The sequence below is a fragment of the Archocentrus centrarchus genome, chromosome 12 (genome assembly GCF_007364275.1).
Source record: "Archocentrus centrarchus isolate MPI-CPG fArcCen1 chromosome 12, fArcCen1, whole genome shotgun sequence".
In the NCBI taxonomy this organism is placed as follows: Eukaryota; Metazoa; Chordata; class Actinopteri; order Cichliformes; family Cichlidae; genus Archocentrus; species Archocentrus centrarchus.
In genome coordinates, this window is record NC_044357.1 from 7251830 (window position 1) to 7383410 (window position 131581).

The following is a 131581-nucleotide window of genomic DNA, read 5'->3' on the forward strand; positions in this document are numbered from 1 at the left end:
GAAGTTGCACAGGTAGTCCAACTCCTCCAGGATGGCTCATCAATATGTGCCATTGCCAGAAGGCTTGCTGTGTCTCCCAGCACAGTCTCAAGAGCATGGAGGAGATTCCAGGAGACAGGCAGTTACTCTAGGAGAGCTGGACAGGGCCGTAGGAGGTCCTTAATCCATCAGGAAGACTGGTATATGCTGCTGTGTGCAAGGAGGAATAGGATGCGCACTGCCAGAGCTACAAAATGGCCTCTAGCAGGCCACTTAGCTGAATGCATCTAAACAAACAATCAGAAGCAGACTTCATGTGGGAGGCCAGAGGGCCCGACGTCCACTAGTGGACCCTGTGCCCGGCACCGTGGAGCCCAATTGGCATTTTCACAGATGAGAGCAGGTTCACCCTGAGCACATGTGACAGATGTGAAAGGGTCTGGAGAAGCCATGGAGAATGTTATGCTGCATTGTTCAGCATAACCGTTTGTGATGGGTTAGTGAGGATCTAGGGAGGCATATCCATGGAGGGGATTCACAGACCTCTACAGGGTATCCTGACTGCTATTTGGTATCAGGATGAAATCCTTGGACCATTGTCAGTCCCTACACTGGTGCAGTGGGTCCTGGGTTCCTCCCGGTGCACAGCAGTGCCCGGCCTCGTGGTGAGCATATGCAGGCAGATCTTTGAGGATGAAGGAATTGACTAGACTGCCACATCATTTTCTCACTTTGCTTTTTGGGGTGTCCTTGAATTCAGCCCTCTGCAGGTTGATAATTTTCATTTGCATCAAACAATGTGGCATCCTTTCATTCCTAACAAAGCATGATTTTATTTTATTTATGTTCCACATTAAGAGTGTTTCCAAAGCGTTCCTTTATTTATTTGTTTATTTATTTTGAGCACTGTGCATGCATACAACCCCACTAATATTTGGCTAAAAATCCCTTAGCAAGTTGCACCTGGACCAGAGGTTTTTGGTGGCCATCAACAAGTTTCTGGCATGATTCAGACTGAATATTTGATTATTCTTGCCAAAATTGGTACAGTTTTAAATTTTAAAAAGATGAGGTCCATTATTTTGTTTGTGGTCACCTGTTTCGTTCAGTCATTTTTCTCCAGGTTATCAAATGTGTAATGTGTACAGTTTTCCTTGATAGAGGTAAAAGTGCTATACTGCTCATCTCAGCCTAAACTGTATTTGTTGACCTTGTTTTTTGTTCATTTGTCTGTTTTCTGGGTTTTCAGGAGAAAAGTTCAAAGCTGTGTTGTCGAGAATGAGCCAGCTTGCCAGTTCTGGATCTACAGAGCTCAGAGTTCGAAGCTTGGACGCCATATCGCAGCTCCTCTCACTACAGGTATTTGAGTGACACATAAAGAAACATCATTTTGATAATAAATTTTTATTTGTGCCAACAAAAACAATACAAGTTGGTCAATTTATGCATTTCAGTCAGAGCAGCAGACAGAAGACCTTCTGGCCCTGACTGAGTCCTGGTTCCACCTTTTGTCCAGCCAGCCCATGGACATGATTCGCAACATCAGCACTCAGCCGTTTCCAGAGCTGCACTGTGGGGCACTGCGGATATTTACTGTAAGTGATGATTTTAGCCTCTATAATTTCCTCCTTGTCACTGACTGTTTGATAATCTGCAAAACTGAAGACCTATATTCTTTTTGTGACTACACAAAATCATAATACTTTTAAAACAATACTTGTATCTTCATCACTGGCTATCGTTTTGTGTTTTCCAGGCCGTTGCCACTCAGCCATGGGGCCAGAAGTTGATGATTAACACTCCTGGATTCATGGAGTTCATCTTGGATCGTTCAGCGGGTCAGACAAAGGAGGCCAAAGATGCAAAGTTTGAACTTATTGAGGCACTTGCAGGTTCATCAACAGCGGCGGAGATCCTGGGCACTCAGCATTACATCCGTGTGAAGACTTACCTCAGAGAAGGACCTTACTATGTTTCAGCTGTGGCCTCGGTCAGCACAGAGGGAGCGGATTGATTCAAATACATGCCATGGGCTTCTAGTTGATGCTTAAGTGTTGGATAAGTGCCTGAGTGCTCTGACTGTGGATTAATATAACATACTCTGCTATTGTAAACCTCAGACTCTACAGCATCCAGATAAATTACTTTTGTAAAGGATGATTAAAAGAATTTAGAAACAAAAAGTAACTCATCTTCAATAATTGCAGCTGCACCACACTCCAAATATTTATCAGGCACTAAAACCACCTGATCCTCATCTTCAGGCATATTCTTTTACTTCAGTTTGTAAGTACTTACAATACTTAGTGCTTAGAAACAACAGCAAGCCATTCTTATTCACACTCAGAAAGCTTGCCCTACAAACCAGACATCTGTAATTAAAAGATAAGAAGTTTCTAATGAGAGATTCAGATTTGATTTTCTTTCCTCCTTTGAATTCCCAGCTTTACCAAACTAAAGCTCTTCTTCCAGCTTGCTCCACTTCAGAAACCAAAAAAAAGTTCACAACAAATAAAAATGCTGGCAAGGTTGAATTTTAGTTGAACAAATGTCAGTGCAATAGCACCAGCAAATTCTTGTTTATTTCCCTAAAAATATCTTGTACCTTCAACTTGGCTTCAGTCGATTATTTTTTTTTTCTCCTGAAGTAGCTGTGCACAGGAGAGGTCTCCTAAAAATTACTGCAAAACTCAAACAAGATGAACTTCTAGACTAAATGAGTACCAGCACAAGAGCATGTTGTATCCACAAAGTTCAGCAGAGACTTCGTGCTATGTTAAAGTGTTCAGGTGTCTTTACCAACACTTAAGCAATAATTCATTAAAAGCCTAAATCTGATCTTTAACCATTTAGCAGCGACATACTTATACAATTCCACATCAGTGTCTTTGGATCCAAACTGGACATCAACAAAAAAACACAACTCTGCTCTTCAAATCCTTCAGATATCGAAAAGGTTTTTTTTTCCCTGTGATTTTTTTTTTTGTTGTTGTTTTGTAATTAAAGAACTTTCCATCTCAAAGCTTTTGTGTTTCTTCACTTTTCATTATTTTCACAAGTGTCACAAGCACTAATTTTGATGCCCCCTAATGAACATATTTGAATTGATTTAGGAGAGTGCTCCTTTGTCTCCATTATTAGATATGACAGCAGTGGAAGGTTTGAAATTTTCTTAAATATTGTAACTGATGTTTTGTGTCTTTTATTATCTTTTATTTTTTAGCTTCTCATGTAGCACATTACGGGAACCTAAATAACAGGTCTGTATGCACCTAAGATGATGGGTGTTATTGATGCGGTTTTCTGCTCTCTCCCACCGCTGTATATGTCCATCCATCCATCCATTTTCTTCCGCTTATCCGGGGCCGGGTCGCGGGGGCAGAAGCCTAAGCAGAGAAGCCCAAGCTTCCCTCTCCCCAGCCACCTCCTCCAGCTCATCCGGAGGGACCCCAAGGCGTTCCCAGGCCAGCCGAGATACACAATCTCTCCAGCGTGTCCTGGGTCTACCACGGGGCCTCCTCCCGGTGGGAGGTATATGTCTGAGTATAAAAAAAAACTTGCATTTTGCGCGAACTTGTGAAATAGCTGGATTCGTGGAAAATGATAAACCCTGGTTTAGTTGAGTTCATAGACCTGCTTTAAAATATTGATCTAATAATAATAATAAACTTATTAAATATTTTAATTTTAAATTGGTAAGATCTGACCTGAAAGTGCTAGTTTCAGTCTTTGTACTACAGCAGGGCTCTTCAACTCCAGGCCTCGAGAGCCCCTGTCCTGCAGGTTTTAGATGTGTCCCTGATCCAACACACCTGAATCAAATGGCTGAATTACCTCCTCAGTATGCATTCAAGTTCTCTGGAGTCCTGCTAATGACTTCTGTATGTGATTCAGGTGTGTTGAAGAAGAGACACATCTAAAACCTGCAGGAGAGGGGCTCTCGAGGCCTGGAGTTGAAGAGCCCTGTACTACAGTATAAAGAGAAACTTCACTATATGGAGCTTTGCTTCTGTGTCCTTAGTCATCTCCACCAGAGGGCAGCGTTTCAGCTATTTTCATGTTTTGAACCTCTTTAATCTTTGCTTTTGTTTCTTTGTGAAATATATAAAATATTTTAACTTTAACATCAGATATTGTTTTAATGAATTTTAGAAGAAAAATCAGTTTAATACATCTGCTAAATCAGCTAAACACAACTAAATAAAATAGAGGGATTACTCTTACTATTTAAATTTTAAATAACATGTAAATTGAAAAGTACCCAGAAAGTTCAAATATGCTGCTTTTACTAAATCTTGTATCCACATAATATCCGTATCTTTGTGTCAGTATCCCATCAGACATGATGTCCTTTATTTACCTTAATTTGTCTTTAATTGCAATCTTACAGCAATTGTTATCAAGACAAAAACATTCAGATGCAACAGACTCGTTGCTGCTTTAGGTTTCCTTTTGGGCTTTCTCTTTGACATTTTAAATTTTAGGCTTCAAGCTGCACATTGATGTGCAGTGGGGAGTTCGAGCTCAGGGCAGTACAGTGGCTCCACACACCAGATGGAGACTGCGATGGCACAGGGGAAAGGTCCAGTTTGTGACTGAAGAGAGTGTCACAGCTTATGTAAGCTTTTAGAAATGAAAGATTAAAACCCTTGCAGTTATACTAATGACTGATGTTATAGACACTGGGTATTTTCATCCATATGTTTGTGTCATGTCACTGCAGCTGTGCAAATGCAGAACTGGGAGAATGTGGAATAAGCAGCTTTGTAAATGTAGCATCTCTGGTCACGCGGTGACTGTGGCTGAAGCTTGTTTTCAGGTTGTGACTTTTGTGTTTTCAACAACACGAAATGCTCAAAAAGGCTACAGGGACATACTTAAAAGAAGGAAGCACTGATTAGTTTTTGGAGGTCAAAGGTCAAAGTGTCTGTGACCTCAGTCTGTTCCATTTTTGTGAAATTAATTAGGAAACCTCAAAGGGAATATCATTACATCCTGCACAAATTTTCAATCAGACTGAAGAATAAAGTAAATTATAATTTGGATATTAGAGGGCAAGGCTGACAAGAATTGATTTGCTATTTTTCTATTATCACTTTACAATGTAAAACAAAAATCCCTTTTTGTCTCAGTGTCAAGAACATTAATAGCAGTAGTAGTTGGTATAAGTTATCAAAAGCCATTAGCAAGCACTTCAAGATCTTTTTTTAAATTTATTTATACTTTGCAACATAATATTATACTTAATCTGATTTTTGTCTGAATGGCAGCACATCAAATGTTTTCTCACATTTGGATTGTGGAAGTGGTGACATCAGTAATCCTGTTAAAAATCACTGCTGTGCTTAATATCTTCCTCCAGCAAAACAAGATCTGGTGTCTGCAGACATGTTAGCAGCTCTTCTGGTCTATTATGTCATATAAAATTATGTCGTGCTAATATTCAACAGGCTTTTTTTTTTTTTTTTTGCCCTGCTCACAATCTTATTTGAGCATGTTAGCTCGCTGACGTTCTGCCAAAATACAAAATGAAATGTACTTTCTTTGTTTGTTGCAGACGTGAAGTAATATACCAAAGAGGATTTTGTTTTAAAACCTTCGCAACTCTGATGAACAAGAAAATATCTTATGATGAACACTTAATTTCACTATGCTATAAAACTGTATTGCAATCCAGCAAATATTTGTAGCGATCGGCATATTTCATCCAAGCTTTAGGGCCATGTTGCTACAGTCATGGCCAAAAATTTTGGCTGTGGCTCAAATTTTGCATTTGATCACATCAAAAATGTCCTCCATGACATCTTCCTTCAGTGGCTTGGAGGTCACAGGATACTCCCCAGATCTTAATCCCAGCAAGAATCTATGTTAGTGCTTCAAAAATGAGCAAAGCCCACAGACTGTGATCAGTTCAAGCGCTGATAAGGTAGGAATGAGTCACCAGTCACCATCAATCAGGATTTGGCCTAGAAGCTGATATCCTGCATGCCACAGAAAGCCATTTAAGCTTTGCTGCCTCTCTGCTGTGCGACCACTTTATGCTGGACTTTATTGTGCAGTATAAAAGCAACATCAATCCACATCAATTAATTTGACTTCAGTTATATTTATAAAGCACCAATTTACATCAACACTTACACCTTTACAACATACTAGAGAGAAACCCACTGATTCCCTGTGAGCAAGCACTTGGTGATATTTTCATTATCAAGCCTTTACACATCTCTCCCGGTGGAATCCCTTAATCTCACATATGTGCTCTTTATCTTCAGAATTAAAAATGCTTCCCTAGAGTGAGAACGACTGACTCAATCCCAAACGGCTACAAACTCTTCAACAACCTCGTGTCACTGCCATCCCAATGAATCATATCACCTCACCCACGTCTTGTACATACTTGCTCCAGTCTGCGTCATCAGATAAACAAAGAAATAAATAATAAAAAAAAAAAAAACATCCAGTCAGTCAATCTTTCCTCTGTACATTTGATTTTTATTTCTTCTAGCACTTCTGGATGTGTTGATGAAATTGTTCAGCTATGATTTTTTTTTCTTGTCGTCCCCACACATCCTTTAGTGTTCACCGTTAGTGACCTTCTCCTCAAGGAAACATTTACAACACGGGGACTGAAAAACATCTCAAAACATCTTTTAGGCTCAGCTTCTCTGAAGATTTCATATTCAGAGTCTTTGTGCATTTTAACCAGACTAGTCGTGTGTTCATGTATCTCCCTGTCGTGCTGCTGGGCTCTCATCCTTCCCCTGCTGTCTGATGGAGGATATGATGGGGGTTTCCTCTGTGTGAAGGGTGATTTTCTTCTTCAGCTCATTACACCTGAGAGAAAACTGACAGCAGGTACAAAGGAAAGAGCTCATTTGAGTGAGCATCATCATCCAGTCAATCTAGTCTATTGTATTTGTTGCCATCCTGCTCGGGTGAGTGATACATATCATGTAACAGTGTGCGTGGATTTTTATTATGCTGAGGGGTCTTTCCTTTGGGGGCAGGGGTGGAGTGGGAGGATGCAAATAAATATTCTTAAATATTTGTTTTTACTTGTGAATTATAATTTGTCATGTGACCATCTGGCTTGCCACCGCTCCACATGGATTAAAAGAACAGGAAATGACACAAATAACCCATCGCTTAAAATTACTATCATAGTGTATTCTGTATATTAGGTGGTATGGCATTTCTTCAAGGCCCACAGAGCAATGAGAGTACTACTTAAGGGAAATTCAGTAAAACAACATAGACTGAAAAAACAAGAAATAGTGCGTCTAACCTGTCCTCATTAATTTGTTTAATCTACAACCTCATTAACTGTCTCACAGCCCTTCAGATTTCTCTGCTGGCACTTTCATAAAATATCCACATATCAAGCACAGAATATTTACTTGTGATACTTGAAGTGGATTTTGCTGATACTTCTTCTGCACTCTGAATCACCCGTCAAACAGTATTCTGACATTGCTGTATTGTAAACGATCTACTGAACAGAAGTAGTAGGTATACAATAAAAACAGCCAGTACAACACAAGCTTTTTGATAAATATTCTTTATATCTAAGTGGTGGTCATGTTTGTGTCAAAGGCTGAAAAGAGCTGATCTCTTGTGTCCTTGACTAAGTGTTAATGTTCCCGTTTCAACTTCCATTCCTGCGTCTGTTGGAGTCTCGGAGCCTCCAACAGATGGTGCTAATCCCCCCCTCCCCTTCTGTCCCCCTCCTCGTCAAGAGTCGGGTGATAATTCAACAGTTATGTCATGAGGTGTACCCGCACCTCAAGAAGGAGAGCTGTCATGTTCGCTGCTGCAGACTTGTTCTTTGCATCTCCCACAATATTTCCCCTCCACGCGTTTGCCAGCCAAATGATTTCATTCGCATCTCTCAGTTTGTCCATTTGAAGAGTTCATCAGGCAGTTGTCACATCGCTGGCAGCCTCTGTCTGCGTAGGTTGACACCAACTCACCTCCAAAATGCACCTGGATAGGTGAGAGGGGCGCGCGCGCGCGCAAAGCCAAAAAGAAAGAAAAAAGAAAAAAAAAAAATCACTTTTAAAGGAGCGCGTGTTCTCTCTCCGGGAGTGCACTCCTTTTTGGCAGATCAGCCTCCGATGCAATTAATCCAGGAAGACGACTTCGCCAAGGGAGACTCAACGCCGACCACCGCAGCATTCAAGTCCGACGGCAGCGCCGGATCTCCGGCCAAAATGTGCAGTGAATGTTACGTGAATCAGTCATTTGTGAACGACGATGGGAGCGTGAACGATCACAAGCCACGGTAAGAGAAGCAACAGCTAAGAGACACCAACAAGTAGCCGCAACCGGCGAACTTCAAACATTATGTGATCAGGGCTGATTCAGTTAGATCTTGTACACTTAATATTTTTAAAGTTATCCTGAAAATACTCACGTGAATGATAGGTTTGGGTTTCATTTTTAAAAAAAAATTAGGAAACCTGCCAAATATATGTTGAATAATTTGACTGATGCGACGTGAACATGTTGATTTTGCATTGTTTTTTTTTTTTTTTTCCCCATCCATACACTATCTGCTCATCTGTCACCACTGTTGTTTGTCCAGCTGTTCCCTGGTGTGCTGTCTCAGCTTTCAGTGTTGGCCTACAGATATTATCTGCTGTTAATATGAATGCATTACTAGAACTGATAATGGCTGTTTTAGCCCTTGCACCCACACGCTTTCTTATGAACATATGGGTTGCTTTAGGCTAAAAACAAAAAAGCAAGCAAAAACATCTTGTGTTAGATATGTATACTGAAGCCATGCAGATGGATCACACACCCAGATGTGCTGAGCAATTTAAGCATAATAACACATTTTGCATGCCTTCACTTATTTTATTAGATCTGAATCATGCACTTTACCCCAGGGTTTGATTTGCTTAGATGGACTGATTTTACAAAATATTTCTTTCATCAATTATGCAGTAAGTTTGACAAGGTTAATGGAGGACTAAAACTGACAGACGGTGATGGAGATTCTGTTTTCTGGATGATGTATAAGCATTTCTAAGAGCCTGAGAATGGTACCTATCTTCACACCAAACCACATTAATTTGAATTAATAAGTGCCCTGCAATGAGTCATATTTTATCAAAGGATGCAATATTTTAATTATGGAGGTGATGTTGAAAAAAAAGGCATCCAGCAGCTGATGATTTAGCAGATATTAAAAGCAACAGTGTAACCTCTCGAAGACATTCATCCACGCTGCGACATGCACACAGTTAAAAATATTAAGGCATAAATAACTCCATTCACTTCACTTTGGAGTTTCTAATTCATCTCATTTCTCCAAGCGACAGAATCAGTTCATCTTCCCACATCATCTTCTCCAGCAGTAAAGGTAAAATCCCACTATACTGTATTTAACCATTGCATGTTACTCAGGCTTTCAGGCTGCACATTAGAGATTATATATTTCAGCATCTGCAGCCATTCAGAAAAACACAGCAGCTGTAGACCATTTTTCATTGGTTGAGATAAAGTTTAATCCAAGTTATGAATCTATGATGATTCATAATCATCATTCATAAAAATGAATGATGTGTGCTTGAAGCTGAGCAATATGTTGAAACCAGTGGTGGAAGAAAGACTCTTGGATACTTTGGCAAAGTAACGTATTAGTACAACAATGTAAAAAAAAAAAAAAAAAAATACCAGTACAAGAGCAGGCCCTGAATTGAAAGAGCGTGTGCTTCTTCCAAGGGGCTGCATGAGAAATGTGATGGAATCTGAGAGAATCAATGAGGGTTGAAAAGAAGAGGAAATGTACTTTCCACCACTAGTTGAAACCAGTTCATACCAGATTAAATGGTGGAAATGGAGCACACTGACTCTTGTCGTCTTTAAATGTCCATTCTTTCCATGTCATGCACGTGTTTACTGCTTTAGTCTAAAATACATGATGAATACATAAAAAACATTCTACTCATAAATAAATCCCATACAGAAAGTTGTGGAAAGAACTCTGGTCTTTCTTCTATGGTCTGTCAGAACCATAGGAGCTATATAACCTTGACTGCATGCTGATTTCTGCTTTTATGCCTAAATCATCACACAGTAGCTGCATTTTAGCCTATACTGCATCTGCCCCAGGATAGTGAGGAAACCAGAATGCATGGTGCTTCGGGTGAACATATATTGGGTAGTTCTTTGGTTACAAAGGTCATTGTTTGGGTTTATCTTAACTAAAAATACAAAAATAAACAGTGTACATTAGGGACATTTGCTTTTTTGTTGTGATTTTCTGTACCCCATACCTTTAAAACGCCATCATCTGCACTTTTCCACCCCATGTTTACCTTCTTTACCTCCTTTCCTTCTCCTTGTACTTCTTGTTCCCTCTCAGCATTGCCTACTCCAGCTTCTTTCACCTCTGCACAATTTTTTCTCTCATCTGCTTCTTTGCTTTTCTCCTCTCACTTCCCACAGCTCATCTCCAGCACCACTCCAGACCAAAAGCAGCAGCCACAGTACTGGGGTTATCTTAGACATCACCACCCTTAAGATGGAGCAGCTAGAGAGCGAGGTGCCTCCTCTTCCGCCCCGTTTCCGTTTCAGAGACCTTCTTCTTGGGGACCAGAGCTTCCCGAATGATGACAGGTAGGCAGGAAGCAGTGTGGACGTGAAGAGAATTGTAACTCACTCAAAGTTGGGTGAGAAGTGGTGTTTGAGATGGTCAGGAACAGAAAGAAGTGAGCTTAGAAGAAACTGGTGTTGGTTTCAGTGACAGTCACACTGAAAATTTGTTCTGAGAGACATATCAGCTTATAGCTTATAACTTTTATAACAGATGTTATTGGTAGCCTAATATTTCAACTATCTATACATCAATTTAGCTATTTCTCAATGTGTCCATTGTATTCGGCTTAGTATTTCAGCTATTTGTCCCTTAAATGAAGTGCTTTTGCTGTTTGCCTATTAGTTTTAACAAATTTTGACTGTTTATTAAGATTCTGCACCATTTATTTGTAACTTTTAGATGTTTATCAAATAAGATTAGTTGTTTTGCCATTTATATTTTACTAATTTGAGCTATTTCATCATTTAGTTGTTACTTTTTAGCTATTTCAGCTATTTGCCCAATAACATTTTCTATTTTGACACTCAAGTTGAGCATTTTTGCCATTTGTCCAGTGGGCTACTTTTGGCAAATTATTTCAGTGGTTCACTTTTGGCTGATGATGTCTAACAATATCCCTGTTTTACAATTAATTCAATCTACTGCACCATTTTTTTAATTATTATTTTTGCTAACTATGTCAGCTATTTGGCTATTTCATTTGGTATTTTTGCTATCTGCCTATTACTTTTACTAAATTATTTTAGTAAGTGTTATCGCTAACAATGTAAGTTTTTTTTATCCCTGTTTGTCTATTAATTTGAGCTTTTGCACCATTTCTATGGTGCACTATTTAGGCTGTTTGGCCAATAAATTTAGCTATTTTGTCATTTGTACTGTACTTTAGGAAATGGTTAATTGTTAGTTAACATCATATGCTAACTAGCATTCACTTGGCAAACAAGTATAACAGCTGAGTTAATTAGTAGATATATTTTTAGTAAAATTTGGTTTATTGTCTTGTGAAGCTTTGTACACTGACCCTGGTTTCTTTCTGCCAAACTGTAGTATGCATTTTTTCACCATTTTGTGACAGTAAATATGTTTTTACAATTAATTGTGGTAATGAATCAGCAGATTATTTGATGTTGGTCAGCAGCTTCCATAAAACATTATGAAATAGTATTAAGTGAAGTAGTTTGGATTTGAATCCACCTGTTTTGATTTTATGTAAGTTATCATTGTTTTGTTTGCGACTGCCCTTAGAAGTATATTGAAAAAAATAATTAAATCATGTGTCACACATGATTTGATCTCATCACAGCTCTGTTGGTCCTTATCACTGTTGGTCCACTTATCAAACATGCTGATTGCTAGATCTCTTTTTTTTTTTTTTACTGCTGACAAATACTGTTATTTTGAGTTCAGCCCCACTTGATTCACCTCTGATGCACCATTTGTAGTTGTTGTAAAGGCATTGTTCATGGAGTGTTTACCAGTGTTTGCCCCCTTCAGACTAAGCATACGGAAGCACAGTTTGAAGTATTCTCTTTTCCGGTGTAAGTGGTGTTTGTGCTTTAAAGGGGCCAGAAGCATGGCAGCGGTTTTGGGTGCTGTCCATGGTGCTGAATAAGGGGGAAGTTCCTGAAGTTTTGTGGTTATGTAGAGAAGCTGTGGAGCAGGTGTCTGTGTATGTATTTGAAGATTAAAGAAGTTTGACTTGAAACACAATTTTCTGCAACACCACTGTGACCTAATTCACAGTCAGAATTTAAAATGAGATCCCTCCATTGGTCTTTCTGTCTTTCCTCATCCATACTCTTCCTCTTTTGCCTTCGGCTCTCTACTCAGCTGCAGCATCTGTGCTTGATAGATGTGATCAGTAGCAGTCTGCGTCTGTTTTTCTGAGATCTGCTTCATTGGTTTTCATCTTGAGATTGAAAACAGTGCTACTGCAAGGAATTTAGAGACCTTCTCCTTCTGTAGTCTAAGCAAAATCTCAAAAAATAAGAAAAAAGTTCTTCTTTTTTCTGTTAAATTTTGAAGAGAATCCATAATTTAGGGAAGTTAGATACAAAATGAACATTTTCTTTTCCTCAGGATGTTTATTCAGTGCATGATCGGGTTTTCTCCAGATGGACCGCTGGAGAGGTATGATCAGATGTAATTTTAGAAGTGATAACAGCAGCATCAAGCCTTTCAGACTGTAGAGCTGTTTGTAATATTTGTCATATCTGTTTTATTTGATGAGGAATAACAACAAGCTTTGCCAATGCTTTTAGTCAAAGTTGACCTTTTCTCCAGCTGTCCTCACAGCTATCGTTGTTTTTCTCCTCAAGAAAGCTGCAAACCTTTCCAGCTCCTATTTAAATGGTTGTTATCATTTTTATGTTTTGTCCCTGCAAATGAACCCATCTCCTGTCCCCAGGAGATAGTGTTGTTTATAGGTGACTGATGCTCCAGGTCAGAGTTTTAGCGGTCAGGAGCGGTCTCTTGAGCTCCCAAATGTCACTGGTCACATCTGCCGGGGGGAATCATCCATCACTCAAAGGTTCCTTTCTAAAAGGCAGGCATGCAAAGAACAAACACTCAGTAGTGGCAAAATATAGTTTTCAGTCAAACAGTATTTCTTTCTTTTTTGCTGTTTTAGTTCACAATTACAGTTTCTATCACATTTTCTCCATTCTAAATGCCATAACTATTGCATTCCCGAGTTTCATTTTTATGAGCTAAACTTTGCAATGCTGAATAATATGATGTATTTTACAGGCAGAGGCTGTGGTGTAACTCAGAAAGCCAGACTGAGTGGCTGTACCAGTGTGGGCGAAAAGGGGTTCAAGAGGGATGGCCTTTTCTCCTATTTTCAAAAGCACTGACTCCTGGGGGGGAGGTCATCTATAAATTAGTACTTCAGACGTCGCAAATTTAGAGGAGACAAAAAGGTGGGAGACAGAAGGGAGGGTAACAGAACAGTCCTCTTGATTTTTTTTTTCATCTGCATTGTCTCCTATTTGTAAAAGAAAAGTGCATTGTCTTTCTGTTTTTGTCCTGATTTATGTGCCAAAAACACCACATCCTGCAGAGCGAAGCGAGCGTCATCAGCGTCATGTGTTTAGATTATCAGGCAGAAAAACAGAAGGTAAGGCGGCACATTCGCGTTGACTGTACAAGCTACAAGTCATTAAAACTTCTAACAGGCTGAGGACAGCCTACTGGCGTGCTGTTGATGCCAACAGCAAATTAAGACAAATCCGAGTTCATCTGCAGCTGATCCTCGGACTATTTCTCCAGCATGTCATAGTGAATGTTTACAGCTTTGTCAGGAGCTGCAGTGCTGCTGGAGAGGACCATGCTGCAGCAGCAGTTAGGGTTATTCCTGTCAAAGCAACGTTGCTGTGGCAACAGGCCCGCGCAGATAGCAAAAAAAAAGAGAGAGCGCGGCTTCGGGAATATATTTCTAAAAATATTTCACCAAGCATCTGAAAATAAAAGATACATCAAAAAACTGCTTTGTCTATGATTTCTTATTTTTAGCTTCTTTGGCATGCCATTTCATAAGTTAAAGCTGAAAGCAGTTCCGCCAGGCACAGTTGGTGCTGTGGTATTTTAGAGCTGCAGAGAGGCGCGTTGGTCATCTGTAGGAATTAAACCTGGTTGCACGACGCAGCTACAGGTGTCCTGCACAATGGATCCGGAGAGCCTCATTCCAACCTGGAGGTCGGACCCCTTCGGTAGTGACGCCGGGCAGAGGTAGGGCCGCAAGGAGCGGAAACGAGTCTTCCTCCGAAGTGCGCACGATGTCCTGATGTCAATAGAAGAGGATGCGCTGGTTCAGAGGCGGGGGGATAATACTGTGCATGGTTTTTGTTTTTGTTTGTTTGGTTTTTTTTCTTTGTTGTGAATCATTATTTTTTAGGCGGGAGGAGTTGTAGTTATTATGTATTAATAGTTATTAGGAGAGGAGTAGCGAGCAACGTGCGCTGTTCAACCAATTTGATAAGCGTTAGCAAAAACTTCCTGTTTATTTATTTATAGCGACCAGAACCATAATCTGGTATTATAAAAGTAATATGGCAGCTTACGATCGTTATAGTGGAATTATATTCTCGATTACTCCGGTATTATTATTATTTATTTATTTTTGTTACAGTGTGAAAATCACCCCTCAGAATCAATAGTCCAAAACGGAAAGATCTTCAGTCACGAAAACACTCAAATATTGACTGTTGAGAAGCACAAGCACTGAATATTTCTTTATCTTGCTTGAAAATTGCATCTGTTCATCGATCGTTAAGTGCCAATAAGTGATTTGCTTTAGCGGTAATTTAAAAATGCCCGCTCTGCAGTTATCACTATTTTCCTTTCATTGTTCATTTAGTGCAGTGTCACATAAACGTGAAAAACAACCAATTAACGGAGAATATGATATTGATAGTCATGTTTGCTTGAGGACGTTTTATATATATTGATCCATACATTTTCTGTCAAATGACTAAGGAGCTTTTCAGACTTTAAACAGGTCTCTTCTGTCACTGATGAACACCTCGAGGCGCACTGACCTGATGAAAGCGAGGCTGTAAAATGATTGCACTCACAAAAGAAAAAAATGCTCAGCCACTAGCAGTCGTTTAAAAAGATCTAATTGTTCCCAGAGTTGTGCGTCTTATTGCCTGAAACTCCGACGTGACACCGCAGTATGACTAATGTCAGACCTCTTCAGATAGTAATTGTGAGCTCAACAGGAGCTGATTAAGGGTCATTACTTGTACCCATTAGGCCTATGTACGCGTGGGTGGGTGGGAGAGGGAGATAGACAGACAGACACAGACAGACAGAGAACAATCTGTAGGACTCTCATATATGACAGCACAGCTCTCATTTGAAGTGTTTCTGCCTCCAGAACCCATCTCCGTCCTGCTGCTGGCCAGATGTTACAGCTGTTTTCAGATCTCATTGCAGAGCGGTTCTCTCAGTATTTCACTGAAGAGTTTCCACCACTGTAATGCAGTTTTAGTGTCGTGCAGAGCTGAAATAGCCCTTTTAGTGCCCACACTGCCGTTTCCCTTCCACTGCAATCCTTTCAGCCACAAGCCAAAACTCGAGATCAATGAAGCAGCAGTGGAGCCTTGCAGTTCTTCACCCGTCCTAAAATTCTTTTAATCTCTCTCATGCCTGCACTTTCCATTTCCTCCCATGCACATCCATCATTTGCTTTGTCTTACAAATTCTTGCACAGATACTGTGTCAGCGTAAATAAACTCATGACTGATGTTTTAGAAATCTTGTTTTAACTGTTATTCTTGGTTACAACAGGAAAGTTTGAGTTTGCTTGTGTTTCCATTTATTCCAAATTTGTGTGCACTGAAATGACAAATGCAATATTTTGAATTGCAGCTTGTTAAGAAAAAAAGAAAGTGAAAAGAATAATTAGGGGACGGAAAGACTTGGTGTTTTGGTGGTTAGCACTGTTGCCTCACAGCAAGGAGCTTGTTTTCGAACCTCCTGGTTGGTTGAGGTCTTTCTGTGTGTAGTCTGCATGTTCGGCCTTTACCTGTGCGGTTTTCCCCTGGGTGCTCTGGCTTTCTCCCTCAGTCCAAAGCATGCTTGTTAGGTTAACTGGTAATTCTAAATGTAGCTGTAGGTGTGGGTGTAAGAGTGTGTGGGTGTTGTCTTTCGCTCTGTGTTAGCCCTGTAATAGACTGGTGACCTGTCCTGGGTTGATCCCAGCTTTCAGACATTTTTCAACTAAAGAAATGGGAACAAATTATGCATTTTTGCAATAGGCTAATAACAAAGTGCCCAAAGATACAATTTAAAATTGTTTCTTCGCAAAGTTGTCTGTTATGTGTAGACACAACACTGGTTCATACTTTGAGTTAGGTGCCTTTTTAATGGTTGAATGATTCATATGTCAGTGTTAAATGACTTTATAAACAATCCAAAAAAAAAACCCCATTCCTCTGAAAATGATCAGGTAGAAGGACTAGATTGAAAACGGAGGAGACAACAGCCACTGTCCAAAAAAAGGCCTTCAGAAAGCCTGGAGAACTACTGCTCAAGACTACTTAAAAACATTAAAGGAAAGTTTTGGCTCTTTGGAACGAAATGAAACGTTGCTTGAGACTTTAGCACAGTACTGTAGATTGAGTAAGTATCTCACCAGCTGCCTTGAGTAATAAGCCAAGCTATGCAGTAACAGCAGCACACAGTCAGTCAGTGGCTGGAACTAGTGCCTAACAGCAAGAGGGTCTTGAGTTCGAACCGTCTTCTATGTGGAGTTTTCATGTTCTCATTGTGCCTGTGCAATCTCCATTATAAGGAATGTCAATTAAGTTGAGCTTCCACATCAAGACCCGAAGGATGGGCTGATCCTGTCACAAGGATGCAGGAAGTTCAGTCGCAATCTTTTTGCAACTTGACCAATCTGAGAGGTCAGAGGAAATTGCTACAAAAGTTTTGAGAGCTTTGAAAAGCTGGGATAGGTTCCAGCCCCCCAATGATCCTGAAAAGTATAAGCGGAAGAAGATGGATGGATGGATGGATGGATGGATGTCACACTCATGATGTTTTCTCAATTACCAAAAGTAATCAATTCATCTATAGAGAAGTCACTGATGAATATGCATCTTCATTATATCATACTTAATAGCAAATGCAAACACTGATTCAGTGGATAGTGCAAAAACAAATTTAAGATTCATTTACTAACCAGAACATCTTTTCATTCCATTTCTGGATGTTAGATGTCTCATTATAAACATGCTTTGGTCTGATATGGAGATCTACCAACACCACTGAAAAACATACAAAGTTAATGTTGCATATCTTGGTCCCTGTTCATCTCACCTCTATCCATCAGTGACTATTGGCCCAAATATAAGGAGGGAAAATGGGCAGAGTGATATTTGCATGAATAGGTCCCATCTACAGTAATACAGCTCAGTTTTATGATTAGCTCAGTTTTATGATTTGGCCATTGGTCCCAGACTATGAGGGTCACTGGCACTATGCTGCCCAAAAAATATACCAAAATTTAATAATACCATATACATATTCTTAAAATGTTCAACTTCATTTTTTTATTTTCCATCAAAACCTTTCCGCACTGCGGTCTGCAGGTATCATAAGAATGAAGAGAAAACTTGCTGTTTCACAATATCAGTTTATCCAGCTCATGTTCCTTTTGAACTTTTAATCACAGTGTTGTTAACTTGAATACAAAAACACTTTCCTTTTTCTCTTTTAACTTCACTTCTGGCTACAATGATACTCCACACTAGCAGCTGATCTTTGGTGTCTTCGGTTGAAGCTGCACGGCCTGCAGTAATCCTGCCTTGTAATTAGGAACTGAATCAGACACGGATAATTACCTCACTCTCCTCAGGCAGATAATTACAAAAACAGCATTATGAATATTTATGCTGTATTAAGGTCTTCATTTTGAAAAAAACATCTTCGTGTCTCTGTTTATGCTGCTGCTGATTCTTATGTGACAGTCCCCCTCCCTCTCTTACCTGTTAGGGTGCAGGTGGAGTTTTATGTGAACGAAAACACCTTCAAGGAGCGTCTGAAGCTTTTCTTCATCAAAAACCAAAGATCAAGTAAGTGGATGGTGCAGGCCATCATCTCATGTGCTTACAATGAGTGTTGCTTAATTGAAAGGGTACATTAAAGGACAGCACAACGAGAATGCTGCACCTAATAAGACTCAGATGCAAATTGGAAAACCTAAGACTGGTGCAGAATCCCACGTTTCTTGCTTAGCTCAGAAATAGCACTGCGTTAAATCCAGTTTAAATGGAGGCACATGTGGAAACATATTAACACACTGATAATGCCAATAGTGTATGTCACAATAAATGTTATTCACAAAATGCATCCCTCTGTTTTGCCTTTAGGCCTTAGGATTCGTGTGTTCAACTTCTCGCTGAAGCTGCTTACCTGTCTGCTGTACATCATCAGAGTGATGACAGACAACCCCGTTCAGAGCGCAGGCGCCAGCCACAGCGCCGCACAGCAAAACGCTCCCAGCGGCAACAACAAATGGTTTGTTCAAGCTAAGAATAAAGGATTTGGAGTCAAGTCGAGGATTTTTTCCAAGCGCATTATCATGCAGTGTTATCCCAACATTCCCTGCAACAAAGAAAACAAAATAACTAACTAATAAATAAATAAATCCAAAGAAAAGCAACAAATACTGTAAGAATGTAACTGGTTAAGGTTGCGCTGCATATTATACAGTACTGTATGTAGGAGGACTTTCCAAAGGTAGAGGTCACAGTAGATGTTTAGAAGGCCTGGAGTTTGCATAATCACAGCAACAGCAGCCTCCTTTGGTGTCCTTTAGTTGACACAGCATGCTCAAAGGAAAATACATTAAAAATAAAACAAAACAAACTACATATCCTTACTATATATAGGAATGCTATATCTATTGTGTGCCTCATAAGACTTAAATGTCTCATACTATGATTTACTCATGAAAGTGGTCCCTTTCACATTTTTCTCAAACAAAATTATTATGAATCAAATAAACATTATGCGTTTGTTCCTTTGATCACTGATCCATTACTTGCATAACTGTGGCAATTCTAGAGCTACTACATGCAAATGAATGAGACCACCCAGTCTCATGCTGGGCGTCCCTCTTTGGGGACTCTAAATAACCTCGAGCTGATAACTGGCCCTCAATAGCGGCGACGTCTCATTCCAGTGTCTGCCCTATCAACTTTTGATGGTGATTTATGCATCTGCCGTGGTGGCCACGAGCAACTGGGAATCAGGGTTGAATTCTGGATAGGGAGCAGGAGATACAGCTACCACATCCAAGGAAGGCACCAGGTGCGCAAATTGCTACCCACTCCCGACTCGTGGAGGTAGTCGCCTCACAGCAAGAAACATTTGGGTTTGAATCCACCAGCAGACTGGGACCTTTATGTGTGGATTTTGCATGTTCTTTCCGTGCCTGTGTGGGTTCTCCCTGGATTCTCCAGCGTCCTCAAACAGTCAAAAACATGTTAGGCTAACTGGTGATTCTAAATTGGCTGTAGGTGTGAATGTGAGTGTGAAAGCTTGTTTGTCTCTCTGTGTTAGCCCTGTGACAGACTGGCGACCTGTCCATGTATACACCCTGTGACAGCTGGGATAAGCTCCAGCCCCCCCACTCCCTGAATTGGATAAGTGAAAGAAGATGGATGGCAAAAAATTATGTCATATGAGAAATATAAAGGCCCACTTTGATGAGTGAAGACATATAAGTCTCATAAGACCAATGAATGTTGTTGTGTTTCATTTCCTGTTATTTGGCTACTTTCCTTCATCACCATCATCCCTACTCTGCAGTGTCGACTGTGAGTGGAACGGTTCAGTGCAAGACAGAGAAATTAACTGGTAAGCAGTAAAAGGTGTGATTTCTTTCATCTCTTTGTTTGGTCTGATACCTCATTTCTCCCAGTCACCTTATTAGTTAATCTGGCAAGCCACCAGTGTTTTCATTATCAGACGTTGCCTTTTATCAACATTTATGTAAAGATATACCTGGCAGCTTGGTCATCTATTTATCTCACGCTATCAGTGATGGTATATACACAAATAATGTTTTTTTTTTTTCTTTGATCTGGAGGGAATTTGTGGTTAAATGTAGTACAATGGTTGCTGTTGTGTGCTTTCTCTCTGTCAGGGAGTTGATCTTCTGGGTGGATAGGAAGGTTCCTGTCTGGGCCATTCAAGTGAGTCACAAGAGAAGAAAGAGCACATAAAAGCACTACTTTCAATGACTTTCACTGAGTTGCATAAACTTGTATGTGTGTTTGCCAGCCGCAGCAGCATGGCTGGTATAGTTTTCACCTTGTGAGTTTTTGTGTGTGTGTGCGTGCGTGCGTGCGTGCATGTGTGTGTGTGTGTGTGTGTGTGTGTGTGTGTGTGTGTGTGTGTGTCATTGTGGCAAACTGTCCTGGTAACATCTTCTGTAGGTGAAACTACCACAAAGCCGTTTTGAGCACTTGGGCAGGTGTTTATCTGTCTGTCTGTCTGTCTGTCTCTCTGTCTATCTGTCTGTCTGTCTGTCTGTGGACAGATTTCAACAGCATAGCATCACAACCGTGCAAGATTCAAGATACTTTACAGGTGTGTAGATGAAAATGAAGGCCGATTTCAAAGACGAAGGTTCTCCGATCCATGTGTACTGAGTACTTACTAGTAATCAGGTAACAGTGTAGTGGTAACTACTGAGTACTCATGGGTCGGAACATCAACATATTGAGAGACGTTGCAGCTGGTGTGATCCCATTTCTTCTTTAAATAATAGTGTTTGACCAAATATTTGAATGCCTAATGTAAATCATAAATGTCCGATCGTCATGTGAAAACACAGTGAGCTTCATTCTCAGAAGATTATTTGTGACAAACCTGTTGTAACTAATTAAGTGTTTCTCATTTCCTGTTTTTGCACAGGTGATTGTGGCCATCATTAGTTTCCTGGAGACTATGTTACTGATGTATTTGAGTTACAAGGTGAGACAGGGTGTGTGCTAAAAAAAGCACTCTGCCTTCAAACATGATTAATGCATTCTGTACAATTAATCACTTACAATGTGCTGGATTGACAATCCATAAGTGGTGCAATTAGACCAAGTCATTTGTCAAGGCTACATTAAAGATAGACAGTAATTACAGGATATGGTTGAGGTGAAGGAATAAGTGGTTTTGCAGGGTGACAGACAACAATGAATCTCTGCAGTGACTCACTGTCTTTTGTGTACTTACAGATGAAACCGTTAAAAGTCTGTGCCTGTTTTTACTCTTAGGGGAACATTTGGGAGCAGATATTCCAGGTGTCCTTTCTTCTGGAGATGATCAACACAGTTCCCTTCATCATTACGGTAAAACTTTTATCATGACAACACTGAAATGTGCATTCTTATGCAGAAGCACTCTGTGAAAAACTGAGTATATCCCATGATTGAGTAGCATGAAGAACCACCTTTAGAAACAGGAACTTGAAGTAATCATTTTCTGTATGACTTTGTGGGGATTTGGGCACGCTCTCCTTTACAATGTAGCTTGAGTTCACAGAGGTTTGCGGGCATTCATTTATGTACAGCTCTCTTAAGGTCCCACCACAGCATCTCAGCTTTGCCTGGGCCATTGCAGCACTTTGATTCTTTTCTTTTTCAGCCATTCTGTTGTAGATTTGTTGGTGTGTTTCGGATCGCTGTCCTGTGGCACGAGCCAATTTTGGCCAAATGTCAAACTGCCAGTCAGATGGCTTCTTATTTCACTCTAGAATACTTTGGTATACAGAGGAGTTCATGGTCATCTCAAAGACTGCAAGTTGTCCAGGTGCAGATTGAGCTAAATGGACAGAAAAATTAGAACTGCACACATTAAAATGTTACATAATAGTAAAAAGTTTTTTTCACAGATAGCACGTTTCAGCTGCAGACATATGTCCCACTGCTGTGACATCTTTATTGTTTGAGAAAACTGTGAAATGAAGTGTTTTCTATTTCTCCACAGATTTTCTGGCCCTCGATAAGGAACATTTTCATTCCTGTGTTTCTCAACTGCTGGTTGGCCAAATGTGCTTTGGAGAACATGATTGTAAGTCAAAAAAAATTTTCCTGAATTTTGTCTCTTAATTTTCATCATTTTATTGATTTTTTTAAAATTATTTAATTAATTTTTTTTTTTTAGGACAGTCACCATCATGCTTATCCACACTGGTTTATTCAGGGCTTCATACTCAGACATCCACACTGTAATAACAAAGCATCTTTCTTTGGTTCTGCTCTGTTTGTGTTGCACACAGGAGGGAGCTCATTAGGGATTATTTTCAGTGTTGTTTGGATTTTTGCACTCCCTATTTCATGCTGTAAGGCTGCAGCGGGGAGTATAAAAGAGTAGAAGCATCCGCTACTGATAAAAGCTAATGCATGACTGAATGGAACATTTGGTAGACTCAGTTTTACTGATTGCATCTTCGGGTGGCATGTTGGGGCAGTGGTTAACACTGTTGTCTCACAGCAAGAAGGTTCTGGGTTTGAATCCAGCCTGGGGCTTTTTTTTTTTGGTGACATTTGCATGTTCTTCCCTTTTCTGCGTGGGTTCAGTCTGGTTACACTGGCTGCCTCCCACAGTCCAAAAACATGCATGGTTAGGTTGGTTAGGTTAACTGGGGATTCTAAATCAACTGTAGGTGTGAATGTGAGCATGAATAGTTGTTTATTAATAGTAATCTCTGACCATTGGTCCAGGCTGTACCCTGCCTCTCACCCTCTAACAGCTGGGATAGCTAGAAGAAGAAGATCGATGGGTTTATAACTTTTTAAATAAAAGTTGCATGTTGTTTATTTTGTAGAATGATGTCCACCGAGCAATCCAGAGGACCAACTCAGCCATGTTCAATCAGGTCCTAATTCTAATCTGCACCCTGCTCTGCCTCGTCTTCACTGGGTGAGCCTGCTTCTGAAAGGATTTTTACTTGCTGTATTCTATGTGTGTATTCAAATGTACTACCAAGATAGCAAGAATATAGCATGAACCATACAAATTTATACTAAATATAATAAGAAAAAAGGTGATCTAGGTAATCCCAAATATTATGCTAGCACAACGTTGACACTTTGTTTTTGTTTAGTTCACTGCAGGTTAATTAAACTCATAGACAGTATGTAAAACACAGATGTAGCCACCATTATATCTGCAGTTAAGTCAGAAACTATTGCTTTGAGACCTGGAGCTGAGCATTTTGGCCATCGCCGTCTTAGTTTTTTTGTAAAATGGAGGTGGCAAGCTGGATCTGAGAGACTGAGGGACTCTGTACACTTATATGATGCTGACTTCTCAGCCACAAGGCAGCCAGACTCTAAAGCATAGCCTGCTTTACTTAACTCTGAAAGGGGACTATAAATTCCAAAATGAAAGTCATTTTGTATAACAGAGGACTAAACACTAGCAATTAAGACCATAAAGAATCAAGATAAATCAAGAGTAAAACAGGATCATTTTCTTCTGACTTTTTTTTTGCAACTATAGAAGTCGCCTCCTGCTGGCCATTAGGAAGTTTGCATGTTAAAGGTACTAATAACACCTAGTTAATCCCCTTCAGTCACAATATATGAATTTTGTTTTGTTTTTTTTAGATAATCTTTTTGGGTAGGTAGATGTCTGAAAAATGAATTGATGTACACAATTGTGACCGAAGGGGTTAAACTAGGTGGGTGTACCAAAAATGACATCACAACTGCTGATATGCATTTTGGCGTCATTTCGGCTTGCTGTGAAGTGTATGTCCTGTACTGTGTTTTTTTTTTTTTTTTTTAACCTGGTACATGAGTTGCAGTATGTGTAGCTGAGCAGAAGGCAAGTTTACGAACGTGTGCTTGCTGCCATTTCAATGATGTAGCAGTAGAAGAGCTCAGACATTGCCAGATTATACAGAAGAGGCTGCTGCAACAGCTTGAAAAGATGAGACTTTACTTCCTGCTTTGACTTCTATCAACCTGCTTTGACTTCTTGTACTCAATACTACTGTGTATGTATGATAAAGTATTGCTGTAATGGTGAATAGTAATTTGCTAGTCGAGAAATGCTGAAAATTAATTAAAGTATCAGTTAAATCACAAGCAAAAGCTTCTTTATTCTTATTTATTTTTTAAATTACTTAAACAAACATATTGGCTGTTGATACAGTATATGTGCAACAGCCTATTGCTGCCTTTATTGCTTGTGGCCTCTATGTCCAAGTTCATAAGGAATAATGTGTGGTAGTCATAAATGCTGACTTTGTGTTTGTTTGTATACATGGTCTTTGTAATCTGTTTGACACAGCACATGTGGGATTCAGCACCTGGAACGAGCAGGCAAAAACCTCTCCCTCTTCAATTCCTTCTACTTCTGCATTGTCACTTTCTCCACTGTGGGCTTCGGAGACGTGACTCCCCGCATATGGCCCTCACAGTTACTGGTCGTCATCATGATCTGTGTGGCCCTGGTGGTGCTGCCTCTTCAGGTAGGAAGATACTGAAATAATCTTTGGAAATGCTGAAATGTCCCTTTGTGAGTTTTGCATCACTTGTTGCTCATCAGTTTGAAGAGCTGATCTACCTGTGGATGGAGAGACAGAAGTCTGGGGGGAATTACAGCCGCCACCGAGCACAGACAGAGAAACATGTCGTGCTGTGTGTCAGCGCACTCAAAATAGACCTGCTCATGGATTTTCTCAATGAATTCTACGCTCATCCACGATTGCAGGTGACAAATATTACATACGCATGTATGTAGTTTACTTATGAGTGATAATGATTGGCATGGTGTGTCTCCATTTAAATAGAAATTCCTCTTTTGATTTAGCTAACCCAGTAACTGAGGCACATCTACACTGTTCTTCTACTGATGTGGTTCTTACATAATCTTCAAGGATTACTATGTGGTGATCCTGTGCCCAACTGAAATGGACCTCCAGGTGCGAAGGGTGCTGCAGATCCCTCTGTGGTCTCAAAGGGTCATCTATCTACAGGGGTCTGTCCTCAAAGATCAGGATCTGCTTAGAGCCAAGTAAGTGGTAGTTCCTAAAACCAGTGTGTTTACACTTTAACTGTGACTTTTTGCAATATACAGTCCCCTGAAAAACTAAGTACGACCTTAATGCTTCTATTGGAATGAAGAGAGTAAGTATCAGCCAGGTGCTGCTAATCAGACTCTGCAGGCCTCAGTTAGCATGTTAAATATTAAAGTTTGAGACAGTACAGTTAGAAAAAGGCAAAAACAAGTATGGCTCATTTGGAAGGGTTGCCGGGGAAGTTGCATCTGAACCGCAAGACTTCAGGAACAACAAGTTCTGGAACAATGCCCTTTGCACAGATGAATGTGAGGCCATCTGTCCAACAGCTAAACTAGGTCACGCAACAGGACAGTGATCCCAAGAACTGCAACAAATCTACAGCAGAATGGCTGAAAAAGAAAAGAATCAAAGTGTTGCAGTGGCCCAGTCAAAGTGTAAACCTCAAACTGACTGAAATACTGTAGCAGGTCCTTAAGTTATTGCCACTAAAGGTGGTTCGACAAGCTACTGAAAACTTTCTTTTTCACACGACTGTACCTGGTCTTGAAATGTTCTTATCCAACATACAAGAACACTCAAGCATATTTTTCCCCATGCTAAAAGCATAGGCATGGCTACTAGCATGGGAACCCGTCTTTTCCTTTAGTTTGTCACCACTTTGGTCCAGGCTGAAATATCTCAGTGACTGTTGGACAGATGACTGTGAAATTGGTGATGCTGTGACTTTTCTTATAAACGCCCCTGTAAATCCAAGATTACACATATCCAGTTCAATGTTTCACAGCACCGTTATTAAGAATTTAATAAATATCCAATTTTGATATCACATTATCATAGTACCGACTAAAGACATGGGGGATGTTTGGCTGGAGCACTCTCTCCGTGATTCACATGAATGCATCACCTGATGTTTTGGGAAACTAAAAACGACTTCATGATATAAAATTGTAAAATCTTTGTGCAAACTTTACATCAGAGATTTCACAGAATATTAATATTAAAGCACTGAATGAATATTTGGACAGTGAAATCTCAGCAGAGGATACAGTCTTTCTTGGTTTCCTGTAGTTTACGGATTCCTTTGAACATCTGACTTCTGCACCATATTTATTTAAAGTTAAATGATCTACAGTGACTCCTAAAATGTAATATTTCACAGTCTGGGATAGGTACTGATAATTATTGCAAACTGTCAGTAAGATTTAAATCACTATTGTCCTACCAATCCTTAATATTACCCTGATATTCTCTCCTTCTTTTCTTAGTAAATAGGCTTGTCAGAGCTATTGTGTGGCCTCATACTCCGACAACACTGTAATTATTCATTCAAGCTATACTCATTCCTTTTGAAAGTGAACTGATAGAGGGACTGCTCTTCTGAAGAAAGGCAACATAATCTGTCTCACATTCTTCTGATACTTTGGAGTCGAAGAAAGGTTTATGAGGGAGACTATGGAACATTGTAGCACTGATGAAAGGAATAAAAACTTCTTGTCAATCTGTATGTCAAGTCGAGTTTATTTTTGTAGCCGCAGTGACACCAGTGACTCAGTTGAATTTTATTTATATCGTACCTTTCACACAAGTCCAATTTGACAGGCATCCAGCATGCAGAGCTACAGCCAAGCTTAAGTGATAAATCCAGTAATTTTTACAGATCGTTACAGTTAGTTTGTCTCTTTATGGTTGTCGTAACTTCACAGGGATTCTAGGCAGAGCTGCACCAGGAACAGTCCGGATAGAGCTAAAAGTCAAAACACAAATAAACCCTGGTGTTTCTCAGCTCTGTGTTGGCTAAGCAGCCGTACCATAAGGCATGGCCTAACTTTGATCAAATCTAAATTACTTTGATGAAAATGGGTTATGTAACTTCACTCTATACATTTGGCAGGTTTCTGACAGAGCAATTAGAAGTCGAGGACTGGGCGTGTGCAGAGCTTATATCCTGCATCTGGCACTGTTTCAAATCCTCCCACACTTTGTTTTGCATTCTGCACTCTGCTGGCTCTATTAATCATATGCAAAATCAGTTCCATATTCTCAGCACCTTCAATATACAGTATATATTATTTCAGCTTGTTTTGTCTGTCTGCAAGCAGCCAATGCTCAACTGAAAAATCAATCAAAGCATGTTGCTGTCACGTCTCACGTCTCCATGTTGTCATTTCAGCTTTTGTGGCAGGATTTTATTTTCTCGGCTGCTGTTTGTTTTGTTTTGGGTTTTTTTTTTTTTTGTGTGTAACATGACATTTAATCATTTGTCAATTTTGTTACAATTCTGCAGAATGGATGACGCAGAGGCTTGTTTCATACTGAGCAGTCGTAACGAGGTGGATCGCATGGCTGCAGTAAGACAAAAATAAATAAATAAATAATAGCAAATGATAACAAATTATGAGCTCTGCTGTAATTCTTATGATTTATGAGTTTTCAGTCATTAATGCTCTCTGTCACAGAGACATTGACTCATTAATTATAAGCTGCAGAATGTTTTGTTGTTTTCCTTTTCAGGACCATCAGACCATCCTGAGAGCTTGGGCAGTGAAGGACTTTGCTCCAAATTGTCCCCTTTATGTCCAGATACTCAAACCTGAAAATAAGTTCCATGTTAAATTTGCAGGTGAGAGTTTTATAAGTGGCCGGTAAAAATGCTTGCTTGCTTTCTGATCAGCAGTTAAATTATGAAAAACAAAAAAGGAAAAGAATCTTACAGTATATTAAAGTAACTGTTCACTATTAATGAGAGATCACAGGACTACATGTTCAGTTAGGTCCATAAGTTTATGTCTAAGTCTGCACTTCGATCTGAGGTTGATTGTTTCATTTAAAAGTTTAAAAATGACAACATTTTGTTTTTGTCCAAAAAACAAACAAACAAGCAAAATCAATTTGGAATTATTCTCCAGCCCCCTTCTTTCCCTACAAATGCACTCGCTGGCCACTTCATTAGGTACACCTCTTAAACTGCTCAATAACTCAAATGTCTAATCAGCCAATCACATGGCAGCAACTTAATGCATTTAAGCATGTAGACATGATCAAGATGACCTGCTGAAGTTCAACCTGAGCATTAAAATAGGGAATAAAGGTGATTTAAGTGACTTTGAACATGACATAGTTGCTGGTGCCAGACGGGTGTTCTCAGTATTTCAGAAACTGTTGATCTACTGGGATTTTCCCACACAACCTTCTCTAGGGTTTACAAAGCATGGTTTCAAAAAAAGAAAATATCCAGTGAGCAGTAGTTCTCTGGGAGAAAATGCTTTGGTGATGCTAAAGGTCAGAGGAGAATGGCTTGACTGCTCCGAGCTAGAATAAGAAGGTAACAGTAATGCAGTAACACAAACAAACACTTGTTACAACCAAAGTGTGCAGAAGAGCATTTCTGAAGGCACAACAGCAGACTGGCCACGGCAGCAGAAAACCACGCTGGGTTCCACTTCTGATGCTATCATGTCAGTGTGGACCAAAATTTATGAGGAATGTTTTCAGCACGTTGTTGAACCTATTCCATGAGGAATTAAGGCAGTTCTGAAAGAAAAAACAGCGTTCAACCATTACTAGCAAGCAGTGACCTGTGAGTCTTTTTACTAGTAGTTTTGTCCAGTCCACAGCAGTCAGATGTTTATAAACTTAATGTTACAGTTTGTTCTGCTCTTCCTAACAACTAGTTATTCCAAACAATTAGTTATTGCAGGTTTAAATATCGGGCAAAAGTCAGGAATTAAGATAAGACAAGATAATGCACACACACATATACATCCTGGTGTTATGGGGAGTTACATATATTATATGTTTCCCCCCTTGGATATTTCCCTTCCCCCATCTTCATACATTTTCAAAATCATCTCTGGTGGTGTTATTTCTCAACTAGATCTGCTGATCAACTCATTTCTTCAATTTCAGATCATGTTGTTTGCGAGGAAGAGTTCAAGTACGCCATGTTGGCTCTCAACTGCGTTTGCCCTGCCACCTCCACTTTGGTCACACTCCTTGTACACACTTCCCGTGGACGGTCAGTCACCTTACAAAACCTCCTCAGGCTTTTTGATTACTCCTTAGTGTGACTGCAAAGTTCAAATTTCTTCACATTTTCATGTCTGCTGATGCATAAATAGGAGCCATACAACTGCAACAGGGAGGTGAGAAAGCCAAAACCAAAGACAAAAGTCTCAGTCCATTGTGAAGCTCAGCAGGATGTAGAAGAGAGTGCACCAAAAGAGAGAACAGCCGCCACCGAGATTGATTTTTTTTTTTAGCATGTGTTTCCTTTGTGACACAGTATGAAAAGCACTCCAGTGGAAAATGATTTTTTTTCACAGCATGCAAACATCGCTCTTAAAAGCTGATTTCAGTGCTTGAGGGAAACAGCATTAAAAAAAAGAATAAATGGGCTTTAGTTAGTGTGTTCCTGTCAACCTTTCAGAAAAAGAAGTTTTGTGTATTTTCTTTTCTGAATTTTTGAAACTGCAAACATTTTCCACAAAGGTGCAGCACACTGTACCTGAATGCGCATTTCAGTCTTGTATGTTTGCCTTGCACGTGTGGGCGTCTTTGTGTGCACCGGAGGGTTTTAGTGACATGCAGCTCATCAAGACGCTGCGGTGGGAAATAAAGGGGACCGGCAGTTATTTATCATGACGAGCATGTCGTTTTGCCTTTTACTTGGAGTTATGAAAGTTAGAGTGAGAAATCCGATTTGCATGTCTTCTTATGCAAATATTAATAACCAGTAAGAAGCAAGTATGTACACCACTACCTTGGGGTTGTTCTGGGGATCTCTCACAGCCCATTAAACTCCATCAAAGCACTTCAACAATTACTGTAATAACCGGAAGTCATTATTAGCATGAAACTGGCTGACTGACACAGATGAATTAAGCCGCCTGCTTTCACCAGGAGACCTTTGTGACCCCAAGGGTCCAGAGGGAGGTGTGGAGCGGAGAAGGGAGTATTTCTTTTGAAAATGATGATTGTCACTGATGTTAAATAGCTGTTTCTACTGATGAAGACAAAAACAAGATTTCACTGTTCATAGTATATAATTTACTGATATGTATTACCAATCCATTTGTATTTCCTCTGAATGATTCCAGAGAAGGACAGCAGTCTCCGGAGCAGTGGCAGAGGATGTACGGATGTTGCTCCGGCAATGAGGTCTACCACATCAAAGTGTGTGACAGCAAGTTCTTTGGAGAGTATAATGGCAAAAGCTTCACATATGCCTCCTTTCATGCTCACAAGAAGTGAGTAGCTATGCAAGCAAATGCAACGACTGAAATGTTTGTAGGGGTTTGACGCCAATGACTCCTTAGCAGCCGTAAGTCCTGTTATGTAGAAGCCATATTTAAACACATCTGAACACTTATGGTTACAATTAATTTGAAGCTTTATCTAAATTAACTTTCATTTCAAAGGTTAACGGGACATAAAAACTTCATGTAGAGAATAGTCACAAAATTCTGATACAGATCTCCGAAAATTTTGCTGACTTTTCACACGAATAAGACTTTAAAAGCTTCTCCCCTTTTAATTATACCTCTGCTGATATCTTTCTGTCTTAAATTTTCCCATAAATCTCAATTCAGAATAGAACGTTATAATGTCTCTGGTGCTACCCAGGACCTAACCGCAGAGACCAAAGAAACCACAGTGTGCCCTGCACCACTCCAACAAAGTTCATCACTGCAAACTACCCACTTTAACCTGCGCTCGTTATCGAGCATAAACTTTAGTGGCATGGAATTAGTATAAATCAATTTGCTTTAAAAAAACAAACAAACAGCATGACGCATCCAGATAATTTCAGCATCGCATTATGTACCGATCCAATATGTGACTAAAAACTCTAACATGAATTAGAACTTTATGTGTAAGCTTTAAATTTCTAGTGTTTTATCAAATGACACCTGCTGAGCAGTTTTTAACCCTGGAATGTAATCTCTCATCTCTTCTTCTCATTTCCTCTCTTGCTCACATCATTCTCCATCTCAGAGAGTAAAATTACCACACATTAACATTTTTTTTTTCTTCCCTGGGAAATGCAGCCGCTGTAACCCTCAGCCAGCACAGAAACTGTGCGTGTCAAACAGTTTGTGTATACTGATCTGTTTGGAATGTTGAATTTGAGATTACCTGTCATTTTTAAAAAATTACTCTGCTTATGCTCACTCCACTTCTGTAGCTCTAGCTAGGATGCTGAAGTACCACAAACAAAACTTCATATCTGAACCATGAGCAAATCACAGGGATAAGGCGAACAAAGGATGTGTGTAGGCTGCTTCATGCAGTGACTTAACTGTCTCTGTGGCATCAGCTAAAAGGACCACCAGACTGTAGCTCATAAAAACTGAAATTGCTTGACAGTACTTTGTGTTAATCCCATCCATCCATCCGTCCGTCCGTCCGTCCATCCATCCATCCATCCATCCATCCATCCATCCATCTTCTTCCACTTAACCAATTCAGGGTTCCAGCCTGTTAAACTACCAGTCAGATTTATTTACTCACTGGATATGGGACATTTAGCTTTGTACGGTGGTGTATGGAAAGTAGAAGGACTTTATGGACTTGAACATGAGAATCAAGCAGATGCTCCATAAGAATGGGTTCTAGGAATGTGCTCTGCTTTCATGTGCAGTTTCTATAGTTTGTTAGGTGCTGTGTCCTGCTGGAGGAGGCCACTGCCATCAGGGAGTGCAGTTAATGTTGTCACTGAGCTAAAATCTACTATTGATCTGAATCTAAGAGAGAATGGCATATCATATTAGCACTTAAACTATCTGCTGTTCATTACTGAGTTAAATAGTGATGTTGAACAAAAAAATATCAGTCACAGTAATAAATATCAATCAATCAAAATAAAATATCAGGCACCAGGTTTTTTTTGTGGGAGAGTGTCAAGTTAGCAAGGGAAGACTGGTATTTCTTAGCACATCTCCTGTTTTGTAGATTTTAGAACAAAGAAAATGCTAATAACAGCAGAAGACAACAGCCTAATGTTAATTGCATCAGGGTTAATTACTAATGCTGAGAATTTTAAATCAGGATATCCTGGTGCTCTCACTAATATACAAATTTAAGGGGTTTTTGTTTTGTTTTTATGCTGAGATTAAATTAATTAACTACACCTTAAACTTGGCAGCTCATCTATGGCAGCTCTGGTACCTTCACTACAAAACCAACCAAGTGTCCCTAAACAAAGCAGAGATCTGTTTGGATCAGAAAGAATGAGTATGAACACAAACAAAAATGCCTTAAGTTTATAAATCTTATTAAAGCTAGAAATATTGTAGCAATATTTAAATTTAATATAACAGTTTCTATACCTGTCCAATCTGAAAAACCAATATTTAAATTCATGAGCACTCATTTTCTTTTTTTCCCATCCTCAGTCTTTTTCTACAGTAAGTTAATCTTCAGGTACTGTAGGCTAACAGCAGGTATGTGGTCCCCAGGTATGGTGTGTGTCTGATTGGTATAAAGCGGGAGGACAACAAGAGCATCCTGCTGAACCCTGGCCCACGCCACATCATGGCTGCCTCAGACACATGCTACTACATCAACATCACCAAGGAGGAGAACTCGGCCTTCATCTTCAACCAGGAGGAGAAGAAGGGCCGTCCTGCCGGGGGACTCTATGATGGGCCTTCACAGCTTCCTGTGCACAGCATCATTGCCAGCATGGGTGAGAAAGGAAACAGAGTGTTACAAACTGATCATGTTCACGCAAACTGAGGACTGAGGTTCCTGATTTGCTATATGAACCAGAATGGATGTATTCACAGGTACGGTTGCCATGGATCTTCAAAATACAACCCCTCCTGACGACTCAGTAGGTAAACTGGTCCCACCTACAGTAAATGGAACTGGGAGTCGTCGGCCCAGCATTGCTCCAGTTCAGGAACTAGCAGATTCTGCCTCAATCTTGCCATGTGACCTGCTAAGCGACCAATCAGAAGATGACTCAGTCTTCACAGATGAAAAAGGCCACTCACCTACTGAGTAAGGATTCAAGTTTTCTGTATAAATACACACACATTAATACCATTAATGAATTTTTGTAACCGCTTGTCCAGTTCAGGGTGGTGGTGAGGCTGGACTCTAATCCAGCTCTCATAGGGTAAAAGGCAGGTCACCAGTCCATCACAGGGCTAACACAGACAGCCAGAAAACTATTCACTCTCACATTCACATCTGCAGCCAGTTAACCAGTTAGCCTAACACACATGCCTTTGGACTGTGGGAGGAGGAGGACCTGGACAGAACCCATGATAACACAAGGAGAACAATAAAAAAAAAAAAAACCCACACAGAAAGGTCGCAGATGGCCGGTGGATTCAAACTCAGGACTCCCTTGCTGTGAAGTGACAAATCACCTTAAAACCATGAACTGTACATAAAAGATGGAAGTAGCATCTGCATCTGAAAAGTAAAGTCAGTGTTTAAGTACCTTAAAATCTACATTCTTTTAATGTCCAACAAGGTTCAAATCATCTGCAAATAAAGGTATCGAAGACTACTCATTTTTATTTAACACTTTCCTAACAAGTTTATGGTCTTAGTCACTGTCCATGATGTTTATTTTGTAAACTAGGATGCAGTTTTGACACTTTAAGGAGGATTTTTGCTGATTTTGTTTTGTTTTTTTATTTTGTTGTTTTATTTTGGGGGTTTTTTTGCTATGTGATGCATAAATCGTTACAGCAGCTGCAGACTCATTTTAGGTTTGTTTTTTCTTTTAGTGTAAGTACAGATATTTTTAAAAAATCTCACCATGCAAGACCATCAAGTGGGTCAGATTGGACCTTTTAAGCTTTATTTATAGAAAAACAAGACATCATGCAGAATAGGACAAGACAAGAATTCAGAAAAATACAGAGCAAAATGGTCATGGCAGCTACTGCCATACATTATATACAGTTTAGTCCTAAACCTATTTACAAGGAAGCCAAGGAGAAACATGCCTAAAGAAATAGATTTAAAAAGCAGCAGGGAGTATTATTAGTGAGTATTAAGTTATTAAGCTTAAATATTTCTCAGATAGAAGGTTTTTTTTAAGCTTATATTTTTACAGCCATGAACTTCAGCATTAAATACATGTTTAATACCTGCCAGCATGCTAAATCTAAAGTATAATTCATGTACATGTGCAAATTAAGGAGACTTTAATGTTTAATACAACTAAGTCTAGTTTATTTACTGTTATTTAGTAATATTCCTCAATATTGTGCCAAAATAAACCATTAGACTTCTGTAGTAAAAAGTCCTAATGTACTGTACATATTGAAAATGAAAATCATCCTTAATATTTTCTTTTTCTCTCCAAGCAACAGAGACCAGTTGTAGTGTTTTTAATAAGAAATAAGGGAAAAGAAAATCCTGTATGGTTTCTGAAATGTGCCTTTCATGCTTTTTGGATTTGTTGCCAGGTATGTGAAAGGTTATCCCCCTAACTCGCCGTACATTGGGAGCTCGCCCACCTTGTGCCATCTGTTGGCTGAAAAAGCCCCGTTTTGCTGCCTACGTCTGGACCAGGTGGGCAGTCGATGTTCCTTCAACTTAGTCACTCAAATTACTTACTGCCTCAATCACTCCCTCTCTCCTCTCTCTGTCCTTCACTTCATAAAAGCAAAGCTAAAATACCTGCATTGGGTTTTTTTTTTTCTGTCTTTGCAGGGGTGCAGGCACAACAGCTTTGAGGATGCCAAAGCTTACGGTTTTAAAAACAAGCTGGTAATTGTTTCAGCCGAGACTGCGGGGAACGGGCTCTATAACTTTATAGTGCCTCTCAGAGCCTATTACAGACCCAGGAAAGAACTCAATCCTATTGTTTTGCTGTTGGATAACCCGTGAGTTCACTCTCATGCACACGCCACATGCACATTGTCCCTTTCTTCTCTCTTCACTCCATCTCTCACCGTTTCACACCGGGAAACATTATGTATGTTAAAAGCCTGCGTCAGCCAAGCACTTAGGACACGGCTGTGGAGGCGGGACTCCATTGTCAGCCCTGATGTTAGGTTACTGCTGTACCACTCACAGTGACGGTGTGTTTTGAGTGACAAAGAAAATAAAAACGCTGCTCTCTGTACCTCCAGACGGTCACCATGGTAACTTGCTTTGCCTTGAACCTGAATGATTTCGATTCCTACAAGGGGAGGAAAAGATGGAGAAAATTATTTCTTTGGAGAGCACTATGCAGGCTTTCATCCACAGCCCTGATGTGTCCCTTTCAGCCCCCACATGCCAGCTCTCAGGACTCTCATAGAAACAGACAGATAACAATAATGCTCCCTTCATGCAGCTCTCTCTCCCTTTCTCCCTCTTTCTCTCTTCCTATTGGTGTCGCACGCATACAAATACAAACACCCACGCACTTACGACAGCCTTGGGTCTCTAGTCAGCAGGACTGGGCAGATGCATATACAGTAACGTTCTATCGGGGGGAGAGCAGTAGAGGAATAAAGCAAATAAATCTCCAAGTGGACTCATCCCTCAGCCTAGAGACTCTAACCAGGGAGGAAAAGCTATCACAAAGACCCCTGGGAACCCTGTGCTTACTGATGCACATAGTGTAGAAAGCACACTTGTCTGTATACTGTAGTAGCTAATTAGGTTTCATTTGAATAGACTATATTTAATAATGTTTTAGATTCAAGGTCTGGTTACAGTTCATTTTTGTGAAACTGAGATTTTAATGATCAATGACTCAATTTATATGACCGTATTTAAAATTTGGCCCATCTCATGCAATTGCACCTCATTACATCAAACAGGAAATGACACATCTTTAAGAAACACTATGAAGTTTTTTTGTGTAGCTCTTTTTAAAAACACAGCAGTTCAAAGTGCTTTACATAAGACATAAAGGTCGGTAGTTACACTATATTTACATAATGTCAGAAGCGTGGCTACTTGTAAAGTATTAAACACATACCAAAGGAAAGCTGCAAGGCAACAATGTGTGCAGAGAAAGAAAGTTTGACCTCAACTAACTGGCCACTCATTGTCTTTGTTTAAACAATCTACTTATCTCTATATAGTCTATGATATTTATGTAAGAACGTTGATTAAAAAAAACAAAAATGAGCCTAATTTTGCTGCTGTGTATACTTCCTCCAGGCCTGATAATCACTTCCTGGAGGCCATCTGCTGTTTCCCAATGGTTTACTACATGGCTGGATCCATAGACAAGTGAGACTGTCACATAACTTTCTGCTTTCATTTTCACTTTTGATATGTTTTACATTCAGCTTTTTAACATATTGCACTTTTTTTTATTGTTCCTGTTGTCTGCTATCGGTGTACTCGTGTGTGCGTGTGTGTTCTAGTCTGGACAGCCTGCTCCAGTGTGGGATTATCTACGCTGATAACTTGGTTGTTGTGGATAAAGAGAGCACAATGAGTGCTGAAGAAGACTACATGGCTGATGCCAAAACTATTGTCAATGTGCAGACAATGTTCAGGTAAAGTGAGATTTTTATCCAGTCTGTCATATATTATTCATGAAGCACATTCAGTTTGTTATGAAATGATTGTGCGTGAGCCTCCTCTGGAAACAGCAGGTGCAGTGTTATTGAAAGCTGAATTCTGAGGTCTATCTCAGCTTCTGATTCCTCTTATTTCCCATCGTATTCTCTCGTTCCAGGTTGTTTCCCAGTCTCAGTATAATCACCGAGCTTACTCACCCATCCAACATGAGATTCATGCAGTTCAGAGCAAAGGACTGCTATTCATTGGCTCTCTCTAAGTTGGAAAAGGTAAAACAGCACCAGGGAGCTTACAATGGGTTGCACGGTAGGCTTTGACATACCGTTTGCTTTATTTGTGTCCTGTCTCTCCCCCACAGAAGGAGCGTGACAAAGGCTCCAACTTGGCCTTCATGTTTCGCCTACCCTTCGCTGCAGGCAGAGTCTTCAGTATCAGCATGCTGGACACCCTCCTCTATCAGGTTGGTACACGCTTGCACCAAAACACGTAGTCTCAGATGAGTCTTTTTAACACAAGGTGAAAGAAATGAGTAATGTCTGAATAACAGCACATAGCAGCAGAAAAACAGCATCACCTGAAGATGGTGAGCAGCGTTACCATCACAAAGCACAAGTGCCCTCTTGTGTTCAGCCACTGATTAAAATGCTCTCTGACTTTTTTTTTTTATAGCTACTGCATTTTTAGATGTCATGACTAAGGCTATGAAGCGATACAAGTAATTTTCTGTTATTCTTTGTTAGTCTTTTGTGAAGGACTACATGATCCTTATTGCAAGACTGCTGCTGGGCCTGGACACCACTCCAGGATCGGGATACCTCTGTGCTGTGAGTTAGATAGAAGAAAGGAATTCATAAAAAGAAAGAAGTCCAGTATAGCCCATATAGTCTAATAGTTTATGTCATTGTCTATTGGTCTAGATGAAAGTGAAAGAGGAAGACCTGTGGATTGGTACTTATGGGAGACTGTTCCAGAAGCTCTGCTCCTCTAGTGCTGAAATTCCTATTGGGATCTATCGAACTGAGTCACACATTTTCTGTACTTCTGAGGTGAGATCAAAGTGACATTGAAGGCTAAATATCCATCTCCAATGCAAGAATGTATTTATGAAATACATGAAGCATGAAAGAATGAATGCAGTGATCGATTTTCATTGAGATCTGAATCACAGTAGTGCTTGAGGAAAAAGTCAGGAAATGGAAAAGAAAAAAGTACCTAATTTGAAAATGCCTTTTTTATGAAGTCAGATAACGATCAACATCCCCTCTTTAAAGATATACAAACTTAACTTAATGTCTCCCGATCTCAGTCACAGGTGTCAGTCAGCGTTGATGACTGCGAGGACACAAAGGACAGGGGGGACGAGTCTCGCAGCAACGACCAGTCCGACCACCCCCTGCTGAGGAAGAAGAGCATGCAGTGGGCTCGGCGTCTGAGTAAGAAAAGCGTGCGGTGGCAGGGGGCAAGCCGGGATTCGAGCAAAGACCATGCCCAGCGCATTGCCCAGCAGCGCCTCAACCTCTACAGGCGCTCTGAGAGGGAAGAGCTGTCCGAACTGGTCCGCAACCGCATGAGACACCTGGGCCTTCCTACCTCTGGATATGGTAATGATGGACGCATCTTTGACTGAGAAAGCTCAGTGCTTTCATTTCCCTAAACTTCATATTTTCTTTTTTTTTTTACTCTAACTGCTGTTTATGTACCTGTAGACGACCTGACGAATCTGACGGCCAGTGACGTCATGAACAGAGTTAATCTGGGCTACCTACAAGGTATTCTTATGATCCTGCATAAACACTTTGATCATAACATTGTTTTTGTGCTTGACTGTGGTGATGTTTGTGTTTCAGATGAGCAGAACGATCACCAAAATACCCTCTCCTACGTCCTTATTAACCCATCTCCTGACACCAGGCTGGAGCTCAATGACGTTGTGTAAGTTTTACTATTTCCTGTTTACTCCCATTGCCGGCTCATTGGAAATTGCCAGTAAGATATTAGTGTACACCATTGCTTAAATTAATGCCATTTACCAATATTTTTATGTTATTTGGGGGTGAAAGATTACTGTACATAATTTCTAGTAACAAATCCATAAAGAATTATGCATTTTAACTAATTGTTTTGGTTTTATAGGCTGCAACTTTACATTTTTGGTTCACCTGTGGTATTGAAGTTTATAAGCAACCAAACAGCAGACAGATAAAGGCTTAGCTGGCATTTATAGTAGATTATTTAGCAACTAAAGAGCAGGAGTCAGAGGAAACCAAAAAAGAATGAAAAGGAGTACTGGATTTAACTTTGTCTGGTGGCCACAAACACACCTCTGTATGTACTGCTGCATATGTAGATATATAACAGTTTATGCTAACCATTGACCGTAACTAGATTAAAGTAATTAATGACATATTTATTATGAGGGTAGCACAGTGGTGTGGTGGTTAGCACTGTTGCCTCACAGCAAGAAGGTCTTGATTCAAATGCACCTTGCCCTGGACCTTACTGTGTGGAGTTTGCATGTTCTTAAGCAAGGCGCCACTATCAATGAAGGAAACTGTTTCCTTTTGAAGAGTACAAATGAAGCTCCGAGTTTACTTGCGTTTTTATGTCCTGGTTGTTTAATTCTTCAGTGATCTGAGTGTGTAGGGAGCAGTTTCATGCAGAGGTTTATCTGCATTTTATCTGTCTTTTATCTGCTTGTACTCTGTCTCTCCCAGGTACTTGATTCGTTCTGACCCTCTGGCTCACGTCCCAGAGGAGCTTCCTGTCCACAGCAGCAGCCTGAAAGAGAGACGTGAGTCCAGCATAGACACCAGAGAGGACACCCAGCTCTGATACCCTGCTGACCTTTACTGCTACATTCAGCTTCAGCTTTTGTTGGGGTCTCGTTGCATCCGTGCAGGTCCAGTCTGAAAGAGGACAATTTGTGCTACAAAGTTTCAGCACTGCAGTCTGCCACTGTATTATACGAGTGCCTAATGTTTGTCAGGTGACAACTGATGTCATCTGTGACATTTTCATCTTCTTGCCACAGACTCTGTGTAAAAATAGGACGTTGATATTTGTGCGAGCTCTTTTAAATGAGCAGTCAGGGACATGCTTGTTATGAAATGAAGTGAGCTAACTGAAGGGATTCGGTTCCATTAGAGATAAAGAGGCGGCCTTGGTTAGAATGAATCAGATTCACTTACCCATTCAAGTGTGAGCTCGGGAATAACCCTCACGATTGTCTTTATTATTGAAAGCTCCTGAATTCTGGTGGTTCAATTTAAAGTAACTTTATTAGAGAAATTGTGAGAGAGAAGTTCAGGATTTAATCATCTTTCCTTGCTCTTTTTTTTGTTTTTTTGTTTTTTGAGAATATTTGAAATTGGGTGATCATGTTTTAGATTTCCCTGGATATACATGTTCTGTTTACCACCAGTCACAGGAACTCAATCATAACGTGCAACACTACATGACTCAAATAAAATATGTGCTTTAAACTCTCAAAGCTTAATTTTTACAGCTGAATAATAGGAGTAGATTTTAAGTGGTGTAGATTAGTATTATGTACAAAAAATAGTGGTTACTTGTATGTTTGCTGCAGTACATATTTTAAGCTGGATGAGGTATTTACTACTACAAGAGCTTAGTCTAACCCTTTAAACAGGCTGTGCCATGTATTCAATATTGTGCCATAAAGTATTTAGTTGATTTACACTATATTAGTAATTAGAGAACACCATTTTTCTTTCTGCTCTGCTAAGTGAAACACTTTGCTTCTTAATATAAAATTGTGGTTGTTTTGACCTAATGAGGTCTGTGAGAATTTCTGACTCTTTGACTTCATACTTATTTGAGTGTTGAAAATATCTGTACTTGAGTCTCATTTTACTTGCACATTAAAGTGCTATATTATGAAAATAACATATTAAAATGATTTCAATTGTTTTATTATAGCAGCATATCCATTACTAAGCAGTGGCATTAAAGGAATAGTTCAATGTTTGGAAATTTTGCTGAAATTTAGGGAACTGTTACTGCTTAAACTGTTTGTTTTTTACCCCTGCTAAATGTACTCTAAGTATAAAGGTGAAGTCACAAAAATGTTCGCTTAGTTTAACATAAACACCATTGGGGGGGGGGGGGGGGGGGGGGCAACTATCCTGCCCAATGGCTGAAATACACTAAGCTAAGTAACATGTTAAATCTTATTTAGGCTATTTAATCCTTTCCATTGTAAAAAAAAAAAAAATATATATATATATGGTTTATTTTTCTCTTGTTTATAGAAGCCTTGTTTATTACTTAACGTTCTCTCTTCCTCCAACACCCCAGAACCTTGGTTAATAAATAAACCCATGAAGACACTATACCATTAAATGTATAGGCAAAAATCATTTATGTACCTGCATGAAAATATGGGACATTGAATAAATCATTTATAGGTCAATAAAGTTTTATTATTTAATAAAACAAGTTATTGGAATACATTCAGGGTGAAATCTGATTTTTGTTGTTGCCATTACAGTAAAAGTGGGTTTGATCGATGAGACACTCCCTCTGATCTTTGTTTGAGAGTTTATACATTTCAAATTGCTTGTTTTATTTTAAAAGTTATTAATGCGTTTGAGACCTGATACGGACCTTTCGTTTAGCTGAGCAAATTGAAAGGAGCAATTTGTTTCAAGTGTAAACAAAGAAGGCGGATGTTATGAGAAATGTTTTTGCCCTGATGGTAAGTTTCAGAAGATGAGGATTCAAGCAGCATCCTCCAGGACAGGAAAAGGCAACTAAAAGTGGCCACTGAGGCTGTATGACAGAGTGATTTAATCCTCATGAACTCCCATGTTAAAAATGGCCAACTTTACAACATTAAAAAGCAAGCCTGGTACAAAAAACATACATATAAATTCATCCACCTGGATACTGGTGTAAGGGGCGTGGCTGCTTTAAATAACAAGTGTCCCAATACAGTACTGGAGCCAGTCAGTGCCTGCTCGACCTCATTTCCACTGACTAGTGGTTCACTAAACTGGATTTCTGTACTGTATTTCTGCTGTTGGTGCCTTTTGTTGCATTTTTAATGGAATTATCTCACCAAAATCAGGTGCACTTGTTACCTTGTGAGGGAAATGTACAAAATGACTTCGTATCATTCACGAGAGACAGGCTTGACATATTATAGGTCAAAAAGTCACTTAAAACTGTTTAAATACCAACAAGCATTTTTTGGCAGATGATCACTTTTTGGTACAGTAATGCTTACGGTGAGCCAACAGTGTCTGTTGGTGGTATATGTACTGTCAAATACTCTGACTTTAATGTATTAGTTTTTTTATTGTTAATCCATCACTATTTTAGAGTATAAGGTGCACATTTTTACAAATGGAGAACATAAAGGCTGCAATAATAATAAACAAATTTCCATATTTATATTAATATAGCATTTTGTCAGAGCCATAGAGAGCCACTGGAGCTGCAGGTTAAGAGTTGCATGTGGCAGTTTTGTGGCTTTGATGCAACAAAAACATGGTATGATTATAATTAAACTGCAAATTTGATTAAAACCAAATAAGCCCACTGCAGAGTAGTCACAAGTGGTTAACTAGTTAAATCATGAATTAACTGTCTTTTGGAAAGCTAGCCACACCCAGGCCAGATTACTGCCAGACCTGCTGAATCAAGAAATGACCTAAATAAAACCTGTCTGACAAAGTGAAGCAGGCTAAAAGATCTAAAAAAGCAGCACATCATGCTGCCATCTAAAGAAACTCAAAAACAGATCAGAAACAAATTTACTGACATCCACCAGTGTGGAAAGGGTTGTAAAGCCATTTCTAAGGCTTTCAGACTCCAGTGAACCACGCTGAGAGACATTATCCACAAATGGAGAAAACTGTGCTGAACCTTCCCAGCAGTGGCCAACCTACCAAAATTACTCCCAAAGTGCATCGACAACTCATCCAGGAGGTCATAAAAGAACCCAGATCAATATCTAAAGAACTGCAGGCCTCATTGGCCTCAGTTAAGGTCTGGGGCTGCTTCAGGACAACTTGCGGTAACTGATGGAACCATGAATTCTGCTCTCTAACAGAAAATCCTGATTTCATGGTCCTGGGTCAGTTACAGTGTTTTGAGTTTATTGAAACTTTTTAAGTTTAGTTAATTTTGTTATTCTTTGTGACCCCTGGTTTGTTTAATGTGTATTTAACTTTGTGTATTTCTTAGTGTGTTGGTTTGCTCTTAGTTCATTTAATGTTTATATGGTTCCTTGTGTTTCTCTTTAGTTATTCGTGGGTCCGTTGCATTAGAGTTTGTGTCTCCCTTTGTGTTTCCCCGAGTAAAACTGCATTTTGTATTTACTCGGGTTATCTTTGTCTAATATTAAACTTTGTTTGATGATCTGAAATGTTTAAGTTTATAAATATGCTTAAAAAAATCAGGAGGGCAAATACTTTTTCACAACTCTTTATCCTCATTAATTCCTATGCAATCAGTGAGGCTGTGTTTAGTTTTTCATAGTCTTGTAAAAACGTTCTTTTTCATGTGACTGTATGGAACGCTTTTCCAGTCATCCCGACACTCAAAGTGCTTTAGCCACATTTGATCAGTCACTCTGGGGTTTCTTCTATAGACTTTAAGCACTTTATCTATTTCAATTCAATTCAATTCAATTCAATTTTATTTATATAGCGCCAAATCACAACAAACTGTCGCCTCAAGGCGCTTTGTATTGTGGGTAAAGACCCTACAATAATACAGAGAAAACCCAACAGTCAAAACGACCCCCTATGAGCAGCACTTGGCGACAGTGGAAAGGAAAAACTCCCTTTTAACAGGAAGAAACCTCCAGCAGAACCAGGCTCAGGGAGGGGCAGTCATCTGCCGCGACCGGTTGGGCTGAGGGGAGAGAAAGACATGCTGTGGAAGAGAGCCAGAGATTAATATCAATTAATGATTAAATGCAGAGTGGAGTATAAACAAAGTAAATAAGGTGAATGAGAAGAAACTCATTATGTGAACCCCCCAGCAGACTAGGCCTATAGCAGCATAACTAAGGGATGGTTCAGGGTCACCTGATCCAGCCCTAACTATAAGCTTTATCATAAAGGAAAGTTTTAAGCCTAATCTTAAAAATAGAGAGGGTGTCTGTCTCCCGAATCCAAGCTGGGAGCTGGTTCCACAGAAGAGGCGCCTGAAAGCTGAAGGCTCTGCCTCCCATTCTACTCTTAAGTATCCTAGGAACCACAAGTAAGCCAGCAGTCTGAGAGCGAAGTGCTCTGTTGGGGTGATATGGTACTATGAGGTCTTTGAGATAAGATGGTGCCTGATTATTCAAGACCTTGTATGTGAGGAGAAGAATTTTAAATTCTATTCTAGATTTAACAGGGAGCCAATGAAGAGAAGCCAATATGGGAGAAATCTGCTCTCTCTTTCTAGTCCCTGTCAGTACTCTAGCTGCAGCATTTTGGATCAGCTGAAGGCTTTTCAGGGAGCTTTTAGGACAGCCTGATAATAATGAATTACAATAATCCACCCTAGAAGTAATAAATGCATGAATTAGCTTTTCAGCATCACTCTGAGAAAGGATGTTTCTAATTTTAGAAATATTGCGCAAATGCAAAAAAGCGGTCCTACATATTTGTTTAATATGTGCATTGAAGGACATATCCTGGTCAAAAATGACTCCAAGATTTCTCACAGTGTTACTGGAGGCCAAAGTAATGCCATCCAGAGTAAGTATCTGGTTAGACACCATGTTTCTAAGATTTGTGGGGCAGAGAACAAGAATTTCAGTTTTATCTGAATTTAGAAGCAGGAAATTAGAGGTCATCCAGGCCTTAATGTCTTTAAGACATTCCTGCAGTTTAACTAATTGATGTGTGTCATCTGGCTTCATTGATAGGTAAAGCTGAGTATCATCTGCATAACAATGAAAATTGATGCAGTGCTTTCTAATAATACTGCCTAAGGGAAGCATGTATAATGTAAATAAAATTGGTCCTAGCACAGAACCCTGTGGAACTCCATAATTAACCTTAGTGTTTGAAGAAGACTAAGGTTAATTAAATATTAGGTTAAATATTAATTATTTCACATCCACGGCCAATTTAGAGTCACTAATTATGCCAGCATGCATGTCTTTGGCCTGTGGAAGGAAGCCAGAGTACCTGGAGGAAACCCAGAAAGGCACAGGGACAGCATGTATGAAGGCCTCAGCCAGGGTTCAAACCAGGAACCTTCTTGCTGTGAGGTGAATGTGCTAACCACTGCTCCTCTTTGCTGATAGTAAAGATCGTCTGGGCTTGATGCTTAGGTGTTAACGGGCACTGCAGGTTTCTACTTTCATTGCAAAGTCATCCTGATATTCTGTGTGGGAAACATCCTGACCACCAATTATTACTTAATCCCCTGTGACCATTTTTAGTAATCCATAAAAAGATCAGAGAAATAAGACACATTAAGGCATTAAGGCAAGTTTAGCAAGAAAACATACCTAGCTGCATTTATTATATTTCATTAAAATAAATAAACATTCAATATAACACAAACAAGACTCATCTCTTTACGCCTGTAACAGAATAATCCTCGAAATAGTGCCTGCTTTTTAGTAAACATAACTTGTACGCAATGTACAAAAAATACTGCTCAAAAATGTACAAAATGCAGCAAACTAATATCAAGTATTGTGCAGTTTTCTGAAACATTGTACCAGCTGCTGACATCAGTCATTACAAGGAAATTATTACAGTAGAGCGCCAGAAGCTGCATTAAAAATGCACATCCCACCAGGATCCAGGATCCAGTGAGCAGTTACTGAGCAGCAAACAGCTCAGCGGCATAGTTCAGTCATTTTGGTTCAGCAATATGAGCCCGTCAGTGATCTCAGATGGCTCACATTGGAGGTGGAATACATATGTGCAAGTATTTCAATAATACGTCCTAGAAATGTGGTTTAATGCAGTCTTTAAATAACTTCCTGCGTAGGATAAATACCAGAACAATTTCCCTTACTGTAAAAACAACATTATTTGTCTTCCACCATAACAGCAGCACAAATGTCCTAAACTAAAAAGAAAACAAGAAAAGAAAAGAAAAGAAAAGAAAAGAAAAGAAAAGAAAAGAAAAGAAAAGAAAAGAAAAGAAAAGAAAAGAAAAGAAAAGAAAACAGCTGATCTTTTGTCAGAAGTTTTAAAGCATAATCAAGGGAGTAAACACATTCAGGGCCAAATGCAGAAGCATTCTGTTCTCCCCTCCCCTAACACAAAGACACACTTCTCCAAACACGCTAAATACAAAACAAGGCTACCACTTACTAACATTCATTCCACACGGACATAAAAAAAGTCTGTTCAAAGCTCCCTCTTCATAAAAACATATACAAGTAGTAGAAGTATTCTCTGTATGTGCAGCCTGGATTAATCACAGCAGTAGGGTACTTCTTTGCCAAGCTGAAATATCAAACTTTACAACACTGTCAAGTTCATCCCTGTGTGTCTATAGTTGCACTTGGTACCAGTAGATTCAGTGGTGGGGTTCGATTCCTCTGCAGTGCTACATAGGAAGGAGTGCCTAATTAATGTAGGATACCCCCACAAATGAAAACCCTGCAGTGTCACATGCAGAATAAAAAGCTAATACAACATAATCCGTTAATGAGAACATTTAAACCCTCTAATGACATTTCAGTCGTCTCCACGTGTATTGGGTCCCGCCCAACAGTAGCAGATGGACCAGAAACGGTTAAAAATGTCCCGCTTTCTCACTTTCTCCGTGCACTCCCTGGTCTCTTGACCTGCCACAGGTGATTGTGGATGGTCAGAGCGTCCACGCTGACCGACACAGTCTTGGCGGGGATGACAGTGAACTGCTTGCGGTCTGAGCTGTACTTATAGAGCTTGTCGATCATCTTTCGGTTGATGGTGCGTGGCCCTGTGCCTGAAAACTTGACGATCTCCTCAGTGTCCGGAGAGTAAGCGTAAATGGCACGAAACTGGCACCCACCGTCACGGAAGAGGATGATCAGGTGATTGGACTCACACTTTTCTAGCTCCTGCGAAATCAAAACAAAACTGAATTTTTGAATGTGGCAAAAAAAAGAACAGTATGCAAAAGGTGCAGTGATTTATTGAAATGTGTGCAAACATACATGGAAATATGGTATAAGGTAAAAAAGAGTTTGTACAATTCTAATGAGCTAGAAAGTGAATATTTAGTGTGACCACCTTTATTCTTCAGCACAGCCTGAACTCTCTGAGGCAGCTTTCTAGTAATTTTTCAAATAGTCTTCAGGAATAGTTCTCCAGGCTTCTTGAAGGACATTCAAAGCTCTTTGTTGGATGTTGGCTGCCTTTTATTCAGTTCTCTGTCAAGATGATCTGAGACTGCTTTAATAATAATGAGGTCCGGGCTCTGGCGAGGTCAATCCATGACTGATATTGCTCTACTGTGTGTTCTTCTGCTTTTACTGCACTGACAGTGTGTTTGGGATCATTGTCACCCTGAAAACTGACGCTGTTGCCAATCAGATGCTTTGAAGGTGGTATTGCATGGTATATCAAAATCTGACAGTACTTTCCTGCATTCATAGTTCCATCAGTTTCCATCAGTGGCAGAAATGCAGTCCCAAACCATGACTGAGCCTCCATACAGACGGCTGTAGATATACACTGTTGTACCTGTTGTGTCTCCTGACCTCCTCTGTACATGATGATTTGAACACTGACATGAATTTCAGATACTGTTCATGTGCTGTAGGGATGTTTTTGAGGCCTGCCACTTCTTCTGCTTTTGTTTCTTTTCCTCAAAAATTTAAATGACACCATGCCAAAATATACCAGCTAACAGCTCTTGGGATTCACTTTATTAGTCCAAAAATACCTGTCAACCTGTTATCTTTGGTATTTTTTGTAGAGTCACCTAAAGAAATGATGTCTTTCTGCAACAGGCTGCTAGTAACAAAGTGCCTAAAGATACAATTTAAAATGGGTTCTTTGGTAAGTTGTCTATTATGTCTGGACACAACACTGGTTAAATTCTTGAGTTCGGTCCCTAATTCAGGTCAGTGTTAAGTGGCTGAACCAAAAAAAAAAAAAACCCCATTCTTCTGAAAATTATCTGGTACAAGGACTGGGCTGAAAATGAGTGGAAAAGCAGCCAATGTCCAAAGAAAAATGTCTGACTCCTTTTTTAAGCAAAATATAAAGAAATGCGGGGTGGCTCAAGACTTTTGAACAGCACTGTACGAGTAACACATTAAAAAAATCACTATAAGACACAAAGTTCCCAGATAGCTTCATAGGTATAGCTGCTATATGTTCACTGACCTCAAGGACAACATTCTTCTGGACCTCATTAACCTTTCCAGCCAGGCAGCAGTGGGCGATGGCATTGATGATGATTGGCTTGTTGGATTTGGAGCTTGGTTCCTTGAAGAGTTTAGGACCTATGACACACAAACAAAAACCAAGAAGATGAATAAATGACATCCATTTAGGTCTGTAACTGTTTAAGGAGTGATTTAGGGTATAACAGAAAGTAGGCTTAACTTCTTTCTTGCTGAGTTACACGGCAATATCAATACTGCTCTCATATATTTGAAGCAATTATAAAGCTGGAATAAGGAGCTGATCAGCATAGCTTAGCATCAAAGCTGGAAGATGGAGCACAGGCAGTGACTAGCTGTTGGTCAAACTTGTAGTACAGTTTGGGAAGCCAGTGGCCTTGAGGTCCAGTAGAGATCTCCCTACAGTTTGTGCTGAAGGCTAAGCTAACTGCTTGTTGGCTCTGGTTATGTAGAAGTGGCATCAATATTGGTTTGTACCCCTTGATAAAAAGCAAAAAACACATAACTATAAAAATAACTTTTGTTCAAGAATGTAACTAAATTAAAAATATGTTTCAAGCAAATCTTTAAAACTAAATGTTGGCTTTGTGATGCGAAAATAAATCTTTTTTTTTTTTAGCATTTCTGCTCACCAGTGTACTCATTTGAAGTGATGGAAGAGGCTATAGAGCCGTTCTCCCAGTCCCGCTCCATGTTCCTGCTTGAGGCCCTGCTCAGGGGGAATGACTCCATAGAGCACACAGATCCAGCCCTAAAAAAATCAAATTAGTACAAAGATACACAACATGGAAGCAAATGTTCTTCACATTCATACACCTGACTTCTCACCTGTTTGACTCTGCCCCTCCAGAGATGACACTGTCTGCATCAGTCGCCAAAGAGAGCGTCGATCCTCGATGACTGCAGCTCAGATCGGCTGAAAATGGACACAGAAGGACTTAGTATCAGTTACTTTTCTTTACAAAGTGCTGATTGTCCAGTTTCATGCCTGAACTACTGTACTTTCAAAACAATCACAAACTATCACAACAATTCACAAAATGTTGTGTCTCATTGTAAGTTCAATAAGACACAAAAAAGGTGCACATAAGAAAATAAAATAAATGAATCAAAGTCAATCAGAAGCGACTGAGTGATCTACTTATTCTGAAATCCACTACTATTTTTATCAGCTGTGTCTACAACATGCAGAGCAGCTTAAGAAGGTTCACCTCCCCTGCAGCCTGCTGCAGAGTCCTGGGCTTTGATCAACATGGAAACCTTCAGAGAATTACCTGCATGACACACATGCACACACTCAGAGGACGACAACAGGCTCGAAAGTGCTTTTATAACCACATCTGCACAAAGTGTCACAAACAGACAGTTATGAAGACAGCATGAAGCACTAGAAGAACACATATACTGCTCAAGTACTCGAGCCGCTCTTACGTGTAGTGGATCCTTTGGAGAGGCTGCTGGACTCTTCACGGTGCAGGGATTTAGGCCTGTTCCTGCGGGATTTGGTACGTGGGCGGGGTTTGACAAGACCCTGCTCTTCCATCAGGGCTTGTTGCTTCCTCCGTAGGTATTCCTGTTTAATTAGCTCTCTCCGTGCCTTTTCTTCCTCCTTCCGAATGCGATCCTCTTCAGCTTTTCGCCTTGAGCAAAAAGAACGAGAGTTGATACAACAGTCAAACGCACACCCACACCTCAGACAATCGCTTATCTTTTCTTAGTGTGAAGTTGTGTGAAAACACACCGGGCCTCATCACGCTTGAGTTCACTCTCAGCTTCTTGCTGCAGTTTGCGAAGTCTTGCCTCTTCAGCTTTGCGCTGCTGTTTGAGGAGGAAGGCAGCACGACGTTTCGCCATTTCGTCCTCCGCCTTTTCATCATCCTGGAAGATAAAGGAGATGCTCCTAATATACCACAGAGCAATTAAGATATAGAAGTACAGCAAAATTCAAAAACATCTAAATTTTACCTTAAAGAAGAAGCCCAGCACATTTTTCTGCTCGCCTTCTGCCATGCAGTCTGTAACGTCTATGTTGCCATCCTCCAATGGATCCTTAAGCTCTGACAAGTCAACCTCAATCAGCTGGCCCTTGACCCTTGCACTCTCCTCCCCACTGGCAATCTCTTTCCCTGACTTGACGGCTTTGTTCTCCTCTTGTTCTTCATCCTGTGACGAACACTCAGTCACACTGGAAATAACTGGTGGTTCTTGTGATTTGAGTTTGTCTGTGAAGCGCCCCGTTCCTTCTCCTGTACTATCATGGACTCTGAAGGTGGTGTTTCTCTGAAGGCTTCTCTCAGTCCTAGAGCTCTCACTGCTGCTCTCCATCTCCTCTCCTTCAGTGAATTCTGGGAGATGGATGTTTGATTTTTTGACCGTGGCACTCTTGCTGTTTTCTTTACTCTGTTTCTGCTCTGAGGCTTTGCTGCGTTGGCTGGAGCTAAGCTTGGGAGGGCGGCGAGTTCTGACAGAATCGCCGCCGCTGATATCCACAAAGTGAACTGCATAAGATCTGGAGTCTGAGGTAGAGGATGTTGTTTGCTTTGTGTCAGGGGTTGTGATTGGGTCTGATGGCAGAGAGTCTGGAGGAGAGACCACACTGTGCTTCATCAGCAGATTTTGCTGTAATGAGAGCTGCATAATCTGCTGCTGAATAGAACTAATAGCTTCATTGAGTAGATCTATGGAGCGGGAACAATCATTTATATCAGGTTCAGCCCCGTTATCCTGGGATAGAGTATTTAATCTGTTGTCTGTGTTCACCTGTCCTTCCTCTGTTTGACCTCCCTTTGCCTGAACCTTTAAAGCATCAAGACAAGAATCATCTCTACAGGTCTGGGTCTTTGCTTTATTCCTGTGAGAAGTTAGTTCTGAGGATTCCTTGGAGTGTTTCAGGGGTAAAGGGAGTGTGTCACTCCGCCCTCCACCCTTTTTAACAATGTTCAAGAATGCAGCTTTCCCAAGCTTTAATCTCTGCCTCGCTGATAGCGTCTCCATCTTTTTCTTCTGATACTCTATCGCACGTCTCTGCTCTTCTAGCTGCATGTGAAGTTGCAGCAGCTCTGAAGGCACAACTGGAGAGCTAACTGTCATATTCTTCCCCATCACAGTGCTCGGTTCCTTCCCCAGCACACCTGAGGTGGAATCATTCCTCAGTTGCCAGGGAGGGTAGGGGGCGATGTCAGAGCCATCTGGTGTTGTCTTTTGGGAGCTGCTGGTACTTGAGTATCCGTCACGGAGACCAAGTTTAAGGAGCTTTCTCTCTGCGAAGCTGGTCATCTTGACACTGGCGCTGCCTGAAGCACTACAGCTGCTCGCCCAAGATATGGTACTGGGGCAAGGGCTAGAGCGTCCACTGCAATCTTCCTTATCCTCCCGCTCACTCACCTTCATGTCTTCTCTCAGTTTGGCTGACTCACCCTCTACAAATTCAGCCATGTCACCCTCTTCTGAGCACCTTCCCCTCCCTCCCTTCACCACCTCTTTTGTCAACTCCATCTGATCTTCTCCGTCTTCATCTTCCTCCAAGTCTGCAATGTCAGAGTCAGAGTCGTGCCCTGCCTCTGGCATGCACTCTGTGGAGAAAGGACTGTGTTGGTCTGAGTCTCCTGACAAATGAAGGAAAAACCCTTCAGACTGTTTCTTTTCAGACAGAGAGATGACTGTTGACTCCTTGATCGGCTGCCTGAGAGAGCCAGGAACTGATTCCACCACAAATGTGGGTGTAAAGGTTTTTCTCTTTGACTCAACACTGGGGGATTTCTTCTGTGAGGTCCACGGGACACTGGCAGTTGCATTCCTTGCAGTTCCTGCTCCTCTACAGCAACTCTCGCCACTCTCCTCCTGTTTGTTGAGGCTGATGCTTTTCTCTTTGGCTGTCTTAGGGACAGCGGGCAACAAAGGCTCCAGATAGTAGCCCTCCCCTCTGCGGTCCATAGCAAAAGGGTCCGCGGCAAGACCAGGAGGGCGGGTATTAGAAACTTCTGCGGTGGGGGCTGCACTCTGTACTTCCAACTCATCCTGCTCCATGTCACTTCCAATCTGATGTCGAGAAAATGCAGAAGGATGGATAACAGCAACTAGTTCCTCCTCTTCTATTTCTTCCTCTTCATCCTCTATGCGCATGTGACTAAGCAGGCTTTGACCACTAAGTCTATGCTGAGGCAGACCCGCACCCAGCATGTGTTTAGGAGTAATGCTCATTATATTAGAGGCTAAGCTGTCTTTGCTAATGGAGCGAGCGAGGCTGATACTGTCTGCATCATCCTCTGGGGCAAAATGCAGGGCATAGGGTACAGGCTGGGATAAGGGCCTGAATGGGGTAACAGTACAGAGGGAAGAAAATGAGTTAGGCAAGCTGAGCATAAGTCATGGAACAAGAATTTGTCATATTGATAGATGCTGCTACATGAAATTGAGTAAACTGCTATCAGTATAGAATTTGTGATGGCTGTAATCACACTGCTCACCTCATCCTTCTCTCTGGCCAGGCCACTTTGAAGCCCTGATGTTGCCCATCTGGACATATCAGAGAGTTGGACCTATGTCTTATGTCTGTACAAAGAATATGTGATCCATATTAGAAAAAAATATATTCTTTTTGCCTATAGGCAGAAATTTCAGCTGAGGACACAGGTGATTTTTCTTTTTTATGTATATACCTGACGTGGCCTCCTCAACCACTTTCTGTTGTCTCTGTCTCAGCGGCAGTAGAGAGTGAGATGGGCTTGTAGAGCTTGGATTAATGCTGCAAGATATACAGAAAGGTTGGGCTTTATAATTAAATCTGGTTTATTTATGTGAAAATATATTAATAGTGTAAAACCACTGCCCTATTATTGTATATCTAAAAAAATAATTTAAAAAATCAGTAAAAGCGAAAGTACCGTTGCTAAAATATTTGAGAAGCTGTCACCACATGTTTAGTGCAGAGACGTTTAAAATATTACAGCAGAGACATAAGACAGAATCATCCCATGGATTTCTACTTAGGAGAACCGCAAAGACAACAGTTGTCTGGGCCCTAGAAAAGAATTAATGTTTCACACACTGCAGACATCCAATATTCTTATTTATTGCGTCTTAAAATATATGACATTTCAAGCACACCTCCTCTTCCAAAGAGCCAATCAACAGCTGAACCAGGAAATATCGTTTTCTTGCATTGTTGCACAATAGAGGTCCAGTTTTCAGTTCAGTTTCAAGCTCATGTACTCATTATTGAGGTAAAAAGTAATCAAATCTTCTTAGTGTTTTTTTTTACTCTATTCGTGATGTTATTAGCATCTGGTGCAAAAAGGCCTCGATCATGTCAGTAGTTTTGAACTGAGCCATTAGGTTAGCTCTAATGTTGCATAACTGCGTTTTTTTATTTTAAACTTAAGCAAATTCTTTTTCTTTTGGACTGGTGATTCTATAGATTTGTTTTTTTTTAAATGTCCATACAGTGCTCATTTAGACGATGCTTCAAAATTACAGCCCAAAAATGACTGTGTGATACCTGAGGTCAGGGCTTGTGGGCGTGGCCAGGGCATCAGCTGAGTGTGATGATGTCAGGAAACTGCGTTTAGTGATGTTGGAGATGGGTACATAGGATCGAGAACTTTTAGGCTGCAGCAGCAGTCTCACTATGAAAAACAGCAGAATGGTAGTTGTTTAAAAGAGCCCATAGCATGTGAAAAAAAAATATATACACCAAATCCATCTTTGTAGCGACTGCACTTCTTTTGGTATTCAATCAAAACCGATGTATGAAAGCAGAAAATATGTCATACAATCTCTGATTTCCTGAAAGTCCCGGGGCTGTACAAAGTCTGGCTTCACACTCTCAAACCACCAGAACAGCTCGGCAATGAAGACCATCACATTATTCTGCAAGACACAAAAAAACTGACAATCTCACAAAGAAAACCAAGACACAACAAAAAAAACAGCACAGTCTGACAGCACAGCTGCAGGATCAAGGCACCCTGAGCTTTGTGTATTTCTTTTTTTTAAAACAATTCAGTCATTTGCTTAAAGCAATTCACTACCAGGCAGTGGCCCTGAGGGCAAGAGGGATGGGACCACAAGGAAAAATCCATAAACACGTCTTTTGTTGAGGTATAACAGTTAAATGGTTATGTTTAACACTGGCTACTTGTTACTCCACTTTTACTTTGATTTAATGTAACTATACAAGTGTTTCATGTTTTCAGGCTCACCTTTAGTACCAGTGGGGAATACAGCAGGTCTTCAGGCTTCAGATAGAAGCATCTGTTCAAATACTCATCTGAAAACTCCTTCAGTAGTTGGATATTGTAAACACTTTCGCCGATAGAGAGAACCTCCTTCAGACAGATATCTGCACAGAACAACACAACAATAGTCAATGCTACCAGGTTTATTCTGTACACTACTATATCTAGTAGTTCAGACATCCAGACATAAGAGTGGTATTGATATTTTAATTATACTCTTGGTAAAACTATCCTGCCAAAGGATTATATAACAGGAAACTGAATGGTATTTTGCTGCTAGAAAGTTGACAGCTATAGTTTGTGGTATATTTCTTCAGTGGATCCAATAGAGCAGCGTTTACAGTACCTTCCAGTCTAATGAGTTCTGGGCAATAAAAGTGGATTACAGCCAGCAGAGCTGTGCCATCACACACATCTTTCAACAGGTCGTCCAACAAGGGAAAGTGCTGGAGTGTCCGACCTGACAGGTGATCTCTGCGGTAACGCACCTACACACCAAGAGAGGGCCCAAGTTTACACAGTGTTCACAATTTTTTCTAATTAAACACTGAATCACATATTCACTTGTCACACTGACACAACATCTCACACTTTGTAAATAAAACTCTGCATCCCTTCAACACTAACTGCAGTCTGCTGCTTCTTGAACTTTAATTGTCTGGTGTCAGATCAGGACAGGGGACTCTTTTAGAGGATCCCCTTTTTGGTGCATAATGTGTGTCTTCCCTTATAGGAACTGGTAAGGGTGCTAATCATTCTCAGATAAAATATTTAAGGCAGACATAACATGGGCTAGCAGTTTGTGGATATGCAAGGGGAAAAGCAACAAACTGCAAAATGAGATAAAGAAAAGGGTCAATGATGAGTACATTACCACACGAGAGAACTCCACAGGTTCCAATAAGCAGTGGGCCAGAGCATGCAATATGTCAGGCTGGTGAGGGAAGAAAGAAATGATTGGGAGGATGTTAGTGATGAAATGAGACAAGGCATGAGCGAATGCATGGAGCTATTCAAACACTGGGTGCTGCATGCACTGCTTTATGGTGATGATGTGTTTGAAGCATCTCCCAGTTACTATGGACAAACAGCAGAACTGAAGTCATGCAAACTTAAGAGTGGCTGTTTTGGGAGGAGGCAGGTGAGGACTGCAAAGGCTGAATATTAAAGAAAGTCAAAAAGAATTTCCAAGTAAAAGCAAATGAGCATGTCGATGTTCCTTCCTTCGCCAGTAAGGGGCACTGTGTCATCTTCATTATACACATTAGTGCATTTATATCATGTACAAGAACATATTCTTTTTTTTCCCTTTATCCCGTTATTTGAGTTTTTCCCAGTTTTCCATTGCGCTGCTCCATCTGGCACACACACACACAATATCACACACCTCCAGCAGACACATAGACACTCACACAGGTGATTGCAAGCAGTTGCACTTACAGGTACAAGCTTCCAGTACCATTTGGAGGGAGACTAGTATCCAAGAGGCACAAGAGGGAATTTAGTTGGGAGGGAGACACAAAGAGGAAGAGTAGCAGACAAGTAAAGGGTCAGACATAGCCAGAAGGAATCAAAGCATCTCCTGACTGGAAGGAGGCAGATCTGGTATTAAAGATAACTGGAAAGGGTTTGATTGAAAGAGTGAAGAATATCTACTGTTTTTCTTTAGGAATTGGCAAAAAAAATAAAAAAACTGAACTGACGCAGCTCAAAAGAACACTGTGCTGCTAATAATACAGCCTGTTAGCTCAAAGCAAGTCAATGAAATGCAGACAGGTTTAAAGAGCCACATGGAGGAAATACAAAATATGAGGAATGAGCCACAGTTTGGGTTAAAAAATGCATTCATTCTAACTCAATGACTAAATCTCAACACAGACTGATAGCTTAAAAATAAATGGGACCTGCCCTAAACTTTGAGACAGAGAAAAGGGTCCGCACACCGGCAAAGCTCCTGAATAATATTTAATAGGAGACAAACCTTAACAAGAGAGTGACGTTTTCGGGCCATAAACTGCCCTTCCTCAGACTTAAATATTATTCAGGAGCTTTGCTGGTGTGCGGACCTTTTTCTCTGTCTCCTTGTTATATTTTTTTGGCCCAGCACCCAGCCTTCAGTTATCTTTGGATGTGTGTGTCCTTCCTTTTCTCACCTGCCCTAAACTTGCCAAAATTATTTTAACGTTCTCTTCGATGTCAATCCAGTGGTAACTGGTAACACATCTTTCGAAAACACAACTGCAAACTCTACATAATGACAGACACAATTTTTTTTTAAATGATAGTTTAAAAATAAAATAGATTGGAAACAGGTTTCCCAAAGCTCACTCATCCCATACTCACACTGTAGTTTAAAAATATAAAGCATGATATATTCTTTAAACACAGGGTGCAAACACACACAAAAAATGCTTTAATGCCTGATCAGAAGGGTATATGAGGATGGCAGTGCAAGCCAGAACAGACTGCTTGACAACTAATCTGCCTATTAAAGACAAGATGCATACACATAGGACAATAGACAAAGGCAGTAACATCACATAGGACAGACTCTTTTCAAGACAGGGGAAGCTACACTCACTAGACACTTTATTATGTACATGTTGCTAGCATGGCATAGATCCAGCAAGGTGCAGGAAGAGATTTTGGTTCATATTGATACAATGATGTCACACAGTCTTCTATTGTCCATTTCTGATGCACCTGTGCAAATTATAGACTCAGTTTCCTGTTCTTAGCTGACAGGAGTGGCACCCGGTTTGGTCTTCTGCTGCTGTAGCCCATCTGCTACGGTGTTTGTGCAATCAGAGATGCTCTTCTGCAGCTTGAAGCAGTCTGGCCATTCTTCTTTGACCTCTGGCATCACCCAGAGATTGTCACCCAGAGATCTGCCGCTCACTGGATATTTTCTCTTTTTCAGAACCCTAGAGATGGCTGTGTGGGAAAATCCCAACAGATCAGCAGTTTCAGAAATACTCAGATTAGTCCATCTGAGTCACTTAAATTACCTTTCCTCCCCATTCTGATGCTCACTTTGAACTTCAGAAGGTCACCTTGACCATGTGTAGATGCCTAAATGCACTGAGCTGCTGCCATGTGATTGGCTGATTAGACATTTATATTAACAAGTGGTTGAACTGGGGCAGCACGGTGGTTAGTACTGCTGCCTCACAGCAAGTAGGTCCTGGGTCCAAATCCACCACCTGGCCGGGGTGTGGAGTTTTCATGTTCTTTCATGTCTGCGTGGGTTCTCACTGGGTACTCCGGTTTCCTCCCACAGTCCAAAGACATGCAGTTAGTGGGGTTAGGTTAACTGGAGATTCTAAAGCCCATAGGTGTGAATGCGAGTGTGAATGGCTGTCTGTCTCTCTGTGTTATCCCTGCAACAGGCTCGCAACCTGTGCTGTACCCTGCCTCTCACCCTATGGTAGCTGACATAGGCTCCAGCACCCCTGCAACCCTGAATTGGATAAGTGGAAGAAAATGGATGGATGGATGATGTGGTCGAAACTGCGTACCTAACAAAGTGGCCGGTGAGTGTATTTTACTGAAAACAGACTTTGTTTTTGAAAGGTGCTGTATAAATAAAGTTTATTATTATTGTTATTATATTATTATTACCTTCTGATGACTGGGTGACTCCAGCAGTTGTTGCTTCATTTTGCACTCTTTTTCTGCGATCTCTCTCAACTTTATGTTCACCTAAAGCACCAATGATAGAGTAGATCAGCACAGACAGATGAACCCACAAATCCAACTATTAACCCCATATTTAGTCGTTACCTTGTTGATCCAAAACACCATCGCGTCTTCCAGGTCATAAGGAAGCTCCTTTGAGGCACTGAATGTTGAAAAGCGCCTGACACTGGACACCACCTTCTCTATGCTGATCATCTCCACTGTATAGGCCATCATTAGGGCATCAATGAGGTGGATGTGGGAGCTCTGGGAGAACAGATTAGGAGCTGTCCTTGAATCTGTTATCCTGGAATGACATTTCCTGCCCCATACTGTGATAACCCACCATTCAAGAAGTATTCCTACGTATCTGCCATATTAGAATTACAGGTTTATTTATAGTTTACTAGAAACAGTATAATATGAAAATGTGTTCACATGTTTATGTGTTTTACTGAAAGCCAGGCACATGATTCTTTTTTTCAGTATATTTTCAGAATTATGGAAACCATCAAGAAAAATACAGAAAATTAATGAAAATGAAAAATGCTGAACTTTTTGATTCATTTTGCCTCGTGAACATTTTTGTTACAGACTCTAAAACTGCAAAACAGTCTCATCCATTGGTACATTATTTCTTCCAATACTACTAGCTCACATTTGGCTCTGGAAAGCAAACTCATATTAGCTTGTTACCAGATGGTAAGTGTGGGTTGCCAGGTTATTGGGTTATACTATTGCAGAGGAATACTAACCACAAGGGAAAACAAAGTGATTTTGGGGGAGGAGTGTAAATCAATGAAATGAAACCAAAGTAAGTATATATTTGTTATTTTTTTTCGCTGTTACAACTGCTACCAACTAATCACAGGATCTGGTATCTAGCGATTGCCAAAACTTGACTCATCTTGCAGAAAACTGAGTTTGCTTTTCTAGGCAACAATTTACCATTTTGATGGGAGATGTGCTGAGATCCAGGTCAGACACTGGGGTGTTGTCGGTCTCCAGGACATAGATGCCTTTCCTGGACAGAGCCTGGATGACAGACTGGTGGCTTTGAAGCGAGGCGGCCTCCTCAGCGTGAAGGATAAGCCCACACACACGACAGTAGAGCTCTCCAGACTGCAGCATGCGGATGATGGGGGGCTTGATGTGTTCCTGCTCATACTGGTCTGTATAAAAGGGGTCCCGCAGGTCTGCAGGAATGTGATCTGGAAAAAAGGATTGATGCCAAACATATATTGTTAAAATGAGAGCCACAACGTCTGCAGCGAGTTTGTTTTTTCACCCATCAAAGTTGTATTAAGCCACAAATCACACTTTGCAACCACACACACAAACTATTTTTGTCCAACACGTGTCCACCAATGCCTCACCGTGTTATGTAACGGAGATAACGGAGAGCTCCCAGTAAACAGACTTTAAAGGGTATTAGATTGTCTAAGAAGAAACCAGTGCACGAGGAGAGCACTCAAAGTCAGCGGTTAAACAGCACCCAAACCTGAAACTTTAAACCAATGAGCTTAGTGGTGATGTTTAAGCTGATGGTGTTGTCCCAGTCAGCCAAGCATTCTCCTGCTCATGGACGCAGACATGCCAGAGCTATTTTTATATGTCTTAAACATGTTAATCCAGGAGTTAAGGCCCGAAGCATTCGCAAAGTTTCATTTCAAGCACTTTGTGTGTGTAGAAACTCGTGTTGTTACTTGTCAAAAAAGATACCAGAAAACTATTTGATAATGAATATTATAAACTCACAAGCTAATGTAAATTGATCAGATATTGTGGTGGGCTTACAGAATTACAGCTATGATTTTACTTTACTAATTCTGTCCATGATATAGGGGTATGAGTGGGTGTCCACTCCTCAAAACAAACAGTATATTTCTTTCTGTGATGAGTCAGAGAATCAATAACACTCACAAAGTATCCATTCATAATAAAAACTGAAACCAGGAGGAGGTTAGTGTAGCTTATCATAAATATACAGGAGACTTATGGGCACATATTTTTTTTTTTTTTACTTTAAAGAGAGAGGATGTTTGTTTGTTTGCCCCTGTGTCCAGTCTTTTTCCAAGGTAAGCTAAATGCTTTTGGCTCCAGCTTCAGAGATGATGTACATACAAGAGAATGATATTGATCTTTTCATCCAGCTCTCAGCAGAAAATGAACAAGTGTCTCATCCAAAATGTCAAAGTATTCCTCTGACAACAGAGCAAGCTTCGTACACTGTCCATTTGTGATAAACACCCATTAGATCACGCTGAATTGCTTCCTTGCTTCCTTGCTCAGCTGTGACTTGCCATAAAAATGTAGATGTACACACACACATATACTTAAAATGCAATGGTTAATTTTAAAGGTTATTTTGTATACATTCATCTGTGGTTTCTCTATCAAATGATTTAGACAGGTTTAGACAAGCCTGTCTGACTCCTTGGCGGACAATTTGTCTCTTAGTCAAATGTCTCCAGAACTCAGCAATGGCAGTGATGAATTGAAGTGCAAGAAGAGAGGATAAGCAACTATGCTTGCATCAATATGTCACTGCATCAGAGCAGAGTTAACAAAAGCATGTGTTCTCATTTTGCTTCACGTTAGAGACGATGCTGACTGAGATGAACAGACAAACATCCATCAGTGGAAAACACACACACACAGCAGGCTCTGTATTACAGCAGACAGCCTCAGCTGTCTCTTTTACAACAGACTGCGTGCTTGGCACTGTCCACATACAGGATCTATCTCACAGTCTACTGATGTAGTGCTGCCCTATTTGCACCAGAATCCCAGATCACGTGAGACAATACACCCCTCCGGGTCAGAGTTCTTCTATCGTATTTTCCCCTCACAAACATGCCACTTTTACCCGACCACTTCCTCACTCTCAGCTGTCCCAGAATGGTCCCTCTTCCTCCACGGTTGCTGTGGTGATGGAGAGGCCGGAAGCGGGGGCTGGGATGCTGTCCCGGCTCCTGCTCAGTGGATTGATTTATGGACCTTGACATCGGGAGATGTGTGTGTGTGTGTGTGTGTGTGTGTGTGTGTGTGTGTGTGTGTGTGTGTGTGTGTGTGTGTGTGTGTGTGTGTGTGTGTGTGTGTGTGTGTGTATGCTCTAATCCTAGTTGTTAATACTGCTTAGATATTTATTAACTACCTGATCCAAGTATTAAAACCCACCCCAGTGAGCATGTGTAAGTGTGTATGGGACATCAGGAGGAGGGGATGCAGGGAGTCTTTGTTCCTATTGTTTTAGACACAAAGGTCAGACTGACCAGCAGAAATCCTGCTGACAGTTAAGGCAGGGCTATCGGACTCTGGGCTCTGCAGGGGTATGCAACTATTCTCTCCAATAAGACAGCTCAATGAACAGTCCTCCTGAAGACACCATGTTGGGAAAACATAGTCAAGTCAATAAGCCAATCTCACCTGAAAGTATGAGAGACCAGACAACACTGAAACGGTGGGCACCAATTTGTCAGGTTCTTTAGTTTAACCAATTTCAAGCATTTATTGTGGCTTTATTTTCTATGAGTAATCACACATCTATCCATTTATCCATCTTTCCATCGTTTTATCCGTTTATCCAACTGAAATCACAGGGGAGCTGGAGCGTATCCCAGCTCACACTGGGTCTGAGGTAGGATACACCCTGTACAGATGGCCAGTCCACCCCAGGGTTAACAAAGAGACACAGGCAACCATTCTTTGCTAACATCCAAGAATAACGTCAATTCAGATATGCCAATTAACTGAAAAAAGGAAAAAAAAAAAGCATGCCTTTGAACTCTCAGAGGAAAACAGAGGACTTGTAGAAAACCCATGCAGGCACACTGAGAGTAAACTTCACCCAGAAAAGCCCTCAACAGGTTCGGACCTGAAAGGTGACAGTGCCAACTGCATCCCGGAAAGATCCCAGCACTCAGACATCTCAGTGCAATTCATTTCCACTGATATCTACCAAAATATTTGACTATTCTGACATTGGTTCATTGGGAATGCAGTCAGTTTCCATTTCAAAATTCCTTTTTTAATCAAAAAAAGCACAGATCATCATCTATGGACTGTACTGATCTGCAATTTCTTGCTCTCACGTTGCTCTCTCCTAATCCATGGGTGACAGAGAACAGCACTCAAGCACTACGTGAGGGAAAAGCTAAGCTTTAGAACCCACTATTGCACAAATTGTGCAACATAAGACTGTTGAGTCCAACTGTTAAACTCCATAAAACTGTTAATAAAAAATTATTATGTAGTTTTACAACAACACACTTTTACTGTTTTTCTGTTTCTTCTTTGAACTTGTTTCCAATGCAGAAATGTTCAGTGTTTCTCCACAGGCCATTAATAAACATGTCATGAGTCTAAACAAACTGGCCTTCAGGCCTTCAGGCCCAATCCCATTAAATGCTTAATCATGTGACTGGCTGTGCTGACTTTCACACCACGGGCTCACAACAGACAACACAGTCCTTCCAGCACTGCTGTGTCGGTGTGTTTGTTGAAGAGTTAAGAAGAATAGCTTTCGAGAACTTTGTAAGCGGTTACAAAATGCAGTTTGTTTAGGTATCTTGGGTATTTGCTACACAATTACTACATAATTCACCAATATGATGCCAAGAACAGATTATAATCTATTCATTAGCTCTTGTCTGTTAGCTGTCTAAAGTAGTTATTTGACAAAAGATTGTAATAAATGCTCAGATTGTGAGCATTAGTCAGTAAGACGTCACAGAAGAGAATAAAAATGTCATTTTAGGGACATCTCAAAGGTATCGAGGATGATTTGGACGTACTGATTTCACACAACAGATCAATATAAGCAGAATGAATACCAGCCATGATGTGACTATCCACAGAAAATACAGTTTTTCTGGTCAGTGTCATAAAATGCTCATCTGCCAAGCACACAACATCATTTTGAGAAAGCTTACTCTTGTAAATTCAGATTTAAATAATTATTTTTGGTGTGCAGATTTTTATAGTAGCACAGCCAACACAGTGCGATTGCACAGCGTGCAGCACCTTGAAGCAGATGGACCACAGCAGCAAAAGACCACACTGGCTGCCACTCCTATCAGCTAAGAACAGGAAACCAAAGCTACAGTCCGCACAGGCTTGCACAGGCTTTTCTACTGCAACATTCCAATAGCAGGGTCTGAATTTGGTGTAAACAATATGAAAGCATTTCAGGGAAGTGGTGGTGTAATGGGTATTTTCTTGGCAAACTCTGAGCATCTTTTAAATGTCTATCTGAGTATTGTTGCATGGACATCCCTTTATGACACGGTAAACCCATCTTCTGATGGCTGTTTTCAGCACGATAAAACACCATGTCACAAAGCTGAAATCATCTCAAACTGGTTCTACAATGTAACAGTGAGCTCGCTGTACTCAAATGGCCTCCACAATCACCAGAGCTCAATCTAGTAGAGCACCTTTGGCATGTGTCGGAACAGGAGATTTGCATAATGGATGTACAGCAACTGTGTGATACTAACATGTCAATATGGCCCAAAATCTCAGAGGAATGTTTGCAGCACCTTGTTGAATGTTTGCTATGAAGAAATAAGACAGTTATGAAGGCATAAGGGGTCCATCTCTGTGCAAGCATGGTGTAACTACTTAAGTGTCCAGTAAGTACATCTTAAAAATCAATTTATAATTTAACCCTTTTATCAGAGGACAAATGCCAAACATTTACCACTCCCTGCTTCTTGTGAGGCTCAGATGCTTCCTTGTGCAGCTGGTAATTGCTCGTTGCACACGACATTAAGCTAAGCAGGCAAAAATACTGACAGGCACTACGAAATTATGGTGACAGCTGCAAATGAATGGCAGAGTCATCATTTTACTTAGTGTTTAAATTGTTGTCGATAAACTGATTGTTAAGTCATATAATATTGCTATTGTCCGCTCTGTGAAAAAGTTGCATAGTTGTGCAGTTAGACTTTTATATCAGTCTCTCCATAAAACAGCACATTAGAGTCCCTGGCACACATGAGGAAGAGCCAATGAGATTAAGGGAAGCAGGAAGCTTGCTGAGGTAATGATCATGGTTTGGTGTTTATTATGGGCATCTTACATCTGCCCCAGAACAACACAGTGTTGAGTAACAGAAACATCCAGCTTTAACCCATACAGCAAGAGCGTGCAATATTTACAACATCGATGGTAAAACACTAAAATGCTCCGTCTGTTCATGTGAGATCGCTCATGCTGACTTGACTGATGGAAGACGATGGTTAGATTGTCATTTGAAAAACATAATGTCTCCAAGTGTGTTGATTGAAGCAGAATTTAGTATTTGGTTTCATTTTCATGGCATTACAAGCCTTGCATTTTTGGTTTTAGTTCCCATGTCAGCATCAATTTACTGAGTCATCCACTGCAACACAGTAAATAGGACCACAGGAAAGGAAACACTAATTGCAGCCACTGCAACTGTTTGATTCATAAAGTCGATATGAGAACAAAGAGTTTTATATTACTAAATGACTACCTCTGGATCTCCATCCAATTATTGCTCTAGCGATATTACAAACACAGAGACTTGCAGGCTGCACGAGCAGCACGGCCCAGCTGACCTCCTGCTCACACTCCTCGGAGAGCAGCCAATGAGTGGCACAAAAACCCACATTCAAAGAATAATTTCCAAACATTGACTTGCAGCCTGCCTATGTAGACCAATCATTTTTAATATTTTATCAGACCTCATCAGAGCTGACAAAGCCAGTGACCTGTGCACGAAAGACTCAACACGAGATGTCAGCCCAAGGATTCACTCTGGAGTATGAAAAGCTCAGTCTCGTAAAATGCATTCACACTTGTGACAGTCACAAAACATAACTTAAGAATCTGTCTTTGCAAACAAGATAGTGGATTTATAAGTAGATCCTGGGCTCAACCTACATGAACAAAGGAAGAGGAAACTTGAAACCTAACGTTAACACATCCGGAATCAATTTTTCTGTTAGATTTCTGTTTCTCTGACCATTTAATAGCACAGTTAAGAACATAAATTAATAATTGAAAAGGTCAATATTGTAAATCAATAAACTTATTTGTCTTTAGTTTAGTATTAGCATGAGTGTAACTACACACAACTCAGATATAGTTCTCCTTTTTAGGCATCATAACTTTCTCTTGTTCTACTAATAAGACAAAATGCCAAATAATAATTTATCCATATTTTTAAATCTTCCCATGCATGCTAGACGTCCTAGAAGGTCTCAGTAGCACAAGAAAACCTAAGAGAAAGTCTTACCTATACCATAGGCTTTGGCAAACAACCAGCGGAGATTTGCGTCTATTTTGGCTCTCGCAGAGTCGTACAGCTCCAGTGGTACAACCTGAGCCTCCATGCCCCCTCCTCCTCCACCACCACCACCATCACCATCATCTGCCGTTGCTCTCCTCCAGGTGCTGTCCCTGCCAGCACTCACCTCCACATCCATCCTGCACACAGAGACACACGGGCATTACTTCGTCTCGTGAAGCCAACAGCATTACATCATCGATTTTAGCACAACAACCAGGGCCCGGCTCACTGACAGCACCCGCTCCGCCGACGGGAAATCCACAAAGACTCACCTTGTCTGACCTGCAGGTGCTGTGGTTGTCCCTGCTGTCAGTCACCACCTCCGCATACATGCGCCCAAAACACCTTTATATGTTTACTGTTTAGCTGAATATCAGCTGATGATGTTCTAAGCTAACGTGACTACAAAGCCCTTTGCGGCATAAAGTGCTGTATTTTTCAAATAAGCTTCAAAAATTTAACCAAATATATATATATATATATTAATGTATATGGAGCTGCTGTTATTAACTTGTTAGTCCAGGTTGAACAGGATGAACCAATATTAACCTAGCACCGCTATATCCGCTGTATTAATGGTAGGTTAGCTAGCTTTGCAACATTTAAAATAATATAACACACAGCAAAGACTGACCTCTAAGAGCACATTAGGATCCTCTCCGCAGCTCTGTATTTGAGATGGATGTATTGTTAAAGCGCCGACATGCTGGCCTGGCTTCAGCTAACGCTGAAATAACAGACTCCTCCCTGCCCAGCGACACAAATCTCCGGCCTCTCAGGATAAAGCTTCGGCTGGCGACTGATGGTCGTTAATCCAATAATATTATTAATAATAATAATTCCTATTGGCAACCACCGCAGAACTCTGCTTTCGAGGGAATCATTTATGTCAAATAGCCGGCTGCTTCACACTGTGGCTGTCATCGCCTCTGACAGAGGACTGGTGATCCTAACGGTGCACGAGCAGCCCTGTTGTAGGAGCCTGTCTCTATGGGGACGGGTGTTACCGCCAATCACACGTGGCCACCTGGTGAGGGCGCTGTGGGGCCGTGGAGAGGTGTCAGCCACACGTTATGAGCTATCCCATGTGAATCAAATATAAGAAATGTTCAGTTTTTCCTGTTAGACTCAACTCAGCTTTGCACAGCACCTTTATAACAGAAACATGCAACTCACAGTGCTTTACAAGTGGCGACCAAAACAACACCAAAAAGCAGCCACAATAATAGCAAAAGAATATTATATTAAAAAAAATACATAAAGAAAAATTACAGCTGTCATAAGGAGCTGAGACAAGCTCCAACCCGACTCTCGTGACCCTGAAAAGGATAAGCGGAAGATAATGGATGGATGAATTTACTGATTAATGAAACATGTGCAAACATATTTGTATATTAGGCAAAAATGCAGTTTGTACAAGTCTTAGAAATTAAGTCAATATTTGGTATGATGACCAACTTTATTCTTCAACACAGCCTTAACTCTCTTAGGCAGCTTTCTTTAAGTACCCTTCAGAAATATTTCTCGAGGCTCCTTTGGACGTTGGCTGCATTTGATGATCCCACACTGGTTCAATAATATTGAGGTCCGGGCTCTGGGGAGGACAGTCCATGACTGATGGTGTTCCACTGTGTGTTTTTCTATCAAGGTGTGCCTTTACTTTTACACTGGCAGTGTGTTTGGGATCCTTGTCATGCTGAAAAATTAAATTGCCAATTAGATGATTTCCAAATGGTGTTTCACGATGGATCAAAATCTGATGGTACTTTTCTGTGTTCGTAATTCCATTAATTTTGACGAGATCCCTGAAATGCAGCTCCAAACCATGACAGACCCCGACTCTGCTTTACAGATGGCTGTAGACACTTACTGTTGTGCCTCTCTCCTGAGCTCTTCCATGCATAATAAAGTAGAGTTGAACCAAAAATTTTACATTTGGATTCATCTCACCATAAAACCTGTTGCCACTGATTTTCAGTCCGGTTCTTGAGTAGTGTGGCATATCTAGGGGTGTGCGATATATATCGTCTATGATAATATCGTAATTGCCGTGTTAACGATGTGCGAGCTGACGTTATTGAGTATGCTATTTAGGAAAATAAAACAATCAAACGCCTCGGCTCCACGCGTTCACTTCTTTATGCTTTAGTACAGGCTGCTGCGCGTGCGAATTGAGAGCGCCCGTACTGTGCGCTAGCATAGCTGCCTGAACAACACACGCAAAGCTGGAAATGAGTGAACACACTACACCAGGGGAGGAAATTCAGACATCACCAGCCTCGCAGTCTACCGCCCAGTGGCGGCTGACCAGTAGGGGGTGCTTGGACGCCGCCCCCTTTAAATTGTTTAGATAATAAATGATTTCTGAACTGCAAAATACTTAGAAATGTATTTATTCATACTGTGTGTCCAATAGACATGTTAGAATTTATTAAAATAGCAAATACATAATTCTATTTAATTGCTCACATTGTGCACACTTCCTATCCTATGTGCAGGGCGCCGTTATAATGAGAGTGTATGTAGGCGCATCAACTTTTGGCAAGCAGGTGATCTGAGGCTGACTTTTAATTGGTTATTTAAGGTTTTCCACAGGGCGCAGCGCTCTGCGTCCCGGACACACCCATTCTGTTGTGTCATTACTGGTAGAGTGTCAGTACTGGCTAATTTTTTTTAAAACATTGTGTGATTGGACAATCCCCGATTCGACTCATTAGTGCAGCTGCAGTTCGTTAGGTCGATTCACGTTTACGTTTGCAAAGTGGAGTAGTTTCAAAATGAGAGAAAATTCTGTTTTGTCTTTACAAAAAAATGCTTTTACAAAGCGTTCACTTGAAGAAAAAAACAGGATAAAGGAGCTTGGACCGGATCGTCCCAATTTACAAATTCAGCAGCAGGCAAGTGATCGTGTACGATCCTACACGCGGGCTTTTTCCAGCTCTTCTTATGACAAGCGGAGTTGGCTAGCTGGATGTGATGTAAACAATGCCTTTTACTGCTTTCCGTGTTTGCTATTTCAAAGTTCTGGCACGGAGGCAATGTGGACAACAACTGGGGTAAGAGACTTAAAACATCTTTCAGAAAAATGCAAACGGCACGTAAACAGCCGCAGCCACCTAGACAATGCAATGAAGCTAAGTTTTTGGGGGAAACTTAGCATTGCTCAACAGCTAGATGAAGGCTACAGGATTGCTGTTAGAAGGCACAATGAAGAGGTGACAAAAAATCGGCACATCCTTTCTAGAATAATAGACTGTGTTAAGTTTTGTGGAGCCTTTGAGCTGGCATTGCGTGGTCATGACGAAAGTAAGAGCTCTGAAAATCCCGGGATCTTTCGTGGGTTGGTTGATTTTGTTGCTTCTCTTGATGGAGTACTAAAAGAGCACCTTGAGAATGCTACTGTGTTTAAGGGAACTTCGAAAACTGTGCAGAATGAGCTACTGGACTGTATGTTTTCTGTTCTGAAGGAGCATATAATCAAAGCAGCACAGAGCAGTGATTTTCTTTCAATCCAGGCAGACGAGACTGTGGATGTTGCTACGCAGTGCCAGCTTGTGCTTGTACTACGCTATATCGATGCCAAAAACACTGTGCAGGAAAGGTTTTTTGAGTTTATCCCTCTGCAGTCGGCTACAGCTGATTTCATTGCTACAGCCCTAAAAGAACGTCTTGCAACTATTCTTCCTGAGGATCAAAAGGCTAAGCTAATCTGTCAGGCATATGATGGAGCCAGCGTGATGCGAGGTGCCACTGCAGGTGTTCAGAAGAAGATACAAGATGTGTACCCAAATGCCCACTACATCCACTGCTATGCTCATCAGCTCAATCTAATAATGCAACAGGCTACTTCTCACATAACCAAAGTTAGAATTTTTTTTTCTAACCTTAGTGGATTTTCCAGCTTTTTTTCCAGATCATCCAAGCGCACAAGCGTTCTTGATAAAGTTGTGGCCCACAGACTACCAGCATCCAGCAATGTCAGATGGAACTTTCACAGCCGTGCCATCAATACTGTGTTTGAGCACAGAGAGGACCTCATCCGCTGTTTCGAAAGCATACAAGACTCTGGTGACTTTGACCCCATTACCGTCAGAGAGGCTGGAGCATTTGCCATGCTACTGGAGGATCAGGATTTTAAGTTCTTTCTGCAACTTTTCCACCATATCATGCCTCATGTGGACCTTCTCTATGCCAAACTCCAGAAGAAGGTCATAGATTCACTTTGTATCCAGGAGAGCATCCAACAGTTCCAGCAGGACATTCAAAAGATCAGGTAATTGTTTAAATAGCTGATTTTTCTTTTTCTTCTTCTTCTTCTTCTTCTTCTTCTTCTTCTTCTTCTTCTTCTTCTTCTTCTTCATTATTATAATATTGTAAGTATTTCTCTTTGGCAGAAATTCTCTCCACTCCATGGTTGGACAAAGCAGTGTAGGTAGTAGTCAGCCAGTGAAGAAGCGTCGGACACTCAGTGTAGAAGACCATGAAAGGATTGCTGCAGAGGTGAGTTGTTGTGGAAAATCACTGTTACACTGGTTTATAGTAGTGTTATTTAATATATTAGGAAGATGTGCGTTGTAGTTAGAAATACCTTTAGTTGTGTCTATGCTGTGTAGGTATGTTGATGTAATGTTTGTCAGCAAGATATTTTATTATTTAAGTTGTACTGAAGTTTATGGGTAATGGGGAATAAAACATTTGGTTACTGAATTTTGTATAATCTTGTCCCACAAAAATGCTGTAACACATTTCATAACACAGCCTTAAAAAATGGCAGCAAATGTTATTAAAATCAGTAAGTTTATAAATAAAATGTGTTCCCTCTTTCTATGACTTAATAGAAAGGACAAAATAACATTTCATATTTAGAATGAAAAATGTGATTATAAAATCATAATCTTCATGTTTGTCCTTCTCTCTTAAGGTCTGTGATATCATACTGGGACACACCAGGGAGCGCTTTTCTTTCACAAACCACCTTGTTAGTGCCACACTCCTGCAGGGGGACAGATTTGAACAATACAACACAGCATTTCCTGAAGATGCACTGAGCAACACCTTAAAAGCCTGTCCAGTGCTCAATCGAGGTAAGCTGAAGACAGATCTTACTCTCATCTACAGCAAGGAAGAGTTCAAAGCCTGTTGTGGTGCTGTGGGCCTACTCCAGCTGTTTATGGAAAACAATCTAGAAGAAGTCTTTTTAGAAACTGTCACGCTCTTGAAGATCCTCATCACCACACCCATGACTGCAGCAGAAGCTGAAAGGTGCTTTTCAACTCTGAAAAGAATCAAGACTTTTCTGAGAAACTCAATGACTCAGGACAGGCTGAATGCATTGGCCATGTTGTCAATGGAGAAAAGACTAGTCACAGAGATGACTGACTTTAACAAGAATGTAATTGAGAAATTTGCAGGGCAGAAGGAAAGGAGGGCAAAATTCATGTTCATATAGTGCTATTTTTTAAGATTTGTTTTGTTTGTTTTTCATTTGTTTGTTTGTGTGCGCCCCCCTCAGTTTTTTTTAGCACCAGCCGCCACTGTTCAGGACTTTGCTGCGCACCGTTTCCCGCTGTGTGACGCAGTGATGCACTGTCAGCTCACCTGTGCAGGTCTCCCTCTTCATCTTTTCCGTATCTGTCCCACCAATCCGCTCTTTTCCCCGCATCGCGAGTGAGGAAAAGAGACAGATGGTTTACCTCCGATGTCAGCGTTCAGGTCTTTTGCCTCCCACCTGATTGGAAAATCCCTGTTTTCCACTTTTCGTTTGGTCATTTTTGGGGAGTCAGGCAGCTTAAATGTCACTAAAGTGCTGACCGATGTTTTTATCCGCTGATCACTGATCAATCGGCAATACGAAAACGGGTTAGCGCACAGTTCTTGCCGGCTGCCGTTGCAGTGCATTGTGGGATTTGTAGTGTAAGTGGTGGAAGCATATTTATCCGCGGGCCAAGCTATATGAAATCATCTTGCTGGCCGTATAAAATTAGATCGTGGGCTGGAAGTGGCCCGCAGACCTTGAGTCTGACACATTTGACATAGAGAAAAACTGCAGTACGGAAGTTAAAATGTGTAGATGAATTGTTAGTACGAAAAAGCATTTCTTATCTGATTACTTGATTAATTGATGGAATAATCAAAACAATACTTGATTAATAAAATAGTTGCAGCCCTACTTGTATTCAGAAAGCCATAGTCAAACATTAGTTTTCAGCACCAGTGGAGCTGTGAAAGGCCTTCAAGAAAAATGACATGCACCTCGAGAAATGTAACTACAGGTTCACAAAGACTGTGATCAGGCTTTAGATGTGCTTTCTGGTTACATGTGTAGGCCCCTTCACTCGGTTAACAAGCAGGAGCAACTTTTAGTGGTTAGCATTAGCTTGCTAATTAGCATGGGGGGGGCATCCAAAATGTGTCCGCATACACCTCAGAAAGAATATAGCTGCGCCCCTGACTACGTGCCATGTATAGATTCATATACAGTATATACACACACACACACACACATACAGATATATAGTGGGCCAGTCTGTCAGGAACTCCCAGGCCACTTTTTCTCCCCAGTCCGCCCCTGTGACAGAGCACAGAGATCAGTGCTGAAATAGTGAGGTGAGACTCACAAGGCACAATAAAACAGTCATCCAAAACTGCTATGACAGAAAGCAGTTAATATGAATTTATTTATCTATCTAATTATCTAATGTATCTATTTATCTCTCTCTCTCATAAACATTATATAATAAACGTTTATTTTTGCTGTGGAAATAAACTTCCAGGACAGTGTTAAAATCATTACGTGTGCTGCTTTTCATTGAGAGCTTAGTCCAGGAGGGGGCGATATGGCTCAATTTATGGATGACTCATACAGCAAATGACTCAATAAGTGCTGCAAAAATCCCAATAGAAGAGAAGGATGGAGCAAAAATAGTATGAAAGTCTCAATGGAGCAAGACAAAGTAAACAAATCAATATGAAACTTGATCTAACTACATATTTAATAGAAAAATTGCCACCATGTTGAGATGAGAGACAAGCAAATGTTCTTCCTGTCTTTTACAAGCCTGTTCCTCACCAATTTACTGGCACCTTTTACTTATTTTAACTATGCAGCCCATAAACAGCTTCTAATTAATGAGTGTATGGACAGGTAGAAGGCGCTTTAATAAAATAGAACAGATTTTTTTCTTTTACATTAAAGACACAATAGCAAAACTTGATCACCTCCTCAACTTCTGCACAAAAGTTGTTTTTTTAATTAGATGGATGGATGCTTTGAATACTTCGCATAAATGCATGATTGGTGGACATCACTATCTTCAGTGCTTCAAGATCATCTCTGATTCTGTCCAACTAGCAGCCTCAAATAATAAAATCCTAAAATTATGTAATTGTTTTAATATCAAAAACAAAAAGAAGTTGCAGATGTTTCAGTGCAGACTTTATTAAATTAGAAAATTTAACTGTAACTTCATGGCAAAAGAAAAAAAAAGTCTAAAAAAACAGTAACCGACTGTAAAGGTGGTTATATTGGATACTATTATATAAATATGCAAAAATGATGCGAAAATTAGGGAAAAAATATCAATCAACCAATCAATATTAAAAACTATTGTGTATTATTAAGTCAGTAGGTATTAAGAGCAGCTAATCATGTTAAGATATATTTCAGAAAGAAATCTCACCAGTAACTTTATGTTGATGTTATGTTGATACTCACCAGCTCAGATAAAACTTAAAACATGTAAATCAGACTCAGCAGATAACCCAGCAGACCTATAGCATGAATAGCGAGGTTAGCAGTCACACATTTATCTATTTCAGCTGAAATCAACAAAAATGTTTATCAGTAACCCAAACATGCATTTTCTTTTTCAGAAAAGCAAAAAAAAAAAAAAATTATGAAAGACACTCATATTTTAAAGCTTAACAATAGCTTTTATTGAATCAAGACCATTTTTACAAAACATTTTTATTTAGCAAATATTTCTCTGCAAACTACAACTTTGCATGAGGATTGATTTTGAATTATTTTTTTCTTAAAAAACATCTGTTACCTCTGGATTAGTTTATAAAACATGACATTTAGACATCTTAAACCGCGCTCGTTTAAAAGCGCAGGCGATGTCATTACATACACAAACAGGTCCCAGTTTCTTTCACAAACAATTTTTCCCCACCTCAAAGACATTTTTACAAGAAAATTCACACATACACTGCTTTTCTTAAGAAAAACAAAAAGCACACTGGCGCTATTTTAAATTGTGGCAAATGTAACATTTCAGTGTTCTACAACAGGTTTGCAATTTAACACATAACAGGTTAAACATATAATCACTGCTTTGTGATGCAGTATGCAATAAAGAAACAGTCCTTGCATCAAAAATCTATTACTCATCACCAGCTAAGAAAGACTGCTGTTCAACACAAAAAGCAGCTCTTAGCCAGCAGGAGATATTTGTTCTCTGCTTTAAGGTCCAACATTTTCAAGGCATCTCTGCTACCTCTGCTCAGTTACTGTTGCCATTTTTTAAAGAGAATAGTGTAACAAGCAACATCATGAGAGGCGATGTTTTATGTACAAGTTTGATCAACACAGACTCTGATAAGACTTAGTGAAATGTAGTTTAGTAATAAGAACTGTGGCAATTAAAAAGACAAACAAGGTTAGAATATAATTAATTAATACTGAAACTTTAAAATAATCTATTTTTTTTTAAAGTAGAAACATAAAACAACGTATAACTCACAGATAAAATCTGTCAAGACTGATACACCAAAATATTAAAATAAATCCAGTAAATATATCAACACAAGATGCAAATAAATAGCCAGTGTATACACCTGGGAGCCTGTCTTCCAATGTCCACTCCCTTTTAATGGTTTCTAATATTCCCATACATAACAAAGCAGAACAAAAAAAAAAATTAAAGCATAAATATAAAAGCATCTTCTTTATCTTTCAGGTCAGAAAAAAGCACATAAATAAATACAAAATTCCTAAAATTGTTCTTGTCATTAGTATAAAAACTGATGATAAAAAAACCCCAAAATGTTCAGTCTTGAAACAAGTTCTTCAGCCTCTTTCTGGATGAACTTTGTTTGAATATATTCTATTCCATCCAAGAGTTCAGTCCATTTTACAAGTCTTTACTTAAACTGGTCTTGGATTAGATTCATCTGTGAGTGGATACTTGTGGGAGGGCTGGAGATGCCCTCTGACCAGTCAGACAAGTTGGAATGTGGGGATGAGCTGGACCATTGGTCCGGGGAGCCAGGGGAGGGAGTTAAAAATGGGTGGTCGGGCACTTGCAGCTGGTGGTTAGGTGTGTTGTCCATCGGGCCTGAATAGCTGTGCTGGGATGGCGGGGTGAGAAATTGGGTGCCAAGGATCTGGGTCTCCTGCGGCATCACCGTGTGGATGGGCACAGCGCGGCCTGAGCCGTTGTTTTGCTGCATGTCAGATCCATTTAGCTCAACATTTGGGAAGCTCTGGTTCAAGGACTGAGCAGCTGTAGTGGTGTTGGAGTTCTGGTGCTGGAGCTGCCGTGAGCGAGCCTGCTGCATCATGTGAGCGGACGAGCCGAGATGGCTGGTCTGCAGATTCTGGTAGCCCATTATCTGAGACAGAGTGGCAGTACTGACACCATGCAGAGGACCCATCATGTTATGGGTTATCGGTGGTGGTTGGGTGAAGCTTCCTTGCTGGCCAATGCTTGGGTGCATCCTGGAGACCCAGTCACACTGTCCTCCTCTACTACCACCTATAGAGGCTGCGCCCTGACTGTTGGGGCTGGACACAGGCAAATGGGAGAGACGGGGTGGGTTAGGATCGAAAGGCATGCAACCCATATCTTTACCCATGTTCATCTGGCCTGGGTGGGAGTCTCCATTCCCTTGTAGGTGATTTAAAGACATAGGTGGCGACTGCTGAAAGGGGGAAGCCATGGGAGGGGAGGCAACATCGGAAAGGTAGCCATGGGGTGACTCAAGGGAATCAACTGGGGAGAGGACAGCTGATGTGTCTAGCAAGTTATTCTTCCCATCAAGTGACTTTTTCTTCTTCAGCCTATTATCTTTGCCTCCATCCTTTCCTCCTTTTCCACTCGAGCTAGGCTTACGAATCTTCTTGACTGAAAGATTTGGCTTGAGGTTGCTAAGATAGTCACTGGGGGAGCAGAGAGGTGGGGAGAGGGTGGCGGTGTTTAGGGGTGCGCTGTGAAGTCCAGGACTCCGAACCACATTGTACTCATCCAGGAGACGCACAATGTCGTGGTGCATGCGTTCCTGGGCAATATCTCTGGGCAGCTGGTCAAGATGATCAGTGATCTCACGATTGGCAAAATGATCCAGAAGAACTTTTGCTGTTTCATAGCTGCCTTCACGGGCGGCCAGGAAGAGCGGCGTCTCTTCCTATAAAGAAACCAAAAATTGAGCATAGCATTAGTTAAGGCAGGCCAAAGTCATTCTAACAGGGGATAGAGGCTTTAGTGAGTAGCTACGTCATAACAGCAAACCCCTCTGAAACCATACAATGCAATCTACAGCATAACCTGACGTGCACCTTCCTAGAAATGTAACTACACGTCATGCCAGTGCAGCCCGTAACTGCTGTGATTGGCCTGATCAGTACTATGCATTCCTTCTATGCATTTCCAGTTTCTTTTCCACTGCAGTTTTTTTAATTCATCAGTGAGAGAATAGCAATCATTGTCTCATTAGAAGGAGTAACAGTCATAGCACCAATGAGGACTCACAGGTGTCAGCAAATTCATCTCACTGAAACTATCAGAAAAGACATGAGGAAATATATAAAGGACCCGGGAGGGAAAAAGGCCCAGCATTTTATTTGGTTCTATCAGCTAGCACCACATTTAAAACACATAATGTAATTAACACATAATGCGCCTGCACAAGCATAAATGTCGGCAACAATGTTGGCCACTTCTGTAATTTCCATCACAGACTATACAAAGATTCACTGAAGAAGTCTAAATCAGGCGTAAGTCAGCAATCGCAGTCATGGCAAATCATATACAGGGCTGAGCATTTAAGCTGCTTTAGTCTGCCTGCACTTGCTGCTGCATTAGTAAGCTGCTTTGAAACTCAGCTGCCTTTTTTTATGTGTATTATTTCTTAAATGTTGTCTTTGTTGTCACTGATACTTTTGTTGTTCTTATCAACGATGTACAGCACATGTTAGGGCAGGGAGGTGTGCTTTCCTGAGTTGGAAATAACGATCTTCTTTCGACTTAACTGGTCCTTAATACACTAGCACTACACTAATATCTAATGTAAATGTAAGGATAAATGCTTGTCAAAGACCTCCATTACATGCATATCATTTCACATACCTTATTATCTTGCATATCTTTGTTGGCACCATTTTTCAGCAGCACCAAAGCAGCCTCCACATTGTTTACCGCTGCAGCCCAGTGAAGAGCAGATTTACCTGCAGAGAGAGTGCAAATGCAAAGGGTTTATTATCATCAACCCTGGCACAATAAGCCATCTTTGAAAACTGGAGATTATAGATTGATAAAACTTTACTTACCAGATTCATCAGTGGCATTAGCATCTGCATGACAGTTGATAAGCTCTTCAACCATGCCCTCAACTGCCAAACGGGCTGCCAGAATCAGCGGTGTTGTTCCGTCATGCATGCGGGCGTCGAGATCAGTGGCACGGTTTCGGATTAAAATCTGTAAGGACAGATGTTTTGTTTAAATGATTTTACACTTCTACGACAAACTTTGTCCTGAAACTAAAATGATGAGGGGATTCCCAAGAAGGTGAGACCCATGAAGAGCAAGAATTTACCTGGAACACTCCCTGTGCATCTGCCGCAACTGCCGCATGAAGCGGCGTACGGCCCATGTTGTCCTGAACGTTGGCATCAGCGCTGGACTCTAGGAGGCGTTTGGCAGCATCTGAACGGGCGTAGCGGGCAGCCAGATGGAGGGCAGTCTCACCCGTACGGTCGGTCTGGTTATGGAGGTTGGCACCCTGGTAAATGAAGTCAGAGATTATTTCTGCTGATGGATCCTCTTCCTCTTCACTGATGCCATTCTCCAGTCCTCCACCGCTGCAGGAAGCGATCATCAGGGGAGTAAAACCATCTGAAAAGGAAGAGAGAGTGGGATAGTAAGTTTACAGTCATGTGTCAGTCATAGAGATTACAAATTAATTTTGAGGTTTTTTTTGTTTTGTTTTTTTTGCTTGTTTGCTTGTGTTTTTAGGATACAGAATGACTGTGTATTTTTCAGTGTACACACCTGGTCCTCTGACATTGACATCCATGCAGCCGTTCTCTATGTCTCCCTGAGGAGGTGTTGGAGCAATGGTTTCAATACGCAGGTCAGCTGCATCCAAATGCTGCTGTGTCCATTTCCTGTGGTCTGTATGATCACCCAAATCCAACATGGCTTGTTCCTCAAACTGAAAGACACACCAGTTAGTGTCAGTATCAGTAACATTATGATAAAGTTTACAGTGGTCAAGTTTGGTAAAACATCTATTGGGACAAATGGAGACTGACATCAAACTCTTCTTACCCTGAAGCGCTTGCAGTCTGGATCCTCATCATCCCATTCATTTTGATTGTCATCCATAAGGTTCATGTCTGAGTTTTTCATTGGCCTGTTGAAATGAGTTTGTAGATTAGACCACCTACAGCTCAGCAAATACAAATCACACAAATACACTGACCCACTGCCACAGCCTTCATGTTCCACTTTCAGAGTGCACTTACTTCAATCCAACAGAATCCTCTCCAAGTGGCTCGCTGCGTTTCTTTTTGCTTGGCTCTGATACTTTGAATCCTTCGGGAATCCAGAGTTGGCCGTGCTCTCGTCGCCGCTTACGGGACACCAGAACACCCAGGCCGATAAAACCCAGAGCAGCCAAACCCAGGAAGACTATGTACATTGGGTAGAGCTCTGAACCAGAAGGAGTAGGTCTCACACCTGGAATAATTGTTTAAATCAAATTATTTTACTTACAATTTAAATGCAGCATGTTTGTGTGTGCGTGTACATGTATATGTGTGCAAAATCCTAAGGCTGCATCTGAGACACATACTTGTGACAGCTTCAATATAGGGAACATTGAGATTCCCACTGGAGGCCAGCGCTCCAAGGAAGGCAGCTACATCTGTGGCACTCTGGAAGCATTCAGTAGACTGCTGGTAACACTGACGGTTGTCAATCTCCAGGTACACCACAGACCTATGAGAAGAGAGAGGCAGTCACATTAGCATCTTGAACACAAACCAATTTAGTGATTAAATGTTATGCATTGATAAAAGTGGGATCTCTTTTTGGTGCCTACCCTTTGATTTGCAAAGGATCCAGCTCTCTGCGTTTCCGTGGGCTGACAATGGAAGACACACCCTCTTTAACTTGACCCAAAACATTGGCTGGCATTGAAGCCCAGTCGGGCCAGCCATCTGCAGAGCGCTTCAGCACATTATGCTTAACAAGGTCTTGCTCATTGCCATAGTAAGGGAAGATCATGGGTTCTCCTTTGGCATCACGGCGGAACACCACATTAGTGTGGAGGACACTGCTGAGCTCTCTGAGGAAGGCTGAAGAGCGGTTCTTAAGCTGTTCTGGGGGAATGTGGACCACAAGAACTAAATGTCCATCAGCAAGTTTCTCTGGCATGTTGTTGGCACAGTCCAGTCCATCCCATTCACATTCTGCATTGTTGCAGCCCTGGTCACAGTGACCATCAGCATAGTGGTCTTTACAGTACTGATCATACAGGGGGCTGAAAAACAGAACAAGATTGGGTTAATATTCTGGTACGATAACTCAAATCTTTAACAAATCCACAAAACATTTCCTTGATACTCACTTGCATTGTCCTTCTTGGCCTTGGCAATCAAAACCATCGTAGAGACACCCAGGGCTGTTACACTGCCCATCACACTTCCCATCATTGAAGTACCGCCAGCATTGTAAAGCAGCGGAGCAGTTTTGCCACGGATCATCAAAATTAAGCGAGCAGTCTCCTCCATCCCAGCCACAGGCGTGATTGTTGCACAGCGAGTCGCAGATGTGGTTTCCTGCCCACTCGTCACACTGTGGAATCTCGCAGCTTACCTCCACCTCCGGAGGTGGGGTGATGTCCCGGCCGAACCCTCCAACGAACGAGTAGTCAAGTATGTGGCACAGCAGGCCGTTGAAGTTGCTAGGACAGCTGCACTGGAAAAATGGAGCATCCGGGGTTATCTGGCAAGTGCCACCATTGTAACAGGGGTTGGAGATGCAGAGGCTGTCAGTTGGGGTTTGGCACTCAGGTCCAGTGAAGGTTGAAGGACACAGGCAGCGTGGGCCCAGGTGGCCTGACACACATGTCCCACCATTCTTGCAATTCAGACTCCCACATGCGTGTGAATCATACTCACAGGAGGAGCCAGTGAAGCCCTAAAGTGGCAGAAATATATAAAGTTTGTGATTATTGTGCTTTAGCATAAAAGCACTTTTTAAGAGGCAATTTTCTAAGCAGAAAGTCTATACTCACAGGTGGGCATTTGCAGACAAAACCATGAGGTGTGTTACTGGCAACAGCACATGTCCCCCCATTCCTGCAGGGTCTTCCTTTGCAGCCATCAAATACCTTGTCACAACGCTGACCTGTAGCACAAAAGCAAAATGTACTTGTCAGGTTCTTTTAAATATATTTGGATTCTTGGGAGTATTTTTGTTGCTGTTGCACATCCAGTACCTGTATATCCAGTGCGGCATTCACACCGGTAGCTGTTGGTGAGCTGAATGCAGTTGTAGGACCCTCTGGGGTCACAGGGATCTGACAAACACTCGTTGACGTCACCTTCGCAGCGCTCGCCTACGTAACCCGGTGGGCAAAGACACTGGTAGCCTCCAATGCGGTCCACACACTTGCCATTGTTAAAGCACTTGGGCTCGTTTGTGAGTGGGTCACTGGAGGGGTTGCAGTCATCTAAATTAATCTCACAGTGGACACCTACAGGAGACAGAAAAGTTGGGTTACACCCCGTCGATACCTATTATACCATAGTTGTTCAAATATACTTTTGAGAATATATGTATGCAAATAAGCCAAACTGGCAGATACCTTGAGTTCCTCTGGGACATGAGCATTTGTAGGTGTTGATTAGATCGATGCAGGTGCCTCCATTCTGGCAGGGCTGAGACTGACATTCATTGATCTCTTTTGAGCAGTTCACACCATGATAGCCAGGGACACACTGACAAAGAAAAATTTATAAGTATGGTATATTTGGTGACAATCGCCTATCGTGTAAAGCTGACTTAGCTGATGGAGCTCTATCTCATATCTTAAATTTTCATGTGATTTAGTCCTTCAACTTTGAATTACTCATATATCCTTTACCTCACAACTGTATCCTCCTAGATAATCAGTACAGGTGGCTCCATTTTGGCAAGGGTTTGGCGAGCACTCATCCACCTGTTCCTGGCAGTAACTCCCAGTGTAGCCAGCTTGGCAGCGGCAGTAATGTGTGTTTCCAGCGTCCAGACACTGGCCTGAATTCCTGCATAAGTGAGCCACGTCAACACCTGCAATCAAAGACAAAGGAGGAGTTACAGAATGTGCAAAGTGCACACCAGACTTCAGCAAATTTAATATTAAAAGCTTTGCCACATAATCGAAATGATCTAACCTTGCTGTTTGGCTGCGACCTCACAGGAAACACTTGGGATATCACAATAGAGGCCAGTCCATCCAGTTTGACACTGGCAGGTGTAAGAGGCACCTTGCTGCCAGCACGAGCCTCCATTTTTACAGGGGAAAGAGTCACACCAGCGCACAAGATTCTAATTTGGTATAAAAAAGAGAGACGATACTTAGATGTAGGCAGTGTAGGAAAGTAGCCCAGAACCCTACCCTTGTGATAACACAAAAAAAATAGATTTCTCCTTACCTGACAATTGATTCCTGTGTAGCCATGAGGACAGGTACACTTGTAGGTCCCATAACTGTCAAGACAAGTGCCTCCATTGAGGCACGGCTTGGAGTCACACTCATTGATATCATACTGGCAATAGCTGCCTGTGAATCCAGGTAAGCACAAGCAGGTGAAAGCGTTGATTCCATCCACACAGGTGCCGCCATTAAAACAAGAGCTATTGAAACAAGAAAATAAGAAATGTTAATTCATTAATTGCCTCTGGGTCAATTATTCAGCACAGTTACATAATTACAGATTGCGCTGACAAGGGGGAGCTACCTGTCAGTGCAGTCATTGGTGTTGATCTCACAGTTGATCCCACTGAAGCCAGGTGGGCAGGTGCAGGTGTAGCTGTTGACACAATCGGTGCAGTTGGCCCCATTCCTACAGGGGTTACTCTCACACTCATTTATGTCCTGCTCACATCTGCCACCACGAAACCCGGGCAGACAGGTACATGTGAAACTGTTGATGCCATCGCGGCACAGACCACCATTACTGCAGGGATCTGAAACACAGAAACGAGGAAACACAATTACCACTTTTGTTTTAAGTCAAACACAAGGTGGGAACCTGTGAGGCTTCAGATGTGTTCTTTACTTGGTTTGCAGTCATCAATGTCTGTCTCACACTTCTGGCCAGAGTAACCCGGCTGGCACTTGCACTGGTAGCCTCCCATGGTGTTTAGGCAAAGAGCACCATTGCGACATGGGCTCTTCACGCATTCGTTGATATCAATCTCACATGTTTGACCTGAAGGAAAAGAAAAAGATAGAAAAAAATGTATTGCACTGGCGGGTGAATATATAGACTGACTGACTACATACACATGCAACCAAACAACCAGAAACACTAGATGTATACCTTGCCATCCTTCAGGGCAGATGCAGGAGAAGCTTTGATAGTCTTCAGACTCCTTACATATTCCACCATTTTTACACGGTCTGGGGCTGCAGGGGGCCAGTAGGGTTTCACAGTTTTCACCTGGTATGACAAAAAACATTAGTGTTTGCATCACTTTGGCAATACACAGCAGCTGCTTTGAATATCTAAAGACACATACATAGAAATCACCAAGTTTCAATTACTGCAAAAATGTTATTTTAAAAGCTACGTGAATTTCTAAATTCCAGTTTCCATTCCACTTCCTTATCCATTTCCATGACATCTTAACCAAACAGGAAAGGCCTTCCTGTTTCCTGCTATTGTTTGTTCTTAGACAGGAAACAGGACATGGCGGAAGTGGGACTAGTGCTCGGAGCAGTGTCCGGGTCTCTGGCTTATATTAGCCACTGTGGCCTGTTATTTCAAAAAACACACACACGCTGTTATCCCTGCAAAGCAGACGAGCAGATCTTTCCACACAGAGCCGCCAAAAACAGACATCCCTGTCAGTAGCCGCTGGGCGATGTTTTCAAAAACAACACAGGATATGTTAGCATAAACCTCTTGAGTGGAAACATGAAGTTGGTGTTTATATTGTCAAACCTGTGCAAATAGTTAGGAGGAGCTGCGAACTAAATGAACAATCCAGTTAACAGTTGCAATTCTTTGAGTGAAAGATAAGCAGCCGCACGTCGTACCGGTGTAAGGCAGCAAACAATTGCACTTGTATCCAGCCACGTCATCGATGCAAGTGCCCTGGTTGAGGCAGGGATTGGAGGCGCACTCATTGATGTTAGTCTGGCAGTTAGGACCTACAGCAGTGAAATTAGAGAGCACACTTGGGTTAGATGTAGGCTGACAAGACTCCCCACTCAATCTGTGAGCCAATGAAAAGAAAAAGACAGGAAGGGTTGAAGCTGACCAGTGAAGCCGACTCTGCATGTGCAGTGGTATCCGCTGGTCATGTCTTTGCAGGTTCCTCCATTCATGCACGGGTTGGACTCACATTCATTGTTATTGATGTCACAATTTTGCCCGCTCCAGCCAGAGTCACAGGTACATTTGTATCTTTAGCAGAAATTAAAGATGTGTCGGTGAGATATATATATATTTATTTATTTATTTATTTATTTATTTTGTTTGCTGCTCACTCATCGTAAAACCTGAAATCGTACTCACCCATTGAGAAGGTCCTGGCATCGGCCATGTATGCATGGGTTGCTGCTACACTCATCCACCTGTGACAAACAGGTGGCGTCATTGTATCCCTCTGGGCACAGGCAAGTGAAGCTGTTGATGCCATCCACACATGTGCCCCCATTGTGACAGGGGTTGATGGCACAGTCATCAATGTTGATGTTACACATTGCTCCTGTAAGACAATAAAAATCAGTTTTAAAGCTGCAAATATTTCTTTTCAGTGATCTAAAATTATAAATATCTAAGCTGACCATTATGTAATCCAAACAGCTGGACACTCTCCAGAGTGGTATCATTTTCATAATTTGGTTGCTGAGGTAATCCTTTTTTAATTTTTTTTTTTTTTTTTTTTTGGAACAAGAGACAAAATCTCTCAATTATCAACAAATAGATGCTGTAGCAGCACCAATGTGCATCGAGCCTGGTGGCCCCCCGAGACTCTTTTACCTCTCCTACATTGATTGAATGGGGCCCTGTTGAATAGACATAAGGAGTGTTTCAGCTGAAGCTGAAGGGGGGGGTGGCAGGCACACACACATATATACCACCCCCCATCCAGGACAGCTAACCTCACTGAGGGCTGTTTACAGGGACAGAAGGCCAGACTCATTTCACACACGGCTGAGTAACAATCACCCCCCCCCCCCCCCCCCCCCAAAAAAGAAAAAAAAAATCACTACCACCATCTCCTACCCAGCTCCCCCCTCCTATGCTCTTCATCAGTCAGGAGAGGAGGGCCCAACTGCCTGATCTTCAGTTACAATAGTTCTCTGTCTCTCTGTCTCTCAGTCCTGCCGTGCCCTCCACACTCACCCCGTCAGCACAAAAAGATAGAGGGGAGGAAGAGGAGGGGGTTGCACACCAGTCCTCACACACACACACACACACACTCCCCCACCCATCCTCCCCCCTGTTTTAGCATAATCACATAGCCACTACCAGTCAGAACCGGCTCTGCGTGGTCCACTTGTTGAAATATGCCTGTCATAAAAGTTATGTATTTTAGTACATTACAGTTAGACCCGCATAGCAAATCAAGTGTTAATTGATTTGTCATGCAGATGCACTAATAACCATCAGATATGTGATTAAAGGCCAGTTTCTTTTAAAGTATCAGTTTACAGACTCTTTACAAGCTCAGCGTCACAGTCTTTTCAGACGGCAAACAAAGTTAGTGCTTTGTGTGTGCTGTGTTCAAGTATCAAGCTGTGTTCCCTTTCTCTTCTCCTCCATCCCACACAGGCAATCTGACACCACTGTTCCACAGGAATGGACCCGCCAACCACCTGTTCTACCTACCCCTCCCAAAGCTCAGGTGACCATCCCCCTGCACCTGTAAACTCCACCCAGTGCTTACCTGTGTAACCGGGCTCGCATGCACATTCATAGCCATTGATTTTGTCAATGCACTTCCCGTAGTTGCAGGGCTTGCTCTTGCAGTCATCCTGGTTCACCTCACAATTGACACCTGTAGATTGGAATACAAGTAATAAAAAACATAAAGAAAGTGCAGACATTTTCACTGGAAGAATTTAAGTTATTTAATAATAGCTAAAATCTCACCTGTGGTGCCTTTAGGGCAGGTACAGATGTATGTGTTCTCCCTGTCCTGACAAATGCCACCATTCTTACAAGGCTGGCTTAGACACTCATTGATGTTGGTTTCGCACAAGCGGCCAGTGTAGCCCGGGCGGCAGTGACAGGTGAAGGAGGCCAGGCCATCCTTGCAGGTGCCATAATGGCAGGGATTGGAGTAGCACTCGTTGATGTCAATCTCACAGTGCTGCCCTGTATATCCTGCAAGGTAGGAGAACAGATTTAACAATGGCAACTCTTTTCTAAGAAAGAAAAACAAGATTACACAATAAATGAGAAGAAATGAGTAGTTTGGTGTACCTTCGGCACATTCACAAGTGTACTTGTTGGGTCCATCAGTACATTTAGCTCCATTCTTGCAGGGGGTACTAGCACATTCGTCAATATCCACCCGACACAGACTCCCTGAAAAACCTGCAGATGTATTTTTTAAAACCGAGAATTAAACTTTTTTTAATATTAAGAAATTTTTTTTTTAGCAAATTCCTTTGGTCAGAGATATTTGGTGAAAATCTAGAAGAAAAAACAAATTTGCATCTAAAAATAGGCTGCGGGACGCTGAAAATCCTAACAAACCATTCCACGACACACACACCCCCCTTCCCCCCTTTGGCTCTTACTGTGCAGTGAAATGTTTCTTTCAAACCACATCACAATGGACCACAGCTTACCAGCTATAAACCAATCCCTGCCCCCTAATTTTGGCGCTAAGCTCTTACAAACTCTCTTGCCCGCCAAATATGTAAATGTTTCTGCAGCCTGGTCTGCTCTGTCCAGTGCACTCGTAAACGCTTCACTGACACCATAAGTAAATCATTTGCTTTCAGTCTGGGAACCACATGTACAATACTCATTGATAGATAGTTAATGATCCACTCTTTTATACCCTCTTTTCTTTGCTCCCATTGTCTCATCAAAAAAGGGAGTTAAAATGCGATCCCAGAAACAAGTTTTGCTCTAGTAGTCCAGATATTTTTTTACCTTTGGGGCACTCGCAGTGGAAGGAGTTGATCTTGTCAATGCACTTGCCATTGTTGAGGCAAGGTTGGCTGGCACACTCATCTGTGTTGATGTGGCAGAACACACCCTCATATCCTGAAGTGGGAGTTAAAGATCAGATCACGTTTCTCATCTTACCATAGGGCTTAATCATTTCTCAAATGGTTCAAACAAACAAAAGAAACAAAAAAAAAAAACAGGTGTAAAAATGTTCTTTTTGCATTACAAACTAATGCTTTACCTGGCATGCAAATGCAGTGGAACCCTCCAATCTGGTCCAGGCAGGTGGCATCATTATGGCAAGGATTAGACATGCATTCATTGACGTCCATCTCGCAGCGAGGCCCTTCATACCCTTGAAGGCACTTGCACTGAAAGGAGCCCTTTGTGTTGAGGCAGCGACCGCCATGCTCACAGGGGTTGGCACCTAAAACATTTAAGGTACAAGTTCTGTTGAATCTTAAATCATTTATGCATGTTAGGTGCCAAAGGATTAAGTTTGTAATCCAAACTATAAGACAGAAGCTGCTAACTTTACAACTTACCTAGAGCGCACTCATCAATATCCAGGTTGCAGGCTGATCCAGTATAACCTGGGGGACAGGTGCATATTGCCTTGCCATTAACTGGGTTGGTGTCACAGTTGGAGCCCTTTTGGCATGGGTTGCTGATGCACGCATCATCAAGGTGGCACAACAGACCTGTAGGCATAGATGTATTGCATTTACTCTCCATACATTAAGATCACGATTTGTCTGCACAACGATCCTGGAAGAGCCACAAGAGTCATACCTGTGCGTCCATGAGGACACTCGCAGAAGAACGAGGCCACGCGGTCATGGCAGGTGGCACCATGATGACAAGCTGCACTGGCACAGTCGTCGATGTTCTCGCTGCAGTCGTCGCCCGTCCACCCGTTGACGCAGACGCAGTGATAGCCACCGTGCGTGTCATGGCATGTCCCGCCATTCTGGCATGCATTGGGCATGAGCTCACACTCGTCCACATTTTCTGTGCAGTATTGACCTGAGGGGGAGGGGGGGGGGGGGGGGGTGGTATAAGCACTTTTACTTTTGCATTAATTCACTTAAAATGTTATAGTGTGATTTTAAAAAAGCCTTTAAGTGAAAGGTCACCTGTGTAATGAGGTGGGCATCTGCAATTGTAGGTGTTCACCCCGTCTACACAAACACCACCATTCTGGCAGTTGTGGCCTGGACAGTCATCGATATTATGCTCACAGTGGTGGCCTGTGAAGCCTGTTGACCAGGGAGAGAGCAAAAGAGTAAAAATGTATATTAGATCTTGCAACACTTGACTGTGGTTAATAATCAGACCTTTCCTTCCTGTGACTGTGGTCTTAAAAAAGATATATCCTCGTGGCAGAGTGTTTTAATGCCCTGTAAATGACAGTGCAGCCAGTTTCCTCTGTTAACATCAAAGGCTTGTGTGGGTGTTTTATAGGCATGATAGCCTGCTTAACAATCAACCCACAGCTCTGCAGGTGCCTGTACCACTTCACTATCTAAACACATTCCAGCAAAGCCACCCGCGACAGACGCACAGCGTGAATTAAACTTTAACACACAACATCACTCATTCATCTGCATGTCCAAACAACAGGCTTTGTGCTGACCACAGGCACATAATCACACAAAAACAAAGGCAAATGAAAACTTTAAAAGCACTTTTTTTTTTTCATAGCTGATGTGGTTTGCTGTAACAATCTCTGATCGTCACCCCCTGTTCTATAACTTCATGTCTTATTTCCCAGCACCTACACATATATATTGCCTTGTGCTTTCTAAACATCTGGTGTCTTGACTCTAACAGCAGTTATCACAACATTACACAATAAATGTGGCAGACAGGCTGGCAGTGTTGAGGTGAAAAACAAGATATTTTTGTGACCTCATGAATAGGGTGTGTAAATCTATATGTTCATGTGTATGTGGGTTTCTCTGGCATTGTGGGGGCTTGCTGGAGATTATCAGAAGGAAACGTCTGTGTAACTGCATCCTGTCTGTGCAGGTTGGCAGAGAGAGAGAGGGGAAGGGGGTGACTCCAGATTACTCACTCCACCCTATCAGATTTCACTACAACAACAAACTGGTTTTTAGGTCAACTGATGTAACAGGAAAAAAAAAATGTGTTTCATTGCCACACTAACCATGCACAACTCCATGTGGCAACTACCATTACTGTATAAATACAGGTTTGTGTCTTACCTGGAAGACAGCTACAGTCGTAAGTGGTGTCCCCCTTCTGGATACAAGTGCCGCCATTCTGGCATGGTGAGGGACTGCATGGCAGGTAAGGGTTCTCACAGTGCTGGCCTGTATACTCTTGAGGACAACGGCAGTGGTATGAGCCCACCTCATTGACGCATACGCCACCATTGAGACATGGAGAGGGGGTCTGGGCACACTCGTTTACATCTTGCTTGCAGGTTTGACCAGTAAAGGCGCGTGGGCATTTACAGATATAGGCTGAATCGAAGGCTGAGCACAGGCCACCATTTGCACATGGATTGGAAGCACATGGGTTGGCAACCTGGCAGGTTTTACCTGGAAGGTAATACAGTAAAAGAGAGATCATTTAAAATGGGTGAAAAAAAGGGCAAGAAAACTATAGTCATCTCATGAAGTCTGAGACATCTGGATACTTACCAGACCATCCAGGTGGACAGTCACAGCGGTAGGCATTGAGGGCAGTGAGATGACATGTCCCTCCATTGCGACAGGGGGAGCTCATGCAGGCATGGTTGGTGGGGGTCAGACACAGCCGGTCAGTGAAACCCAGGCGGCACACGCAGCGGAAATCGAACGTATTGCCATGGGAAACAGCATGGCATTCGCCACCGTTGCGGCATGGTGACGGACTGCAGGGATTTGTGTACTGGCATCGACTGCCTATGTAGTCACTGGGACACCTGGGAGCACACACCGAGGAGAGGGAGCAGCAGTGGTTAGAAAACATGATCTTTTAGCTGTTGTTGTTGTTTAAATCATGGGAACAATTGTCTGAAAACAAACGGGGGGGTGTGTAGAAGGGAACTGAAAGTTTCCCGCCCAGCAAAGTCCCACTGCAGTGGGACGGGGACAACATGTTGTTCTAATGCATCTCTCTGGATTAGCCTCTCTCAGAACCCTGAAAACACATTCTGCTGGGACAACAGACACCACAAAATACTCTAGCAGGCTAACAGCCTGTTCCCATCTACCTTTCACCCCCATGCTGTCCACACTCATCCAGAATGACTGTAGAGATCAAGGGGACTGTGCCGCCCATGGATGACCAATATGAAGCTCTGCATTCAGGCCCTAAGCCTGCTTCCCTCTTGCCCAGACCAAGGACTGCTACTGCTAAGTCACATAGCTCAAAGTGGTTGATCAGTTGAACAAATACTTCTAAGTTCCACAAAGATGTGCAATACCCACACCTATTACTAGGTGGTTGTGAAAAAAATCAATTTACACCAAAAATTACAAGAAATTCACTGTTTTTAGTTTCCCATTTGTGAACTTCACGGACCTCATTTCATATGCAGCCCATACTTAACGCTGAAGTCCCATCTGTCACGTGAGGGAGTATTTAAAGTCAGCAGAAAAGTGTTTATGTTTGAATTGGGGCTTGTGTGACTGTGTGTAGCTGTGACCTGAGTGTTTGAGTATTATGTGTAAGGGAGGGCATCTGTTGGCCTCCTAGTATCTCCACAGGGAGCAGGTGCGCATGTTAATGAAGGCAGCTGTTGGTCAGGACTTCTTCTCCTCCCCCCCCATCCTCGTGTCTCCTCCTCCTCCTTTCCCCCTTCCCCTTCATCCTCCCTCCTCCTCCTCTCCCTCCCTTCTGTCCCCTTCTCAGACAGGGGTGCTGACAAACCAACCTCTCCTCCAGGGACATAAAGAACCCATGTGAAGTCAGCTGTTGCAACTTCTGTGTCTCCAAACCACACGACTTATTCTTAATTCCTCTCTTCCTTACCTGTTCCTTTTTTTTTTTTTTTTAATTTCCCCTTTTACACACATTGTTTCCTTCTAGTTTTCTCTGATTTCAGTTCACATTCAGTTTTCCATGGACTTGTTTTCTCATGTTTTTGTTTTTTTCATAACTTTCAGCAAATTGCCCTTTCCAGCTTTCTCCTTTTGTTGCACAGGACTGCTGAAAACTCTGTTGTTTACTTAGACAGGTGAGACCAACGGGGAGTTTTTATCAGTGCCCCCACGGGGGGAGTCCAGACAGGTGCAATTGGCAGAAGATTGTAAAAGCATTTGGGGTGGCTTTGAAGTCAGCAAGAAAAGACACTGAACATGTCATAAAGGTTATTCACTGCTGAGATATAAAAATCTCACCCACTATGATAAAACCGAGGTGTTACTAATGTTGCGCATGTGTGTGTGCGAGCGCATGTGTGAGGGTGTGCGCTTGTGCAATTTCCTTGTGCACTCTGACTGTAATAGATCATGTTTGTCCTAAAGTCAGAGATAAAGATCCACCCACATGCTGAAAAGACCAGCAGCACACACCACAGCAACAGGTCTCTCCCAGCGATGCAATGTCCCCTCAGGCCAGAGCAGATGCTTCCCTGACCTCTGACCCTAAACACTTTTGTGACTGTGGGACAGCCCCTTTGCCTTCTCTTCCCTCTCTCCACTCTCCCTGCTGGGCCTGATCTACCATCTGTCACTCTGGGGGTGACTTTATGCTCTGACAAAAATTTATCCAACTGTGCGCTGGAAATGCCACTGCTGTGGAAAATGTTATGCAAAATAACTGAGAGTGACGTACAGTAATCAAACGCATGTATAACTTGGTGTTTCCTTTCACGGTGCTAATGAAAGTGTTACACTATTACCATCTGTTTTTTGTTTTCTCCTTGATTCTCACTCCCTCTTTTGTCTCTTTTACATATTTGTTTCAGCCTTTTCCTTCTCATTTGGTTTTTTGGTTAGTTGATGTTCCCTTGGATGCGTCTTATCATTAGCCAAGATGTGACCCCCGGTGCCCACAGAGGAGGACAATATAGCTAAAATAGAGAAAATGGGAAATGCACTGGAATTGAAAGTCTTTCAAATCCCACTATAATAACAATAATAATAATATACAGTAGTGAGAAACACAGTACTTTTAAAAAATGTTGTATAATAGCCATACACTTCTTGCGCCCACTCAAGCCAATAAAACTGAATAGGTTAAACTGTATAAAAGAATCTAGCACCTGCCTGGCTAATGACGGTGAGCTCTCTTTCATTCATAAAACTCCATTTAACAAACACTCATCAGAACTTTGGCTGTGTGTGTCTGTCATGCACCTTGTTATGCTGCACTCACTTAACAACACTGTGAAAACATCCCACCTCACAATCAAACCAGGAAAAACACCTGCCTGCCATTCCACTTCTTGTGATGGTTATCAGGGACAAACGACGGGAGTAGCTTGCAGTCTATTACTTAGATTACCATCAGTCAGGTGGGCACATGTATGTTACCACAACACATTAGTTTATCATTACTTTTCTCCCAAAGTTCTTGTTTTTTAAGCAGAAAGACCAGTTTGCATGGGGACAACAAAGGGTAACCCACAGCCCAACCAGATAACACTCCCTCTTATACGTGCAATTACTAAAAAGATCAGGACATGTTGTCTAATACTGACCTTGCAGAAGAGTTTCTACATTTGACAGCCTGCACTGCTGGATGTGAGCTTTCAGCACCCAGTAAAATACCCCTTTATTTCTCTGCACTGACAGCACAGCTTTGATTCTCCTGCTTTAAGGATATCCAGATCAGTAATCTAAGAGGCCATGCCAAAAGTAAATGGGAGAAAATGTCTTTGAATTCTATATACAATTCAGTATCTTTTTTTCTGAGACTTTTATATCAACTTTGCTTCCATGTAGGAAGAAGATTGGATCTAATTCCACAGCGTACCACCAGCCTCTTTCAGTGCTATATCAGAAGGGGCCCCTGGCATCTGGGGAATGGGCCCAACCAGGGGAGTGGCAGCATTAGAGCTTAAACCCCCAATAAAAAGACAACACCAGCAGGCACCTTAAACCCACTATGCACTTGTATGTCCCTGATTCATGTAAGGCTGCATGGAGCCGAGCCTTCACGAAGACCTTCCTGGTAAACCTAAAGGAGGACAAACAAAGAGCAGTGGTCTTTGAGGGAGAGTGTAAAATCTTTTTAGTTTGTGGTTGAGAGATATTATCATCAATATACAACGCCATACAGCTCCCTCTACCAGCCACGTCAGACTAAGTGAATTTCTCTCGTCGAGCCTATTTCTGTCTTGCGGTATTCGAGGCATGTAGGTGACAGTTGAGATGTTTTCTGAGTTTATTCTTAACACTTACCTCTGACCGAAACGGCGTCTGATTCAGCAAATGAGCATCAACAGTGAATCTGTCACGCAAAGGACAGCCTGAGGGCAACAACCTTTTAACCTGACTTTGCCCTTATCTGACAAATTGTCTGACAAATGGAAACTAAATTTGACTCGCTCTACGCTGTGCCCGTATACTTTAAAGATGCCTACATTAAAAGACGGCAGCAGCTTCATGGGAAACAGGAAGCCCCAAACCTTCAGATAACCTCTTAATTCACAGAATCGTGACTGAGTACTTCCCCGCTGCAGACGCTTGTTGCTGTTTCCACGTCCAATACCACCACAAATACTATACCACCACAATTTACATGAACTTTCTGACTTCCCCTAAAGTTACTCAACCTTTTAATGTAATGAGATTTGTGTTTGATCAAAGAAACACGATTGTTGTTCCGTTTAAAGGTTTTAAGCTGTTCTCATGTTCCCTCTTTGTTCTTCTTCTGCTGTCATACAGACCATATTCTGGTTCAATTTAAAAACAGCACAGGAAATGTACTTTCTAAACCAATAAGTCAACCACACAGTAAAAGACCTGTTAAAACAGCCACTGCTATTTTGTAGCTAAATTGAGCCTTACTCTAACAGGCTGACTCCTCTGACTGTAAAAAATTTTTAAGAACAATTTCATTTGATGCTCCAGATCAGTAGGGTAGTAGCTAAATCCAGTCATGAAGAATTAAAACAACTAACTAGTAGTAGCTGAACTACCATCCCCAGAGGTTTTGACCCTTGTGGAATTTGAAATATTTTTTGGGATTAAAAATCATCTTAAAATCATATATTTCAATTTTAAAAAGTGTACCCCAGACTAAAAAAGAAGATCCTAGTTCTTTTCCTGATGAGTTTCCCAAAGGTATGATGTAGCAGGGGGAGAAGTAAAACCAGGAAGTAGGGAAAAATCCTTTCTGTGAGGATACCAATTCCGTTTCCGCATTGTTCGGTTAAAGCCATTAAAGACATCAGATTACCACGGCTCACAGCTAGCCTAACCTGGTTCTTCATGTGATTTGACTCTCGCACTCGTGGGAACTGTGCCGAAAAGAGGATTCAAATCTGTCCTACCACACAAAACTGTGCCACCATATGTTTCATAACCACAAAGCAGAACATGACTCGGTGGCACTTCCAATAGCTGGCTGTGTGGGGTTGAAGCATTTTAACCTGCTGACCTTCCAATGAACATTACCTGAAGGTGACTACAAACTACACCCTCAACTAAACTCAACCCTAGCACTGGTTTCCCTTTTTTTGTCACAGCGCCAGTCCCCTCGTCTTTCTAACCGAGAGGACTTTCCACCCATGTGTCATCAGCACAAATTTAAAGCAAATTTGCTGTGACAATGTGACACAAAAACACAAGGTGGACCATTGCTCTGCTGCAGACGCTGTACTCTGACACCTGAATCTCGCAGTGCCATCCATGACTGATAGCTGTTTAGCTTGGCAAGGATGAATGATGAATGAGAGGGAAGCCAGGAGGAAGAGACGGCGTGGGTGGGTGAAGTGATGCTCTTATCCTGTCTGTTTTTAATTGGACTGAGCAGAGATGAAGAACACAATAACAGCTTTGTGGGATTGGAGGATGGAGAGAGTTTCTGTGCGAGAGTGTGCGCACACGTGCGGGGTTCTGTGTGTGACTGTGTGTGTGCCCCTGGGCTACTAGCATAGGCCCTTCAATAGCTCCCCCTTGTCCCCACAGACCAGAGGAGCGCCTGCCATGATCACATGCCCCGAGGGCAAACCAGGCCACCTCTGAGTTAAAGAGAGGAAGAAAGTGATGCCTCAACTGAAAATCACACATAAAGATGCTTTCAGAAGACATCAGTTTCTACCTCAGACCAGATAAAAGATGAGGCCATTTTTTTTTTTTACCCCTTCCTTTGTCCTATTGCACATTCAAGATTGAAATGGATGCTCCTGACAGACTTACATGAAGGTCAGCTCAAAGGAATATGTTAGCATATCAAATGTCTCACCCATAAACATCAATCCATACTTTAAACAAACAGCCCACAACCTGCCTCTCTGTCTGTTCCCACTTGTTCACCCTCAAAATTTCTGCACTTTATTCCAATTAATCTCACTCTCTTGACATCCAATCCAATTACATTTCACAGCCATCTGGCTTTCAAATGGAGATCACAAGCGTGTGTGTGTGTGTGTGTATGTGTGTGTGTGTGTGGGGAGGGGTGCATTCAGAATGAAGGAGACAAACCTTTTGGAAGGGTGGGGGCGGGGTGGAGGTTATGGCAGGGGTTTGGTGTGTGTTGTGGTGTTTGGGGTGGCTGTGGCATGATGGGAAGCCCCACTCAGATTAGTCACACAGCATTATTCTGACTGCAGGACAATGGGTGACGGGCGGCGGGCGAGCCCCAGCTGTCGCCCATGAAAGAGCAGAAAAACAAGATTTAGGACTGGACGCGTCCTCTCACTTTGCCGGCAAAGGGGGACTTGCATTCATTAAGCGGGCTGCTTAAGGTGGGGGCGGTGGGCTTTTGTCCAGCTACCCCTCTCTCATCTCCCCAACACTCTGAAGCTGTGCTCGCTTTTCATTTCTTCACTTCTTTTAAAGTCTTTTCTTTTCAGGGAATGTGTGCAGAGAGTAATGCAACTCTTGGAGGGGTACAGGACCACAGCAGCCCAGAGGAAACTTAAGGGCCTCTGGTTGCTGAGCACAGAGTCCGCTCAAAGGCTGGAATTAAAGGGGGAATATGTGGCCTCTTTTCTTCCCAACCGAAAAGCACTTTCAAGTACCACGATTGCCCCACATTGCACTACAACTACTATACAAATTCCAAATAACACAAAAAAATAGCCATAATGTTTTGTTACTGTCTGTAGTGCAGCATCTGGAGATTCACATGTTGCTTTTAGGCTGCTACTTACTTGCATTCACCATTTCCATTTGGGGTGGCTTCACATCTTCCTCCATTTAGGCATGATTCAGTGGGTAGGGAGCATTTCAGACCTGTTGAATGCATAAAATTATATTAAAACACATATTTACTCCAGCCCATGTGCATACAGTGGGTAATCAACAAACTGGGATTAATCAGGATTAGGCTGCAGGTGTAATCAGGAGGGAAGTATTCTGCAGTTAAGTGTTTGGGGTTTTTTTCTAACACAGCTTTATTCACATGAATTTAAGACTTTAATGCACACGCGCACTTGCACGTCCCGATCTTTAAATTGATTTGTTCCACAAGTGTCCGCAGGGGATATTGGGAAGCCCGCGAGTGGACACCGGTGAGGCTAGAGCGCGTGGTGCGTGGCTTTGGGGAGCGCACGCTTTTGCGGGGAGAGCGCAGCAGCTGCGGGGCTCGGATGCAGAACAAAAGAAATCATAGTGCAGCACGAGCCATAAAACACTCTCCTCGGGTATTGTTTACCGGCAGACGGGAATAACAGCGCCTCCTCCACCCCCAACCCGGCACTCACAACACTCTCCCACACTTGTGGACAAAAGGTGCCTCTCCCCCTTGCACCCCCCCACCCCCACCTCCAATCTGCTTTCGCGTCCCTCTGCCCCAACACACGCACCAACTTCCATTATCTCAAATTTAACACCAAAGTGTTCTGAGAAGAATTAAAAATTGTTTAATAATACGCAATTCCTGTTTATTAACCAAAATTTAAAAATAAAGAAATAATGGACGTTTGATGGATCTATGAGTTTAGTTTATTTATTTATTTATTTATTTATTGGGGGGGCATCCTAAACAGCCCAAATGTTATGTCCAAAGAGTAAAGCGTGAGGTCAGTTGCTTTAGTGTGATTGCTCTCCGTGTGCAGACAAAATAACTCGCAACATCTTCATTTAGCGAACACTGGTGGAGTCAGCCAAGCGCACTGCAGCTTTTGGCTCCTTCACTTTCCCACGACCAAGAAAAGCTCTAAAACTTTCATCGAGATTTATTTATGCCATAGTTTTTTCTACCTTTGAATACTCTGATCATAATTAATAATAAGGCTGTTAACACCACACAAATCAATTAAATGGAGCTTTTTTTCCCCTTACAATCCACAAACTTAACTTAATTGCTCCGAGTTTCCTTGCTGAGTCTCGGTCATGCATGCATCGTGACCCCCCCACCCCACCCAAAAAAGAAAAAAAAAATTATAATGATAATTGTTTACCTTGCGTGATGGCGATTGCTGGAATCAGAAATGTTAGTTTCACAAAGAAACGATACATTCCTCCTCTTCAACTTCACAAACGTCGTTGACTCCCACGTTGGGTTCGCATAGATCCGCAGCTGATGAATCCAGGTGTTGTCTTGAAATAAATATCCAAGAAAAGAGTAAATCCAACACAGAGAGAGATGGGTGAGAGAAAGTCTTCAGCTGGACTCAGTTCATAGATGTTAACCTGCTGCCTTCCGAGTTCTCAATGAACTCTGCAGGCAACTCTACAAGTTCCTCCCACTATTCCTCCACACCTCCCTCCTCCCACACGGGTCAAACTCACGCTTCCTCCCTCTCCCTGCGCTTCAAACACTGTCCCTCTCAAAGTAAAATTATTAATAGTAAACAGAAGGGGGGTTAAATCATTTTGCTTCATTAAAGCCTGAATCTACAGAGAAACATATTTTTAATTTTAAGTCGTCTATGTTAATCAAAATCAAGATAATAAATATTCATTACTTACTAACATTCCTTTTAAATACAGCTAAATGTCATTTAAACACAAAAGTAAAAGAAACCCAATTATAATGTAATGCCATTATAGTACAGTGTAGTATATTATAGTATACTATGTTTGAATCTTAAAACATATTTTCCTGTCATATAGAGCACCAGTCAAAGGTTTGGAGGCACTCACACATTCATATGAATGCATAAGTGTGTCCAAACCTTTGACTGATACTTTATATTTAAAACATGTTTTGATATCAGCACTGAATATGTTTTCCACTGTGTTGCTTTTATTAACTTATAATGAAAAAAAAACTGAATGTTTCCCCCATGAGTAAAAGAAATTTTCTCACGTACAGAAAAGTGCCCGTACTTGTTGCCTTCAACATCTCCAACCTTCATTTGACAGCTTCAGTCACCAGAAACACACAAAACATTTGATTAAAAAAACATAAATTTTTACAGACTAAACTTCTAAATAGTTAAAAAAAAACAAAAAAAAAACAAACTCAAATATGTTCATGAGGGTGTCGCTTTGACAAATATTTAAAGTACTGTGCAAAAGCCACCCCTCATTTCTTTGCTGGGATAATTGTAAATAGGCTCAGCAGTTTATTGAAATGTTTGCAAACCTACATTAACCTACAGCATATAAAGTAAAACAGAGTTTGTACAATTTTAACGAGCTTGGAAGTCCACCTTTATTCTGCAGCACAGCCTGAACTCTCTCAGCCAGCTTTATTGTAAGTTTGCCCAAGAGTCCCCACAGAGTGTGTGGAGTCAATTCTTTGTCTGCTGTTATTCAGTTTGTAAAAGCCTCCTCAACATTAAATTAGACTGTCTATGACATGTTTTATCACAGCCACACAGACAACCTTCTGGTTTAGACCGAGGGACTTTGGTCCAATAGCCTACACACAGTCTGTCAGTGCTAACAAATGCCAAGCTTGAATTTGAGAAATGCAGTTACATTTCTCTAACTATTCATAGGGCAAGTGACTATTTTTGTTCGTTTCCACACATTTTATATATGACACCCATCCTGTGCCACAGTGAGGTTGCCGCAGTTGGCCAAATGTTGTATAAAGTTATAATGTCTATGTTGTAATGTTCTAAAATACATTTTCCAACAAGCCAAATATGAAACCTTCACTGACCTTGATTGAAACAAGACATGAAAACAAAACATTTAGGAAAAATGTCACAAATGTCATTAAGGCCTCAATAAGACTCTAAAGTTGAAATTTAGAATTTCAGTTTTTCACTGAGTTCTCGAGAAAGGACTAAGTTACCAATCAACATGGAAGTGATTACATTTATCAGGAACGACATGATAAAAGATGCCATCTAAGAAATGTTGGTGTTGCATTAATTGAGATCTTCTTTTTTCAGTCTATAAATAAATCAGCAATTTATCACCTTAAAGAAATATTTATGTAGCTACAGGACGTGTGTTCAAACATGATCTTTAGAGGGACTCTTTCACACCTTCATCTACAGAAGGGTGGAAACGAAACAGCCATTTCCTACCAACACAGTCAGACGACTCCAGCTCACTCAGATTGCTGCTACCAGAGTTCAAACAAGAACCAGGAGAAATGAATGCTTTAGTTGTTTGTACTGGCTCCCATATACATGCAAGATTTGTAGCACAGATTTCTTAATCACTCTGTAACTACAGGGCCATCAGATCCTAAATAAATACTACATAAATAAACCTAACTTTTCTCATCTGATGATAATCTAATACAGTACAGATGTTTTCATGTATGCATATTTTATGTAATTCAGAATAGGAAGACTAAAGGAAATAAAATTACCTCACATTCCCATGATGCAGCTTTTATTTCATGTCAAGGCAAATACAAAAGCAGCAACTCATGCTTCAAATTTGCATGTGAATTTTGATATTTTGGAGCCCAAACCACAAAAACATCATGAAATATGGATACATTTCAGTTCCTGCTGCAGTGCTTATATTCCAGTTTTGCAGAATCTCTAATGCACGTATGCTTCTTTCTGGTGCACAAGTCTGTATTGCAGCTCAAACACGGAGGATTGCGCAGCAAGAGAGAGTGCGTGTCTCTGCGAGATTTTGGTGATTCCTTTTTTTCTCTCTCTCAGGGCAAGTGAAACTGTCTGGGAGTAGCTGCAGAGTTTCAGCACCCCAGGGCAAAGATTATTTTATTATGAAGCCTACGCACATGTTGGTCCTTCTGTTGTTATGACAGCCAAATGGACTGGTGCCAAAAGGGGATAGATCTCTTGAGGTGCATGAAGTGTGGGAAACACTAGGAGAAATGAGAAAGCAAGGGGGGAGTGTGTGCAAGCAACTAGAAATGTATTGCACAAGAGAAAAGCAAATTTGAAGTGCTGAGGGGAAACTGCTGGAAATAAGAGGGAGATCTGCATGGGCATGCAGTGTTATAGTAGGAAAGCACCTGACCCACCGTGAGAAACTTCAAATCTATCAGGCACACGCTCAGCTCAAGTCATAGTGTACTGTTAATACTTGCCCTTCTGCATCCTTACTACATGTGGTGAGGTGTGGTTTGGTCTTTAAATCAGAGCGTGCTGCTTTTTCAGAAACGTTGGCAGAGCATGTTTATCTACCATGATACTGGAGCTTTTTTTTTTTTCTTTTTTTCTCATGAAGCTCTTTTTCTGTCTCTGATTTGAAATGCTTATTTGTTTCAGGGTATACGTGAGGCCATGAGAAAATACTCCACAACAGATTCACAAGGTTGGAAAGACCCAAAGCTAGAAAAACAAGCTCTATGAAAGCTTAATATAGAAACAAAAACCTAGAGAAGCTGGTGCAAAGTTCAAGAAAACACAGAAATTTCTTTGAGATTAAATATAAATGGGAGTTTGAACTCTGACTGCTCAGACTCTGACCTAGAGCACATTGCATTTCCTTCAGTCAGACTCTTTTCCTTCCTCTTGTGCAAGTAGGAATGGAGTGAGGACTGAGACTCTGATTAAAAAGTAGCCCTCTACATGATGTCAGCCTACTATCAGACCTTGTGGTTCACATTAAAATAGTAGCCAGGAAGTCTCAAGAAATGACAAAATGACAGTTACAGCAAAATCACATTATTTCCTTCTGGATTCAACCGGATTATTTTTACTGTGAATTATCTGACAAAAATATATAACGAGTAGTTTACCAGCTACATGGGCAGAAGAGGAATGGTGAATATATTGGACAAACATGGTGAATGTGCAGCTGGCAGGCAGGAGAAAAAAAAGGAAGACCACAGAGAAGATTGGTGGATGTGGTGAAAGAGGACATGCAGAGGGCTGGTGTGACAGAGGAGAATGGTGGGGATACGTGAGATGGAGGCAGATGATCCACTGTGTCTAAAGAGGGCAGCTGAAAGAAGAATGGTAAATGGACTGGTACTTATATGTAGTGCTTTTCCACTCAATTTGAGCACTCAAAGTGCTTTCTTACTACAAGCCTCAATCAGCCAAGTGCTTTTTTCTCTACATGAGCCCTTTTAACCTGATGTTCACACACTCACACTCTGATGGATGCATCAGGGGCAACACGGGGATTCATATCTTGCCTGAGGATACTTCAACATGCAGTCTGGAAGGATCAGAGATTGAAACACTGACTTTCTGATTAGTAAACAACCCTAAGCCACAGCCACCCCAACAAGAAGTAGTGTCACTGTACTTTTGTGACTAAATGATACAATGATTGTGATAGAGCAGTATGCTGCTTCCACTCTAGAGTTCAGATAAGATTTTTATTCATTTTTTTGCAGAAGATTTTTCTAGCAGTCTTTCATGTGATGTGATGAAACCAGTGACAGAGCTCTGAGAAAACCATTGATTTTTGCCTACTCAACCGAATCTGAAGGCAGTTCACACCTTTGTGTCTGTGAATCTGATTAAGTATTGACTAAAGGGGTTGGAGTGAACTGGTTACTGTTTGTAAGAAAACAACCCTTTTTGTTGGCTACATGAAGATAAAGGGTTGAAGAAACACAGCACTTCACTGAGAAGAACACCTCTCCTGACCCCCAGCACCTCTGGGGTGTTATCAGACAACAGAGGTCCTCAGATGTTCCAATTATCACCTCCCTCTGATGGCCCTCACCTTCAGTTTTTAGACATGTATGTAATTCATGCTAATGTCAAACATGCCCAGGCAAACAGCCATGAGAAGACCCAACTTTTACAAATGTAATAATTTGGTGAAATACCTCACACCACAGCTGGATGAGGCTAACATTTTAATGTGATAATTTAACTACCTTTATTTAGAAAAAAATCAGGACTAAGAGGGAGGTTGCTGTGACCTTACATATATGTGGCAACATGTACTTTATGTGTTTGCGTGTGCATATGTACCAGAGGACAGTTGAAGGCAGGAAGGTGCAGCTAAAAGTGAAAACAGTGCAGGAAATGAGCTCTGATTCACAACCTTGTGAGAGAAAGCAGTGCACACACCAATACTTCCATTCCTGTGAGGACCTCACTGGTGCTAAGCATTGCCTAGCTCAGCCAAAAAAAAAAAAAAAAGTCTTAACTTTCTATTGGTTGTTTACTTGTCCCGAAATACAATTATTTATGCACAAAACCAAATATATGAATCATCTCTATCAGCAAGTCACCAAAAAAAGAAAAACAAAACAACAAATTAGATTTGCTGCTCCGCTAAGCAGACATTTGAGGCCTGTAAAAAAAGGGACATTGCTTTGGCTGAAGACGCTGCAGCACGCCAGGCAGTTGGTCTTTACAGGCCCACTGATCCGAACCGTAATAGTTGCATGAAGTGGTTGTGATTGCACAGTGGGAAGTCCATGAGCTGCTCTGTGCCTCCAAAGCAAGGCATAGTAGTCCCTGTATATCTGTCCCCCCAGCCTTTCACATCCACCACCCCACCATGCCCTGAGGTCTCTCTCTGACCAGTATGGCACTGAGCATCTCCTGCAAGCCAAATGCTATAGTAGTGAATAAAGATCCTGCTGAATGATCACAACTCATGTTCTTGAGTTAAGAGAATGTAGGAGAAAGAGGTAATGAAAGTCAAATAGCTGAAGCAAAAGAAAAAAAAATGACAGAAGTGAGGATGTGATCTCTGCATGCAGTTCCTGCTGACGTGCTGCAAGTCCACACCACAAAGAGCAAGTTGACCAAAGTCTTCTATTCAAATATGGAGCTGCCAGGCAGGAGGAAAACAGCAAGGTCTTTTACTCTCTAAAAAACGAGAAAGAACAACTCTACCAGGAGAGTCAAATACAAGACACAGCCACAGAACCACACTGGAGCTGTGTGTGTGTGTGTGTGTGTGTGTGCGCGTGCGTGCGTGCGTGCATGCGTGTGTGTGTGTGTGTGTGTGTGAGACAGTGAGCACATGAACATGGAGACAGTGAGAGGAGATGTTTGCTCAAGTAGGAAATTTACTGATGAGATTAGGTGCTGGAGCTGTGGTTAGGGTCTTTGAGGGTGTGGAATGTAAACAAGAAATGAAGATTCAGTCCCACCATCATTCTTCTTCTATGGTTTCAAAGATATCTAGAGCTCCAAAAACAATCCATATATATTTGTGTTAGCTTTAAGAAAAGCTTCTGTTCTTGTGTGCATGTATCTGAGAATTCACACGTGCAAAATGTACACAAAGAAGCAAGAAAGAAAATTTCCTCTGTGGTATCAATGGTTTGTACAGTATAGATGGTTTAATGAATGCAATGTTTTTTGTGTTCGTGTTTTTGAAGCATTAGCTGTAGTCTAGTTTTTCTTCTCTGTCACAAGTAATCAAATGTTGGTTTTTGTCCTACACCACGGAGACCAAGGACAAAAAACTGTGTTTTTGTGGGTGTGCATGCAGGCGTGTTTGTTTGTGAATTTGTGTAACTATAGACATTAAAAGTTGGAAACTGATAAAGGACAAGTAAAGACTTTTACTGCTGTGCCTTGTGTTCTTTTTTCTTATCTGAAGCCCAGTCTAGCAAACATGGGAGTTTACTTTTTTGATATACCACATGACTGCAAACTGTTTCTTGTACTACCTGACCATTACCTACTGAGTTTGCTTGTTCTATGATGGGCACAGTTGTACCATACAGATAGGTACCAAAGGCTAAGGCTGGGATCATCCTTGCCCGTGAACATGGACGCAGACAGACAGCTGCAAACAACACAGACAGATCGCGGTCCCTATTATACTTTTTTCAAGTTCACTTTGCTTTTGTGGAACCATCCAAAAATGACTGGGGATGACCAGAGAGCCTCATTCCAGCTATACTCTTTTTATTTTGGGGCCAACCTGATATGCAGCCAAACTGTACTGAAGGAGGAAGACATCCACCAGGGACTCCAAGCACGATCCAAGCCCCAGGAGTGAGTGGGATGTATGCAGGAGAGTGACAAGCAATACCCCAGTGATTATGACCAAAACAGTTATATCCACCGTATGACTCTGTGGTTACAAGACAACTTCAGGAATTTGTTTTGTGGCCTTGAGATGGTGAGTGCAGCCTAATTCAGAATGCAGAGTGTGTGTGTGTGTGTGTGAGAGAGAGAGAAATGGAAGCGGTAAAGAGACACAGATGCTGAGATTTCCATTTACCTCACAGTTCCACGTTCATTACAAATCCGCCCAGAGTAAAGTGAATGTTAAGACGTTCCAAATTAACCCTGAGAGTGACTGAAGCAGCCTCAGCTGTCTGTGGTATCACTTTCCATCCAAATGGTATGGATGAGGGTCTGACAACTGTCACCCTGACCTTCCTTCTCTGCACAAGACTCACTCAACTCTGGGGAAGGGTGGGACGAGATTGCAGACATTCACAATCTCTCTTGTTCAAAAAGAAACACAGCCATCCACTAACCACATAGATATGGTCACAATGGGGTAGCTGAAAGCATGATGTCACTAAGATGTTAGGGTCTCACACTGTGGAATTGTATCTAATATAGTTGGCTGTGTGTGTGTGTGTGTGTGTGTGTGTGTGTGTGTGTGTGTGTGTGTGTGTGTGTGTGTGTGTGTGTGTGTGTGTGTGTGTGTGTGTCTTTGCCTCTCTTGCACATCACCTTGAAGGTGACAACTAATCAGCCAGAAATTGCTGACTGGTTTATTGACTGATTAGGGAGCTACATATGATTGGCAGAACACTAAATGTCACAGAGATAAGTCACATACTCACCACTCTATATCTAAACATAACTTGTTCTCTCCAGTTACTTTACCCGTGAGTTTATTTTCACCATGTTTGAAGTGACCTTCATCAAAGAGAAAATAATTTGCCTTTCTTGTTAGTTAATTTTAATTCTGTTGCTGTGCAAAACTAAGTTTATGACTGAACTTGGAATTCTTTCTCATTTACAGTGCCCTTTAAATCTCTGATAATTCCTCAGTTCTTATTACTAGTGAGTAATAAGAAGGTTCATTTAAATTTACTGTTCAATTTTGCATCAACTACTTGTATGTATCTATGGGAGCTGCGAGGGAGCGAACACAGCGATATTACTCACACCCAAAAATCTGAAGGAATTAATAAAAATTATTTGACTGAAATATGAAACTGTGTAGAAAATCAAACTTCTTTAGCTTGGAAGCTGTATATATAAATAAACAAATAAAATTTCACAGAAGATTGCACTTGTCCATGGATTTATGTCAGTGTTAAAATTCCAGTCAGACTGGGCTCGTTCAGCTATTAAACCAGTTTCATTCAGAATATTTGTCTCCATCCAATGCTGGGGAGGAGGGAGCTGCCAGACTACGAAGAAGATGAAGTTTCTCTAGTTCTTTGATCTGTTCCTGCAAACCTGCAATACAAATATCTCACACATCAAGGTCAAAACCACATTTGAGAGCTGCAAAAGGACACTGGGACTTTGACACATGCACTACAGTGGATTTGAGTTTTCTGCTGATATTTGCTTGTAAACCAGTGACTGAAGATATTCCACAAGTTAAAGGTTTGACCTGATAAAGGGGCAACATGAAACCTCATAGGATGCCAAAGTTATTCAAGTTTTATCACTAGAGAGACATAAATGCCTGCTAATTTTGATTAATTTGATTTGATTAATAGTCAGTGGCAATCCAGCAAATAGCTGTCAGGTCATCTCACTCAAAGCCATGGATGTCAACTGAGACACCTTGTCTGTGCCAGATGTCACATCAGGCCATTACATGCTTTTGGAGATGTCACTAAACACTAAAAATATAAACTTTTTTATTGGCTCTAGAAGAAAACACACAGATCACATTGTGTAGAAGCACCAACCAACATAATATCCATGGCTCCCATGTAGGCACAGGGAGAGCGTGCAAACTCCACAGAGACAGACTTGAAGATGAAACATTCTTGCTATGAGGCAATAGAGATAACCACTGTACCACCATGCCTTAAAATTTTATGGGAGCACAAGCCAGTGTACTCTTAGTGCTTTCCCTAAGCCCAGATCATTGGGGAGGGCTGTGTCAGGTAGGGCATCCTGCACCTCTTTGCCAAATCAAACATGAGAATCATCAAGAATGAGATTGCGTTGTCATTTCTAAAGCCTGGGGAAAAATAGAGGCTGCCATTTACAGTCTCAAGATGAAGCTATATAAAGGATTTTTTCCTTGAGTCCCACTATTAGTTACAGTTGTCAAGCAAATCGGTGAGAGAGGTGACGTGGAAAATGTAGTAACAGGAGCCCTTAATCCAGCCAATGACAGATATGACAATAGCTGTTGCACTGGAATGAATAAAGTCTATTGATGTCTGATATTGTATGTGGATCCTATGTGTTGTCACTGCATTTACTTTTCTGCATTTTGTACAGACTGTGAGTAGCAACTGGAAGCCATCAATTAAAGCCAGAACTTTGTCTTCACATTAAACTGGTATCTGAAACCCGATCAAGGCTACTGGTTTCAACCAAGGCCAAGCGAAAGGGCTGAGTGGAGGGAGTGAGGGTCCTCAAGGGGATGCTGAAGGGTGTGTGAAGCAGTGGCCTGCGTGCCGTCGGCCAGCCGCCTGAAGGGGAGGCACATGGTGCCAACAGCTGCCATGGTGAAATGCTAACCCCTCTAAATGCTCAATCCAGTAAACATCATTGGGCCGCACACATGCCAGTGGGGGAGTGTGGGTGAGGAATGGGTGAAGAGGGTGAATGGGGCAACCCAGCTGACGCCGTGGAGAAAGGAAAATTGACCCCTGTGAAATGGCTTATTAAAGTGTGGTGGTCACCATTCTGGGGGGCCAGCACAAGACATGACAGTAAGAGTAACTCAAAACCATTCGCAGTAAACTGAACATGATGCAGGTCACAAGCCTCAGACAGGAAGCCTCAGATTCTGGAGATACTTTGATTGGCTGTATCTACATCAACAGAGCACACCACCAGTGAGAATCAATGATGACAGATGCTTTTATTTTTATTGGTGTACCCAAAGATTAATGAATGCAAAGTTTATTGTATATAACTCAAGTGGATGCTTGATAAAACTGGACTTCCACTGTTTTTAGTGTAGACTTTTACTTCCTCCAGTGCAATGCAGTCAAATCGTTGTATAGCTTCTTTTACCTTTTAAATTGCTAAATGAAATGCACTTTTGCAAAGCCTGTTGCAACCATCAGAGCTGGTGAAGGTTCCCATGCTCCCGGGGCCCCCTAGGGAGTGGCAGGAACAGATGTGACGTCTACACTCCCCCCTCTGCCTGTCCCTCCCACACTCAGTTTCTCCCTCTGCTTCTTGTAAAACAATCCATCTTCCACTTGTAAAAACATTACTTTCCACCTCTATGGTATCTTCCCACAACTCTCACTTTAATCAACACCAAAACAAAATTATCCCTAATTTTATAATGCACTAATTTTCCTAAATAATGGTGAATGTGATACAGGACCGTTAGAGTATAATCAAATAAGTGCACTTCAAGCTGTCATTTTATTTCATTCAACACACATACTCAGCAACGTACACCATTGCACACACACACACACACACACACACACACACACACACTTGAAATGAAGTTTGAATTGAAAGCAAATCTAATTCAGCAGTGTCAATATTTTATAGAAGAACACTCTCTACTTGTTCTTGCTGTTGTGGTTATGTGCCCTGTATTGTGACCACATTTCTCACCAGTGCTTGTATGTCAGTTTCTTTTCTTTTTTTGTTGTCTGTGTGAATGTGTGTATCACATGCTGGGATATTTGCATCTAGATGCACTTTGTACTTCACCATTATTTTTTTGGAAAGTCAGCTGAATTCTCCTTTGTCTTATGAGCTTAATCACCTGAGCAACAATGTCCCCATCTGGTGGTGTTTTCAAGAGCCATGAGAACAGTTAGCTTGTTATATAATAAAGAATAAAAATCCTTCTTCATGCTGTCTATGCCTGCCAGGTTACTTGTATGTTAAAGTGACACCTGCTTTTACCTGTGAAATGTGTAACAGTGAAAAAGTCAGGATCACTGCTTTTAATCCAATCTTTGGTTGTGAACAGTGAATTTCAGCAGTTATGAGTTAGTAATATTCTGGTTTTATGAGTTTAGTAATAGTAGAATAACACAAATGCAATCTCACATTTTTTCAGAGGGAGGCTGCCATTTTGAAAAGACCTGATTACACCACCAAACTAAAGCCGTGTGTATTTTATTTGGGGTTTCCACGTGTCCAGTTTTTACTTCTACTTCACAGTATTTCAGAAGTTTTTTAAATGCCTCAGTTTAGGACATACATTATACATTTACTGTGGCATCTGCAGCAAAAGTGCTTTTATTGTGAACAAAATAATTCTTCTTGTAATGGAGTATTTCTTTTAGATTTGCATATTGCTGTAATAACTTGAGTAAAGGGATTCAGTTCAGTTCAATTTTATTTACATAGCACCAAATCACAACAAACAGCCGCCTCAAGGCACTTTATACTGTGAGGTAAAGACCCCACAATAATTACACAGAAAACCCAACAGTCAAAATGAGACGAGAATTTATTACCACACAAACTATATAGATTTTTTTGACTAACTGTGACTTCATCTGTACAGTTAGTAAGAGCTGTGAAGCACTATGATGAGTTCCTTATGGGGAAAGGCCCATACTGGAACACTGAGTCATTATGAAGGGATTTGAGAGATTCTCTGATAGAAGATGTTCTACTATCATCCTAATCTTTGCATCCTGTAGTGTGAAGTCAAGCCTACACCTGCCTATGCAATCTGTTCTATCACTCTATTAACAGCAAGTGTGTGTGTGTGTGTGTGTGTGTGTGTGTGTGTGTGTGTGTGGGAGGGAGAGAGAGAGAGAGAGAGAGAGAGAGAGAGAGAGAGAGAGAGAGAGAGAGAGAGAGAGAGAGAGAGAGAGAGCAAGAGGGCTGACCAAAGACAATGAAAAAAGATGTTTTTATTTGTTATTCCCTTCAGCTCCTATCTCAGTCATCACACACCTGCCACACATGACAGATGAACACAAACATACATGCCCCAGCAAGGTTAAACTCATTCCTGTGCTATTATCTGGAGACCCTGTGCCATTAACAAACCACGGGTCTCAGGATGATATTGAGGGGCTTATCAGGAGCTGGGACAGTGGTTAGGCAAACATTATCCACTCTCCCAGCTTTACTGCAAACATGACCTTAATGACAGGGTAGGCAGGGTCTCAGAGGACAAACGCTGTCTGTGTCACAACTGCTGTGTACCCACAGGAAGTGAGCACAGCACACAGTACTGATTAGTTGAGTACAATGAAGTGTTGAGGTCTACAGAGTGACTAATGAACTTCAGGTGTGACCAACGCTTCTGATTTAAATATCAAACATGACAGCTGATGCTCTAAGATCACTTGTGTTAGGGTATGTTTGTTTGTTTTAATGAAATAGTTTCCACAATGCTTATGGTATTGATTCTTTATTGCTGTAAAAGAGCAGTGACAAAGCTGTCTGCTGCAAATCAGGTCAAGGGAAGTTGAAACATGAAATGGGTAATGATGTGTTTGTGGTTTTCATCTGCGGAGGCGGTGCAAATATCATTTACCGTGATGTGTTTGTGTGCATGTGTGAGAACATGCTGTTATGTCAAGAGTAAAAGATAACTTCAGTGACAACACTGTGTCCTGGGTCTGTTAGTCTTCATATTTAATATTTTTTCATAAGCATAGTATACTACAGTTAGAGGTTTTACGATTGTTATTTATCTGTTTATTCACCAGGCTAAGCATAAGAGAAGTCATGAAGGGAGTTTTAGTTGTCCATAAATACACTGATAAAAATCTAAAAATGTGGATTTTAAACTATATTATTAAGCCTGAATACACACACTGGCCACTTGATTAGATACATCTTGATATAATTGGGTTTGGCCCCCTGCTGGAAACATTCCTCTGACATTCTGGTTCATACTGACACGATAGCATCACACACTTGCTGCAGATTTGTTGGCTGCATCCCAAAGGTGCTCTTTTGAATTGAGATCAGGTGACAGTGAGTACAGTGACCTCACTGGCTACACTGTGGACATAAAGGGATGGACATGGTCAGCAACAACACTCAGGTAGGCTGTGGTGTTTAAATTATGCTCAGTTGGTACTAAGGGGCTCAGAGTGTCCCAAAAGAATATGCCCACACATTACACCACCAGAACCATTGACACAAGTCAGGATGTTTCCATGCTTTCATGGTGCTTTTGCCAAATTCTAATCCTACCATCCAAATGTTGCAGCAGAAATTGAAACTCATCAGACCAGGCTATGTTTTTACAATCTTCTTGTCCAATTTGGTGAGTCCGTGCAAATTGTTGCCTCAGTTTAATGTTGTGAGCTGAGAGGAGTGCCACCTAGTGTGGTTTTTCTGCTGGTGTACCCCATCTGATTCAAGGTTTATCATGCTGTGTATTCATCAGTGATGCTCTTCTTGGTTGTAACAAGAGGTTATTTGAATCATTTTTGCCTTCCTGTCAACTCAAAGCAGCCTGGCCATTCTCCTCTGACCTCTGGCATCAACAAGGCATTTTCCCCGAAGAGCTGCTGCTCACTGGCTAGTTTTTCTTTTTTTTAGACCAGTCTCTGTAAGCCCTAGAGATGGTTGTATGGAAAAATCACAGTAGATCGACAAATTCTAAAATACTCAGACCACCGTGTCTTTCACCAAAGAACCATGGTATGTTCAAAGTCTCTATGGTGTCACTTAAATCACCTTTCTTCCCCATTATGATGCTTAGTTTGAACTTCATTTTGACCGTCTCTGCATGTTTATAGAAATGTATTGAGTTTCTTTAATGAAACTGGCTGATTAGCTATTTGTATTAACAAGCAGCTGAACAGGTGTACCTAATAAAGTGGCTGGTAAGTGTAGTTCCATACAGTGAAAAAAATTAAGTTTTTCATTGATATTTGTCGTACATATTTGTGGAATCCTTTTTATGGTGAATTTGTCTTTAAAATCTTTAATCTTTTGCTTGTTAGGTACATGTGTGAACTGCTTGAGTAAGGGGCCACTATACAGGAATATAAGTAAATCTTAAATTTGCTTAATGTTTGGCAGTAGGACAAATTTGAGATTTGATAATTTGTTAAAATGTGAAAAAACAGTAGAAAACCCAGCAGAACACCTGCGACTGATATAAATTATTAGTCTCTTGTTCTGCAACATTCAGCTTACAATTTAAAGGCAACAACTGCTCAGAAATATAATAATATGAAATAATCCTTTCAGATGTGCTGTTTGATTTCATTACATTACTTCTTGTGTTTTTCCTGTTTTCAAAGAGACTGTGTTTTACACTTCAACAAGATGCTACATTGACAGTGACCAGGGCTTACCAGGAGCTCAGTATTACTCAAGACATGGAGGGGGAGTTTAGGTGTAAACGAGAAGGTCTGTTCAAACCTGCCCCATGGCCTCGAAGTCACCTGATACAGTCTAGTGGGAGGGCAGGTTTCGGTTGACATGTCTGAGCAAAGTAGAGGAAAAGGAGGTGTGTGAACAAGACACAGTTGTATACTCACATTGTGGGTGTTTAAACTCTGCAGCGAGAGTGTTTGGTTTCTGTTGTTTGTCTTTTCCAACCATGACTCTACAAAGTGGACTCAACAAGTATGTCATAAAACTGCTATATGTGACATAGTAGTGACGGACTATTGGTACTGTCATGGGAGGCTATAATGCATTCCTGTTATAAAAATAGAGGTTAATACTGTATATTTTTCTGTCACAATAAATATATACTTGAATAAAATGAGGTCTACATTTTTTTTAACTTGATCAATTTCATCCATCCTTCCCTGCATTTGTTTCTCAACAGATTTCCAATTCAGGTCATATGGGGGCTGAAGCCTAATACCTTGTGAAGTCAAACACTGATTTTAGACACTTGTCTCTGTTCATCCCAAAGGTATTCAGAGGGTTTGAGGTCAGGGTGCTGTGAAGGCCAATCAGGTTCTTCCACACCAAACTCATCCAGCCATGCATTTCTGGACTTTGCTTTGTGCACCAGGGAATATTTGTGCTGGAACATGGCCTTCCTCAAACGGTTTTTACAAAGTTGGAAGTACAGAATTGTCTAAAATGTCTCGATAAACTGAAGCATTAAGATTTCCCTTCACTGGAATTAAGAGGCTCATGAGTAAGTGCAGCACGGTGGCGCAGTGGTTAGCACTGCTGCCTCACAGTTAGAATACCATCTGGAAGGCCTGGGTTCGATTCCACCTTGGCCCAGGCCTCTCCCTCTCTCTGTGTGGAGTTTGCATGTTCTCCCCGTGCTTGCGTGGGTTTCCTCCGGGTACTCCGGTTTCCTCCCACATTCCAAAGACATGCACTTACTGGGGTTAGGTTAATTGGCTAACCTAAATTGCCCATAGGTGTGAATGTGAGTGTGAAAGGTTGTCTGTCACTCCGTGTTGGCCCTGCAACAGGCTGGCGACCTGTTCAGGGTGTACCCTGCCTCTCGCCCTATGACAGCTGGGATAGGCTCCAGCCCCCCCGCGACCCTTAACAGGATGCGCGGAAGCGAATGGATGGATGGATGGATGAGTAAGTGCTGTGGCCAAATACCTTTGTCTGCATAGTGCCTGCAGCAACAATAGTTAGATTTTTAGAATTTTTTTTTCTTGCAGTTCTCTACATTTGCTTCTGACATGGAAATTGAACTGCACATACCATACGCTGGAATTTCACATTCAAAATTACCGACATTCCCGATAAGACATTTGAACAGGAACATAGCACACAAGCACCACATCTTAAATACAGCCATTACATAAAGGACTTTAATGCTGCTGTTGTGTACAGAAGACAATATTGTTGCTGTTTACACATTCTGTCTCATACTGATGTTTGCTCACTTGCACTGTAATGTACATAGACTTGCAATGATTTATATAATTTTGAGAATAACCTCATACACCTCATGCCTTTTTTTTTTTTTACACAGACATCAATAATTGTATATATATCTTGTGCAATTCACAGTCGTACTTTGATGCCCCATATATGTTTTCATATCTGTATCTCACATTCTTATAGCTCTCTGTTTCATTTTATTTTGATTGATTGTAGCTACATGCCATGGGTCAGGGGGAAATGACATTTTGATCCTGTGTGTGTCCTGTACATATTGCAGAACTAACAATAAAGTTTATTTGAGATTTTGACTCTGACGGGAGTGTATTCAGTAAGACAAAATCACCTTATATTTAAGTTTTATTTGACTTCAGGTGGAAAGGAACCTGGTATTTAAACAGACTGCCACATGTAAATTTCAGTGGCTCATGTCTGCATGCTTTACCAATAATAAGAAAGTGGGGTTTGCGTGGATGATACTATAGTGCTCCCAAGTGGACACATGCCTATTTGCGCTCTTTATTTGCAGAACTACTGGCACAAGTACTCTATAATGGTAGTCTATTATAATACCTCACTATTACAGAGTTTTTTTGCGCACATAACTTAGTATGTCGATATGTCTTGAGGCATACCTGTCATTATTAGAGTCAGGAGTCCCGATTTATGCCTCTTTAAGTGCATTAAAATTGTGTTGCAGTTTGCGTGTACATACGTGTACAATAATAATAAAGTGCAATAATAAGAAATAATAAGAAAGTGGGTTTTGCGTGGATGATACTATAGTGCAATATCCAGGTTGCAGGCTGATCCAGTATAACCTGGGGGACAGGTGCATATTGCCTTGCCATTAACTGGGTTGGTGTCACAGTTGGAGCCCTTTTGGCATGGGTTGCTGATGCACGCATCATCAAGGTGGCACAACAGACCTGTAGGCATAGATGTATTGCATTAATCTCTATACATTAAGATCACGATTTGTCTGCACAACGATCCTGGAAGGGCCACGAGAGTCGTACCTGTGCGTCCATGAGGACACTCGCAGAAGAACGAGGCCACGCGGTCATGGCAGGTGGCACCATGATGACAAGCTGCACTGGCACAGTCGTCGATGTTCTCGCTGCAGTCGTCGCCCGTCCACCCATGGACACAGACGCAGTGATAGCCACCGTGCATGTCATGGCATGTCCCGCCATTCTGGCATGCATTGGGCATGAGCTCACACTCGTCCACATTTTCTGTGCAGTATTGACCTGAGAGCGGAAAAAAAAAAAGGTATAAGCACTTTTATTTTTCTATTAATTCACTTAAAATGTTATAGTGTGATTTTAAAAAAGCCTTTAAGTGAAAGGTCACCTGTGTAATGAGGTGGGCATCTGCAATTGTAGGTGTTCACCCCGTCTACACAAACACCACCATTCTGGCAGTTGTGGCCTGGACAGTCATCGATATTATGCTCACAGTGGTGGCCTGTGAAGCCTGTTGACCAGGGAGAGAGCAAAAGAGTAAAAATGTATATTAGATCTTGCAACACTTGACTGTGGTTAATAATCAGACCTTTCCTTCCTGTGACTGTGGTCTTAAAAAAGATATATCCTCGTGGCAGAGTGTTTTAATGCCCTGTAAATGACAGTGCAGCCAGTTTCCTCTGTTAACATCAAAGGCTTGTGTGGGTGTTTTATAGGCATGATAGCCTGCTTAACAATCAACCCACAGCTCTGCAGGTGCCTGTACCACTTCACTATCTAAACACATTCCAGCAAAGCCACCCGCGACAGACGCACAGCGTGAATTAAACTTTAACACACAACATCACTCATTCATCTGCAATGTCCAAACAACAGGCTTTGTGCTGACCACAGGCACATAATCACACAAAAACAAAGGCAAATGAAAACTTTAAAAGCACTTTTTTTTTTAATAACTGATGTGGTTTGCTAGGGAAAAGTAAGTAGTGCTTTCGATTACAGTCCACAATGTACAGTGTAATTACTCCAGAGTAAGACTGTGATCTTCCATAAAATGTCCAGATTTTTACTTAGTTTTTTGGTCATACCCTGCAAAAATAATAGAAGAGAACTGTAGTCACTTTATTCCTCCTATGTATCCAGAGTATTTCCCTGCAGATTATACTGTGACTTCTAATAAAAAAAAAATATGTTCTCAGCACTTTAAACATAAGTACAGTGTAAGTTTGCTGTAACAATCTCTGATCGTCACCCCCTGTTCTATAACTTCATGTCTTATTTCCCAGCACCTACACATATATATTGCCTTGTGCTTTCTAAACATCTGGTGTCTTGACTCTAACAGCAGTTATCACAACATTACACAATAAATGTGGCAGACAGGCTGGCAGTGTTGAGGTGAAAAACAAGATATTTTTGTGACCTCATGAATAGGGTGTGTAAATCTATATGTTCATGTGTATGTGGGTTTCTCTGGCATTGTGGGGGCTTGCTGGAGATTATCAGAAGGAAACGTCTGTGTAACTGCATCCTGCCTGTGCAGGTTGGCAGAGAGAGAGAGGGGAAGGGGGTGACTCCAGATTACTCACTCCACCCTATCAGATTTCACTACAACAACAAACTGGATTTTAGGTCAACTGATGTAACAGGAAAAAAAAAATGTGTTTCACTGCCACACTAACCATGCACAACTCCATGTGGCAACTACCATTACTGTATAAATACAGGTTTGTGTCTTACCTGGAAGACAGCTACAGTCGTAAGTGGTGTCCCCCTTCTGGATACAAGTGCCGCCATTCTGGCATGGTGAGGGACTGCATGGCAGGTAAGGGTTCTCACAGTGCTGGCCTGTATACTCTTGAGGACAACGGCAGTGGTATGAGCCCACCTCATTGACGCATACGCCACCATTGAGACATGGAGAGGGGGTCTGGGCACACTCGTTTACGTCTTGCTTGCAGGTTTGACCAGTAAAGGCGCGTGGGCATTTACAGATATAGGCTGAATCGAAGGCTGAGCACAGGCCACCATTTGCACATGGATTGGAAGCACATGGGTTGGCAACCTGGCAGGTTTTACCTGGAAGGTAATACAGTAAAAGAGAGATCATTTAAAATGGGTGAAAAAAAGGGCAAGAAAACTATAGTCATCTCATGAAGTCTGAGACATCTGGATACTTACCAGACCATCCAGGTGGACAGTCACAGCGGTAGGCATTGAGGGCAGTGAGATGACATGTCCCTCCATTGCGACAGGGGGAGCTCATGCAGGCATGGTTGGTGGGGGTCAGACACAGCCGGTCAGTGAAACCCAGGCGGCACACGCAGCGGAAATCGAACGTATTGCCATGGGAAACAGCATGGCATTCGCCACCGTTGCGGCATGGTGACGGACTGCAGGGATTTGTGTACTGGCATCGACTGCCTATGTAGTCACTGGCACACCTGGGAGCACACACCGAGGAGAGGGAGCAGCAGTGGTTAGAAACATGATCTTTTAGCTGTTGTTGTTGTTTAAATCATGGGAACAATTGTCTGAAAACAAACGGGGGGGTGTGTAGAAGGGAACTGAAAGTTTCCCGCCCAGCAAAGTCCCACTGCAGTGGGACAGGGACAACATGTTGTTCTAATGCATCTCTCTGGATTAGCCTCTCTCAGAACCCTGAAAACACATTCTGCTGGGACAACAGACACCACAAAATACTCTAGCAGGCTAACAGCCTGTTCCCATCTACCTTTCACCCCCATGCTGTCCACACTCATCCAGAATGACTGTAGAGATCAAGGGGACTGTGCCGCCCATGGATGACCAATATGAAGCTCTGCATTCAGGCCCTAAGCCTGCTTCCCTCTTGCCCAGACCAAGGACTGCTACTGCTAAGTCACATAGCTCAAAGTGGTTGATCAGTTGAACAAATACTTCTGTTATAAGTTCCACAAAGGTGAGCAATACCCACACCTATTACAGGTGATTGTGAAAAAAAAAATCAATTTACACCAAAAATTACAAGAAATTCACTTTTTTTCATCCTCCCTCCTCCTCCTCTCCCTCCCTTCTGTCCCCTTCTCAGACAGGGGTGCTGACAAACCAACCTCTCCTCCAGGGACATAAAGAACCCATGTGAAGTCAGCTGTTGCAACTTCTGTGTCTCCAAACCACACGACTTATTCTGAATTCCTCTCTTCCTTACCTGTTCCTTTTTTTTTTAATTTCCCCTTTTACACACATTGTTTCCTTCTAGTTTTCTCTGATTTCAGTTCACATTCAGTTTTCCATGGACTTGTTTTCCTCATGTTTTTGTTTTTTTCATAACTTTCAGCAAATTGCCCTTTCCAGGTTTCTCCTTTTGTTGCACAGGACTGTTGAAAACTCTGTTGTTTACTTAGACAGGTGAGACCAACGGGGAGTTTTTATCAGTGCCCCCACGGGGGGAGTCCAGACAGGTGCAATTGGCAGAAGATTGTAAAAGCATTTGGGGTGGCTTTGAAGTCAGCAAGAAAAGACACTTAACATGTCATAAAGGTTATTCACTGCTGAGATATAAAAATCTCACCCACTATGATAAAACCGAGGTGTTACTAATGTTGTGCATGTGTGTGTGTGCGAGCGCATGTGTGAGGGTGTGCGCTTGTGCAATTTCCTTGTGCACTCTGACTGTAATAGATCATGTTTGTCCTAAAGTCAGAGATAAAGATCCACCCACATGCTGAAAAGACCAGCAGCACACACCACAGCAACAGGTCTCTCCCAGCGATGCAATGTCCCCTCAGGCCAGAGCAGATGCTTCCCTGACCTCTGACCCTAAACACTTTTGTGACTGTGGGACAGCCCCTTTGCCTTCTCTTCCCTCTCTCCACTCTCCCTGCTGGGCCTGATCTACCATCTGTCACTCTGGGGGTGACTTTATCCTCTGACAAAAATTTACCCAACTGTGCGCTGGAAATGCCACTGCTGTGGAAAATGTTATGCAAAATAACTGAGAGTGACGTACAGTAATCAAACGCAGGTATAACTTGGTGTTTTCTTTCACGGTGCTAATGAAAGTGTTACACTATTACCATCTGTTTTTTGTTTTCTCCTTGATTCTCACTCCCTCTTTTGTCTCTTTTACATATTTGTTTCAGCCTTTTCCTTCTCATTTGGTTTTTAGGTTAGTTGATGTTCCCTTGGATGCGTCTTATCATTAGCCAAGATGTGACCCCCGGTGCCCACAGAGGAGGACAATGTAGCTAAAATAGAGAAAATGGGAAATGCACTGGAATTGAAAGTCTTTCAAATCCCACTATAATAACAATAATAATAATATACAGTAGTGAGAAACACAGTACTTTTAAAAAATGTTGTATAATAGCCATACATTTCTTGTGCCCACTCAAGCCAATAAAACTGAATAGGTTAAACTGTATAAAAGAATCCAGCACCTGCCTGGCTAATGACGGTGAGCTCTCTTTCATTCATAAAACTCCATTTAACAAACACTCATCAGAACTTTGGCTGTGTGTGTCTGTCATGCACCTTGTTATGCTGCACTCACTTAACAATACTGTGAAAACATCCCACCTCACAATCAAACCAGGAAAAACACCTGCCTGCCATTCCACTTCTTGTGATGGTTATCAGGGACAAACGACGGGAGTAGCTTGCAGTCTATTACTTAGATTACCATCAGTCAGGTGGGCACATGTATGTTACCACAACACATTAGTTTATCATTACTTTTCTCCCAAAGTTCTTGTTTTTTAAGCAGAAAGACCAGTTTGCATGGGGACAACAAAGGGTAACCCACAGCCCAACCAGATAACCAGGTGGAATATGTGGCCTCTTTTCTTCCCAACCAAAAAGCACTTTCAAGTACCACGATTGCCCCACATTGCCCTACAACTACTATACAAATTCCAGATAACACAAAAAGATAGCCATAATGTTTTGTTACTGTCTGTAGTGCAGCATCTGGAGATTCACGTGTTGCTTTTAGGCTGCTACTTACTTGCATTCACCATTTCCATTTGTGGTGGCTTCACATCTTCCTCCATTTAGGCATGATTCAGTGGGTAGGGAGTATTTCAGACCTGTTGAATGCATAAAATTATATTAAAACACATATTTAATCCAGCCCATGTGCATAAAGTGGGTAATCAACAAACTGGGATTAATCAGGATTAGGCTGCAGGTGTAATCAGGAGGGAATTATTCTGCAGTTAAGTGTTTGGGGTTTTTTTCTAACACAGCTTTATTCACATGAATTTAAGACTTTAATGCACACGCGCACTTGCACGTCCCGATCTTTAAATTGATTTGTTCCACAGGTGTCCGCAGGGGATATTGGGAAGCCCGCGAGTGGACACCGGTGAGGCTAGAGCGCGTGGTACGTGGCTTTGGGGAGCGCACGCTTTTGCGGGGAGAGCGCAGCAGCTGCGGGGTTTGGATGCGGAACAAAAGAAATCATAGTGCACGAGCCATAAAACACTCTCCTCACCTAAACAACTAAACAGCCCAAATGTTATGTCCAAAGAGTAAAGCGTGAGGTCAGTTGCTTTAGTGTGATTGCTCTCCGTGTGCAGACAAAATAACTCGCAACATCTTCATTTAGCGAACACTGGGGGAGTCAGCCAAGCGCACTCCAGCTTTTGGCTCCTTCACTTTCCCACGACCAAGAAAAGCTCTAAAACTTTCATCGAGATTTATTTATGCCATATTTTTTTGTACCTTTGAATACTCTGATCATAATTAATAATAAGGCTGTTAAAGCCACACAAATCAATAAAATCGAGCTTTTTTTTTTCTTACAATCCACAAACTTAACTTAATTGTTCCAAGTTTCCTTACCCCCCCCCCCAAAAAAATTATATATATATATATATATATATATATATATATATATATATATATATATATATATATATATATATATATATATATATATATATATATATATATATAGTTAGTTTTACAAAGAAACGATACATTCCTCCTCCTCCAGGTGTTGTCTTGAAATAAATATCCAAGAAAAGAGTAAATCCAACACAGAGAGAGAGATGGGTGAGAGAAAGTCTTCAGCTGGACTCAGTTCATAGATGTTAACCTGCTGCCTTCCGAGTTCTCAATGAACTCTGCAGGCAACTCTACAAGTTCCTCCCACTATTCCTCCACACCTCCCTCCTCCCACACGGGTCAAACTCACGCTTCCTCCCTCTCCCTGCGCTTCAAACACTGTCCCTCTCAAAGTAAAATTATTAATAGCAAACAGTAGAGGGGTTAAATCATTTTGCTTCATTAAAGCCTGAATCTACAGAGAAACATATTTTTAATTTTCAGTCGTCTATGTTAATCAAAATCAAGATAATAAATATTCATTACTTACTAACATTCCTTTTAAATACAGCTAAATGTCATTTAAAACACAAAAGTAAAAGAAATCCAATTAAGAGAGAGAAAGAGCTTTATTTGTCACATACATTTACATGCAGTGAAATTCATTCTCTGCATTTAACCCATCACACACATGGAGTATGTAGTACACACAGCACAGCATGGAGCAGGGGGCACCCAAATGGCATTATAATGTAATGCCATTATAGTACAGTGTAGTATATTATAGTATACTATGTTTGAATCTTAAAACATATTTTCCTGTCATATAGAGCACCAGTCAAAGGTTTGGAGGCACTCACACATTCATATGAATGCATAAGTGTGTCCAAACCTTTGACTGATACTTTATATTTAAAACATGTTTTGATATCAGCACTGAATATGTTTTCCAATGTGTTGCTTTTATTAACTTATAATGAAAAAATAACTGAATGTTTCCCCCATGAGTAAAAGAAATTTTCTCACGTACAGAAAAGTGCCCGTACTTGTTGCCTTCAACATCTCCAACCTTCATTTGACAGCTTCAGTCACCAGAAACACACAAAACATTTGATTAAAAAAACATAAATGTTTACAGACTAAACTTCTAAATAGTTAAAAAAAACAAAAAAACAAACTCAAATATGTTCATGAGGGTGTCGCTTTGACAAATATTTAAAGTACTGTGCAAAAGCCACCCCTCATTTCTTTGCTGGGATAATTGTAAATAGGCTCAGCAGTTTATTGAAATGTTTGCAAACCTACATTAACCTACAGCATATAAAGTAAAACAGAGTTTGTACAATTTTAACGAGCTTGGAAGTCCACCTTTATTCTGCAGCACAGCCTGAACTCTCTCAGCCAGCTTTATTGTAAGTTTGCCCAAGAGTCCCCACAGAGTGTGTGGAGTCAATTCTTTGTCTGCTGTTATTCAGTTTGTAAAAGCCTCCTCAACATTAAATTAGACTGTCTATGACATGTTTTATCACAGCCACACAGACAACCTTCTGGTTTAGACCGAGGGACTTTGGTCCAATAGCCTACACACAGTCTGTCAGTGCTAACAAATGCCAAGCTTGAATTTGAGAAATGAAATTACATTTCTCTAACCTTTCATAGGGCAAGTGACTATTTTTGTTCGTTTCCACACATTTTATATATGACACCCATCCTGTGCCACAGTGAGGTTGCCGCAGTTGGCCAAATGTTGTATAAAGTTATAATGTCTATGTTGTAATGTTCTAAAATACATGTTCCTTTCACCATATATGTGATTTCCTTATATTTATTTTATATACCCTTCTTGGACTTTTTTTTTTTTTTTTTACCACTTACAGGCAACAAGCCAAATATGAAACCTTCACTGAACTTGATTTTACACATGAAAACAAAACATTTAGGAAAAATGTCACAAATGTCATTAAGGCCTCAATAAGACTCGAAAGTTGAAATTTAGAATTTCAAAGTTTTTCACTGAGTGCTCGAGAAAGGACTAAGTTACCAATCAACATGGAAGTGATTACATTTATCAGGAACGACATGATAAAAGATGCCATCTAAGAAATGTTGGTGTTGCATTAATTGAGATCTTCTTTTTTCAGTCTATAAATAAATCAGCAATTTATCACCTTAAAGAAATATTTATGTAGCTACAGGACGTGTGTTCAAACATGATCTTTAGAGGGACTCTTTCGCACCTTCATCTACAGAAGGGTGGAAACGAAACAGCCATTTCCTACCAACACAGTCAGACGACTCCAGCTCACTCAGATTGCTGCTGCCAGAGTTCAAACAAGAACCAGGAGAAATGAATGCTTTAGTTGTTTGTACTGGCTCCCATATACATGCAAGATTTGTAGCACAGATTTCTTAATCACTCTGTAACTACAGGGCCATCAGATCCTAAATAAATACTACATAAAAAAACCTAACTTTTCTCATCTGATGATAATCTAATACAGTACAGATGTTTTCATGTATGCATATTTTATGTAATTCAGCATAGGAAGACTAAAGGAAATAAAATTACCTCACATTCCCATGATGCAGCTTTTATTTCATGTCAAGGCAAATACAAAAGCAGCAACTCATGCTTCAAATTTGCATGTGAATTTTGATATTTTGGAGCCCAAACCACAAAAACATCATGAAATATGGATACATTTCAGTTCCTGCTGCAGTGCTTATATTCCAGTTTTGCAGAATCTCTAATGCACGTATGCTTCTTTCTGGTGCACAAGTCTGTATTGCAGCTCAAACACGGAGGATTGCGCAGCAAGAGAGAGTGCGTGTCTCTGTGAGATTTTGGTGATTCCTTTTTTTCTCTCTCTCAGGGCAAGTGAAACTGTCTGGGAGTAGCTGCAGAGTTTCAGCACCCCAGGGCAAAGATTATTTTATTATGAAGCCTACGCACATGTTGGTCCTTCTGTTGTTATGACAGCCAAATGGACCGGTGCCAAAAGGGGATAGATCTCTTGAGGTGCATGAAGTGTGGGAACTACTAGGAGAAATGAGAAAGGGGGGAGTGTGTGCAAGCAACTAGAAATGTATTGCACAAGAGAAAAGCAAATTTGAAGTGCTGAGGGGAAACTGCTGGAAATAAGAGGGAGATCTGCATGGGCATGCAGTGTTATAGTAGGAAAGCACCTGACCCACCGTGAGAAACTTCAAATCTATCAGGCACACGCTCAGCTCAAGTCATAGTGTACTGTTAATACTTGCCCTTCTGCATCCTTACTACATGTGGTGAGGTGTGGTTTGGTCTTTAAATCAGAGTGTGCTGCTTTTTCAGAAACGTTGGCAGAGCATGCTTATCTGCCACGATACTGGAGCTTTCTCTCTCTCTGATTTGAAATGTTTATTTGTTTCAGGGTATACGTGAGGCCATGAGAAAATACTCCACAACAGATACACAAGGTTGGAGAGGGAAAGACCCAAAGCTAGAAAAACAAGCTCTATGAAACATGGTGAATGTGCAGCTGGCAGGCAGGAGGAAAAAAAGGAAGACCACAGAGAAGATTGGTGGATGTGGTGAAAGAGGACATGCAGAGGGCTAGTGTGACAGAGGAGGATGGTGGGGATATGGTGAGATGGAGGCAGATGATCCACTGTGTCTAAGATTAAGATAGTGTTTATTTGTCACATGCACAGTTATACACAGTACAATGCACAGTGAAATGTATTTTGTACCTGCAACCATATATACACACACACATATAAATAAGAAGAATAAAAATAAAAAAAAGTAATTCACACTATACACTATACTCTATATACTATACACTATACACACTTTTATAAATTATAATATTTACATTGTGCAATAATGGTCCACTTAGGGCTCAGAGTTGAGCAGACGGATGGCTTGTGGGTAAAAACTCTTCTTCAACCTTTCAGTCTTAGTCCTCAGGCAGCGGTAACGCCGGCAGAGGGCAGCTGAAAGAAGAATGGTAAATGGACTGGTACTTATATGTAGTGCTTTTCCACTCAATTTGAGCACTCAAAGTGCTTTCTTACTACAAGCCTCAATCAGCCAAGTGCTTTTTTCTCTACATGAGCCCTTTTAACCTGATGTTCACACACTCACACTCTGATGGATGCATCAGGGGCAACACGGGGATTCATATCTTGCCTGAGGATACTTCAACATGCAGTCTGGAAGGATCAGAGATTGAAACACTGACTTTCTGATTAATAAACAACCCTAAGCCACAGCCACCCCAACAAGAAGTAGTGTCACTGTACTCTTGTGACTAAATGATACAATGATTGTGATAGAGCAGTATGCTGCTTCCACTCTAGAGTTCAGATAAGATTTTTATTCATTTTTTTGCAGAAGATTTTTCTAGCAGTCTTTCATGTGATGTGATGAAACCAGTGACAGACCTCTGAGGTGCCGTTTACACGAAGCCGTTTTCACTGGAAACGGTGTCGTTTTGATGCGTTTCAGCCTTTCGTTTACACGATGGCGTTTCAGAAACGATCCGCGTTTACACGAGGACATGTGAAACGATGAAAACGATGTAGTTCCCATGCCAGGCCACAAGTTGGCGTTGGTTTTCTCTTTGCAAAGTTTGTTTACGCAAGACGCGCATGCGTGGAGTGACACAGTAGGTAGTGCGGCAAATTGCGGCAAATTGTTCATTATGATATAAACGGCCAATGTGAGAGGTTTTGTGTGGACCGATGATGAGGTTGGATCGCTGCTGCACACAACGCTGAATTACAAAACGGTAAAAACACAGGAAAAGCATAAGAAGCACTCGTGAATCCGCGAGTACTGTTTATCAGTTTGCGCGTGCGCGAAAAACTGGCCGTCGCAACCATAGTGCGCATGTGCGAGTCGAGCGTTTTCAAATCACCCCAGTTTCAAGTGTTTACACGAAAACGCAAGCCGGTGCGTTTCTGAAACGCTCCACTCTGGACCCCGTTTCTGAAACACATCGTTTTCACTCTGTTGTCGTGTAAACAGAAGGGCGAAACGCATCAAAACGACACCGTTGTCGTGTAAACGCAAGGCCGAAACGCATCAAAACGACACCGTTTCAAAATGAAAACGGTCTCGTGTAAACGGCACCTGAGATAACCATTGATTTTTGCCTACTCAACCAAATCTGAAGGCAGTTCACACCTTTGTGTCTGTGAATCTGATTAAGTATTGACTAAAGGGGTTGGAGTGAACTGGTTACTGTTTGTAAGAAAACAACCCTTTTTGTTGGCTACATGAAAATAAAGGGTTGAAGAAACACAGCACTTCACTGAGAAGAACACCTCTCCTGACCCCCAGCACCTCTGGGGTGTTATCAGACAACAGAGGTCCTCAGATGTTCCAATTATCACCTCCCTCTGATGGTCCTCACCTTCAGTTTTTAGACATGTATGTAATTCATGCTAATGTCAAACATGCCCAGGCACACAGCCATGAGAAGACCTAACATTTACAAATGTAATAATTTGGTGAAATACCTCACACCACAGCTGGATGAGGCTAACATATTAATGTGATAATTTAACTACCTTTATTTAGAAAAAAATCAGGACTAAGAGGGAGGTTGCTGTGACCTTACGTATATGTGGCAACATGTACTTTATGTGTTTGCGTGTGCATATGTACCAGAGGACAGTTGAAGGCAGGAAGGTGCAGCCAAAAGTGAAAACAGTGCAGGAAATGAACTCTGATTCACAACCTTGTGAGAGAAAGCAGTGCACACACCAATACTTCCATTCCTGTGAGGACCTCACTGGTGCTAAGCATTGCCTAGCTCAGCCAAAAAAAAAAAAAAAAGTCTTAACTTTCTATTGGTTGTTTACTTGTCCCGAAATACAATTATTTATGCACAAAACCAAATATATGAATCATCTTTTTAGGCAGATTACCAACTACAAGCCTAAAACCCCCCACTCCACAGACGACCTACAAACTGCAAATAGACTGAACGAGTTCTATTGTCGTTTTGATGGTCAGTTCAGCAGCCTTCACACCTCCACCAGTCCCAACTACAATACAGCCAGCACAAATATTCACCCCCCAACCTCCCCCACTGCCCACACCTCAGAGAAGCCCACATCATCAAGGACTCCCACCCCAGAGTCCCCCTCCTCCCCCACCCCCACAGTCTTTTGTATTCAGGAGGACCAGGTGCTAAAGCAGTTCAGGAGTGTCAAAGCTCGCAAAGCTCCAGGGCCAGATGGTGTCTCAGGTGCCGTTTACACGAGACCGTTTTCATTTTGAAACGGTGTCGTTTTGATGCGTTTCGGCCTTGCGTTTACACGACAACGGTGTCGTTTTGATGCGTTTCGCCCTTCTGTTTACACGACAACAGAGTGAAAACGATGTGTTTCAGAAACGGGGTCCAGAGTGGAGCGTTTCAGAAACGCACCGGCTTGCGTTTTCGTGTAAACACTTGAAACCGGGGTGATTTGAAAACGCTCGACTCGCACATGCGCACTATGGTTGCGACGGCCAGTTTTTCGCGCACGCGCAAACTGATAAACATTACTCGCGGATTCACGAGTGCTTCTTATGCTTTTCCTGTGTTTTTACCGTTTTGTAATTCAGCGTTGTGTGCAGCAGCGATCCAACCTCATCATCGGTCCACACAAAACCTCTCACATTGGCCGTTTTGTAAGTAATGAACAATTTGCCGCACTACCTACTGTGTCACTCCACGCATGCGCGTCTTGCGTAAACAAACTGCAAAGAGAAAACCAACGCCAACTTGTGGCCTGGCATGGGAACTACATCGTTTTCATCGTTTCACATGTCCTCGTGTAAACGCGGATCGTTTCTGAAACGCCATCGTGTAAACGAAAGGCTGAAACGCATCAAAACGACACAGTTTCCAGTGAAAACGGCTTCGTGTAAACGGCACCTCACCTGCCACACTGAGACACTGTGCTAACGAGCTTGCCCCATTGTTCACGAACATCTTCAACTCCTCACTGGAGGCTTGCCACGTGCCTGTCTGCTTTAAAACCGCTACCATTGTTCCTGTCCCCAAGAAGCCAAGGATCACTGGACTAAATGACTACAGACCTGTGGCACTGACTTCTGTGGTCATGAAGTCATTTGAGCGTCTGGTGCTGTCCCACCTCAAGTCCCTCACAGCCCCCCTTCTGGACCCCCTGCAGTTTGCCTACAGAGCCAACAGGTCTGTGGACGATGCCATCAACCTGACTCTGCACTTCATCCTACAGCATCTGGACTCCCAGGGAACCTACGCCAGGATCCTGTTTGTGGACTTCAGCTCTGCCTTCAACACCATCATCCCTGATCTCCTCCAAGACAAGCTGTCCCAGATGAACGTGCCTGATCCCATCTGCAGGTGGATCACTGACTTCCTGACGAACAGGAAGCAGCACGTGAGGCTGAGGAAGAATGTCTCGGACTCCCGGACCATCAGCACTGGCACTCCTCAGGGCTGTGTCCTCTCTCCTCTGCTCTTCTCCCTGTACACCAACTGCTGCACCTCTGACCACCAGTCTGTCAAGCTTATTAAGTTTGCAGATGACACGACTCTCATCGGACTCATCTCAGATGGGGACGAGTCGGCCTACAGGATGGAGGTCAAACGTCTGGTGTCCTGGTGCAGCCACAATAACCTGGTACTGAAAGAAGACAGTGGAGATTATAGTGGACTTTAGGAAGCACACAGCCCCTCTACCCTCCATCATCCTGACTGACACCCCCATCACCACTGTGGACTCATTTCGCTTCCTGGGAACTACCATCACCCAGGACCTCAAGTGGGAGCCCACCATCACCTCTGTCGTCAAAAAGGCCCAGCAGAGGATGTACTTCCTGCGGCAGTTGAAGAAATTCAACTTGCCAGCAAGGACCATGGTGCAGTTCTATACTGCTATCATTGAGTCCATCCTTACCTCCTCCATCACTGTGTGGTACGCTGGAGCCACCACTAGGGACAAACAGAGACTACAGCGCGTTGTGCACTCTGCTGAGAAGGTGATTGGCTGTAACCTCCCATCTCTCCAGGACCTGTACACCTCCAGGACACTGAGGCGGGCAGGTCGGATCACAGCCGACCACTCTCACCCTGGGCACAGACTTTTTGACCCTCTCCCCTCAGGCAGGAGGCTACGGTCCATACGGACCAGAACCTCCCGCCATAAGAACAGTTTCTTCCCCTCTGCTGTTGGACTCATGAACAATTACCCTAAGACTGTTACCACCACCCTCCACAAACGCTGATGACCCTATGTTTATGCACCTGTCTGATTGCACTGATGTACATATTACTGGAATATAGTTTACATTCTTTTATCTTTTAATTAGTCTCTGCACTGTATATTTTGTAATTTTGTAATATTGTGTTATAGTTATAGTTCTAATATCTCTGTATATTTGCAATTTGTATACTTGTATATTGTCTTATAGTTTTTATACTTATTTGTTTTTTTCTGTAAGCACGAAGTACCGCAGCAATTTCCTAATGCTGTGAACCTGTTCACCCATATGGCAATAAAAACCTTCTGATTCTGATTCTGATTCTGATCTCTATCAGCAAGTCACCAAAAAAAGAAAAACAAAACAACAAATTAGATTTGCTGCTCCGCTAAGCAGACATTTGAGGCCTGTAAAAAAACGGGACATTGCTTTGGCTGTGTGTGTGTGTGCGTGTGTGTGTGAGTGAGTGAGTGAGTGAGCATGTGAACATGGAGACTGTGAGAGGAGATGTTTGCTCAAGTAGGAAATTTACTGATGAGATTTACTGAAGATTCAGTCCCACCATCATTCTTCTTCTATGGTTTCAAAGATATATAGAGCTCCAAAAACAATCCATATATATTTATGTTAACTTTATTATTAAGAAAAGCTTCTGTTCTTGTGTGCATGTATCTGAGAATTCACACGTGCAAAATGTACACAAAGAAGCAAGAAAGAAAATTTCCTCTGTGGTATCAATGGTTTGTACAGTATAGATGGTTTAATGAATGCAATGTTTTTTGTGTTCGTGTTTTTGAAGCATTAGCTGTAGTCTAGTTTTTCTTCTCTGTCACAAGTAATCAAATGTTGGTTTTTGTCCTACACCACGGAGACCAAGGACAAAAAAAAATCTGTGTTTTTGTGGGTGTGCATGCAGGCATGCTTGTTTGTGAATTTGTGTTACTATAGACATTAAAAGCTGGAAACTGATAAAGGACAAGTAAAGACTTTACTGCTGTGCCTTGTGTTCTTTTTTCTTATCTGAAGTCCAGTCTGGCAAACATGGGAGTTTACTTTTTTGATATACCACATGACTGCAAACTGTTTCTTGTACTACCTGACCATTACCTACTGAGTTTGCTTGTTCTATGATGGGCACAGTTGTACCATACAGATAGGTACCAAAGGTAGATTAAGGCTAAGGCTGGGATCATCCTTGCCCGTGAACATGGACGCAGACAGACAGCTGCAAACACCACAGACAGATCGCGGTCCCTATTATACTTTTTTCAAGTTCACTTTGCTTTTGCCACACATGCTCTAGTTGATGCATTCTAGCGCAGTGTCAGGTAGACAAATCTGCACAGTCACAAAACATTGTCAGGCATTCAGACTCAGTCACTGAGGCTAGGGTTCACCCTTTGATGACAGTATTACTCAGTCACAAGGGGAATCTTGCATAGGGGTTTATTGAGGTTTTTGACCACTAACCATGAGTTAATCATGAGCAAATAAGGCCCCATTCACACAGGCCTAGAGACCAGACTGCAACTATATGACAACTACCAGTCATGAGGGGAAAATGAATATTCCCCAACCAATTGGCAAGTGATTGCTGGAGGTTGATGGCAGTTGCTAGGAAATTGGTTTCTAGAGTTTCAGCTACACAGGCCTATAGACCAGTTAGTGATAACCTGGCAACCATGCGTCACTAAGGAAAAATGTGTATTCTCCAACCAATGTTTTACAAACTTTTACTATCACTTGGCTAGTGGTTACTGAGTGTTTGCAGACAAGTTGGCATCTTCATGCAAATTACAGGTGACCACAGGCAATTTGCTTGCAGCCAAAGCAAACACAAGGAAGTCTTTGGCGCAGCACCCCTCTTTGCAACTGATTTCACTTAATGACAGGCAGTGACCTTTAGGAAAATGACCGGGGATGACCAGAGAGCCTCATTCCAACTATACTCTTTATTTATGGGCCAACCTGATATGCAGCCAAACTGTATTGAAGGAGGAAGACATCCACCAGGGACTCCAAGCACGATCCAAGCCCCAGGAGTGAGTGGGATGTATGCAGGAGAATGACAAGCAATACCCCAGTGATTATGACTAAAAGAGTTATGGCCACCGTATGACTCTGTGGTTACAAGACAACTTCAGGAATTTGTTTTGTGGCCTTGAGATGGTGAGTGCAGCCTAATTCAGAATGCAGAGTGTGTGTGTGTGTGTGTGTGTGTGTGTGTGTGTGTGTGTGTGTGTGTGTGTGTGTGTGAGAGAGAGAGAAAGAGAGCAAGAGAGAGAGAGAGAAATGGAAGCGGTAAAGAGACACAGATGCTGAGATTTCCATTTACCTCACAGTTCCACGTTCATTACAAATCCGCCCAGAGTAAAGTGAATGTTAAGACGTTCCAAATTAACCCTGAGAGTGACTGAAGCAGCCTCAGCTGTCTGTGGTATCACTTTCCATCCAAATGGTATGGATGAGGGTCTGACAACTGTCACCCTGACCTTCCTTCTCTACGCAAGACTCACTCAACTCTGGGGAAGGGTGGGACGAGATTGCAGACATTCACAATCTCCCTTGTTCTAAAAGAAACACAGCCATCCACTAACCACATAGATATGGTCACAATGGGGTAGCTGAAAGCATGATGTCACTAAGATGTTAGGGTCTCACACTGTGGAATTGTATCTAATATACTTGGTTATGTGTATGTGTGTGCGTGTGTGTGTGTCTTTGCCTCTCTTGCACATCACCTTGAAGGTGACAACTAATCAGCCAAAAATTGCTGACTGGTTTATTGGCTGATTAGGGAGCTACATATGATTGGCAGAACACTAAATGTCACAGAGATAAGTCACATACTCACCACTCTATATCTAAACATAACTTGTTCTCTCAGTTACTTTACCCGTGAGTTTATTTTCACCATGTTTGAAGTGACCTTCATCAAAGAGAAAATAATTTGCCTTTCTTGTTAGTTAATTTTAATTCTGTTGCTGTGCAAAACTAAGTTTATGACTGAACTTGGAATTCTTTCTCATTTACAGTGCCCTTTAAATTTCTGATAATTCCTCAAAGCTACTAGTGAATAATAAGAAGGTTCATTTAAATTTACTGTTCAATTTTGCATCAACTACTTGTATGTATCTATGGGAGCTGCGAGGGAGCGAACACGGCGATATTACACACTGTAAACACGGATAAGCTGAATCTACTTAAAAAAAACAAGGTAACTCGTTGCCTTAAATTTTTTAAGTAATGAAACAGTTAAATAAGTGCAGTGGACTATGTTCAATGTACTTGAGACCCTTTTGGAATGGAATGGAAGATCTAAGTTATGCTGGCTGTGAGGCAGCAGTGCTAACCACCACGCCACTATGCTGCTCAGTAACAAAAATATTTTTTACAATGTTGATGTCTGATATTGTATGTGGATCCTATGTGTTGTCACTGCATTTACTTTTCTGCATTTTGTACAGACTGTGAGTAGCAACTGGAAGCCATCAATTAAAGCCAGAACTTTGTCTTCACATTAAACTGGTATCTGAAACCCGATCAAGGCTACTGGTTTCAACCAAGGCCAAGCGAAAGGGCTGAGTGGAGGGAGTGAGGGTCCTCAAGGGGATGCTGAAGGGTGTGTGAAGCAGTGGCCTGCGTGCCGTCGGCCAGCCGCCTGAAGGGGAGGCACATGGTGCCAACAGCTGCCATGGTGAAATGCTAACCCCTCTAAATGCTCAATCCAGTAAACATCATTGGGCCGCACACATGCCAGTGGGGGAGTGTGGGTGAGGAATGGGTGAAGAGGGTGAATGGGGCAACCCAGCTGACGCCGGGGAGAAAGGAAAATTGACCCCTGTGAAATGGCTTATTAAAGTGTGGTGGTCACCATTCTGGGGGGCCAGCACAAGACATGACAGTAAGAGTAACTCAAAACCATTCGCAGTAAACTGAACATGATGCAGGTCACAAGCCTCAGACAGGAAGCCTCAGATTCTGGAGATACTTTGATTGGCTGTATCTACATCAACAGAGCACACCACCAGTGAGAATCAATGATGACAGATGCTTTTATTTTTATTGGTGTACCCAAAGATTAATGAATGCAAAGTTTATTGTATATAACTCAAGTGGACTTCCACTGTTTTTAGTGTAGACTTTTACTTCCTCCAGTGCAATGCAGTCAAATCGTTGTATAGCTTCTTTTACCTTTTAAATTGCTAAATGAAATGCACTTTTGCAAAGCCTGTTGCAACCATCAGAGCTGGTGAAGGTTCCCATGCTCCCGGGGCCCCCTAGGGAGTGGCAGGAACAGATGTGACGTCTACACTCCCCCCTCTGCCTGTCCCTCCCACACTCAGTTTCTCCCTCTGCTTCTTGTAAAACAATCCATCTTCCACTTGTAAAAACATTACTTTCCACCTCTATGGTATCTTCCCACAACTCTCACTTTA

The 131581-nt window shown here is 41.5% G+C and overlaps 5 protein-coding genes and 1 long non-coding RNA gene across 10 annotated transcripts in view; 3 read left to right on the forward strand and 3 right to left on the reverse strand.

Moving 5' to 3' along the window:
• Nucleotides 1-2984, forward strand: part of psmd5 (proteasome 26S subunit, non-ATPase 5) — a 6680-nt gene extending 3696 nt beyond the window's left edge. Inside the window, exons 8-10 of the mRNA XM_030742706.1 lie at nt 1229-1338; nt 1434-1574; nt 1736-2984. Of these exons, the coding sequence (XP_030598566.1) occupies nt 1229-1338; nt 1434-1574; nt 1736-1993 (509 nt within the window). The 3' untranslated portion in view covers nt 1994-2984. The remainder of the gene's footprint in view (nt 1-1228; nt 1339-1433; nt 1575-1735) is intronic.
• Nucleotides 2985-10494: 7510 nt separating this feature from the next.
• On the forward strand, nt 10495-40663 carry kcnt1a (potassium sodium-activated channel subfamily T member 1a). Its single transcript, XM_030742527.1, has 28 exons — nt 10495-10605; nt 18086-18165; nt 18463-18610; nt 20244-20292; nt 21017-21076; nt 21370-21444; nt 22082-22165; nt 22923-23017; nt 24395-24575; nt 24653-24817; nt 24984-25120; nt 27412-27475; nt 27639-27747; nt 29034-29142; nt 30224-30373; nt 32585-32814; nt 32915-33131; nt 34559-34664; nt 34806-34978; nt 36252-36323; nt 36461-36595; nt 36778-36889; nt 36979-37080; nt 37361-37444; nt 37538-37666; nt 37927-38221; nt 38468-38552; nt 39335-40663. Exons 1-28 carry the CDS (start codon nt 10511-10513, stop codon nt 39450-39452), a joined length of 3459 nt encoding a protein of 1152 aa, XP_030598387.1. The 5' UTR covers nt 10495-10510; the 3' UTR covers nt 39453-40663.
• A 4413-nt stretch (nt 40664-45076) lies between these two features.
• On the reverse strand, nt 45077-66121 carry camsap1a (calmodulin regulated spectrin-associated protein 1a). Of its 5 annotated transcripts, XM_030742360.1 has the most exons (20): nt 65819-66121; nt 65131-65321; nt 58812-59074; nt 57969-58130; nt 57807-57887; nt 55060-55119; nt 54532-54673; nt 54150-54289; nt 53721-53817; nt 53447-53573; nt 52608-52693; nt 52416-52500; nt 49915-52258; nt 49691-49827; nt 49381-49589; nt 49161-49223; nt 48778-48865; nt 48582-48700; nt 47930-48048; nt 46366-46656 (listed from the first exon to the last, which is right to left on the reverse strand). In XM_030742360.1, the coding sequence occupies exons 2-20, from the start codon at nt 65318-65320 to the stop codon at nt 46366-46368; spliced, it is 4803 nt and encodes a 1600-aa protein (XP_030598220.1). In that variant the 5' UTR covers nt 65321; nt 65819-66121. The 5 variants fall into 5 exon arrangements, with proteins under 5 accessions (XP_030598221.1, XP_030598224.1, XP_030598220.1 ...); XM_030742361.1 differs by lacking the exon at nt 65819-66121 and having other exon boundaries at nt 45077-46656; nt 65131-65320; XM_030742362.1 differs by lacking the exon at nt 55060-55119.
• A 3288-nt stretch (nt 66122-69409) lies between these two features.
• LOC115789796 (uncharacterized) lies at nt 69410-70243 on the forward strand. Its single transcript, XR_004020724.1, has 3 exons — nt 69410-69457; nt 69579-69684; nt 70106-70243. It is a non-coding gene; the product is annotated as an uncharacterized LOC115789796 (long non-coding RNA).
• A 2892-nt stretch (nt 70244-73135) lies between these two features.
• On the reverse strand, nt 73136-96573 carry notch1a (notch receptor 1a). Its single transcript, XM_030742248.1, has 34 exons — nt 96342-96573; nt 95091-95172; nt 88483-88745; nt 88042-88380; nt 86950-87072; nt 86606-86839; nt 86359-86514; nt 86055-86240; nt 85796-85909; nt 85115-85228; nt 84782-85015; nt 84576-84686; nt 83198-83390; nt 82941-83086; nt 82717-82830; nt 81998-82117; nt 81734-81886; nt 81413-81641; nt 81107-81308; nt 80846-80999; nt 80557-80741; nt 80278-80410; nt 79909-80166; nt 79705-79817; nt 79036-79607; nt 78508-78948; nt 78259-78404; nt 77930-78143; nt 77733-77817; nt 77454-77616; nt 76999-77297; nt 76733-76880; nt 76533-76630; nt 73136-75591 (listed from the first exon to the last, which is right to left on the reverse strand). Exons 1-34 carry the CDS (start codon nt 96397-96399, stop codon nt 74329-74331), a joined length of 7443 nt encoding a protein of 2480 aa, XP_030598108.1. The 5' UTR covers nt 96400-96573; the 3' UTR covers nt 73136-74328.
• A 15479-nt stretch (nt 96574-112052) lies between these two features.
• On the reverse strand, nt 112053-121500 carry LOC115789722 (neurogenic locus notch homolog protein 1). The gene is made up of 8 exons (XM_030743236.1): nt 121493-121500; nt 119076-119158; nt 118095-118176; nt 115289-115551; nt 114848-115186; nt 113496-113618; nt 113159-113392; nt 112053-113068 (listed from the first exon to the last, which is right to left on the reverse strand). Exons 1-8 carry the CDS (start codon nt 121498-121500, stop codon nt 112920-112922), a joined length of 1281 nt encoding a protein of 426 aa, XP_030599096.1. The 3' UTR covers nt 112053-112919.
• Nucleotides 121501-131581: the final 10081 nt, after the last annotated feature.

Excerpts from the sequence above, each read along its gene's own strand:
- kcnt1a (XM_030742527.1), top strand. The coding sequence starts at position 10,511 with ATGGAGCAGCTAGAGAGCGAGGTGCCTCCTCTTCCGCCCCGTTTCCGT. Across the intron at positions 20,293-21,016 it reads TTCCTGTCTGGGCCATTCAA|GTGATTGTGGCCATCATTAG; the intron begins GTGAGTCACAAG and ends GTTTTTGCACAG. Across the intron at positions 37,081-37,360 it reads TGGACACCCTCCTCTATCAG|TCTTTTGTGAAGGACTACAT; the intron begins GTTGGTACACGC and ends ATTCTTTGTTAG.
- camsap1a (XM_030742361.1), bottom strand. The coding sequence starts at position 65,320 with ATGGATGTGGAGGTGAGTGCTGGCAGGGACAGCACCTGGAGGAGAGCA. Across the intron at positions 59,075-65,130 it reads TGCCAAAGCCTATGGTATAG|ATCACATTCCTGCAGACCTG; the intron begins GTAAGACTTTCT and ends CCTTTTTTCCAG. Across the intron at positions 53,818-54,149 it reads ATTCCCCACTGGTACTAAAG|AATAATGTGATGGTCTTCAT; the intron begins GTGAGCCTGAAA and ends TGTGTCTTGCAG.
- notch1a (XM_030742248.1), bottom strand. The coding sequence starts at position 96,399 with ATGTATCGTTTCTTTGTGAAACTAACATTTCTGATTCCAGCAATCGCC. Across the intron at positions 88,381-88,482 it reads CTGTCCACCTGGATGGTCTG|GTAAAACCTGCCAGGTTGCC; the intron begins GTAAGTATCCAG and ends ATTACCTTCCAG. Across the intron at positions 78,949-79,035 it reads GGCCAAGAAGGACAATGCAA|CCCCCTGTATGATCAGTACT; the intron begins GTGAGTATCAAG and ends TCTGTTTTTCAG.
- LOC115789722 (XM_030743236.1), bottom strand. Across the intron at positions 118,177-119,075 it reads GACAACACCTGGAGGAGGAG|GTCTGAAATACTCCCTACCC; the intron begins GAATGTATCGTT and ends TGCATTCAACAG. Across the intron at positions 113,619-114,847 it reads CGACTGTAGCTGTCTTCCAG|GCTTCACAGGCCACCACTGT; the intron begins GTAAGACACAAA and ends CCTGGTCAACAG.